The sequence below is a fragment of the Geotrypetes seraphini genome, chromosome 13 (genome assembly GCF_902459505.1).
Source record: "Geotrypetes seraphini chromosome 13, aGeoSer1.1, whole genome shotgun sequence".
NCBI lineage: Eukaryota > Metazoa > Chordata > Amphibia > Gymnophiona > Dermophiidae > Geotrypetes > Geotrypetes seraphini.
Window position 1 is genome coordinate 18,534,433 of NC_047096.1, and position 144,179 is coordinate 18,678,611.

General features: G+C 42.7%; 4 protein-coding genes across 13 annotated transcripts; 3 read left to right on the plus strand and 1 right to left on the minus strand.

Annotated features, from left to right (window-relative positions):
• Window positions 1-18,939: 18,939 nt before the first annotated feature.
• Window positions 18,940-35,726, plus strand: RPS10 (ribosomal protein S10). The gene is made up of 6 exons (XM_033919204.1): window positions 18,940-19,058; window positions 24,826-24,975; window positions 26,773-26,944; window positions 30,881-30,958; window positions 31,667-31,722; window positions 35,170-35,726. The coding sequence occupies exons 2-6, from the start codon at window positions 24,826-24,828 to the stop codon at window positions 35,209-35,211; spliced, it is 498 nt and encodes a 165-aa protein (XP_033775095.1). The 5' UTR covers window positions 18,940-19,058; the 3' UTR covers window positions 35,212-35,726.
• An 8,532-nt stretch (window positions 35,727-44,258) lies between these two features.
• NUDT3 (nudix hydrolase 3) lies at window positions 44,259-80,857 on the plus strand. Of its 5 annotated transcripts, none has more exons than XR_004536840.1 (7): window positions 44,259-44,282; window positions 44,443-44,723; window positions 47,200-47,310; window positions 57,867-57,911; window positions 64,583-64,667; window positions 69,149-70,530; window positions 80,002-80,745. XR_004536840.1 is itself a non-coding variant. In XM_033919203.1 (5 exons), exons 1-5 carry the CDS (start codon window positions 44,625-44,627, stop codon window positions 69,325-69,327), a joined length of 519 nt encoding a protein of 172 aa, XP_033775094.1. In that variant the 5' UTR covers window positions 44,325-44,624; the 3' UTR covers window positions 69,328-70,657. The 5 variants fall into 5 exon arrangements, 1 of the variants encoding a protein (XP_033775094.1); XR_004536841.1 differs by lacking the exon at window positions 44,259-44,282 and having other exon boundaries at window positions 44,325-44,723; window positions 69,149-69,521; window positions 70,187-70,530; window positions 80,002-80,857; XR_004536842.1 differs by lacking the exon at window positions 44,259-44,282 and having other exon boundaries at window positions 44,325-44,723; window positions 69,149-69,521; window positions 80,002-80,857.
• Window positions 80,858-85,092: 4,235 nt separating this feature from the next.
• SMIM29 (small integral membrane protein 29) lies at window positions 85,093-99,333 on the plus strand. 2 transcript variants are annotated; one of them, XM_033918573.1, is made up of 5 exons: window positions 85,093-85,343; window positions 89,908-90,099; window positions 94,332-94,357; window positions 96,640-96,745; window positions 97,481-99,333. In XM_033918573.1, exons 2-5 carry the CDS (start codon window positions 89,989-89,991, stop codon window positions 97,547-97,549), a joined length of 312 nt encoding a protein of 103 aa, XP_033774464.1. In that variant the 5' UTR covers window positions 85,093-85,343; window positions 89,908-89,988; the 3' UTR covers window positions 97,550-99,333. The 2 variants fall into 2 exon arrangements, with proteins under 2 accessions (XP_033774464.1, XP_033774465.1); XM_033918574.1 differs by lacking the exon at window positions 85,093-85,343 and adding an exon at window positions 85,357-85,451.
• Window positions 99,334-108,628: 9,295 nt separating this feature from the next.
• On the minus strand, window positions 108,629-132,790 carry HMGA1 (high mobility group AT-hook 1). Of its 5 annotated transcripts, none has more exons than XM_033918653.1 (7): window positions 132,610-132,790; window positions 122,983-123,024; window positions 121,414-121,528; window positions 119,845-119,895; window positions 118,179-118,259; window positions 116,899-116,949; window positions 108,629-109,001 (listed from the first exon to the last, which is right to left on the minus strand). In XM_033918653.1, the coding sequence occupies exons 3-7, from the start codon at window positions 121,513-121,515 to the stop codon at window positions 108,945-108,947; spliced, it is 342 nt and encodes a 113-aa protein (XP_033774544.1). In that variant the 5' UTR covers window positions 121,516-121,528; window positions 122,983-123,024; window positions 132,610-132,790; the 3' UTR covers window positions 108,629-108,944. The 5 variants fall into 5 exon arrangements, with proteins under 5 accessions (XP_033774544.1, XP_033774547.1, XP_033774545.1 ...); XM_033918656.1 differs by lacking the exon at window positions 119,845-119,895 and adding an exon at window positions 132,437-132,518; XM_033918654.1 differs by lacking the exon at window positions 122,983-123,024.
• Between the last annotated feature and the right edge of the window lie 11,389 nt (window positions 132,791-144,179).

The following is a 144,179-nucleotide window of genomic DNA, read 5'->3' on the forward strand; positions in this document are numbered from 1 at the left end:
CTTAGAACTGCAAGGTACAGGCGAAATAGAAGTCACTAATGTAATGTAATGATATTGCATTAGATCTCTGCTATTTGAATTTCAGTGCTGTTAAATAAGTATATTTTTGAAATTGTTTCATGGTAGTCTTATTACAGTATTGTTTCAATTTACTGATTTTGAGTTTACCTCATTCTTTATGTCTATATTTTGTCATTTTACTATTGTTATGCTGTTAACAAAATTGTAAGGTTTATATTGAATTATACAGTACGTGCTGTACACCACCTTTGGTGAATCTCTTCATACAGGTGGTTAACAAATCCCAATGAATGAATAAATAAAGCATTTTGAAAACAAAAAGTCTTCTAATCTAAATTATACTATTTCATAGTGTGGTGTCGCCACCTAGTGGAACATAAGCATAACTTGAATAAACAGAGTATGAAAGCTTAGGGCTGGTTTTATCAAACAAATTGTCACAGGCCTGCGCCACATGCACCAAAACCCATAGGGATTTAAAGGACATCGGTGTATTTGCTATGTGGCACTCGCTAGCGCATCTTCATAAAAAGAGGCCCATATTCTCATACAATAATTTGTTTAGTAGTAAGTCCCAGATTGCAAATACTGGCAACGATAAGGAGGTTTACTGAAATAGCAGACAAGGAGGTGAGGGTGTGGAATAAGAAATTAAGAGAGAAAATAATGTGCATCACCGACACAAATGCCAACAGCAGACACCATTCCAGTGCCGTTGGTGACAAGGTTTTAAGACCGTGGTATGCCACTACAACCATGTCAAACCAAATAGTGCACAACTAGGACTTCACTGGATCAGCCTATTGCTTGCAGGGACATAAAGCCATGTCTATCTTAGAGAAATCAGAACAGCAGCTCCCTGCGTGTAGTGGGGCAGCATCTTCATTTGATTCACACACCACATGGTCTTCTTGATCTGGACTGTGGCTTGGGGGTTTTTTAATATGGCGCGCTAGCCGATTTAGTGCAGACTGAAATGGCTAGCACGACTTAGTATAAGACCCCCTTGATTACTTTAAGCACCTATCACATATTATCTCTTTTGTATTTGATAAATCACTGGTTGCCTATTTCTTATAGCAGTGTTTTTCAACCTTTATACACCTATGGACCGGCAGAAATAAAATAATTATTCTGTGGACCGGCATCAGTCCGTGGACCGGCAGTTGAAGAACACTGGGCTAAGTCATGGGCCAGACCCTGCCCATCTCTACCCAATCTCCACCCCAGACCCCGCCCCCATAATAGTACTAATTGTAACACTATTTTTCCATTCATTTTTCACAGATACACAATATAATCTTTTTAACAACACATAATGGTTAACCACATAATTAAACTACACAAAGCACACTGACAGCAGATGTAAATTCTCAGAATTGACATAATTAATCACTAAATTCAAAAATAAAATCATTCCCCCCCTACCTTTGTTATCTCCCTCCCTATGCTATGCCTCCACCTTCTGGCCTGCTCCCGCCTGGCCATTTTATGCTGCCCCCCCCCCCCCCCCCCCCAGTGTTATCTTCAGGCCGGCTCCCTCTTCCTCACTGATGCAGTGCACAAAGCTGCGGGCAGCGGCTCCTTGCGCATCCTGTGCCTTATCTGGAAGCCTTCCCCCTCTGATGTTGCAACGTCAGCGAGAAGGCTTCCGGTTCAGGTGCAGGACGCGCATAGGAGCCACTGCCTGTGGCTTTGTGCACTGAATCAGTGAGGAAGAGGGAGCTGGCTCGAAGAGAACGCCTCATCGATCGCACCATGGACCGGCGGTTGAAGAACACTGTTTTGGGCCTGATGCACGTGCTGGCCCTGTGGACCGGCACCAGTCCATGGACTGGTGGTTGAAGAACAGTGTCTTATAGGATTCAATTAAAAAATTTAACTTTGGTTCATCAGGTTTTTTACCATCATCAACCTGAGTATTTACATTCTCTTATAATCCCTTATATGCCGATGAAAATATTGAGATCAATACAGGATAATAGGTTGGTTCTCCCCTCGGTCAATAGGGCAAAGTAGGAATGAACAAGAAATAAACCCCCTCCTTTACTAGCACATAGTGGGGGTTTTAGCGTCGGCAGCGGCGGTAACTGTTCCGACGCTCATAGGAATTCTATGAGCGTTGAAGCAGTTACCGCCACTACTGGGGCTAAAAGGAGAGGAAAAGCTTTTTATTTTGTTGATCCCCAATTGTGAAATCATCGACCACATGATATTAGATTGGAGGTAACCATGCAAGCATTTAAGACATTTATTTCTGTGAAGCATTTGGGAATGATGTATCCATATCTGAAAGTATTCATATTTATTGAGAGGATTTGACTCTGCAATATGATTCCAGAGATTATGATGGTTAGGGTACATTCCAATTTAATTTAATATTAGATTTTATTTTAGATTTAGCTGTTTTTTTATTTTAAGGAAGGTCATAACTGTATTATGCAATAATGGTTACAGACAGAACCTCCTAGTTTTTGGCATTGGAGGAATCAATTTCAACGTACACTTTTATTTGAGGTTCGGGAGGTTCGTCAATCTCCTAGACGAACTCGTTTCTTTTTGAAAACTTGGAACCCATATATTCAAAAACTTTCACCTAGAGCAAAAAGTTTAATTTTTTTTTTTTAATGTATAACAATTTTTATTGAAAGAATCAAATAATCAGTACAATAGGATAATACAAAAATACATTCAATACAATAAGAATTACAATAATATTTCATACAAATTTAAATCATTCTTTCAAATTTAATTTCCATATGAATTAATTCAATCTTATCTACACCTCCCTTAATTCCATCCCCTACCCACTATCTTCCCCTAAATGAAATCCCTCAGCTATGGTGGCCTTCATTGTATTCCAAAACCTGGCTGTTTTTGTCACCTTTAATCCTGGGAGGGAAGGGGAAAAGGAGGGAGGGGAAGAAGGGAAAGGGGGGTAATAATGGGGGGAAATGGTTTGTCATATAAAATATTTGGAGGAATGATAGTATTTTATGACAATATTTTATAGATTATATGGATTAGAATTTTAAAATATGTGAAATCATTTGTAGGAATAACTTTATGTATTATATGAATGTATTATCACTTTATTCCTTCAATAAAATGTTTTAACATAAGGAAGGTAGTGTCTTTTTTAAGACAAATTTGATGTGTTGGGGGGGTGTTGTCTTTGAGGTCTTTCCTATTATTATTGGAGTTCTTTTATATTGATTTTTTTTTACTTGTAAACCGCTTGGACCTGTTGTATGCTCAAGCGGTATAACAAGTTTTAATAAAACATAAACATCTATTGCTTCTGTTTCTTTTCTCCAGATTAAAATTCCAGTACAGACTCAGAACCAGAAGGAACCTTGTCAGATTCACATTTAAATTGTGTCAGTGGGTCAGCGTAAAAGAAAAATTGTGGTTTTATACTTCAAGTGCAATTTTAGGAAACTCTAATCTGGACAGTTCCCAGTTCTGATTAAGCTGATAACTGTTATGGCTCCAACTGGCTCCACAACTGTTGGTCAGACTTAGTTTTGCCCACTGCATGCATACTTTTTGAAATTAGGACCAAGACCAGCCCTACCAATGTGCAGCTGTGCTTTTCCCACATGTACTCCCCTCCTCCCCCTTTCCTGTCTGCTTTTTAGCTTCAGAAAAAACAAGGAAGGCAACCAAGTCACATCAAGGTCTGTGAGGGGGAAGCTCAAAAGTGTCTAACTTGGCTCACAACTTACAAACCAAATATAATGTAATATGTCAAAGAACATGTCACATTATATGATGTTATAGGGCGCTCTCAGTGTGAACCCTCAGTGATAGGAGCTCAGCTCCGACACTTCACTTCTGGGTCAAGGCCATAAGCCTCCACCCGCACACCATCATCGAGCGCCCTGTGTGTGCAGAAATCAAACCAATCAACAATCAAAGTGAGTAAATGAAACTCAACACAAACAACCTGAGCGACCCCCACACAAATCCTGCCAGCCAAACCCCCTCAAAAAACTCACACAAAATCACAAACAAAGTCAAAAACCATGCCAAAAAGTGAAAATCATATCCAAAATAAACAATACTTATCCAAAACTGTTACACAATGGAAAAACTGCGCCAGGAGGAAAGGTTCAACCGCGCTGGTTTCGGGAGGAGCCCTTCTTCAGGAACCTGGCCTCCAACAGAACACAAGCAGAGAGGAAGGCTGGAGGGCTGCTTTTTAGCTTCTACTGACTTAGGTAGGGTTACCATATGGCTCCAGAAAAAGGAGAACGAATTCAGACATCCGGGTTTTACTTCCAATAAAAGCAATGAAAGTAAGGAGGTCAGAGACATTTGGGTTTTACTTCCATCGAAAACAATGAAAGTAAAACCCGGATGTCTCAATCCGTCCTCCTTTTTCTGGAGCTATATGGTAACCCTAGAGCAAATGAGGTCCCGCATGAGTCTATGAGTATGCATCCTCCAAAGACAGACTTCATAGAATTTCAACATTTCTGGCCACATTTTGGCTTTAAAGAAGCTCTCTAGTATCTTTGCCACCTGGCTCCATCTCATATAGAAGAGCTTAATTTAATTCTGGTTTTACCCCTGAACTGGCATTCATTTCTAGCTTTGAGGGTTTTTTTTTAAGGGAAATCAATGGTACAAGAAATTCAAGTCTCTAAATGCGATGGACAAAACCATAAATGAGTCCGCCTGTTCCTTATAATAATGCAGTCAGGTGGCAACTACATCTTCTGGAGGTTTATCCTTTACTCCCAAGGTCCATGGGAAGAGAACACAATGGAGATTTTTTCACTTTTCCCATCTGTTTCAGATTTCTTCTCTGATTCACATCTCTTGCAATCAAAATAGGGTTAACTGTAATAGTTAAAAGTCCAGAACAGCCACTTGTTCTTTCTCTTCTCAAGTTCTTATACATTTTATTATTGTTTTAATTTTGTATTGAGATATTTATTTCTCCTGGCTTAATTGCATTTTGTATCTTGCTTTGGGCATATAATAAGAAGGCAAGTAATTAAATGTTTTGAATAATTAAATAAGGGATTTCAGAGTAGGGTGAGAGATAATGAGTTGAAGATGAAGGTTAGTAATGATGGGTTGGAATTAAAGGCTAACAAATTGGACTGGACAGGATGGAAGTGAGGGGTGATGGACTAGGGAATGAATTATTACTGGTTAAGGTGAAAGGGAACAGAATATAGGGGCCCTTGCCACTGTTCCCTCTAAGCCGAGCTGGAATCCTCTAACTGCAGTGGGAAGTGATGTTTCACTATCACATTTTCTTTATAGTGAGGGATAGGCAAGTTCTGCAGGACTCCAGGGAACCTGCCTGTCCATTGAAATTGAAAACACACTATCCCCTACAGGTAGCAATGTAGTTGGAGGACAACCTCTCAACGTAGAGAGAACTTACTAAGCTGCAATAGTAAATTGGCTTTAGCGCATTCTTACACAGGTTTTTCCTGCTCATTATCGGCCTAATTCTATATATGGTGCTACAAATTGAACAAAAAAATTTGGACACACTACCAATTTCTATGTGCAATTTAATTGAATAACAATCCAATTAGCACTGATAGGGGCACTAATCATCAATTATAAGCGCCAATTGGCATCAATTAAAATTTATGCACGCATTTTTAGGTGCCGGGTTCTGTGTGTAAAATTAACGCATGGATCAAAAAAAGGGGTGGAGCCTTAGGAGGGGCATGGGTGGATCAGGAATGTTCCTGGAATTTGCATGCAGTTTTATAGAATAAGGGAGATCTGTATGCAATTTGGGCATGAAAATTGTACCAGGTTTTATGAGTACTTGGTAAATCCTCACACCTACAAGTGGGTGCAGATCCCAGCACCAAATGCTTTTCTATAAACAGTACCTAACTCTTGAGTGCCATTTATAGAATTATGCTTAGCACAAAATTTGAGCACCAACTCTGGCCGGAGCACCCCCTTCCTCCAGGCAGTGGGAAGGTGCATGGATTGATCGCACAGTTGCGAGCTGCCTATGCATAGCCATTGGCTCTGCTGGTCCCTGTCCCAGAACAGGAAGTTGATGTCAGAGGGGGGTGGGGGGCGGGGCTGGCAGAGCTGACAAGCAGACCGCAGACCCACAACTGCTCCGGCACCCACGAGCGCCCTGCACCAGGGGCGGACTGCCCCACCCCATCGCCTGCCTTGTCCTTGGTATGCCACTGCCATCAAAATGTGCCTTTTTCTATTTGTTTTATATCTGGTCTGGCACTAATGTTAATGTGTGGCCAGTTAAGAAAATTACTATCATTACATTACATTAGTGATTTCTATTCCGCCATTACCTTGCGGTTCAAGGCGGATTACATCCAAACTAAAACAAAAATTACATTCAAAATTTGAAGGAATAAAATAAGCGATGACATAGAATTTTTAAGGTAATATATGTTGGGTAAAGAGTTACCAAAGCTAGCACACCGATATTACCACCATGCAAACTGGTCAGCAGATTTGATATCCCTATTGCATTCCCTACGAAAAGCAAAGACCACAATCCCTGCATGCAATAGGGTAAACCCTGGACTGGATCAACCCTATTGGGCAAATCCGGATCCAATTGAAAACCTTAATCCAGGGGTCCCCAAAGTCCCTCCTTGAAGGCCGAATCCAGTCGGGTTTTCAGGATTTCCCCCAATGAATATGCATGTGATCTATGTGCATGCACTGCTTTCAATGCATATTCATTGGGGAAATCCTGAAAACCCGACTGGATTCGGCCCTCAAGGAGGGACTTTGGGGACCCCCTGCCTTAATCTCATGACACATATAGTTGGCCTTTCCCCATCTCATTGAACAAACCCTTGTGTGTTAACCAGGAAGGGCATTAGGACCACGCAGATGCCGCATATGCCGACTTGTATTTCCTTACTCCCTCCATTTATCAAATATTCATAGCTTTCCTTAAAATGAAGTGCTATTTCATTTCTTACACTAGCTAGGGAGGAGGAAAGGATGATGTCCTGATCTCCAGCAGATGAGATCTGAAGGTACTTTAAAAATATCTTAGCAAGCTTTTATCTACACTTTAGCTCAGGGGTGTCCAATGTCAGTCCTCGAGGGCCGCAGTCCAGTCGGATTTTCAGAATTTCCCCAATGAATATACATGAGGTCTATTTGCATGCACTGCTTTCATTGTATGCTAATAGATCTCATGCATATTCATTTGGGAAATCCTGAAAACCCGACTGGATTGCGGCCCTCGAGAACCGACATTGGACACCCCTGCTTTAGCTGCATCTCTCCCAATCCAGTCATATCAAGGGACTCCTCCCTGGGCAGAATTAAAGGCATAGGAAAACTAATCATGCACCAAGGATCCAGGAATTTAGGAGGACCCTGTCAGGTCTCCTAATTCAGTCATTCCCAGTAGGTCTGCTAGGATGTGCTGCTAGGATGATCTGCTAGGATGATCTGCTAGGATGTGCCTTTAATTCCTTTGCACTAGTATGTCTATTCTATTCTAAATGTAACGTAGCCAGGCCCAGTGTTTTGGATGGGCCCTTACACATTCCCTGCCTCTAATGCAGTGGTTCCCAATCCTGTCCTGGAGGACCCCCAGGCCAGTTGGGTTTTCAGGATTGCCCTAATGAATATGCATGAGAGAGATCTGCATATAATGGAGGTGCTAGGCATGCAAATCTGCCCCATGCATATTCATTAGGGTTATCCTGAAAACCCAACTGGCCTGGGGGTCCTCAAGGACAGGGTTGGGAACCACTGCTCTAATACAGAGGTCTCAAAGTCCCTCCCAGTTGGGTTTTCAGGATTTCCCCAATGAATATGCATGAGATCTATTTGCATGCACTGCTTTCAATGCATATTCATTGGGGAAATCCTGAAAACCCGACTGGATTGCGGCCCTCGAGGAGGGACTTTGAGATCCCTGCTCTAATGGATAGGGCTACCAGACGTCCGGGGAAATCCAGGCATGTCCTCTTTTTAGTGGACTGTCCAGGTGCCTGGACGAACTTTCCAAAACCTGGCGGTTTGCCCATTTTGCCCCATTGCCTGGTAGTTTTAGAGAGCCCCAACGAGCTCAGGCCGCATCTGGAGGGCCTCTGAGCATGCACGGATGATGTCACACCACATCTATGCATGCTCCAGACCCTCCAAACGTGGCCAGAGCTTGTCGGCGAAGAAGAGGTTTCTGGGGGCAGGGCTGGAGGCCGAACTGGGAGGGACTGGGGCAGAGCCGAAGGCGGAACAGGGCAGGGCCAGGGCCATGTGTCCGGGGGTTTTGCGGCCCCAAAATATGGTAATCCTACTCCTGGAGATATTTTAAAAATACAAGTTTTTTCCACCTATCCAACATCTAACATCTCTCTTCTCTCGACTCCACAGCATTTTGGTATCTGCCTCCTGTCTCTGAACCCCCATCCCTCCCCAGTGTACCTTACAGATGTCCCGTAACTACGATATTCAAAGCAATTCAACCAACCAGAAATGGATCCTGTCTGGTTAAATTGCTTGTACGGAGCTAAGCAGTCATTTTCATCAGTACTTAACCGGTTATCTCAAAACCAGTTATTTTGGGGGCAGAGTCAGCATTTGGCCAGTTAAGTGCCTATATTTATATTATGATTGTAGGATTACCATATGACTCCAGAAAAAGGAGGATGAATTGAGACATCCAGGTTTTACTTCCATTGCTTTCAGTAAAAGTAGATGTCTTGCAGGAACAGGGACGGAGCTCACGGGGACAGGGCGGAGATAGAGAGATCCCGTGGGGATGGGGAAAATTTGTCCCTGTGTCATTCTTTATGGTTCTGAGTCAACCTGTAGTTTGTCATAGATTCACTAGAGCAGGGGTGTCCAACCTTTTGGCTTCCCTGGGCCGCATTGGCCAAAAAAATGTTTCTGGGGCCGCACAAACACGCAAACACTGCAGCAAGACAGAGGAGGGATACGGCAAGACGGTAAACACCCGGGGGCAGCAGAGGAAAACACTGCATCACCCTCGACCAAGGCCGCACAAAATACTTCACAGGGCCACAGGTTGGACACCCCTGCACTAGAGGTAGGTCTTGTCAGACAAATCTGATCAATTTCTTTGACTGGATGACCAGAGGGTAGTGGTCAATGGAGATCGCTCTGAGGAAAGGGATGTTACCAGTGGTGTGCCTCAAGGTTCTGTTCTTGGGCCTGTTCTTTTTAACATTTTTATAAGCGATATTGCTAAAGGGCTGTCAGGTAAGATTTGACTCTTTGCGGATGATAACAAAATCTGCAAAAGAGTAGACAGCCCGGATGGTGTAAATAACATGAAGAAAGACCTAGCGAAGCTTGAAGAATGGTCTGAAATTTGGCAGCTAAAATTTAATGCTAAGAACTGCAAGGCCATGCATTTGGGCTGCAAAAACCCGAAGGAACAGTACAGTTTAGGGGGTGAAGAACTTATGTGCATGACAGAAGAGTGGGACTTAGGTATGACTGTGATGATCTTAACGTGGCCAAACAGGTTGAAAAGATGACAGTGAAGGCTAGAAGGATGCTAGGGTGCATAGAAAGAGATATGGCCTGGAGGAAAAAGGGGGTATTGATGCCGCTTTATAACTTTGGTGAGACCTAGTTTAGAATATTGTGTGTAATTCTGGAGACTGCACTTTTCAAAAAGATATAAAAAGGATGGAGCTGGTCCAGAGGAAGGCTACTAAAATGGTGCATGGTCTTCATCATAAGGCGTATGAGGACAGACTTAAAGATCTCAATATGTATGCTTTAGAGGAAAGGCGGGAGAGGGGAGATATGATAGAGATATTTAAATACCTACGTGGCATAAATGCACGAGTTGAGTTTCTTTCATTTGAAAGGAAGCTCTGGAATGAGAGGGCATAGGAGGAATTTAAGAGGCTCAGGAGTAATCTAAGGAAATACTTTTTTACAGAAAGGGTGGTAGATGCGTGGAACAGCCTCCCAGAAGAGGTGGTGGAGACAGAGACTGCAGATGGGCAAACTGCGGATGGGCTATTTGGCCTTTATCTGCCATCATGTTTCTATGTTTCCTGACTAAATGTAAGAACGTATTGAAAAAACTGTTTTGATAACATAGGATCATTCATACCACATTAACACAAAACACTTATTAGCATCACACCATCAATATAAGAAATTATAAAACAACGGAGAAAAATAAACCTCAAGTGTGAGAGGCCGGGACTACACAAGTACCCGAGTCTACTCACATCACTGGTTTATAAAAAAAACTCCGTATACATTTAAATAAATACGTGTTATGAATGGCAACCTTTCTTCTGAATGTTATACTGTCTTAAGAATTTTAAGATCATTAATCTTGGATTTGTTTACAATACTGATAAGCTTGTTTGGTGTATGAGTAGCTGGGGTTTAGCCTATCACGCATCACGTTTGTGTGATGACGTCAAGACGCCCGGTTCGTAGGTCTTTTTATTCGAACCGGGCGCGTCTCGCAGTCCCAGTACTATCTTGAGAGGAGCCAGCTTTACAATTGTGGCGTTGGAAGAAGCAGGAGATTTTTGGACATTGGATTTCTCCCCTGAAGTAGCCTTTCAGGCGAAACAGAAAGACTTTTCTGTCGGGATAAAGGACTGAGAATCGATTGGGACACTCCGTTTTTTCAGATGAGTTGTTGTTTGTTCTCATTCTTGTGTTCCAAATTTCCATGCCTCAACAATTGCATAAACCTGTTTAGTTGAGCTGTAGCCCTCGTGCTGTTTGTTATTAGTTTGGGATCTGGTTCATGCCATGAATATGTCTTTATATATTACTCTGAAACACTTTTGAAAAAATCTTTGAAAACTCTTAAGAAATTATTGAGTATGAATGAAAAGTATTTATTTAAATGTATACGGAGTTTTTTTATAAACCAGTGATGATGTGAGTAGACTCGGGTACTTGTGTAGTCCCGGCCTCTCACACTTGAGGTTTATTTTTCTCCGTTGTTTTATAATTTCTTATATTGATGGTGTGATGCTAATAAGTGTTTTGTGTTAATGTGGTATGAATGATCCTATGTTATCAAAACAGTTTTTTCAATACGTTCTTACATTTAGTTTGATATACACGATTGAATTTCCGTATATATTTGGTTCTATGTTTCCTGAAACAAAAGTTCATATTCCACCATTAAGAAGGACTTGGGTAAATTTTCTGCACACGTATTCTTAGGCTAAGCAGCATAAAATCTTGCTAGGTACTTGTGACCTGGATTAGCCACTGTTGGAAACAGGATACTGGGCTTGATAGATTTTTGGTCTGTCTCAGTATGGCAACTCTGATGGACCAAAAAAAGCTTATCTTCTGTATTAGATGAAGAGGCTCTTAAAGTGATACAAGAATGTTAAGGGGGGGTGTTATGCTTATGCAAATATTTTAGTGAGGTTTAAGTTCAATGCAGGCAGCTAAGCATCAGTCCCATCTGGGCTTTAGATTTTAATTTGTTTTTTAATTACACATGGCGCCAGTGAAGAAAGAGAGAGTGTTTTTTGGGTGAGATTTTACCCCATAACACCTCTGAAATACAGGGAAGTGCAGGCACATGTTTTATCCCTGAGTCACCATGGTTACACTACAGCCCAAACCTGTCTGTTTTCCCAACCACGCATGGATTATTTAAAGAAACAGTTCTGGCAGATGGTGCTAAACAGCAATCAGCTTGATCCCTCCTATTGATAGGGTGGTAGAGCACAAGGGAACTAATCTTTGAAAAATATATATGGAAATAAAACAATATACAGAAATAATCTTTTAAGAAGAAATTAAAATCTTGGCGCTGTCTTGGTTGATGAACATAAGAATAGCCACAGTGAGTCAGACCAATGTCCATCTAGTCCAGTATTCCATCCTCACGGTGGCCAATCCAGGTCACAAGTATCTGGCAAAAAAAACAACAACAACCCAACAAAGAGTAGCAACATTCCATGCAACCAATCCAGGGCAAGCAGTGGCTTCCCCCCATGTCTACCTCAATAACAGATTATAGACTATTCCTCCAGGAACTTGTCCAAACCCTTTTAAAAACCAGCTACGTTAACCACTCTTACCACATCCTCTGGCAACGCATTCCAGATCTCAACTATTCATCGTGTCCCCCTTGTTTTCATAAGTTTTAATGGAGTAAAAAAATCGATCCACTTTGTTCTACACCACGCAGGATTTTGTAGACTTCAATTATATCTCCCCTCAGCTGTCTCTTTTCCAAGCTGAAGAGCCTTAACCTGAGTGGTCTAGGACAATTCATCACGGCTGATTCAGCATGGCCAGTTCATCACTAAATTGTCAATGATGAATCATCCAACCTTGATGAATTCCCCCCACACACATTCCCCTACTTACCTGATATCTTGTGGTGGGCTATGCCCACCCTCACACACAAAAAGGAGCGCTCCCCTCATGCATCCCCCCATGTAGCTGATGGCTTGTGGGGAGCTATGCCCCTACACTCTCCCACAAGGAGCACCACCCACCCCCCCTAAAATAGCATACCCTCCCCCCCGCATCCCCCTAAGGTAGAGCACCCCCATGGTCCCCCATACCTGTAGAAAATTTTGCTGATGCAAGCAGCATCTTTGACCCCCCTGCTCACATCAGCCTTGTCTCCCCTCTGACATCATATCCTGGTCCCGCAACTAGGATATGATGTCAGAAGGGAGCCTTGGCTAGCTAAGCAGGGGGTGAAAGATGTGCTGGCTAACCTTAGAAAAGATATGCGGATGGAGCAGAGAGGAGGAGAGGCACAGGCAGGGGGAGTTGGAGAGTAGACGAAGCATTGACGCGAGGGGAGAAGTAAGGGGGGCAGAGAGGAGGAGAGGCACTGTTGGTGGGGTGGGCGGAGAGGCACCGGGGCGATTCAGAGCAGTTCATCATGAAGAGAACGATTAATTGTGGCTGTTTCAATGCGGCTGTGTTGAAATGTCCCATTCCGAATCTGAGAGTCTTTTTTCCCGCAGCTAGAGATGTCCCATGACAGGGATACTCTGCAGCATCAAAAGCCTCACCAATGGCAAGTAAAAACTGAATTTAAAAGAAAAATAAACAGGAGCAGAAAAGACAGACTCATACCATCTTGCTTGCAGAGGGACAACTGTAGAGTTGGAGAACATCCCAGAGAGATGGGAGGTGGAGCAAAAAATGCTAATGAGGCTCTCTACAAGAATTCTTGTGGGAGTGGATTGACTACCCGAAGGATCATGATTAATGTGTCTGTAGCGTTAGAAATTATTTTCCAGATTTACCTTTCCATTTCTTCGCTCTCCTCCCATATTCTTCCTTTCCTTCTCTATATCTGTCTGGCACTGATCTTTTGTTTTAGTTTTCACTTTTCCCTGTGTTTATATCCCTTAATTGATTTTACTCTCATTCTCTAGTTCTTAGTCTCCTTTTCACCTCTTATCTACCAATAGCCTTGTCCCATTTCTCTCTCATCCCCTCTCCAGCACTCCCATTGCTCATTGTCTCCTTCCATCTCCTATCCCCCCTCTTTCACCCACTCCCTAGTCCATTTCCACCCCCTTTACTCTTCTCAGCCTTCAAGTTTCAAGTTTTTCAAGTTTTAATAAAATTTTGATTAATCGCTTTATCTGGATTCAAAGCGATGTACATCATGATAAAATTACATTATTAAAATTATTACTACAATAGATAAAACAAACTCAACTTTAGACAGATGCAACGAACTGGAAACATAAGGAATTAAGGGGAGAATTTACATTGTATTAAAAGTCTGGAGAGACATATAGGGAAAGGACATGAGGAAGGGTAGGGTGATAGAAGAAAGAGAAAAAAATGATTTCTGATTTTTTTTTTTTTTAATTAATTTATAAAAGCATCATTGAAAAGAAAAGTTTTCAATTTACTTTTGAATTTTTCTATATTAGTTTCTTCTCTTAGATAAATAGGGAAGGAATTCCAATTTTGGGGAGCAGTAACGGAGAACATAAACTGGCGGCGCGTATTTATTATTTTTAAAGATGGGATAGATAATAAATGTTGTTCTGCAGATCTTAAAGTTCTGTTGGTAGTGTAAGGTATTAATAATTTGTGAATGAAAGCTGGTGTTTTAAAAAAAAGGGCTTTGAAAGTAAGCAGACCAAGTTTGTATATTATTCTATGGGCAACTGGTAGCCAATGAGCTTCTTTAAGAAGGGGCGTTACATGGTCGAATTTTTTAGCTTTACAAATAAGTTTTATGGATGTGTTTTGTATCATTTGTAATCGTTTAATTTCTTTTTGTGCTGTTCCTATAAGCAACGCATTACAATAGTCTATTTTTGAAATGACAAGAGAATGAATAAGAATGTTAAGAGATTTAATACTAAGAAATTGTGACACAGAGCGTATTTGGCGGAGCCTGAAAAATGAAGACTTGATAACACTACTTATGTGTTCATGAAAAGTAAGTTTTTGATCAAATATAACGCCTAGTATTTTTATGTTGTAAACCTCTTGTAATGGTTGACCCTTAATGGAAATAGGGAACTGTAGATTGAAGTTCTCCTTTAAAGGGAAGAGTAATACGTTGGATTTCTTGATATTTAATGCAAGTCTATTTTCATTTAACCAGTTATGAATTTTCTCTAATTTAATATTAATTGATACTGAATCGGATGGATTATTGGTATCTATGGGATGTAAGAGTTGAATGTCATCGGCATATGCAAATACATTGAAGCCTATGGATTGGCATAAGGTCAGCAAAGGAGAAAGAAATATATTAAACAGAAGTGGAGACAATATAGAGCCTTGAGGGACACCGTAAGCTGTATTAAAAGTATCAGAGGTTGTGTTATTAAAAGAAACAGAAGAGGAACGATTAGAAATTTGATCCGCAATTTGAGCCCCCTTCTACCATTCCGTAAGCATCTGAAGACCTGGCTCTTCTCCAGAACGTAACCCCGTCCCGCTCCTGGCACTCTCACACCAACCTCTCTTCTCTCATACTTATATAATTCCACTGGAGTTCCGTTCCTTCCCTAACCATGTAAACCGTGTCGAGCTCCATCTGCGGAGATGATGCGGTATATAAACCCAAGATTTAGATTAGATTAGATTAGAAAAGTAGGATTGGAACCAAGATAGGACTTGGTCTGTAATACCAATTGATTGAAGTCTGTTTAATAGTAAATTATGATCGATTGTGTCGAAGGCTGCCGAAAGATCTAATGAGATTAGGAGAACTGATTGATGGTGATCTAAGTAATAATGGATAGTGGTAGTCATACCAATTAACGAGTGTTCTGTGGAGTGATGTTGCCTAAAACCTGTTTGGTTGGGGTGGAGAATGTTAGTTTTTTCAATGAAATCTGAAATCTGATTGAACACGACTTTCTCAGTTATTTTAGATAAAAAAGGGAGATTAGCGATGGGTCTATAATTTGATGGATCTTCAGCATTGATTTTGGAATTTTTAATGATTGGGTGAATGAGTGAATGTTTCCAGACGACGGGAACGATACTTTGTTTTAAACTTTCACTTATTAGAGTATGAATTGCTGGACCAAAAATAGTGAAGAAGCGTTTGAGTAAGAATGGAGGAATTGAATCTAATTGAGAACCTTTGATGTTCATGGATTTTATGACAGATTCTATTTCAAGTAGATTCTATTTCAAGTAGATTCTATTTCACCTACACTCCACTGCTTCTCATTCCCTCACTAACCCCAGCTCTATCCCTGTCTCTCCTTACTTCCCTTGCTTCCAGGCCATTCTTCTCTCTACACCATCTACTATTGCCTCTCTTTCACCTCTTTTTGACCCACTTCTGCCCTTATGCAACCCCTTCAGAGACCCATTCATTTTTTCTCATATCCCTAACCAATACCTCCATCCCTTTTCAATACTTCTTGTCCTCTCTCCGTTCTTCTATGTCATTCACACTGTGTCTCAACCTTTCCCCTCTTATCCCCATCCCTATTCCATACCCTCACGCATTATCCCAACCCATCAATAGACCCCCCACTAATACCTACCAATTGCCAAGTACTCAGTATTCCCTCAAAATTCCCACTCCATCTTCCAGCCATAATTCCCTGCTCTGATCCACAACATTCTCCATTCAGTTTCCAAGTCCCAATCATCTTCTGCTGTATTCCTCTACTCCCGAGTCCGAGCCACCTTCTGCTCAGTTCCCCTTCTTGCCCATCTGACCCATTTATCTTCTGCTCCGTTGCTTCTCTCTCCCCAGCCCCATCCATCTTCTGTACTTTACAGGGTCTCCTAGCCATTTGATGTTTCTTCTCTCTCCATATCCACCATCATTCCTTCTGAATCCCTACCTGTCCTATCCAGCATCTTCCCTCTGTAACCCTTTCCCTCCCCCTGTGTCTAGCTTCTTTCATCTTTTCCCTTTCTTTTTGCACCTCCTACCCTGGGGCCAACATCTTTCCCCTTCCCCCTCCCAATAGTACAGCATCTCCCTCTTTCCTTTATGGGTCCAGCATCCCTTCCACTCTCTCCTCCTGGTCTGGTCTCTCATTCTTTTCCCTCTGCTTACCCCCCCCCTGTATCTATCACTTTCTCCCCTTCCCTCCCTGTGTCCAGCACCTCTCCTCCTCTCTTTCCCATCCTCTCATCCATGCTTTCCTCCCTTTCTCCCTACCTCCTCCTGTGAGCTGGCATCTCCCTCCTCCCCCCTGGCATCTATTTATTCATTTGTTTAGCCTGTCCTCTCAAAAGAGCCCAGAATGGGTTGCAGAAGTACATACACAGTATAGTCAAGACAAATATGGACAAGACATATTTGGAAAGCGAGTGGTACAATGACTGAGTTGTGATAGAAAACATCTGAGATACAGTAGGTGACTATACATGCTATCTAATATAATAAAACGCTAGGCCGCGCATGCGCACTCCCATCGCGTGCGTCCGTTTTCCGTGAGCTGTAGCGACCCGAAGGTAGGACTGCGCATGCACGGCTTACGGTTCAGTTTTTCGGTCTGCCCTGCTCCCTGCTGCTCCTTGCTGTATTGTATTTTTTAGTTGAAAGACGCAGCGGTGGCTCCTCTTGGCCTAGTAGTACTCTCTGAGATTGTTCACTTAGAAAGGAGGAGAAGCACCCTAATGCAACATCACAGATTCCAGTGTGCTTCAGCCTGGATAAGAGAAGGGAATGGTCTATGGTGCCAAACGCGGCCCTTAGGTTTAAAAGAATCAGTAATACATCATCCCCTTTATCAAGAAATTTCCAGCAGTTGTCTATGATGTCTAATATGACTGTTTCTGTGCTGTGATGTTTCCTAAAACCTGATTGGTAGGTAGAGAGGGAGTCGGGTTTTTTCCTATGAAATCTTGTAGTTGTACAAAGGTAGTGGCTGTGGCTCAAAACACCTGGAAGTGCATGGATATCGCTGTGATGACATCATCATGTTGATGTCTGTGTGTGTGTGAAGGCCCTCCAGGTGGGTCCTGAGATGCTGGGGGGGGGGAGGGGTGCCAGAAAAAAAGGATAAGTGCTGGCGCCCACCGATTGCCTACAGATGTGCTAAACAGCAATCAGCTTGATCCCTCCTATTGATAGGGTGGTAGAGCACAAGGGAACTAATCTTTTAAAAATATATATGGAAATAAAACAATATACAGAAATAATCTTTTAAGAAGAAATTAAAATCTTGGCGCTGTCTTGGTTGATGAACATAAGAATAGAAACATAGAAACATAGAAAGATGACGGCAGATAAGGGCTACAGCCCATCAAGTCTGCCCACCCTATTGACCCTCCCTATTAAGTCTAATGACCCCCTTAACTATGATTGTAATTATACTTCCACTCTACTGATCCGCTCTTTCAAGTCTATACCTTAGTGACCCTATCCCTTGGCATGACCCTCGTAGGGATCCCACATAGGTATCCCATTTTTTCTTGAAGTCTGAGACGCTGCGTGCCTCGATCACCTGCACTGGAAGCTTGTGAGTCAGACCAATGAGTCACAAGTGAGTCAGACCAATGTCCATCTAGTCCAGTATTCCATCCTCACGGTGGCCAATCCAGGTCACAAGTATCTGGCAAAAAAAAAAACAACAACCCAACAAAGAGTAGCAACATTCCATGCAACCAATCCAGGGCAAGCAGTGGCTTCCCCCCATGTCTACCTCAATAACAGATTATAGACTATTCCTCCAGGAACTTGTCCAAACCCTTTTAAAAACTAGCTACGTTAACCACTCTTACCACATCCTCTGGCAACGCATTCCAGATCTCAACTATTCATCGTGTCCCCCTTGTTTTCATAAGTTTTAATGGAGTAAAAAAATCGATCCACTTTGTTCTACACCAGCAGGATTTTCTAGACTTCAATTATATCTCCCCTCAGCTGTCTCTTTTCCAAGCTGAAGAGCCTTAACCTGAGTGGTCTAGGACAATTCATCGCGGCTGATTCAGCATGGCCAGTTCATCACTAAATTGTCAATGATGAATCATCCAACCTTGATGAATTCCCCCCACACACATTCCCCTACTTACCTGATATCTTGTGGTGGGCTATGCCCACCCTCACACACAAAAAGGAGCGCTCCCCTCATGCATCCCCCCATGTAGCTGATGGCTTGTGGGGAGCTATGCCCCTACACTCTCCCACAAGGAGCACCACCCACCCCCCTAAAATAGAAGCATACCCTCCCCCCCCCGCATCCCCCCAAGGTAGAGCACCCCCATGGTCCCCCATACCTGTAGAAAATTTTGCTGATGCAAGCAGCATCTTTGACCCCACCTGCTCACATCAGCCTTGTCTCCCCTCTGACATCATATCCTGGTCCCGAAATATCAGGAGGCACAGTAGTGTGCCTTGGCATACAGTTTGAGATACACTGTTCTAGGGTTTCTACCTTATTTGATATAGTTTTAAAAAAAATCTATTTGTATTTTTAATACTGTTTACAGTGCTTCAAAGATAAAGTTGCAGGCAGATGAGCGGCATCACTTTGGAATCAGGCATACCGAGGGCAGCTGGGCTGGGGTCCTGGGCGAATGAGGAAGAGGGGGCGTACTGCGCATGCTCCTTCCTTTCCAGCTCCGGTTTAGCCGCCTCTCCGACTAGCATCAAGGTGAGCGCGGTTCAAGTTCCAACATCCGTCTCCTATCTTTACCATCCTGCGTTCGCTAATGCGGTCGAATGGTGACCCGACACGAACGCACCCTCCCTTATCGTCGCCCGGCGCTATATCCGAGCGGGATGCGGTGCAGAGAGGAACCGGACCGAGTAGGCCTCAGCCCTGCGCAAGAGTAGCTGCCGGGCTGGGAATGAGGGGGGGGGGGGGATCAGGCGGTTCTGCTCGGCGGGGTTCTTCTGAACTGAGCCGAGCGTCTTCAGTTTACGTTGCCCCCCCCCCCCCCATGCAGTAAAGTTGCTAGATCGTCGGGGATGGAGGTGGTAGTGTTTGTGGAACCTTTTTTAAAAGGGAGCTTCAGGCTTTTGTTTCCCCCGGATGCGGATGTCCACGGGCTGGTTTTGAACAGGGCTTTTGAGCGCCAGTCGTACAGGTTTCCTCCCGTAGTTTTGCACCTCTTATTTTGTGTTCCGGCTTGCCAGGGCTTTCCCTCTGTGGCATTCCCCATAGTCCTATCATTTCTCCCTTGAGGTTGGCCTCGGATGGTGGGATGAGTTGAGTGAGCTGCGCGTCTTACCTGCCGCTGCTCCCTTTTCTGCAATCGGAACTGTGCGAGGGGACCTGTAGTTTTCACTTCGCTGACTTCAGAGGGAAGCTGGCAGAGTAGGAAGCGGTGAGGAGGGATCAAGACTATCGCCAGCAACGATGGTTGTGTTTGGCCTTTCTCATTACTGGCTGCAAATTTGACAACATATTTGAGGGATCTTCTGGCGCCTTCCTTGTTTGTTTTTATTTTTTAACTCAGCTTCATTGTACATAGATCATACATTAAAAGGTTTAAACATTTTTATTGATGATGATAAAAAGAAAGCAGACAATATAAATGCAGTCATCCATACAATGGTAAAAGCTACATAGACAGAATGTTAAACCAATTAATAAAGTATTATCATCGGTTTTCAAACAGTGACTAGTAGTTCACAACTATCCCCAATCCCAACTACAAATCAAGAATGCAGTCGCATCCGTCTTGGGGCCCTGAGGATCAAGGTCACAACCCCCCACTCCCTGGCTTATTTTAATGAAAAACAAGTTGTAGTGATGACAATGGAGCAACAAAAACAATAGACACAAGCACTGCCAAGCAGGCAGATCACATATTATAAAACAGGGAGAAGGTGTTCTGAATCTCCAGCCCTCCAATTCCAAGAGCTGGATGACAAAGCTCAGGGTTGGTACCCAATGAATGTGGTATGACATTTTTGAAATGAAGGCTTTTGATGGATGTATGGGGGGCTGCTGAAAAGTTCTCAGCCCAACCAACAAAGTTAGGGCAATCTCCATCGTAGGTTATACACACTTTTTTTGTTCTGTTGGAAAAATATGGAATGAAAAAAGTGGAAAATCACTGGACTAAGTGTATAACCTACGATGGAGACTGTCCTAACTTTGTTGGGCTGAGAACTTTTCAGTGGTCCCTTGTAGTGTCTTATGTCTCTAAACGGTCCAGTTGTTTCTTAATCTTGTTGGCTAAAATCCAGGCATAAAGTCTGTCTAAACCAAGGATGGTTGCTACTTGTTTTGACTGAAATTTGAAAGCCTTACATTGTAGGTGGTTAGTGTTTTGCCACCTTAACTTTCACTGGAAATGCAAAACCGGTTGGCCTTTGATCTGTACAAAATTAAATTCCATGTTAAACACGCTTAATTTTGCTGATTGTAACTGGAAACAAAGATTCAGAGGGGACAGCTCTTTATCTAGAGTAGTATTTTATTTTATTTTTATTTTTCCTCTAACTCTACTTTTCACTTCTCTATTACCCTCCAGGTACTTTAGTTAGATTGTGAGCCTTCGGGACAGTAAGGGAATTTTCCAAGTACCTTTCTTATTTCTAATCTTAATGTATATTTTCTGTAAACCGCTTAGAACCTAACGGATGTAGCGGTATATAAGAAATGAATTACATTACATTACATTACTTCTAACATTCAAGGGTCACAAATTTACCCTCTCTTCTACAAAGCCGCATGGTAATGGCCCCGAAGCCCATAGAGATTTAAAGGGCTTCGGGGCTGTTGCCATGCGGCTTTGTAGAAGAGGAGGTTAATTTTCCGAATATACCTTAATGAATATACATAAGACATTTATATTCAAATTTTATCAAGTATTTTAGTGATCCTGAAAACTTGACCTTTTTGTGGTCCTTAAGGATGGAGTAAATTCCACTGGTGTAAAAAGGTCAACAGTGAGAGAGGTTGGTAGTACCTTTCATAGACTTTCCGATTGGTGCATTTGAGAAAGTGGACTCTTGTCTTCAAAAATTCAGACCTCAATTAATTGGTTGCTATATAAAGTACTGCTTACCGGTATGTTTAGGGATGTAGTGTCTCCAGTGGGTTTGCTTTAGTATTAATTTTGAACAAGTTAGGACAAGGAAATGAACAATTTAAAAACAAACTTATACTATCAAAAAAAGTTGTTTAGCAGTGATTTCAATAGTGTTCGTTAAGCAATCTACAATGTACTGGAAAATAGGACTTGAAATCTTTTCTGAGCCTCTAATATGGTAATTCCCTCTTTAGAACACTAGAGTAGGAGATGCCACTGAAAAGACCTAGTTCTAATTCTGCCATGTTATCAAGAACTTTGAGGGGGGGAGGGGGAGAGAAAGATGCAGAAAGTTTGGTTCAAAGAAATTGGATTGGATCTGAATATGTTGTTTCCAGACCAATTTATTCTGCAGATAAGTGGAGTCCAGATTTACTGAAGAATTAACTGAAAAACTAAAATATATACCGTATTTTTTGCTCCATAAGATGCACCTCACCATAAGACGCACCCCAGATTTAGAGGAGGAAAACAAGAAAAAAAACATTCTGAACCAAATTGTGCACCCAGCCTCACTCCCTGCCAGGCTCTGCACCCTGTCCCCCTTTCCCTGCTAGGCTCTGTATCCTGTCCCCTTTCCCTTACCTGTAACCTACCACCCCTTCACCTCTAGTGGTAGGCTGGGACAGGAAGGATCCGTCCCAGCTGACTAACAATTTTTTCCTCCTCCCCCCCCCCCCCAAGGTACTACTTTTTAAAACATGGCCCGCACGCCCGCCTTTTTAAAACATCCCTGCCCCGCAGTACCTTTTTAAGCGCCCCTTAAGCCTGGTGCTCCAGCGGTGTATTGGCTGGCAGGAGCGTGCTGTCTATGCTGCTGCCTGGGCCCGCCCCGCTTTCAGAATGTCTGCAGTCCTCACGAGTCCCGTGAGAATTGACGCAGTCATTCCAAAAATTCAGTCATTTGCTGAAAACGAAAGCTAATCCTAAATATGTGGAAATGAATGCCATGAATTTCACATGTGTAGGAGTTAAGTTGTGGAATAGCCTTGTTGGTCAAATTTGAAAATGTAGAGACAGAAACTCATTTAGGAAAATGTTAAAAACAACTATTTGTAGATGCATTTCTTTGAGCAACTGATTTTATGTAAAGATTGAATCTGTCTGTTTTTGTTCCTATCTTCTGATTTATTTATTTATAATTTATGTATGTAACTTTGTAAACCGTTTTGGAAAAAACGGTATAGAAATTTTAAAAATAAATAATTTTTATAAATTCTCAACAAAAAAAAAATCTGAACTTAAAACAATTTCTGGTGCTTTCAATTTTGTTCTTGAAGCATATGAACTTTTGGTTTATTTTTTTTTCCCTTCTACACTTTTCAAGATGGCATTGTCTTTGTTGATAGGACTCCTAGCAATTGGTTTTGCTACATAGTGTTGCATGATTTCTTTGATACAGTTTATGGTCCCTTAAATTTGTCTTGATATACCACTTAGTATTTGTGGTTTTCATTGGTTAATGCAGGTTATGGCCTTGTTGGTTTGTCTTGTCATGGTTTTTACTTGATTCTCAGGTTTAAATTCAGTAGTCTACCCCCCCCCCCCCACACACACACTTGCATATCAGTATATGTAGCACTCCTGATGGAATTCTACATAATGCAAAATTTGTGCAGAATTCCCCAGGCACACAGAAAGTGTTTCTTTAGTACTCTCCATACTGGTAGAGGTTAATCTTTACGAGCAGGTATATATCCCAATCATGACCAGCAGGTGGAGACTGAAAACAAAACTGTGAAATAGTACATAAGAGATACCTTCCCCTATTCCTATCAGTCTTCTTTCAGTCTCCAGCAGGTGTTAAGTGAGCTATAGCCATCTCCCTTGGTAGGGCTGTTGGAATTTGTTTAGGGGTTTCTAGTCCCTGTTTTTGGCCAGATTGAGCTTGGGTGGGCCTTGTTTGGGGGGTCCGTCCAATCTCAGGGGTGTCAAACCCGGCAGGTCTCGAGTGAGGTCCCTCCCCCCATTTCCTCCACCTCACCCATTTTTTTTAGAGGAGAGCCTCGGCAGTAAGCCTTGCCCCCTAAATCAAGCAAGGCATATTGCTTTGAGAGCCTGTGGAGTCTGCTCTGGGGAAAAAAAAAAATCCTGAGGTAGTGCCGATCTAAAGGGTTGCTTCCCTGTGCATAATTACTCCCTCTCTGGGCCAGAATTGCAAATTGCTGCTGGTGACATCTTTGGGAGCCTGCACGAGCTCTGCAGGTTTCCCTTTACTGCGTTCCCACCCTTTGCTGAATTGGGGACAATGGGGAGAGAGTCATGTGCTGGCCTGGGAGGATAGGTTGAGAGGCTCTGGATGGGAGGGGCGGGGGGACAGAGGTGAAAGTGGCTCTGGCTGGGGGAGAGGGGGGGCAAGAGTGAGAGAGGCACTGGCTGCTTTCAATGGAAGTGAAACCCAGATGTCTCAATCTCCTCCTTTTTCTGAAGCCATATGGTAACCTTTCCCTCTCATCTCCTCCCCCATTTAGACAGAGCCAAAAACAAATTCATGCACATAGATACATAGACTGAAGGAGTGACCTAAAGATTAGAGCTGGTGCCTCAGCACCCTGAAGTTGTGGGTTCAAACCCCCTGCTGCTCTGTGTGACCCTGGGCAAGTCACTTAATCCTCCACTGCCCTGGGTACATTAGATAGATTGTGAGCCCTCCTGAACAGATGGGGGAAAATGCTTGAAGTATCTGTATGTGAACCAATTTGAATGTGGTTGTAAAACTACAAAAAGGCAGTATACAATTCCCTTTCCCTCTTAACCCTCCATTGCCCCAGGTATCATAGTTAGATTATGAGCCCACCAGAACAAACAGGAACAATACCTAGAGTACCTGATACAGAAAAATATATATACACTGCCCTGATAGGGTGGTATATCAAATGCCAATAAACATGCAAGCATGCACTCATGCAAGCACAACCACATCATATAAATTTGCAAAACACAGATGATGCAGATATAGATAGATGCACATGCTGAGGGGTTGAAGACATTTCCATGAGCCTTGCTTTGTGTGTATGTTTTCCTTCCCTTATACACCATAAACATTGCAAGGTTGATTGGAAACTGAATGTAACAGTGTTTTCAAACTCATGTTAAGTTCCCATAATGACTTTGTTGGTAAGTTTGGATATGTTGCTTTATCACATTGTGCCTTGGCTTAGAGTGCTGTTGTAATGAGGTTAAAATATTTTTGGCCTTTTTCTCATCATATATGTTGTGGATTAACCCCTAAAGTGGTTGCATGTGTTTTGAAGCACTGTGTGTGAGAAATATGCTGGGATCTTGCTGGATAAGTTGCCATTTAAATCTAGTTTTTACTTTGTGAAGCCTTTTCTCTGCTGCTTTAACTTATTTTCTTTTCTACCCTCTTTGTAGATGTTGATGCCCAAGAAGAACAGAATTGCCATCTATGAACTCCTTTTCAAGGAAGGAGTGATGGTAGCCAAGAAAGATGTGCACATGCCCAAGCATCCTGAGCTGGCAGACAAGAATGTCCCCAATCTCCATGTCATGAAGGCAATGCAGGTATAGAAGGAAAGATAGATAGATGGGGGAGGGGAGTTAGTACCATATAGGAAGAGACCGAAAAAGACAGTAGAATATTATCTACCATCATAAGAACCAAAGCCTGCTGGGGGATGTTAGTGTGGAGTGGGTTTCTTGGGGGAGAAGGGTTGGGGGGATTGTAATATTAATTGATATATTTGGGTTTCTGTTTGACTGCTTATGAATGTTAATATTTCATAATGAAAAGCACAGCTTTACATGATTGGATTTGAAAGTACCCCTAAAGGGGTTAGGATTTTTCTGTATCTTTGTCCAGAATTGGACTGTTTCCAAGTTTATTTCATTATAAAAGTGGATTGGTGAAATTTTTAATTATTACATATAAAGTGCCTAAGAGTAATGGTATCTTAGTTCTGGCTAATCACCTATGTTCCCACCAAACGCCCATCTGAAGCAACAACCACAGAGGGCTTAGAGGCCCCTACCACCACGCAGATTTGCTGCTTCTCCCCTGAATCTGCTGCGCCCACTGAAGCCGACGTCCGAGAATCGCCGCAGAGGCCAATGGGCTAATCACCTATGTACACTGTATGTGTGATTATATTCATATGTAAATGTTTGGATTTGTCAATAAAAATATTTGGGAAAAAAAATTAAAATTTCACCAATCCACTTTTATTACATTTATACAATCTGAGGAATCTTCATTGGATTATCTGCTGACCAGACATGTGACCTTTTTAGATTGGGGTTTTGCCAGTCCTGGCCTCATGATAAGAATTTGTACTGTTTTAGTGCCTCTATCTGATGGGATTTCAACATGATTCATGTCCCAGTGCTTCATAAGTGTACCTGCAACCTGGGCTGTTGAGTCGGAAACAATTTTTGGGTTACTGGAGTCGGTGAAAATGTGCCAACTCCAACTCCTAATGTTAAATTGTATGTTGTGCAAATGTAGGGGGTCTTTTACTAAGGCATGCTAGCCGATTTAGTTCATGCTAACGCGTCCATAGAATATAATGGATGCTTAATTGGCTAACGCACCTTAGTAAAAGACCCCCTTAATGCTTAAATTTCTTATTTCACAAATAATAATTTAACCCATTTTTCAGACTGTTTTTCTTTTAGAATACATTTTGATATCAAGTTCTTTGATTACAAAATGTAATATATTTTATTATATTTATATTAGATAAAGTGGCACCTGGAGAATGACACGGGGACCAAGTTTGTCCCCATCTCTGTGAAATCTGTCAGATCCCATCCGCACAAGCCTTGAATAGTTATTATTTTATATTGAAATCATTTTATTAAAGTATAAAAGAAACAATATTATGTACAACTGTAATTTTATAAATCACAAATACAGGATAAGAATCGACAAAAAACCCTTGTCTTTTCTCCCCCTCACAAATATCTCCTCCACTATCAAAACAACTGAACAAACCAAATTGCTACAAAATGCTACATAGAAAAATCATGCTAATAGAATGCCACACACACAGAGCACAAATGCCAAATCCATAATAACCGACCAAAAATGGTAAACATAAATTAAACCAAAATCCCAAGAAGCCACACCTTGCATGTCGTACAACACCTATATAAGATATATAGGAGTCAAAGGTTTTATGTACCGATTTCACAGCTCTGCCTGCAACCAAAGGGAAGGATAATGATGGAATTGAACAGTTAACACTACAGAGGATTTAGAGATAGAGGTCTGGGCTAGTAGAGAAGCATCAGCCGCTTTAATGCCCTCTGGTGCTTCCTCAATATTGAGTTGCTGAATTTTTGTGTCTCTCCCCCATACAGTCTCTGAAATCTCGTGGCTACGTAAAGGAGCAGTTTGCCTGGAGGCATTTTTACTGGTACCTGACCAATGAGGGTATCCAGTACTTGCGGGACTTCCTGCACCTGCCCCCCGAGATTGTGCCAGCTACTCTACGCAGAAGCCGCCCAGAGACTGGCAGACCCAGGCCCAAAGGTAGGCTCTAAGAGCATGGGAAGGTTGTAAGATGTCTCCTCAGTTCAGCACAAACAAGGTTTTTTGCCTAATTAAGCAGAGATGGGTGGTGCTGTGAACGCCTCACTTTGGTGCTATTCTAGACGTATTTTACTGGTGCTTTTTTTTTTTTTTTTTTAATCTTTGGATTTTGACTGCTGCTAGAGCACATTAGATGGGCTGGCTTTGACTGAGACTCCAGTTGGTGGATCCTAAGCACAGTACCAGGCAGAGCTCTGGGTTTCTGGCCCAGAAATATCTAAGAAAGGAGACAATTTATATTAAATCATTAATTTATAGATTGTGTAGGTTTGGCAGACTGGATGAACCATTCGAGTCTTTATCTGCCGTCATTTCCTATGTTATGTTACATTCTCTAAGGGGCTTGGACAATGGTTCTTAACAGCGCACACCCCCTTGGCCCATTACTTAAGCCAATGTTGCTGCTCAGCACTTGCCAGTAGTTTAGAAACTTAGTTTAAAAAAAAAAAATTTGGCAGACATTGAGTGGAAGAGCACCATAACATTTTATTCTGGACTCGATGATGTCCCTTGAAAGCCTACCAAATACATCATACACAGTGATATCAACAGGATGCAGTCACTTCTTGTAACTATTCTGAGAAGTTAGATGCATTGTTTTTCTCCCTGCCATGCTTTGAGGAAAATTAGCCCTAGCAAAACCCCACGCTATGTAGTTGGGGGATCTTCTAATGAGATCAGAGTTGTTCAGCCTGTACATGATGGAGTTTTGTGCACCATTAGTCATAGGCAGAAGATTCTAGCAATGAATATGCAAATCTAAATGTCAAAACAATGTCAATTGGGGTCACTTTTCAGAAATTAATTTTCATTTTCTAATGAACTGGAGAGTAGAAAAGCTTGTGTAGTTTAGGTGAAGCCTGTTAAAATATTAATAGAAAATGTATCTGTGCATGGTTGTAGGTTATGTGTAGAATGCACAATACATTCTATAATTATATGTAGAATTGTCATCTTGTTACTTGTGTATGTCTGCTGAGATGTTTGTGTGTGTGTGGATGCAGTGACAATTGTTTAGGTGCACAGTTCAGTGAAAGAACCACTAATTTGCAGCTATGGCTATTATAGATTAGTCGGGGCTTTTCACTCGCATCCTTAATCAGATTTCTAGGCTTTTGTTGACTGAGCATATATCCCACCACTGTCATGAATTATTTCAGTGGAAAAAAAAGTTGGAAAGTATATGCTGAAAGTTTGACCGTGTCTTTTTATGTGAGATTTGAGTATGCAATTTAGACATTTTGGCAGCAGGTGCAAGTGTGATACTTTGAATATAGAGTGGCTTGGAGCTGGGAACTAGGGGTAAGTAAGGGAGCTTCCTTGGCCTATCCAGACCAGTCCAGTCACTGATTGTAGGGTTATGTATGCCTACCAGCAGGTGGAGACTGAGAACACAAAGTTTTAAACAGCCTTAAGAACCATATGCAGATCCTAAGCATCTAGTGTATTCTCAGTCTCCAATTGGTGGTGGATGTCTAGCTGTGCAATCTGTGACATTTGATTCTGGTAGGCCCTTGTTTTAGTACCTTCTCAGTGGTTCCTTTATGTTTGACGACCTCTCTCTGGATACCACTGAATTGGTGGTGCATGGGGGCCGCTTGTTACCTTTTGGGGTGCATTAACCAGGTAGCTGGGCCCCTCCCCCTTTGTCTCCCTACAAGGAGGACTGTGTGCCTTGGCTCTAACGCTGAACACAGGACCCTTCAGTGCCTTTGTCAGCTATTGATTAGGGTTTTGTTTTTAAATTTACAAACAGGTTGTAAATGAATCCAGAGTTCGGAGTTTGTTCTGCAGTACTTTGCCACCAAGAGTTTTGGAAGCATTTTAGTGGAAAAGCTGCACTGCTGCAAGGCTTGCAGTCGTAAAGGTGTGGAGAGGCTTGGGCTTGGGCTTCAGTGGGCACGGCAGTTCCGGAGGGGAAGCAGTAAGGGCCTCTACGTCCTCTGTGGTTGTTGCTTCAGATGGGCGTTTGTGGGAACAGCTGCCGTTACTGCTGTAGTCTGCAGGACTGATGCACCCTTGTGGTTGTACAAGAATTTGTTGCCTAGGTCGTCTTCAATGAGGTGGGGAGGGAGGAATGACTGTAGCTTCCCTTCAGAGTTTGTGTGAGCTGTGTTAAAGGCATGAAAAGCTGGGGTTCCCTCAGGCTCCTTCAGTGTCTAAGAAGCCTCAAATTGGATCGAGGAGTTGGATTTGGCTTCGCTTCTGTCTGAAGAAGACCTCTACTTCTGAGGAGGAGGATCGGTTTAGGGATGTGAGGGAGGAGCTCCCAGTGGGTGAGAATTCCTTTTGCCATCTGGATCTTCCATAAGGATAAATTACAGGAGCTTATTTCTCAAGTCTCCGAGGTGTTAACATTTTCAGGAGGTGTGGCATGTGTTTGTGGCCTATTTGTAGAAGACAGAGGAGTTCCATCATTCAGACCACTTGTTTGTCTCGATTGGTGGTTCTAGTCAGGGGGGGGAGGGGGGAGGTGGGAGGTGATTGTCTCCAGTGCTGAAGACTCATTTAATCAGAGCCATGGCGGCCTCTTGGGCTGAGAGAAGTGTAAGGCATTGGTTTGGTCTACTCTGCACTCTTTACCCGTCACTACCATGTCTATGTTCAAACAGCACTAGATGCGGCCTTTGAAGTCTGTGCAGAGGGGCAGGGGGGGAATGGGTATTTGTGAAATGCAAGGAAGTGATTAACTGGAAGTGTGGTGGTATGGTCCATGTTCATGAGTAAATTGGTGGGAGTGTGTAATTGAGTGAGTTATTTCAGTGAGTATGTGACCTGCATGAGGAACGAGAGTCTTCCCCTTTCTTAATTCTCTTCAACCTTGACAACCCAAGACTTCTCCCATGCACTTACCTCTAAATGTCAGCATGCAGCAGAGAATCAGCAGCAAGAGCAGGTCCCAGCTGCTGCTAGTGGTGTTAGTGGTGGAAGCACCATCATCTTCCAAGCAGCAGGAGCTCATGCTATAGGAACTGGCTTTGCATGTGTAGAATCTTTTTATGCTGGGCCAGGGCAGATGATAGGGGAAGGAGTGAAGTAGATTGTACTGGAGGAGGAGGTGCTGGAAGGGTGCTTGGCTCCAGGCTTCATAGATAGGAGGAATTGGAGCAAAAGAAGAGCTTAGAAGGCTCATATCTGAGTGAGGGCTGGTGGTGATAGCAATGCAGGAGGGAAGAGGGCAGATGACTGTTATCAGTCAGACCTGGACCAAACATCTCAAAGGAACATAAAGCAAGGGGTGGTATCAAGCCACTTCTGTTATGTTGTGCCTGCAGTCTTTTCCACTGGAGCCCAGGCCTTGGGACTACATTAGTAGCAACTGCAGCAGTTCTGTTCTTGCCACAACATGAATTCTTGTTTAGCAACAGCAACTGAAATTTCAAAATTGCATGTGGTTTTGACAGTGTGTGCTAGAGTGGATGGACCCTTGATACCACATTACTACCTGTTGTGAAATGCAACTAAAAACATACAGAGCACATTTTGTTATAGGTTTCTTTCTGGTATGTTCCCAGTTTTTCTCTTGAGAAAAGGGTAGCCCATTCTGTCTCCAAGGTTCATTGGCATGTCCGCATCTTTGTAACGGATTCTATGTGAAGTGCTTTGAGTGTGAGGGTAGTGAACTTGGCTACTACCTTGTTTATGTAAAGAGCAGTTTGGTGTATTAATATCTACTGCTTGACCGAGTATACAAATTAGAAGGGGTTAATTTTAAAACCCTACTTCAACTAACATTTTGTCTTTTCAATATCTCACATAGTTACTTAAACAATATCAAGAAAAATATAATTGATCAACGTTCTATAATTCTGTTCAGAGTTCAATATGGTCCTTGGTAGCTCTGTCTTGCAAACTTCATTTATTTATTTTTCTTAGGCTTGGAAGGCGAGCGTCCTGCTCGTCTCACTCGTGGCGAGGCTGACAGAGACACTTACAGACGCAGTGCTGCTCCTTGTAAGTATTAGGCAGGATGGTTAATATTTGAAATTATTTTTTATTTAGGGGGTCCTATATTCTCCTTACTGATATCCTGGCCCCTTATTCTATTGTGGTTTAATTTTGGAGCTTGCGTTTCTTTTAAGATTATAGGGTATTTCTCTTTTTTTCCATTTATTACTATATATGTAGCTCCAGATGCAAAATCTGAAGTATTTTTGACTGAGTTCACTAATTTTTCTTTTAAAAAAAAAAAAAAAAAGTATAAAAAAATTTGTGGTGACCCTTAACAATGGGCTCCATCTGCCTTGTGTTACAATTGGGAAGTATGTGGTTTATTTTTAAAATTTCTATACTGTCTAACCCAGGGATCTCAAAGTCCCTCCTTGAGGGCTGCAATCCAGTCGGGTTTTCAGGATTTTCCTAATGAATATGCATTGAAAGTAGTGCATGCACATAGATCTCATGCATATTCATTGGGGAAATCCTGAAAAATCTTGGATTGCGGCCCTCAAGGAGGGACTTTGAGACCCCTAGTTTAACCTTAGGTGGTTTTACATAAGATCAAACATACATAATGCTTAAAACAATACAAAGATGAGAAGCAGCCTTCTGCCTTTGAACCAGAAATCAAGCCTGGGGATCCACAGCATAGACTGTCCCTCTGCAGTGCTAGTTGACATGAGTGTCAAATTGTAATACATGGATTTGTCTTCTGTTTTGCAGTTGGTGCTGACAAGAAAGCTGAGGCTGGTGCTGGAGCTGCAACAGAATTTCAGTTTGTGAGTATTAACCACAGAGGGGCTATTAATTTGTCTTCCAGTTTAATCTTTTAACAGTGGGACTGAATTTGAGGGCATAGTGGGAGGAGGGGGATTTTTGATAAATGTTGACTGGTAGGGGTAAATTATCTTAGGACAAGCAGGCAATTCCCGCCCAAAGTTACCCTGTGGGACCATCAGTTCAGAAAAAAAAAAAAAAGCTAAGAAGTCAACTAAATGAGGTGGGAGGGTTGTGAGAATATGTGCCCTCTGTCCTCAGACAACACTCGTTACAGGTAAGTAACTATGCTTTATCCTAGGACAAGCAAGCAGTATATTCTCACATGTGGGACTTCCTAGTTGAAAACAAAAGGGTTGGAAAGTAGTTGGCTTTTAAGCTGAGAATAAATTTTGTAGAACTGCTTGGCCAAATCAACTATCTCATCTTATTCCGTATTCTCCAACAGGTCTCTTCGCTCCACCTGTCATTTGTTTTTCCCTTTTTGTTGTCCTAAAAAGGACAGTTAAGTTCCATATGCATCATTAAATAAGAAAGTTTTTAATTTTGACTTGAAGTGATTTAACATTGATTCTTCTCTTAAATAACCCGTGGTGGAATTCTATAGAGAAGGGGCAGTAACTGAGAATATACCAAGACGCGTAGTGTTTATATGTCTCAGTGACGGAATAACAAGGAGATTTTGTGAGGTGGAGCGAAGAGACCTGTCGGAGAATACGGAATAAGATGAGAGAGTTGATTTGGCCAAGCAGTTCTACAAAATTTATTTTCAGCTTAAAATCCAACTACTCTCCAACCCTTTTGTTTTCACCTAGGAAATCCTACATGTGAGAATTTTTTCTGCTTGTCCTAGGATAAAGCACAGTTACTTACCTCTAACGAGTGTTGTCTGAGGACAGAGGGCACATATTCTCACAACCCTCCCACCTCATCTAGTTGGCTTCTTAGCTTTTTTGTACTGAACTGATGGTCCCACAGGCTAACTTTAGGCGGGAAGGCATTGTTGCATGTGTGGTTTGGGCAGTCTCAATACTTGTAAAAAGTTTTAAAGTGACAGTACACTTTTGCACTGTCCGTACTGGGCTATGTGGATAACGTCACACATGTGAGCCTATCTGTCTGCTATCCTCGGATAACACTCATTACAGGTAAATAACTGCCGTTTTTCAGAGGAGGTGGAGTAGATCCTGCTGGGAGCAAAAGCCTTGCTGGGGTCATGTCCCCTAGTTCAGTCCTCAAAAGTGACCATAGAGGAGGCTGGAATGTAGGGGCACCTAGGATTATGGCCTCTTACCAGGCCATCAGGGTAATGAGCTGACCATACTTTAATACAGCGAGCTAATACCTGCACACAATTCCTCTCTGTATCACTTGGTACGGTAAGCCTGTGGTTGCTTTCTGCATCAGCCCCTGGATGGCTCCCTTAAACAGTAAGAGATCAGAGTCTGGGTCAGATCAACAGGAACAGGGATGGGACTTACCTAAAGTGGCTGAACAAATTTTTTATGAAATCTTAGGAGCCAGCCCCAAAACTTAGGAGACATCTCATTTGTCCTTTCCCACCCCTGCCAACATTGTCTACAGTGAATTTTATTTTTTTCTTGGGAGAGGGAGGGAGAGGAGAAGGATTGGGACTTCCTACCCCCATCAAACTTTAACCTAGCTTCTTTGACTGGGTTACAAGAAAACTGGATATGGGGAAGTCTCTAGACGTCGTGTACTTGGACTTCAGCAAAGCTTTTGATAGCGTCCCGCACCGCAGATTGTTGAGCAAGATGACTTCGATGGGATTGGGAGTGATATTGACGACATGGGTCAATGACTGGTTAAGCGGTAGAATCCAGAGGGTGGTGGTTAACGGTACCCCCTCCAATACATCGGAGGTGACCAGTGGAGTGCCACAGGGATCGGTCTTGGGACCGATCCTTTTCAACATATACATAAGAGACCTGACTCAAGGGCTTCAAGGTAAAATAACACTATTCGCCGACGACGCCAAACTATGCAAAATAGTAGATAACAGCACCTTACCCGACAGTATGGAGCAGGACCTGCTCTTATTGGAACATTGGTCCTTGACTTGGCAGCTGGGCTTTAATGCCAAAAAATGTAAGGTCATGCACCTTGGCAGCAAAACGAGATTTGGGAGTAATCATTAGTGAAGACATGAAAACTGCCAAGCAGGTGGAGAAAGCTGCATCCAAGGCTAGACAAATGGTGGGATGCATCCGTAGAGGTTTCGTCAGCCGGAGGCCCGAAGTCATAATGTCCCTGTACAGATCCATGGTGAGACCTCATCTTGAATATTGTGTTCAATTCTGGAGACCACATTATCAAAAAGATGTGCGGAGAATCGAGTCGGTTCAGCGAATTACCACCAGGATGGTCTCGGGACTCAAGAGCCTCCCATATGAGGAAAGACTGAATAAACTGCAACTATACTCGCTCGAGGAACGTAGAGAGAGGGGGGACATGATTGAAACTTTTAAATATATCACGGGCCGCATCGAGGTGAAAGATGATATCTTCTTTCTTAAAGGACCTTCAACCACAAGAGGTCATCCACTGAAAATCAAAGGTGGGCAATTTCATGGCGACACCAGGAAGTATTTCTTCACCGAAAGGGTAGTCGATCATTGGAATGAACTTCCATTGCAGGTGATTGACGCCAGCAGCGTGCTCGATTTCAAAAAGAAATGGGATATGTATGTGGGATCTCTAGCCGGGTGAAATCTGGGGGTGGGTCATTAGCGTGGGCAGACTTGATGGGTTATAGCCCTTTTCTGCTGTCATATTCTATGTTTCTATGTTTAGCCTCCCTCTCCCAGCCTCGGTCATCATCTTTTGCTTCCCCGTTTGCAGTACTGCTTCTGAAAGAGCTTTCCTGGCTCAGCAAAGCATGGGGGGGGGGGGGGGGTTTTCACTTGAGCCATGCTATGAAGGAAGTTCAGAAGGTCTTGCGGGACTTCAAATCTTGAGACTTCCTGAACATCCTGTACTGCATGACTTAAATAACTGGAGAGTCTGATCATTATGAAGAGAAGGAAAAAGAAAAAAAAAAACACTTTCAGGCGTATGAAATCCTGGGCACCAGGGTGCAATTTCTAGGCACCATGGTGACCTGGTACCTGGGATTTGTTGAGTCCTGACCTAAAGAATAAAGGAATGCAGGAGAAATGGAGTGTTGCATGCTAACTACCTCTGCTGCTGCTGTGAACCATTTGAGGCCCTGGCCTGCTAGCACATCTGTAACTGCTGCAAGCCAAGAGGAAGCAGAAAGCATATTTGATACAATTGTCATGCCAAAGTCGAGACTGCTGGGGCAGCTGCTATAATTTAGCTCCTACCCACAAACATAGCCCTCTGAACACACACTGCAGTTTACAAAAAATAAAATTATACAGTCCCTCATAGCTATCTCTTTTTTTTTTTTTTTTTTTCCCTTGCAGAGAGGGGGTTTTGGACGTGGACGAGGACAGCCACCTCAGTAAAGCTGATTGGACTTGCTTGTATAATAACATAGAATAAAGGTTGACACATGGTGTAGGTAATACCTTTATCTTGGACTAATAATTTGCCACAAACTTTGAGAGTGCTCTGTCAAATAGACAAGTACAACATAAGCTAGGATTGAAGTTGTTATACTGTGCATTGCTTACTGTGTGGATGGGTGAAGTTTGTTTCCGTCAACTGAAAAGAATTAAAAAAAATTAAGTTTTTAGAGATGAGAAGCTTTATTCTTGTTCTTCACAAATAATGGAACCCCCAACCAAAAATCCCCACTTTGCTTTCATTGTGGTGGAAACTGATGTTCACCTATTCAGTTGATTTCATTCCTTGCTCACTCTGCACCGACCTACTTTAGGGAACTGAACTTAAACAGCTTGTCACAAATGTTTTGTTTATTATAAAGGTATCGCCTACAACATATTTGACCATATTTCTGTGTGGACTGATCAGGCACTTGCCATATTTTGTGTATAATAAAACTTAAGTGAAAAATCCACTCCTGTTTGTGTGTGTGTGTTTTTATAGGGGTGATAATCAGGATGAGTTATTGGTCAGTGTTGCTTTTGGTTGTCAGCAGAAATCTATCCTGTTAACCTAAAGAATCAAAACTGACCACATTAATAATGAAAAGGCAAATCCTGTTCAAGCAGTATAATAAATCATGCGCAGTACAGATAAATGAATAAAACCTTCAGAGTGAGCTATATGGCAGCATTACCATTTATAGCTTTGATCTATATAAAGACAATCACTGGTACTTCTAATATGTACTCTGATATGAACCATAAAGTTTTTTCCCCTTTTTTATATGTATCTTTCTTATTTTATCATTATGCTGATGTAATCCAACGATCTGTCTTGACTTTATATAGAAATTTTGTTGTGATGTACTGCCCCCAGGGGACATTTTCAGCAAAGCTGTTGAGAAAGCACTAAATTTACTTTCAAAGTACTTGAAAGCAACATTGTCTTCAGTTTACATATCCAATACTTTTGCCATATTTTAAGTAATCTAACTAAGGAAACATACCATTAACTCTATTTTCTGTCATTGTGCAAATCTGTTTTATTGGCTAAAATTAAGTACTGAAAGTATCAGACTTCAAAAATGTTAGAGCAGCTCTGAGTACACTGGACCCAAGATAATGGCTGTCTATAAATAGCAATATGACCAGCCATTTTATTAAATAGTGGTTTTCCAACTTGATCACAGCGTAAACAACTGCCTTTAGGGGAAGGTGACAATGCCCTAATCACTGCTTCTGCATCTGGTCCTGGAGGCACCCTAGCCAGTCATGTTTTCAGGATATCCACAACAAATATTCATGAAAGAGATTCTATGAAGTGAATATTCATTGTGGAAATCCTGAAAACCTGACTGGCTGAGGTGCGACCAAGTCCTAAGTTCTGAAGTCTAAGTACAGCACGGACAGCTGAAGATTGGGAAACACATGTTTCTTTCATCTCAAAGTGAATGTAGCACAAACATCTGATACAAAACCTAAAGAGGAAAGATAGCAGTAGTATGCTATAGCGCATTGTCTCACAAACTAAAAGTTCCCCAGTATTGAAGGGGAAGTTGGGTATCTGGGTGGTCCTCGGGGCGTATTTGCCCCAGGAGGTGCCTGTAAGAGAAGATGTCGGTCTCGTGAGTTCCTATGATCTCGTGAGACTAATGTGGGAACTTAAGGCAGCCATTTTTGATAGTGGATCTGCATGGGGCAGGAGCATAGGAAGATCAATCCTGGCCCATTTCACTGCTATACTACCAGGGCTTTAAAGGTAAACTGTGGATGGGGGAAGGAGTCAGGGTGGGGGCCCTAAAGTTATTTGTGATTTTTTTTTTTTTTTTTTTAAATGTTCATGAGAGAGCTGTGCCCCTTAACTCGAATATGAAAGGAGTGCTGTAGTAAAGCAAATAGGGCAGATGCAAAAGATTGGATACTCTTTCAGCTCAAATGTTGAGGTCCAAAATGTTTTGTAGCGTTGTTATCTTTGTCCCTGCAGTGCATTGCCAAGGTGAGGGATTGCATTCTCCTGCCGGCAGATGAAGTAATAGACCCTGATTGATTTTCAGAGGGTTGTGTTCGTAAGGAGCTAACTAAAATAAAGGTAGACAAAGCGATGGGGCTGGATGGTGTACATCTGACGGTGCTGAAGGAACTGGTAGCTCTGCTGACTGACCTTTTTCAATGAGTCTCTAGAGTCGGGAGTGGTACTGGAGAAGGGTGGATGTGGTCCCTCTCCACAAAAGTGGAAGTAAGGAAAAAGTAGGGAATTACAGGCCGGTACTTCTGACTTCTGTGGTAAGCAAATTAATGAAAACACTTTTAAAACAGAATGGTCAAGTTTCTGGAATCCTGGGGAAGGGGCACAGGTGAGCGGCAGGGGGAGGAGTAGAAAGGGGCAGAGAGGAGGAGGAGGGGTGTGTGTCCACCCCCCCCCCCCCAAGGAAGACCATGCCCTAGCATCCCAACCACACCACTGGGCTAGGGGCAAATCGGGGTAATTTCTAAACATTATGTGCATTGTTATAGAATATGCCAATGTGCGCACACTTAAGACACAGGCGTGACTCTTAACAGGTATGTGCATCTTGTACAATCATGCTGCCTTTCTAGTCAGTGCCTAGATTTTAGGTGCCATATATGGAATATGGCCCTAAGTACCAGCCTAGTTGATTTGACCCTGTTTAAATGTGTACTAATGTATGCAGCTTTGAACACTGCTGCCTGACTTTTATGCACTCATTCCCAAAGGAGATGGTGCCTGCCTATTGTGCTCCAAATAATGCAGATCCCTTGTGCAGGTTGTTAGTGAGGCCTCTCTTGGAGCACTGTGCTCAGTTTTCAAGGCCATATCTTGCTAAGGATATAAAAAGACTTGAAGCAGTTCAGAGGCAAGTGGCTAAAATGGTATTGGGTCTGTGCCAGAAGACATATGAGAAGAAACTTGAAGACTTAAGTATGTATCCCCTAGAGGAGAGAACAGTAGGAGAGATATGATACAGACATTAAAATACTTGGAAGGTATCAATGAACAAACAACCTTTTTCCAAATGAGGAGAAGCTCTAGAACTAAAGGAACAAGAGAGGAAGCTGCAAGAAGATAACATTAAAAGCAACATGCAGAACTACTTTTTGAAAGGGTGGTGGATGCTTGGAATATCCTGGTGGAGACAAAATAGTGATGGAATTTAAAAATGTGTGGGATAAACAGGATCTGTATGTGACAAAGGTTAAATGATCTTCACATAAAAGAAAAGGTACAACCCTAATCACCTTCTTGAGTAGACTAGATCAGCTCTGCTGATTTTTATCTGTCACTGATGCAGACTGGCCACACAGGAATTGTGCAAAGTATGTGCCTGTGGGCTACAGACCTTAGCCCTGAGAGTTTGTAGCCAGAGATGCCCTGGAGTGACCGGATCCTCTGTAGTACTGAAAGCCTCCAACCGAATAATAATTTTTTTTTTAAAAAAGATTAAACTCCAGCAGAACAGACAGGCTCCCTATTCCTCCCTTGTAGAGAGTAAGACTGAGGGGAGATGGAGCAGAGAACAAACAGTGGTCTCTCTACAACTCTTGCAACTACTGGGGGTTAAATCCTGATGGTCAAGACTGCCAATCCTGTTGCACAAGAAATATAGTTGTGTTGTGGGAATGTATAGACTCTTGACATATGTGTTTACACTTCCCCCTCCTGATTCACGGTTTTAGGACTTGCGATTTTGAGTATTCGCAATTTCCTAAAATTGGAATCACTCCCACCTCCATCCTACCTCCTGGACCTTACCTGGTGGTTTAGCGGTCTTTTGGGGCAGGAGCAATCTTCCTACACTCCTGCCCCATGCAGATCACTCATACAAAATGGCTGCCGTGAGCTCTCTAGCAGTATTCAAATCCAAGCTAAAAGCCTACTTTTTTGAAACTGCTTTCATCTCTTAATTCCTACTCGCTGCTGGCAGATACCTAGACCCACTGTATTATTTCCTCTACCATAATCTCCCCAACCCTGATATGTCCTGTCTAAATTAGATTGTAAGCTCTTCTGAGCAGAGACTGTCTATTGTATGTTATAATGTACAGCGCTGCGTACACCTTTTAGTGCTATAGAAATAATAAATAATAGTACCTAAGGCCTCTGACACTCCTGAGACAATTATGAAATATATATTTTTTTGATACACTGATGACATTCTCATATATACCTTGTCTATCTCTCCTGATTTATCTCCACTACAAACTTGTTTAAAAAAGGAATTCTATGAGTGTCAGAGCATTTAGCATTCCGAGCATGGTGGAAACCTCTACTGTGGCTTAGTAAAAGAGGGGGGTATATTTTGAACTGCCTTGATTTGTACAGCAAAAATGTATATCAAGTTTAGTAAAGCACTCCTTTACAAAACCACTAGTGTTTTTAGTGCCGGCTGCCGCGGCAATAGCTCTGATGCTCATGAAATTCCTATGAGCATCCAAGCTGTTACCACTATGGCTGGCACTAAAAATGCCAGCGCAGCTTTGTAAAGGAGGAGGTAAATGATAAACGAAGATGAACAAGACCAAAAAATGAGTATGACAGTGTAACACTGATGGGGAGAGCTACAATGACATGAAGATGAGAACTGAAGAAAGATGAAAAAGAGTAAAGCAGTACTATAAAAAATGTGGAAATATATATATATATATATATAATAAAACCGTAGGCGGCACATGCGCATTCTTATCGGCGTGCTTCCATGATCCGTAGGTCTGTGGCCGCCAAGAGTGCAGCATGCCCTGCGCTTACTACGGCCCCACGCGCAGCTGAGTTCGGCACGGCGGTTTCCCCAGATAGAGGAAGTCTAACAACTCGCTCACGACGCGCAGCTGAGTTTGGCACGGCGATTTCATCGGTTTCCCCAGATAGGGGAAGCCGAACAGCTCACTCCCGCCTCATGGTCCTGCCGCCGCTCCTGTTCACAGCAGCCTGCACATCGACGACTCCCCCCCCCCCCATCCTCCTGCAACAGCCGCTACCGCTCATGTTCAAAGCGGCCTGCTGAGATTCGCGGCCGGCTGTAGCGAACCTCTCAGGCCGCTGTCCACATGGTAGCACGTTCCCTCTGACGCGATTGCGTTAGAGGGAACATGCTACTGAGGTGGACAGCGGCCTGCGAGGTTCGCTACAGCCAGCCGCGAACCTCAGCAGGCTGCTTTAAATAGGAGTGGCAGCGGTGGCAGAAACCATGGATGCAGGGAGGGGAAGAGGAAAAAGAAGGGCATGGAGCAGACAGGAAAGGGGGCTGTTTTGGTGGGAGGGTTGTGATGAGTGCAGACAGCAATCATGGGGGGGGGGGACAGAAAGGGACCATGGAGCAGGTAAGCATTGCAGAATATGGGGAGAGGGAAAGGGGGCTGTTTTGACAAGCAGGGGGGCCAGGGAGACAGACAGAAAGAAAGACAGACAGAGGACCAGGGAGACACACAGACACAAAGAATGACAGACAGCGTCCAAGGAGAGAGAGACAAATTAAAAAAAAACAAAAAAACATACATCTACTCTGGGCGGCGGGAGGAAGGCAGTACGGAGTGCTGCTGGAAGTGGCTGCTGGGAGGAGGGCTTCGAGCCGCAGAAGACTGTCCACAAAGCCCCTGAGTTGGGCCAACCTCTCCTTCCTCACCGACGCTGAAGAAGTTGCAGGCCCCGCTCCCTCTCACGCTCTGAGCACTCACGATTGGCTGAAGGGTGTCGTGCCGATGCTGCAGGTACAGGGGGATGCTTTTGTTGGAGAGGTTTGCTGGGGGCCAGATAGCTTTGCTCGGAGGGGGGGGGGGAAGGGGAAGACAGAAGGGGGCCATGGAGAGACAGGGAGAGGGGAAGGGGTATGCTGGGGGCAGACAACTTTGCTCTGGGGGGGTGGGGCAATGATACAAGGACACAGACACAAAGAATGACACACAGGTGCCAGTGAGACAGACAGAAAGGAAGACATTCAGGCAGCGTCCAAGGAGAGACAGCCAGTGTCCAAGGAGAGAAAAACAAATAAACATAGACAGACAGACAGCGGTCAAGGGGAGAGAGAGAGAGAAAGAAAGAAAAACAGACACACACATCTATTCTAGCACCCGTTAATCTAACGGGCTTAAACACTAGTATATATATATATTTAGAGAGAGAGAGAGAAAAATTGCAAACAGAAATGGAACGCAGGTCAAATAGGCAGGGAGAGTATAAGGAATTAGGCAACATTTACTTCCCCCCCTCCCTTTTACATAAATAGTATGGTTTTTAATGCCAGTTGTGAGGGTAACAGCTCCGACGCTCATAGAATTCTGAGCATTGGAGCTGTTACTGCCATGGCCAATGCTAAAAGACGCACCATGGTTTTGTAAAAAGGGGGAGGAAGGGTTGGGTTATCTATTTATAATATTTATATCCCTCTTACAACAAAGGAATAAGAATAAAGAATAGCTCTGTCATAGTACCAGTAAATCATAAAAAATAAGATTCATCTTAAAATATTACTCCCTCCTTTACAAAGCCGCACTAGCGTTTTTAGTGCTGGATGCCATGGCAACAGCTCCAATGCTCATAGAATTCCATTACCGGAGACATGCGTCCGGTGCTTAAAATGGCTTTGTAGAGGAGGGGGTTAAACACATGAACAGAAAATAATAATATGACATCTACATTTATTTTCACTTGCCCCTTCCCTGCATTTTATGAAGCTGCGCTGCTGAGCAGTGCTGAACTAACCACCCCTTTTACAAAGTTGTGCTAGCGGCTGCTGCCGCGGTAACTACCCCAAAGCCCATAGGAATTTAATGGGCTTTGGGACTTTTGCAGCTTTGTAAAAGTGTGTGTGTGGGGGGAGTAAATGCCAAGCCACCTATAGGATCAGAATGGGCAGCTCGGCATTTATCTTGCACTGCTTAGCAGCACAGTTTTTCTGTGTAATAATTTCCCTCCCCTTTGACAGTGTGTGTGTGTGGTATCTCTATCTATATATATGGAGAGCAAACAGGGCAACTGCCCTGGGCCCCACAGCTTCAGGGGGCCCCCTTGGCTGAGATGTCCTCCTCTTTTCCCCATCCAGTTCCGAAGCATCCATCACTTGTAAAAATGCAAGGAAGTCACTGGCCTTGCAGCAGTTCAACACTGCCCACAGCCTCCTCAACACTGTTTCTCTGCTGCATCATCAAAGGGGGCAAACTGCGCTGAGGAGGCCGTGGGCAGCGTAGGAGAATCACTGCTGCACCAGTGACATCCTTGCGTTTTTACAAGCGAGGGGAGCTTCGGAAATTGGTGGGGAGAAGGGAGGACATCCCAGCCCAAGGGGAACCCTTGGAGCAGTTGATTTTAAAAATAAAGGGAGGGATGATGGGAGGGCAATGGGTGGGAGGAGGGGGGAGAAATTAGAGAATGACAAGGGGACAAATTTTTTCCTGTCCAGTCAAGTTATTTTATCCCAGGACAAGCAGGCAGCATATTCTTAACTGATGGGTGACGGCACCGACGGAGCCCCGGTACGGACAATTTTAGAGTGATTGCACTCTAAGAACTTAGAAAGTTCTAGTTAGGCCGCACCGCGCATGCGCGAGTGCCTTCTCGCCCGACGGAGGCGCGCGGTCCCCAGTTTCTTAGTTTCTGCAGAGCTAAGACATGTTTTTTCAACGGCTGTTGAAAAGTTTTTTTCTTTGCCTTCCCTCTTGCGTGTTTTTTCGTGAAATAGTTCACATTTTTCTCCCTTTTCTTGTTTTCCATAACCAACTAAAAAAAAAAAAAAAAAATTATCTTTTTTTTCTTTATTTTTCGGTCGGCCCCAGCGGGGCCTGTTGGCAACATCGAAGCCTCGACCTTCGATTTTGCAACTGCTGTTTTTCCCTTCACCGGGCTTTAAGAAGTGTCAGCAGTGTGCACGCCCTATATCTTTATCCGACCCGCACAATTGGTGTCTTCAGTGCTTGGGTCCGGATCATAGGGCTTCGACGTGCACCCGTTGCGCAAGGCTGCTACTTGGTCCTCAGTTCATACTTTCACATCTCATTATTGTCTGGATGCATTCTCCAGACGGGATGGACACTGGCCAATCTGTTTTACAAAATTTATTTTCCTAATGGCCAACCTTCCCTCCATCCCCTTTTTGTTAGCTTGGAGGTCACCCATCAGTTAAGAATATGCTGCCTGCTTGTCCTAGGATAAAGCACAATTACTTACCGTAACAGGTGTTATCCAGGGACAGCAGGCAGATATTCTTATTTCCCACCCTGCTCCCCGGGTTGGCTTCTTAGCTGACTTATCTTAACTGGGGACTGTGTGCCTCCGTCGGGCGGGAAGGCACTCGCGCATGCGCGGTGCGGCCTAACTAGAACTTTCTAAGTTCTTAGAGTGCAATCACTCTAAAATTGTCCGTACCGGGCCTCCGTCGGTGCCGTCACCCATCAGTTAAGAATATGTGCCTGCTGTCCCTGGATCACACCTGTTACGGTAAGTAACTGTGCTTTCCTGTCCCTGCCCCTGCCCCATTCATGCAAGCTCTGTCCTAATCTGTACAAACCTCAAACACTTTTTAAAATCATAAGTGTTCGAGGCTTCTGCAATTAAGGTAGATCTTACAGGAATGGGGCAGGGACACCGACAAAACTCAAGGGGACGGGGAAATTTAGTTCCTGCGGGGATGGGGACAAATTTGTCCGTCTCATTCTCTAGGAGAGATGCTGGACGGGGGAGTCATTTGGGGGATAGGGAGACTTCCTTAATTTCTACCCTGGGCCCCAGCCTAACACCGGACCTGTATAGTAGAGAATGACACGGTGACCGTTTCCCGCGGCGGGGACAAGGACACATTTTTCAACCATGCCATTCTCTACACATCAACACTGTTTCCACGCTATACACATGAGCGCGCGCGCCACCCCGCCCGCTGACAGCCCTGGAGGGAGGGATCTCGAGAGGGAGTCGATGCGCCTGCGTCAAGTGTCATCCCAGTCACTCACCCCCTGGCGCGAGGCTTCGTGCCATCTGACCGCACCCCCTTTGATTTTGCACAGGGTACGCCTTCGGCGTTAAGGTACGTATTCCATTCCAGCCTATCGGATGTACACCCTTCTCCCGCCCCTTCGCCGAGTTCGTACGCCGACGACGTAGCGTGTCTCAAAATGGCGCGTCGGTGGTGCTGCTGAGGTGGATATTTTCTTTCTCTTTCTTTCTTGTTTTCTTTTTTTTTGAAGGCTTAGCGCCAGACATGAAGCGGCGACGGTGGTGGTGGCGGCGGAGGCGGTGACGACGGAGCCCTAGAAAATCTCCCCTGAACTTTAGCACGAGTCAGGAGAAGCGGGCACGGAAGCGAAGGCCCGAGCGAGGCCTCTATATCCACCTCCCCTCCCCCCCCCGGTAGCCCCCGATTCAGAGGATGATGAAGCTGAAGTCCAACCAGATTAGGACCTATGATGGAGACGGGTACAAGAAGCGAGCGGCTTGCCTGTGCTTCCGGAATGAGAGTGAGGAGGAGGTATGGAAAAGGCGAGGCAGCGGGCGGAGGGGTTTGTGTTGGGGGTGGGGATTTTAAGGGTCGCGGCTGGAAGTTGGGAGCTAGGCTGACTTATGGGCTGCTCTCTCGGGGTGGGGTGCATCCTGTGGGGTTGAGGCTCGCCTTGTTTAGATGAATGTAGATGTCGAAAAGAGAACCTCATTATATAGCAAAAGGCCAATTTTAGGGTTGTGACTACACGGGAAGGTTATAGTTTGTGGTTCCGGGTAAAGTTTACCGGGGGGGGGGGAGGTGCTAGATGGCATTTTGGGGTCCCTAGTAAGTCTTCTGAAATGGGTTTGCAGTGCGAAAATGATCTCGAGCAGGCAACAAGACCCATTCTTACTGCGCAGCTACACTCCTACAACGTTGTGAAACTGCTGTAACGAATCGGGTTTGTTGCAACTGTGCTCAGGATTATGACAAGATTGTATTGGCCACTTTGGATCCAGTGAGCTAGTCTTGTTTAGAACAAGTGATAGCAGTAGAACAGTTTTCCTTTGGTCCAGAAGGTTGAAAATTGAAGTTTTCATTTCTATTAAGCGGTATTTAGTAGAGTTTCTTCTAAATCCAGTTTGGTTAAGGTGAAGGATATTTGGGTTTTTTTTTTTAATACAAAATCATTGTTTAAAGATTCAGAAAAGGGTTTCAGGATTCTCAGCATAACTTCAACATTTCTCTTAAGCCCAATTTTGAGGATTTTGGCCATAGGGAAAGATTAAGTTCTTACCTTGATAATCTTCTTTCTAGTAATACTGTCATTGTTCCAGTCTTTGCTCACAACCTTGGCAGCGGCTTCGATTCCGACCTCTTATTTTCTATGCACATCCAACAAGCTGCTAAGACCTATCGTTTCTATCTCCAATATCGCCAAAATTTGCCCCTTCCTCTCTGAGCACAGTACCTGGACCCTTGCCAATGCTCTCGTAACCTCATGCTTAGATTACTGCAATCTACTTCTAACTGGTCTCCCACAGTGTCGCCTTTCTCCATTGCAATCTGTGCAAAACTGCTGCATGACTCGTCTACCAATCTTGCTATGCTTGTGTCGCTCCTCTCCTTAAATCACTTCACTGGCTCCCTATCCGCCATCTCATACAGCTCCAGCTCCTATTGCTGACCTACAAGTATGTTTGTTCTGCTATCCCTCTCTCTTCTCTCTCCTTATACACCTTCCAGAGAACTCCATTCATCGGATAAGCCACTCTTAGCTTTAACCTTTTCCTCCACTGCCAATTCCAGACTTCGTTCCTTTCATCTAGCTGCCTCCTATGCCTGGAATAAATTACTTGAGTTTGTCTGTCAAGCCCCTTCCCTTGTTTAAAAGCAGACTGAAAACACACCTTTTTGTCATATAGCCTTCAATCGTTAGCCCTACTTCTCTGCCCTCCAACCCAAATTAACCGTTTCCCTTAATTGTATCCATGACATCCTGTTTGTCTGTCTTGGCTGTTTAGATTTTATGCTCTTTCGAGCAGGGACTGTTTTCTTCTTCTTTGTGACTCGGTACAGCGCTGCGTAGGTCTGGTAGTGCTTTAGAAATAATTAATAGTAGTAATATACAGACACTCCATTCCTGAGTGTGGATAGTCGGTCCCTTCTTGCCAGAATTCTTTTAGATAGCTTCATTATCATTCTTTTTCTCCACCTCCCATCCTTATGGGCTGTCCTCCAATTCCTCAGTTTGTATCAAAGCAGGTAGGTCTAGTGTTTTGTTTTTAACAGTTTATTTTGTGTTAGATACATTTTAATCAGAAGCCTAATTAACAAGCCTTTTTACAAAGGTGCACTGCTGAGCAGCCCATTCTGTTATCTGCTGCTCGGTGTTTAGCATGTGCTGTTTTGCAGCTCACCTTTGTAAAAGTCCACCTAAGTGAGCCAAGGAGTCGGAGCAAGGTAGATGTTTCAGGTTTTGCCAGAGTTTTTGCTTTTAATAGGTGACTTAAATAAAATAACAAGGTAAGAAAATAAACTTTTTAAAAGGAGTGCATCTTTTCTTCTAACTTAGTGATCATGTATGTTACCTGTACAATTGACAATCCATTCTATCTTTTTGTGTGCTGACTGGTCATTGCCCCATCCCATGCAAAGCAGTTAGTGCCAGATTTGTGTGTACTGGCTGTTTTAATAATGTGTGCTAGTACTAATGGTGCTGTGTAACTGCTTACTGCTCTTTGGTAAACATGCAGCTAAGATTTAAAATTTTATTCTAAAGGAGATTTAAGGGTGAATACTCAGCAGTTAAGTAACATTACATAGTGCAAAAAAATAAGATCAGGCAATTACTGTGCTAGTTTAAATGACATGTTGATATTCAATAAAAAGTATAAGCTCGAAGAGCACTACTATTTTGAGCCTTGAATTCTATAATCTCATATTTTTACCATGATTCCTGTTGGGTGGGTACGAGCTCTGTTGTAAGAATTTATACACTTATTTAATATTTTCTCCATGAAAGGTGCTTTTAGTAAGCAGTAGTCGATACCCAGACAGATGGATAGTACCAGGTGGTGGCATGGAACCAGAGGAAGAACCCAGCATGGCTGCTGTTCGGGAAGTCTGTGAGGAGGTATGTATGTTCTGGGAAGCTGAGGACAGGAGATTTCTGGGACTTTATGCTTCCCTGATTGATAGCAGTTCAGTTATCTTTCCCTAACAAATACCGTATTTTCCCATATATAGGCTGCGGCCTATATTTGGGTTTTGCAAGCCTGCCCAGCGGCTTGCATAACTGGGGCGGCCTATACTGTTTTTAAAAAATCATCCCCCTCTCCCTTACCTCCCTCGCTAGACAGCAGACGGCTGCCTCCTCGAATCTCGTGGCCAGCGGTGCAGGGCAAGAGCAATCTTTTTGATCTCCAGCCAGGCCCCACGCTGCTTCCTGAATGGCTTTGCCATCAGTTCTCGCGAGTCCCATGAGAACTGACGGCAAAGTCATGCAGGAAGCAGCGCGAGGCCAGGCTGGAGATCAAAATGATCGCTCCTGTCCTGCACCGCTGGCCGTGAGAGTCAAGGAGGCAGCCGTCCAGGGGGGGGGGGGGGATAATTTTAAAAAACAGTATAGGCCGCTCCAGTTACTAGTAGATAAGCCACGGCTAATACAATGGGGCAGCTTATCTACCAGTTTTAAAACTTGCATAGGCATTTTCTGCAGCCTATACAAGGGGGCGACCTATATGTGGGGAAATATGGTACCTGGCTTTTAGGTAGTATTGGGGTCAGTTACTGAATGCCAATTGTAAAATGCTGCAGTAAACAAAATCACAATTTTTAACTTCATTTTATTTGATATATTGCCTATAAACACAGTTTACTTTCTTGAAGCTTGCACATCCTTTCTTTCAAGAAAGCATGGGATAGCACATGGGATCTCTTAGAAGAAGAGATAATGGTTAATGCGGATGGGCAGACTAGATGGGCCATTTAGCCTTATCTGCCACTTTTTCCTTCATCTTGCCTGCTTATCTCCCTCCTCCCAGCCCATGCGATTTCTTTTCTTCACCGGCAGCCAGCTGGCCTGGCATCCAGTCTTTTTGAGGCTGGGTGGGTGGAAGTAATAGCAACCACATTGGGTTGGGGGAGAAGCAGACAAGTAGAACAGGGGACAAGCACTAGGTTTTGGTTTTGAAGTTACAGGAGACGTTTCTTAAAGAAGAAAACTCTGCACAGATAAAAAAAAATGGCCCTCTTTAATTAAAAAAACAACAACAAAAAAATAGGGCCCACTTTCTCTCCTCCAGCTTGTCTGCTTCTCCCTGTCCTATCAACTCAGAGTGGTTGCTATGCACTGGCAGCACAATATTTCCACCTCCTATCAAGCCCGCTCCAAAAAATAATGTCTTCTTCCCTGCCGGCATCAGCTGAGACTGCACTGGAGCTGTGGTCAGCTGAGCAGGCAGGGGAGAAAAGAGCAGCAATTGTTTTGTTTTTAATTAAAGAAGCCTTACTGTGAGAACTCTTGATGAGGATCACGATCTTCTGTCTCTAATCACTCTCGCCTCCAGCTCCTAATAGTTACCTCCACCGCATCCAAAACCCACAAAATGGTGCTAGTGGCCAGGGTTTTTGAAGGTATGTGGGACAAATCCTTCTTCAGGTATATTAGTGACAGAAAAAGGAACACAGGCGGGATAGTATGCCTTAGAAGACCGGACGGAAGTTACGTGGAAGCAGATTCCGATAAAGCTGAACTACTGAATTAATACTTCTGCTCAGTCTTCACCTGTGAGGCACCGGGACACGGTCCGCAGTTGAAGGCAACACAAAGCACAGAAGACCCGTTTCAGAATTTTGAGTTCACACCAGGTGAAGTTTACAGTGAACTGGCAAGATTCAAGGTGAACAAAGCCATGGGACCGGCAATTTGCACCCAAGAGTGCTCAGAAAATTGAGCGATGTCCTGGTGAAACCGTTGGCTGAGCTATTCAATCTCTCCCTAAGTAAGGAGAAAGTTCCCCTGGACTGGAAATTAGCTAATGTCGTTCCTCTGCATAAAAAGGGTTGCAGGGCAGAGGCTGCGAATTATAGACCGGTGAGTCTCACATCAATAGTGTGCAAACTCATGGAAACACTAATTAAAAGCAAATTGGACACGATCTTGAATGAAGGGAATCTTCGGGATCCCAGTCAGCATGGATTCACCAAGGGTAGGTCCTGCAAATCCAATCTCATCAGCTTCTTTGACTGGGTAACAAGAAAGTTGGACTTGGGAGAGTCTTTGGACGTCGTGTACCTGGACTTCAGTAAAGCTTTTGACAGTGTCCCACACCGCAGGCTGCTAAGCAAGATGGAATCGATGGGGTTAGGAGAGACACTAACTGCATGGGTCAATGATTGGCTGAGTGGCAGACTTCAGAGGGTGGTGGTTAATGGTACCCTCTCTAAAACATCGGAGGCGACCAGTGGAGTGCCGCAGGGTTCGGTCCTGGGTTCACTCCTTTTCAACATATTCATAGGGGATCTGACTCAAGGGCTTCAAGGTAAAATAACACTATTTGCCGATGACGCCAAACTATGTAATATAGTAAGTGAATGCAGTTTACAGAATTATATGGCGCAGGACCTGCTTACATTGGAAAGTTGGTCCTCAACCTGGCAGCTAGGCTTCAATGCTAAGAAATGTAAGGTCATGCACCTCGGAAGCGGAAATCCATGCAGGACGTACTTCTTGAATAGAGAAACTTTAACTAGGACTTCAGCAGAACGAGATTTAGGAGTAATCTTCAGTGCAGACATGAAAACTGCCAATCAAGTGGAGAAGGCTTCATCTAAGGCAAGGCAGATATTGGGTTGTATCAATAGAAGTTTCATCAGCCGAAAGCCTGAAGTCATAATGCCGTTGTACATGGCCATGGTGAGACCTCATCTGGAGTACTGTGTGCAATTCTGGAGGCCACATTACAGTAAAGATGTGCGCAGAATTGAATTGGTTCAGCGGACGGCCACCAGGATGATCTCGGGGCTCAAGGGTCTCTCGTACGAAGAGAGACTGAACAAATTGCAGCTCTACACTCTCGAGGAACGTAGGGAGAGGGGAGACATGATCGAAACATTTAAGTACCTCATGGACGTGTCGAAGTGGAAGATGATATTTTCTTTCTCACGGGACCCTCGGCCACAAGAGGGCACCCGCTCAAACTCAGGGGCGGAAAATTTCATGGCGACACCAGAAAATATTTCTTCACAGAGAGAGTGGTTGATCATTGGAACAAGCTTCCAGTGCAGGTGATCGAGGCAGACAGCGTGCCAGACTTTAAGAATAAATGGGATACCCATGTGGGATCCCTACGAGGGTCAAGATAAGGAAATTGGGTCATTAGGGCATAGACAGGGGGTGGGTAAGCAGAGTGGGCAGACTTGATGGGCTGTAGCCCTTTTCTGCCGTCATCTTCTATGTTTCTATTCCATGACTTGTGGATTATTCTTCTCAAAAGGTTTCACTTTCATGTTTACTACTTGCCCCTCCCTCTTCACACTTAGCTCCTTGTGCAGATTAGTGCTGCCCGATTCACGATTCAAATCGATTCACCGATTCACTTCGGATGAATTGAATCGATATAAAAACAAAAAAAATTGTCCTCCCGATTCGGTGACTGACCCTCGCCCCCTAAAGCAGGAGCGGCAGCTCTGCCTCTTGCTGGCTGACCGTTCCTACTTTAGAGGGCGAGAGGGGAGGCTCAAGTCAGGAAGTGCTGCGGTGTCCTACTTCCCCCCTGGCCTCCTGTGCATCCATTTACCCAATTAACAGCAGCGGAGCAGCCTGCAGAGAGGATCACCGATGCTAGCGATCTTTGCAGGCCGCCATTGGCCTCTAGAGCTGTTGTTTCCTTTGCCGCGATCCTGACTCTGATGTCAGAGGAGGGGCGGGTCCGCGGCAGAAGGAAGACAGCTCTGGAGGCCAATGGCAGCCTGCAACAATCACTAGCACTGGTGATCTTCTCTGCAAGCTGCTCCGCTGCTGGAATTAGGTAAATGGATGCACAGGAGGAAAGGGAGAGAGATGGTGGACAATGGGATTTAGGGAGGGAAGGAACAAAAAGGGAGAGAAGTTGGACACAAGGGATGGTGTGGAGGGGGGATAGAGATATTGGATAGGAGGATAGTTGGGAAGAAAAAGGGAGAGGTGGTGGGGAAAGAGGGAGAGATGCTGGATGAAAGGGTAGTTGAGAAAAGGTGGATCTGGGGATGGAGACAAAAAAAAGGAAAGACGCCAGACCGGGGGAGGGAAGGGAAACGGAAGGGGAGGACAGAGATGGAAGATGAATGGTTAGCACTGAGAAAGAAGAAAATGGTAAATGGGCAGGAGACCCTAGCATGCGAGTTATCAGAAGACAACCAGAGCCTGGAACCAAAATGATTTGAATAATGACCAGACAACAAAAGGTAGAAAAAATAATATTTATTTTGACATTTTGCAATTACAATTTGTCAGATTTGAAATGTGTATCCTGCCAGAGATTATGCTAGACCGCGAACGTGAGCTAGGATTTAACAGAGAGGAAAAGTCTTTTTTGTTTGTTTGTTTTGTTTACATCACAGTGCCCGGTGTGGGTAGGAGAGGGCAAAGAGGGTGAAGAGGCTATAAATAAACCCACCAGGATGTCTGAAAAAACACCCAATAGGGCAGGAAAATCGAATCGAATCAAAGACTTTTTTTCCAGAATCGGGCAGCACTAGTGCAGATATATAAACTTGGCACTTAAGAGATTGATTTCTGTGTACATCCATTTGCAAAGAAACAATGAGGCTAAGGGTTTTTTTTTCTCAACTCTGTATATTTTATAACATTTTTGATGTGAAGAAGCATGTTCTCCGCAGATACAAATTGAGAAATGCAAAACCAAGCATCTGTGATAATCTAGATAAAAAAAATTGCCTGTGACATTATAAGTGGATTAATGGAATTCTTTTAACAAAAAATTTAAACATTGCATGAATATACAGCCTTATGCTACATAATTAATTAAAAACTAATTCTTATTTTGTGATGAGTAACTTTTGGTCTATAATGCTTCTTAAATAGAAAACTAGATTATTTTCCTTAAAAAAAGCATTTTATTTAAAAACCTGATTTTAAATTTAAAAATCTGATTGATTTTATTTTATTTTTATCCACCCTGGTTGTCAGGTAGACTTGTTCTGTAAATCTGTGAGTTGTTTTTTTTTTTTTTTAAGTCCTTCATAGCTCATGTTGCTGAATCTACCTTGTTCCTCATAAGATAAAGCTATTTCTGTGAAAAAAAACTCAAGCCCTTACATAGAACAAAGTGTATCCTGTTGAAGCAAAAGTCAGAGCGGAATGCCCTGCAGCTGCCTGTGATCATGCAGAGAATACATGTGATAACTTAAAATAGGATTTCCAGGATCAGCAGAGTTAGTGGTAGATCAAATCCCCACCTATGCAGAGAGCCCAGATCAGTGACACATATTATTTACATTGGTCCTGAGTGCAGTGTTTGTGCTTGAGCCAAGTGAGAGAACTCTCTTCCTGTTGCTACTCACTACTCAAATTTGGCATGATACTCCTTGGGCCTCTTCTATTAAACTGCACTAGCAGTTTTTAGTGCGGTGAGCCACGCTGCTCCCGACGCCCATAGGAACTTTATGAGCATTGGGAGCAGCGCAGGCCATTCAGCACGACCCTCTGTGCTACAAACTGCTAGCACAGTTTAATAGAAGAGGGGGCTTGTGTCCATTATTTTTACAATGTATTTTACATCCTAATCCTACAAATTTCTTACCTGTTTAATGAGATCTATATCCTCAATATGACCAGCAATTATCTTGGATATTTTTTTCATCATCGGTTTGATTCCATCTATTGATATCTATTTCTTTGTAGATTCTCCTGATCTTCACCTTACTGACTTGTTTTCTGATCTGAGGCTCACCTAAATGAATAGACCTTTTCTCAGCATGCTGCTTGAAGTTCTCCTGATTTAATAAAGCAAAAGCCTAAGTGGCTTTAATGAAACTAAAGCTTAAGTGGCAGGTAAAAATAGGCAAACTAGTTGGACCAAAAATGGTCCTTTCCAGTGCAATAGATGAGACATTCTAGACCATAGGGTTATTTCTCCATACTCACATGCTGCAGAAGGAATCTACTCCGGATTTTTCACTCTGCCTCCAGTGTATTGTATTTCCCCATGTATAGGCCGTAGGAAATGCCAATGTAGGTTTTAAAACTCTTAGATAAGCTGCTCTATGTTACTAGCCACGGCTTATCTAAGTTTTAAAATGTAAATCAGCCTATACAATGGGGTGGCCTATATATCATCCCCTCCCCCCTTAAATACCTCCCTCGCTAGTGAACACCTCCTGGACGACTGCCACCTCCAATCATGCAGGGAGTAGCAATGTTTGTGATCTCAAGCCTCGCCCCGTACCGCTTTCTATTTGGCTGCTGTCAGTTCTTGCGATGGCAGCCATTCAGGAAGCAGCGCGGGGCGAGGCTTGAGATCGCAAACATCGCTCCTGCCATGCACAACGTGATCAGAGGAGGCAGCCATCAGCCATCCAGGAGGTATTTAAGCTTGACAGTGGTTTCAGAGTGGCAAGAGGCTCTTGTCAATTTGCTCTTTGCATCCTGTGTTTGGCTGTTACCTTGTTCTGCTTCTCTGTGGGGCTGGCTAGATTGTTTGCTGGAGAGCGTGACTTCTCAGTTCTCTAACTGCTGCTCCGTCTGCTGACTCTTTTTGTCCTTACTGTGAACTGCCCGATCTTTCTCTGGTTTCATTGGTGCATCTCAATCTACTTCAGTGGCAACAGCTTTAGCAGTACGTTACAACAGGGAGGGAGTTGTGCCAGCAATGCCGATTTCAGCGGGAATGACCACCATCTTGGCTCTTGCGTCAAGGTCTGAGCAACTTCTATGGCTCCCTCCCCCGGGGCCCTAACTCGGTGCTGCAGTGGGAAGCAGCCGCCAATGCTGCGAGAGTCAAGGAGGCCGACACAATTGGCAGGCAGAAAGTTCTAGGCTCCCGACGCTTGAACGCCTCCCCACACAGTCACCACCAGCAGCAGCATTGACCACACGAGTCTTGCACGCCAAAAGGGACACGGCCATTCTGCTCAGGATCCAGCCCGTTCAACTGGAGGACCCTGTGGTGATCGAGGAGACCTCTTGGTGCTGTTTAGCTGTTTGGACTCCTCCTGCCTCGGTGGAATCGCACAGTTCTCTCGAACGGCAATATTTGATGGCTTCTGATCTTGGGCATTGTTTCTCCATCAGGCAGCGGCGCGGGACCAGGCAGGCGCACGAGGGAGGCGCTGGGATTTAAAACGGGGAGGGGGGGGATAGTTATGGTATTCGCTCCATAAGACGCACCCTTAGTTCCACTCACTTTTTTGGGGGGGGAAAAGTGCGTCTTATGGTAAGCTTTTTTCCAGTAGATATGTGAGACATTCTAGACTCCCTGCCCTGTCCTTGCTTTGCCTGTTTTCGGCTTTTAGTCTACTTATGCTTCTCCAAACTGCTTCTTAGAGATCGGACAGCCCTTTGGGGTTGAGAAGAATTTGTACATATGTTCAAATTGTTGGGGGAGTAGTTTCTGAGCTCCTATGAATCCTATGTAGGCAGTTAATGGTACTGTTTAGTTATTTTGAGCAGAACAATTACATAGTCTGCCCAACCTGATTCAATTTAAATTTTTTCTTCTTAGCTATTTCTGGGCAAGAATCCAAAGCTCTACCCGGTACTGTGCTTGGGTTCCAACTGCAGAAATCTCCGTTAAAACCTACTCCATCCCATCTAAACCCTCCTAGCCATTGAAGCCCTCTCCAGCCCATCCTCCCCCAAACGGCCATATACAGACATAGACTGTGCAAGTCTGCCCAATACTGGCCTTAGTTCAATATTTAATATTATTTTCTGATTCTAGATCCTCTGTGTTCATCCCACGCTTCTTTGAACTCAGTCACCGTTTTCCTTTCCACCACCTCTCTCGGGAGCGCATTCCAGGCATCCACCACCCTCTCCGTAAAGTACAATTTCCTAACATTGCTCTTGAATCTACCACCCCTCAACCTCAAATTATGTCCTCTAGTTTTACAATTTTCCTTTCTCTGGAAAGATTTTGTTCTACGTTAATACCCTTCAAGTATTTGAACGTCTGAATCGTATCTCCCCTGTCCCTCCTTTCCTCTAGAGTATACATTTTCAGGGCTTCCAGTCTCTCCTCATACGTCTTCTGGCGCAAGCCTCCTAAAATTTTCGTCGCCCTCCTCTGGAGCGCTTCAAGTCTTCTTACGTCCTTCGCCAGATACGGTCTGCAAAACTGAACACAATACTCCAAGTGGGGCCTTACTAATGACCTGTACAGGGGCATCAACACCTTCTTCCTTCTACTGGCTACGCCTCTCTTTATACAGCCCAGCATCCTTCTGGCAGCAGCCACTGCCTTGTCACACTGTTTTCGCCTTTAGATCTTCGGGCACTATCACCCCAAGGTCCCTCTCCCTGTCTGTGAATATCAGCTTCTCACCTCTCAGCATAAACGATTATTAATCCCCAAATGCATTTCTTTGCATTGAATTTTAGTTGCCAAGCATTAGACTATTCTTCTAACTTTTGCAGATCCTTTTTCATATTTTCCACTCCCTCTTTGGTGTCTACTCTGTTACAAATCTTGGTATCATCTGCAAAAAGGCACACTTTTCCTTCTAACCCTTCAGCAATGTCACTCACAAACATATTGAACAGGATCGGCCCCAGCACTGAACCCTGAGGGACTCCACTACTCACCTTTCCTTCCTCCGAGTGACTTCCATTAACCTCCACCCTCTGGCGTCTGTCCGACAGCCAGTTTCTAACCCAGTTCACCACTTTGGGTCCTAACTTCAGCCCTTCAAGTTTGTTCAACAGCTTCCTATGAGGAACTGTATCAAAGGCTTTGCAGTTGTTTAGCTTGTTGTTACAGATGTCTCTACTTTACATATATGGGTGTTTCCCTATGCTTGGGTATTGACTGTAGAGGGCACTAAACTGGTCTGTGAAGTACACTGGAGGCAGAGTGAAAAATCCAAGTGGATTCCTTCTGCAGCATGGTCTAGAACAGGGATCTCAAAGTCCCTCTTTGAGGGCTGCAATCCAGTCGGGTTTTCATGATTTCCCCAATGAATATGCATTGAAAGCAGTGCATGCACATAGATCTCATGCATATTCATTGGGGAAATCCTGAAAACCCGACTGGATTGCGGCCCTCAAGGAGGGACTTTGAGACCCCTGGTCTAGAATGTCTCACCTATGTACTAGAAAAGAGCTTATCAGGTTAAGCACATAATCTCTTTTTACTACTGATGATTTCTGTCAGGTTGGATTTGAGCTAGCATGGTGCCAAGAAATTGTTAAATGCCAGTAGTGGTAGAGAATATGAATCACATTAAGTTAATACAAAATACAACAGTGGATTTGATCTGTAATGCATAGAAAACAGAATTACTGTCTTTTGAGAGGGCAACATTGGCTTCCCATGTTATGTAGAATTAGATTTAAATTGATGTTTATCATACTCATCATTCTGTTCCGCCATTATATTTGAATTCTATGCTAATCCCCATTTCTAGTGCAATGTGTCTAGCGGTCTTGAATGCTAGGGTTTTGCATCTGAACCTGCAAGTTGCTTGTAGAATGCTATCAATCATCTTTTGAGCTCCACTTCCTTCCCAAGGAGCTATTCCTGCCCCTCTCAGTGTTTTTTTGCTGCAAGCAAGTTGCTCAGAAGTATTTCTGCTCTGCTTTATTATTTTCAGGTATCTTTTTGTAAGTGTCCAGTCAGCAGCTCGGTGCCCAGGGCTCCCACTTGTTGGGACCTCTGCCTGGAAGAAGATGCAGATTTGCATTGCGGAAGTCTGCTGCTAGCAAGTTCAGCCCTCGAGGACACTTAGCTAACCAGCCTGCTTGTGTTATGTTTTTTTTAGCTCAGCAGCCAACCCCTGTGTAGCTGCTTGAATCCCTGATCTATAAGGAGCTTGAACATAGGCTGTTTGGCTCCTTCGCAGCTTGGCTGGGACTAATAGTGGACTGGCTGCATGTCCTCTTCCCTTTCGCGGCACAAGGTTTTCCGGGGATTGAGGCTCAGTCTGACCTTGGTCTAACTGGCAGCCTGATGACCAAGTTTGTATGATGAACGCGTGAGTCGGAGTTCTCCATTTATCCAAGCTGCATTCCTGAGCTGAAGCAGGCAGGCACACAGTTAGTAAGGCTATTAGATACGTACATCTTCTATATTAGTGATTGCAAATTTGGGACCTGCTCAACTTTATTTTTTTGCTCATCAGCTAGAGTTAGTGTTTGTGCAGCCCCAGACAATTTTTTTTTCCCAATGCAGCCTAGGGAAATCAAAAGGTTGGACACCCCTGTTTTATACAAACTGAGGGGGCAGGAGCAGCTCCTTGGGAAGGAGGCGAAGTTGAAAAGATTGACAGCATTCTGCAAGCAACTTGCAGGTTCAGATGTATATCCTTAGCGTTCAAGACCACTAGAAATATCTACAAGTAGTAAGAACCTAATCTTTCTCTATTATGCTCTTTGACATTTTCAGTTTGCTGTGAAAGTCCCTATTTTAACATTCTATTTTGTCTGGGGAGCACTCGCAATAGTAAATTTTTACTTTTCCTTCTCCACAGGCTGGTGTGAAAGGGACTTTGGGAAGATTAGTAGGAATTTTTGAGGTAAGATTTGGTTAAAAATGCTACTTCCTTATACTGCTAGACCAATCCAGGGGAATCTGTTACCCAAACAGCTGATGGAGACCAAGGACACTGTTCTGTAATATCACTAGTAAAAAGTGGTGCAGCCCTGAAACTTTGGCCATATTTATTTGCCTTCTGCAAATGGTGCAGGTTGGACTGATGCAGTAGCAGGATTGTTTGAGACAGATCTGACTCTCAAGGGTAAAGTCTATGGCCTGTGGTAGTCAGTTGACCAATGTTGGTTCCTAGGGATTGATCCACAAACTTCCCTGGTAGAGCCTAGAGGATCTTGTGCCCTCAGTATCCTTGAGCTTCAGTCTGTGGGCTCTGGTATACTGTAGCTATATGACAGAGACAGGTGCACGTGCATATTCATTCCTTCTCCCCCTTTCAGAAACAGAAACATGATTGCAGATAAAGGCCAAATGGCTCATCCAGTCTGCCCATCTGCAGCATCCACTATCTCCTCTCTCTCTATAAGGTTCCACGTCCATGTCCCATGCTTTTTTGAATTTGCACTAGAGAATGACAAGGTGACTGTTATCGCGGGTAGTTGCGGGTAACCCGCAGGAACAGGGCAAAAAAAAAGATTGGTAGCTGCGGGTATGGGGACAAGGCCATTCACCACCCCATGGAGCGGTGAATGGCCATGTCCCAGCAGTAAAGTATCTGCCATGCGTTTTATCCCTTCTCTCCCGTGTCAGTAGCCTTCTTTGCGATCACGTGGTTGAGCAGCTCCCTCACTCCTGATCTCCGCAGTCTGGGCATCTCTTCCCCTCATTGGGTCATCTCCCTCCTTACTCATCTTCGCCTGAACTTTTCAGGAGTTTTCTCCGAGCGGCCTGGATGCCACAGCCTTCTCACAAGTTGCATGTGATTGCCCCGAAACTTCTCTGATGCGAACTGCCCAGGTGGAAATAGGAAGTTACGTCAGAGAAGAAGCTTTGGGGCAGTCGTGCATAACCTGTGAGAGGACTGTGACATCTGGGCCGCCAGAGAACCTCAGTTCTGAAAAGCTCCTGTGAAGGTGATGGGAAGGGAGGGAGATGGCCCGAAGAGGGGGAAGAGGTCGAGTTGCGCTAGGGGAGAGGAGAAAGTAACAGAAGCTGAAGGGAAATGGTGAGGAGAGAGGAAGGAGCAGATGCTGCATGGAAGTGGGTAGAGAGGGGAGCAGACGTCACATGGAAGTGGGGAGGAGAGAGGGGGGAACAGATGCTGGAAGGAAGTGGAGAGGGGAGAAGACACTACAGGGAAGTGAAGAGATTGGGAGGAGCAGACGCTGGATGGAAGCGGGGAGGGGAGAGAGGGGAACAGATGCTGAAGAAAAGTTGAGAGAGGGGGAGGGGAGAGAGCAGCAGGCGCTGCATGGAAGTGGGGAGAAAGAGAGGGGGAGCAGGCACTGCATGGAAGTGGGGAGAGAGAGGGGAACAGATGCTGGAAGAAAGTGCAGTCACTGGAAGGAAGTGGGGAGGAGAGAGATGGGAGTAGACTGAAAAGAAATGAGAGAGGGAGGAGCAGACGCTGGATGGAAGTAGGAAGGAGAGAGAGGAGAACATACTGGATGGAAGGAGAGGATAAAGAAAAAAGGGCACATGTTGGATTGGGGGAAGAGGATAGAGGTAGTGAGATACTGGAAGGGGTGATGTAAAGAGGTGGCAAGCTGAAGGTATACACAATGAAAGGGAAATTGAGGACTGAAAGATAAAAAAGTAGACGATGTAGAAAACAAATTGAGAAGGAAGAGCAGGAAGGGAGAGGAAAGAGAGAGAGAGAGATACCAGAGCATTGGGGGAGGGGGAGGGGGAGGAGACAGATACCAGATCTGAAAGGAGGATAGATATGCTAAAAACCACCTGGGGGAGGGAGTGAGAGATGGAAGGGAAGAAGACAGTTGTCAGACCATGGGGGGAGTGGCAGGAAGAAGATGGGTGCCAGACTGGGGGGGGGGGTGAGATGGGAGGATGAGGCAGACAGTTTCTGGTAGAGGCATAGAAATAAGAGGAGATGCCATATGAGAGAAGTAGAGAGAAGGCAGACAGTGGATGGAAGGAAGAGAATGATGAGGAAAGCAGAAACCAGACAACAAAAGTAGAGAAAAATATTCTATTTCTTTTCTTTTCCTTTTTTTTTTTTTTGCTTTAGGATAAAGTAGTATTGTAGCTGTGTTGATAAAGCTGAAGATCTCTTCCTCTAGTTCGGCAGCCAAAACTCTGATTTATAAAATGACAATTGTAGAATTGTACTTTAATAAAATTAATTCAGCATAAAACTATTTGAGGCTTGTGCGGATAGGATCAGATGGTTTGCGGGGATGGGGCGGGGGACAGGGACCGAGTTCACTTTTTCCTACTGGCAATACATCTTCCTATGCACCCTAGCTTCCTTATAGCTTTCGCCGTCACCTTTTCAACCTGTTTGGCCACCTTAAGATCATCACATACAATTACACCCAAGTCCCGCTGTTCTGTCGTGCACAAAGATTTTTCACACTCTAAACTGTACCGTTCCTTCAGGTTTTTGCAGCCCAAATGCATGACCTTGCATTTCTTAGCATTAAATACTAGCTTCCAAATTTCAGGCCATTCTTCAAGCTTCGCTAGGTCTTTCTTCATGTCATTCACACCATCCAGGGTGTCCACTCTATTGCCAATTTTGGTACCATCCGCAAAGAGATAAATCTTACCTGACAGCCCTTCAGCAATATCGTTTATAAAAATGTTAAAAAAACAGGCCCAAGAACAAAACCTTGAGGCACACCACTGGTAACATCCCTTTCCTAAGAGCAATCTCTGTTGACCACTACACTCTGTCGTTTTTCACTTAACCAGTTCCTGACTTAGTCCGTCACTTTGGGGATCATCCCAAGAGCTCTCGGTTTATTTATTAGCTGTCTGTGTGGTACACTGTCAAGGGCTTTGCTAAAATCTAAATACACCATATCTAGCGCATTCCCTCTATTCAATTATCGGGTCACTCAATTAAAGAAATTGATCAGATTTGTCTGACAAGACCTATCTCTAGTGAATCCATGTTGCCTCTGGTCCTGTAATCATCAGGATTCTAGAAACTTCATCCTTCTGTATTTTAAAAGCATTTCCATTAATTTGCTTACCACAGAAGTCAGACTTACCAGCCTGTAATTCCCTACTTCTTCTTTCCACTTTTGTGGAGAAGGATCACATCTGCCCTTGTCCCCATTTGTGGTGCCGGATTGACCTTGGGGGACCCTTTTAGGGGCCCTTCTGATCTCGGGGGTGCCACACTCTGGTCAGTCCCTCCACCCATTTCCCCCTCTTTTCCAAATTTTTATTGTAGAGATGTCTCTGCTATATGCCTTGCCACCGATACCAGCAAGGCACATAGCTTTGAAAGCTAGTGGGGTCTGTTCAATTGTAAATTAGTTATATTGAGGGGGAAAAAAAGTCCTGAGGCACTGCCGGTTTGAAGAGAAACCTTCAATTAAGGTAAATTGATTTTAATTGCTAACTAGCACATGTATTTTTTAGTGTAGCGATTTTTGCAATGAGCACTTTTAAAGGGAAAAAGTGCTCATTGTGCTCCAGGTGCGCAGTCAAAGCAGCTGGCTAGTGCACAAAATGCACCTGCCATTGCTTAGGGAAATCTTCGCCAGCTTCGGGTGCTAGCAAGCAGGGTTTCCCTTCGTGCTTGCACCGCAAGCTGGTAGAAGGCAGTGGAGAAGCCTGGGCTTCCCTTACCACCACATGGGAATTTCCCCAGCCGCTGACAGTCAGGGAAAGGAGGTTTCCCTTACCACCAATAGTGCTGAGGACTCCCTTACCACTGCTGCCGGCTTACCTGCTTTAGCGGCTGGGGCAGTTCAGGCCTCTTTTCTGCTGCAGGCCTTGGGGGAGTTCTCTTTTGGCGAGTTTTGCGCTGGTTTTGGCGAGAAGCTCCTCCATCTTGTCTGCAGCCTCAGGTGACCTTCCCCCCTGTTTTGGAGAGACAGGGGCAGGTTTCTGCTAGGTCTCCTGTTTTGGCAGTGAGTCTTAACTGTGCCGCCGGGGGTTTTTCCCCAGATTTTGTTTTGGCCTTGTGCAAGGCTTATCTTGGGCTGGGGGTCCTGATTCCTTCCCGGAGGTCTTGGGGTTTTCAGGACTTGAACCCCTTGATGGACCCCCAAGATCCTTTCGGGGGGGAAGAATGCCACTGATGGGTGTTTTGCGAAGCTGCTAGCTGGCGAAGATGCATCAGTGGTGTGCATTTTTGTGCGAAGAGTGTGTTTTTTCTGCTTTTTTTCTGCGGTGCCTTTTTGTTTGGAGAATTGGGGAGATTGATAATACATGAATACAAAAAAGCCCAAAAGAAAGAAAGCCCAAAACAAAGAAGAGAGAGAACAGCGGCATTTGGTTCGTCTGGCATAGCTGGCAAGCTTGATACATGAATACAAAAAAACCCCAAAACAAAGAAGAGAGAAAACAGCGGCATTTGGTTCGTCTGGCATAGCTGGCGAGCTTGATACATGAATACAAAAAATCCCCAAAACAAAGAAGAGAGAAAACAGTGGCATTTGGTTCGTCTGGCATAGCTGGCGAGCTTGAAACATGAATACAAAAAAAACCCAAAACAAAACAAAGAAGAGAGAAAACAGCGGCATTTGGTTCGTCTGGCATAGTTGGCGAGCTTGATGCATGAATACAAAAAAACCCCAAAACAAAACAAAGAGAGAAAACAGCGGCATTTGGTTCGTCTGGCATAGCTGGCGAGCTTGATGCATGAATACAAAAAACCCCCAAAACAAAACAAAGAAGAGAGAAAACAGCGGCATTTGGTTTGTCTGGCATAGCTGGCGAGCTTGATGCATGAATACAAAAAACCCCCAAAACAAAACAAAGAAGAGAGAAAACAGCGGCATTTGGTTCGTCTGGCATAGCTGGCAAGCTTGATGCATGAATACAAAAAAACCCCAAAACAAAACAAAGAAGAGAGAAAACAGCGGCATTTGGTTTGTCTGGCATAGCTGGCGAGCCCCAAAACAAAACAAAGAAGAGAGAAAACTGCGGCATTTGGTTCATCTGGCATAGCTGGCAAGCCCCAAAACAAAACAAAGAAGAGAGAAAACAGCGGCATTTGGTTTGTCTGGCATAGCTGGCGAGCTTGATGCATGAATACAAAAACCCCCAAAACAAAATAAAGAAGAGAGAAAACAGCGGCATTTGGTTCGTCTGGCATAGCTGGCGAGCTTGATGCATGAATACAAAAAAAACCCCAAAACAAAGAAGAGAGAAAACAGCGGCATTTGGTTCGTCTGGCATAGCTGGTGAGCTGTGGGGACGTTTTTTGAAGGTTGTTATTTTATTCAGTATCCAACAGTATTTCTCTGTTAGTTCCTGTTCTCCTTCTGGGAGTGTTGTTTTATTAGTTCTGCTTGGCTATTGGTGAGACTGATTATACTTGGGACTGCACAGCCTACTTGTACTGCAGCCAAAAGTTTGTGTGTCAGTCTCCACTTGCTGGTCATGGTGAGCTATTACCCATCAGTTTCTCTGCCGGTCTGGAGAGACTAAAAGAAAGAAAATTAGCAGATAAGAACCTAATTTCTCCTTTCCTTGGTACAAATGAGAGGTGAGCTTCTGAATTGAAAAGGAGCTCTGGACCTATGGGATCATAAGATGTTTCTGTGTAAATGGGGATAGACTCAGATATATTCTAAGGGCCTTTTTACAGAAAGGGTAATCTAATCTAATTCTGGCTCATGGGACCCTCAACCACCAGAGGGCATCCGCTGAAAATCAGGGGAGGGAAGTTTCATGGCGATCCCAGGACGTACTTCTTCACCGAAAGAGTGGTGGATCATTGGAACAGACTCCCACCCCAGGTGATAAAGGCCAGTAGCGTAACGGATTTTAAGAAAAAATGGGATACTCACGTGGGATCTTTAAGGGAGTAAATTCAGGGGGGGGATACTTGGAATGGGCAGACTTGGTGGGCTATAGCCCTTTTCTGCCGCTTTTTCTATGTTTCTATGTAAACCTTAAGTTTATATACCGCATCATCTCCATGAGAATGGAGCTCGACACGGTTTACAAGAACTTAAAATAGTGGGTAGAGAAGAAGAAAAAGGATTACATGAACTTATGTGTAGAAGGGGGGAGAGAAAGGGGGGGAAGGATAGAGCTACAATTTGCTGAAAAGCCAGGTTTTCAGTTGTTTGCAGAATAACTGAAGGGAGCTCAGGTTCCGCAGCGGGGTGGTGAGGTCATTCCAAAGACCTGTGATTTTGAAGAGAAGGGATTTTCCCAGTTTGCCTGAATAGGTAATGGCCTGCATGGAACATCTTCATAGTGTAGGTGGTGATGAGAACTGTACTTAAATTCAGGAAACCATGAGATAAGTACAGAGGATCTGTTAACAGATTGAAAAGAATTGTAAAGCTTGATTATATGAATAGGCAGGCTATATAGGCTGTTTAAATATCTGTTTTATCATTTTGTGTTTATGTGAAGTAGTTAAAGCCAACACAACTAAGATTAATATTTATTGTCCATCTTTATTTTATAAGGTTAAGTCGTGGAACACAAGGTTATTTAAAAACATATTTCCTCTAAATACTAAGAAAATCTTTGGAAGCCAGTGGAGCTTGGCCTGCTCTGCTTGAGGTCACTAGCATGACTTTGCTCTCTTTGTTCCAGAATCGAGGCAGGAAACACAGAACATACGTCTATGTTCTCATTGTTACCGAAGTGCTGGAAGATTGGGAGGATTCAGTAAACATTGGTAAGTTGGTTTTTTTTTTTTTGTTTGTTTTTAGGGTTTCAATTTGGAAAGCCTCAGTAACCTGCCTCAACCCAGAATGCACACTACTTCTATAGTGTTTCAGATTTTTTCCTTTTTATCCCTGCTCCCCCCCCCAGTCCCTCTGTCCTGAGTATCACAGTGACAAACCCAGTCAAAGCAGTAGAGATAACCGCTTGTTTCAGAGTCCAGTATCAATACATTCTCTACCAGGCAGTAAGTATTGCTGTAGGATGAAAGTATTTATTTTAGAAATTATATATATATATAATATAATGGGAACAGTTTGTTTATACTGCCTCCATAGCTGTAAAATCATAAATTATTTACTTGCAGGTGCATTAGTTTCAAAGTGAAAGAACATAGGATACATGCTTTGAAAATCTGCCTAAAGGGAAAAATACCTGCATATGCTTGGAGTTGCAGTATCCTGGCCAGAAAAAGTGTGTGAGGTTGTTTTTTGTGAGTTTTTTTTTTTTTGGGTGGGGGGCGAGAGTTGGCAGGGCTTGTCCCTGTCTCCAGAATTGCCTCCATTAGAGGCGGATAAGAGGACATATATTATATAAAAATATATATCCTTGCATGTACACACATGACCTCTGTGTGTGTGTTTGCCAAAGGCGGTATATCAAATGCTAACGAGCAAAGCAGTTTACAAAACTAACAATTCAGAGGAATTAAATGAATTGAAACGCAACTTGACAGGGATTTTTCCTTTTATTTCTGGGGAAAATTGTAATTACATATACTCTCAAAGAGGGTCCCTTTAGGTCGCCAATAATTGCAGAACTATTGTGTCTAAACCTCTCCTTAAGATCATGGAGGGATTGGTGTCCTCGCAGCTGATAGCATATTTGGGTATGTTGTTTTTACACAGGTGTCAATTACTGAGACAGTAGTAGGATCTTTAATAAATGATCTTCAATCTTGTATATGTATACATCTAGGAACTCTTTCAAATGGTCTGAAGAAAAGAAAAGTATATTTGATTCCCAAGTACCTAACCAGGCATTTACAGGGATATGTTAGAAGGAAAGTAGCACCCAATTTAATGTCTCGTGACGCAAAGAAAGAAAATCTTTTCTTCGCTCTTGATTGGTCTTGGAGACATCCGGGTATATCCATATTTTCTGATCCCCAAACAATTTTTGAGAATTCTTAAAAGTATAATTTTAAGATCATATTAATGTCCTACTCAAAAACAAGACACCAAAAGAGTCGCTCTTTCAGTATCAGCTGTTAAAAGCTTGTTCAAGAAGGGCAGATACATTTTCAAAATCAATCTGATTCTCTCTTCCATTGTTTTCCAGTTCCTTTTGAGGAATCTTTCTATTTGGCAAATAGATCTTGTTGATTGGAGGAATATTGTTTAGGGAAATTTTTTAAAATCTCTTTTTAAAAAAAAAATAAAAAATTATTTTTCTAAAAAATCTAAATATACCACATCTAGCGCACATCCTCTATCTAATTCTCTGGTCACCAGTCAAAGAAATTGATCAGATTTGTCTGACAAGATCTACCTCTAGTGAATCCATGTTGCCTCTGGCCCTGTAATCCACAGGATTCCGGAAATGTCACCATTCTTTGTTTTAAAAGTGTTTCCATTAATTTGCTTATCACAGAAGTCAGACTTACTGGCCTGTAATTTCCTACTTCTTCCTTACTTCAACTTTTGTGGAGAGGGATCACATCTGCCATTCTCCAGTCCTCCGGTACCACTCCCGACTCTAGAGACTCACTGAAAAGGTCAGTCAGCGGAGCCACCAGAACTTCCCCAAGTTCCTTCAACACTCTCAGATGTACACCATCAGGCCTCATCGCTTTATCTACTTTTATTTTAGCTAGCTCCTCACGAACAGAACCTTTTGAAAATTGATCGTGGTCTACCACTCCTCTATCCCTATTCATGTTTGTCTTCTGTGGTCCTGCTCCCAGCGCTTCAGCTGTGAACATAGAACAGAAATATTTGTTAAGCAATTCAGCCTTTTCTTTATCAGCTTCTACATATTTCTCTCCTTCACCTTTGAGTCTCATGATACTACTTTTGTACTCTTCCTATCACTAATATATCTAAAAAATGCTTTTGTTTCCCCATTTTATCGTGTCGGCTGTTTTTTTCCCTTACATTTGCATTTTTGCTTTTCTGACTCTTAACCAGGCTCCCTTAACTTTTCCAGATATTTTTGCCTGTCTTTCTCTTTCTGTGATCTTTTGTAGTTTATGAAAGCTAACCTCTTATTCCTTAACTTCACAGCTACTATTTTTGAGAACCATAGCAGCCTTCTTTTCCTCTTACTTTTACTTACTTGCCTCACAGAAAGGTTTGTTGCTCTTACAATAACTCCTTTCAGTTTTGCCCATTGCATTTTCACTCCTTCCAGATGTTCCCATCCAGCCAACCCCCCATCCGACAAAGTTAGTTTTTTTTTTTTTTTTTTAAGTCTACAACCTTTGCTTTTGTATGAGCTCTCTCTATACCCATCTTAATATTAATCCGTACCATGCAGTGATTACGGAATGCCAGATGATCACCCATTATAACATCAAAAACACTTTCCCTGTTTGTAAGCACTAAGTCCAGTATGACTCCTTCCCGTGTGGGTTCCATTACCAGCTACTGGAACAGTTGTTCTTGTAGCGGATCCAGGATCTCCCTACTTCTAGAAGAAACCACAATAGGTATATCCCAATCAACATTCGACATGTTAAAATCACCTATTAGCAAAACTTCCTGTTTTTTAGATATATTCTGAATGTTTACTATTAAATCTCGGTCCACTTATACAGGCCAGAGGCCTGTATATTACACCAATGTAAATATATTCATCATTCCCTCTTTCCAAATTGATCCACAGTGCCTCTTCCTTGCCCTGCAGATCCTGCAATTGTGTGGCTTTAATATGATCTTTAACATATGATGCTACTCCCCCTCTTCTTCTTACCCTGTCTTTCCTGAACAGATTATAGCCTGGTATAACTGCATCCCAGTCATGGTTCTCTGTGAACTAAGTCTCTGTGATCACCACTATATCCAATTCATCTTCTTCCATCACAGCTTCTAGATCCAGAATCTTGTTTCCCATACTTTGAGCATTAGAATATACTGCTTTCCAGATATTGCCCCCTTTTCCCTTCTATGTAGAAGTATTCAGTGAGTTACTTACCTGAGGGATTATACTTACCTGGGGGCTTTGATCACCCTGCCCCATCACTTCTAGTTTAAAGCCCTCTTCAATAGATTAGCCACCCTGCTGCCAAAGACATTTCTTCCCTTCTTTGATAGATGCACACCATCCCTACTCAGCAGCCCTTGGAAAATCATCCCATGGTCCAGGTAGCCAAAACGCTCTCAACGACACCATTCACGTAGCCATGCATTCATCTCCAGGATGCCAGCTTCTCTGCCCTGGCCTTTACCCTCAACAGGAAGGATGGACGAGAATTCCACTCAACTACTGTCATCTGATCCTAACAGGCTGAGAACTCCTGTAACCAAAAGAACAATCTCTACATAGTGGACTGTAGCTCCTCCTGCTATGCTCGGGCTAGGCTACTGCTGGAAGGTTGCATTGCAACTTCAGTAGCTTATCTACGTTCCATTCCCATTGAGGACTTTTGTAAAGCAGCAACCTGGTCCTCAATTCATACTTTCACATCTCACTACTGTCTGGAGAATTGTTTGAGATGGAATAGTTGGTTTAGTCAAGCAGTTCTACAATAGTTATGCCAAGTTTCTTCAACCCTTCACTGTTAGCTGGAGTATTCTGTGTGTTCTGGGATAAAGCATAATTACCTGTAACAAGTGCTATCCAGGGACAGCAGGCAGATAATCTCGCAACCCTCCCGCCCACCTGCCCTATTTGACTGCTTAGCATTTTTACTGAACTGATGGTCCTGCGAGCCGATGTCGGGCAGGAAGACACTGGTGCATGAGTGGTATAGGCAGTCTAGGGACAGTACACTTTTGCACTGTCTATACTGGGGTTCCATGGATGATGTCGCCCATATGTGAGAGTATCTGCCTGCTTTCCCTAGATAACACCTATAACAGGTAAGTAACTGTGCTATTTTTGTAAAAGGGCACTTATAGGAATGAATTATTAAATATGTGCCTTTTGTAAGAAAAGTTCATACAATGAACCCCCAATAACATAATTTCTCCCACAGTTTTGAAAGTTTAAATGTGTGTGTGTATTCTGTGCATGTACTTGGTAGTCCATAAAGAGTTCCACCCAAATCTGGCCCACTAGAATGCCTACACATGGTAAACAGAAACATGTGCCGCTATGTTGGTGCACCTATTTATATGTACATAGTTAACAACATGGTTTTATAGTAGCCATTTCCCTGTGAAACATTCTTTATGCAGAAAATGCTTTATAAAGTTACCCCTAAATAGCTCTGGTTTCAGTATGTTTCTTGTGTCTTTGTATAACTTCTAACCTCCCACTTTCTCTCCACAGGAAGGAAAAGGGAGTGGTTCCAGATTGATGATGCTATAAAAGTGCTGCAGTATCATAAACCAGTACAAGCCTCCTACTTTGAAACTCTAAGGCAAGGCTGCTTGGCAAATAATGGCACGCCAGTCATGGCTGCCACGTACTCTTTATCCAGTGAAAGCTCACTGTCTGATATCAGATGATTGACAAGTACATCAGGCATGGACAGCGTCTCTAGAGAATAGACTGAGACCCACGCATTTTCCCTATGTGCCGTTTTTTTTTTTCCCCATGTGTTTTCCTCTCGCTCCACCATTTCTTTTTGTGACCAGGACCTGGTGGCAAAGGAAGTGTTTGAAAATGTTGCAGTTAGTGTAATGTGGCACATTTTTCCCTGGTATGTATTTTGTAAACAAATAAAGTGCATGAAGTATTTATAGCAGGCCCCTACCCTATTGCCACTACACAGAGGTGGGCAAGTATATTGCCTCTTCCTCCACCCTTATTTTACTAACATCCCCCTGAGAACTTGCATCCTACCCCTTTTCCCTGTACATCACTAACAGTAGAGAGGAAGAAATGCCACTGTAAGCTCTTCTTCACCTTTAACAACTGAGATGCTTTATCCACCCTCCTTTAAAAACCTTGCTTTCTGATGAGTGTGTTGTGGTCACATGCCCTCTCCTTTTCCTCATCTCACTCACTACCACCCTGTAGCGTATGAATGTGCTTTGCCATATTGGCTTGAGTGGAACCTATGCTGAAATTAAATAATACTTGTCTAAATGTGGGGTTTTTGTGTAAGAGGAAAAGTATTTTATTTTTTAGTATTTTTAAGCCCTTGCAGTTTCTGAAAAGAGATTATTCAGGATTTTTTTTTTGTCTTGTTTTAAAAACTATGCATATCTATAGTTCTAGAGATCAGATCGATTGCTATATTTCATTACGTCCTCTTTCTGATTTGTCTTAAGTAACAGGTTGGCTAGAGATTTTATGTTTGTTGTATACTAAACTAGTTGTTGAATCCAGCTCTCCTTGATTTTAATCTTATTACTACACCAGTGATCCTTACAGATCTGTCAGATTGTTCTGCTACTTCTCATCAAAACCAAAATTCTATCCATCATAAAAATCACTGCATCTTACAACTTACCACCAAGATAAGTCCATCTCTGATTTAGAAAAAACTGTTCTACAGATAAGCTTTTTACTCTGCATAGCAAACCCAAGGACCTCCTTTCAAAGTTAAAGAAACTGAACTCTAGCACGCCTCGGGGGAAAAGGAATTGAAAGAAAGATGGATAACCTTATGGACTGCATGGATATGGCGAATCCAATGAACTTTTGGGGAAGGGATTCCTTGGATGGATGTATCCTGCTTACTTCCTTTCTCCTCTTGAAATGGGGTATGTGTATTTTTCTGAAACACTGGCTTACAGAATTTAAAGTTATAGATGAATTGTCACAGAATGAAAACTTTGTGATAACTAACTCAGTGGTGGAGCAGTAGCACATAAATTTCTAATCATACAGGAATTTTCTCTGTCTTCCCCCCCCCATTCCCATTGCTTTATGATCTATGTATTACACTCATATAATGGAGTCCTATTAAGTGGAAACTTTGAAGGCAAACTTTATGCCTTGAAGCAACATTTTTAATCGGATAAATTTGTAAGGGGTGTATATTTTTTTTTTAACCAGTTCCTTAGGTCACCTTTTGTTAGTGTAGCCTTTTATGAAAATGAAACCTATTAATTTATGCAACTCTTGTTGCACTAATAGAATTCTTGGAGTTTGGCTATTTCCAGACACTACCTGTGGAGAATCTGAAACTGGGAGACTTAAATATGATGATGAGCATAGCATGCTTTGCATAGCACATCACTGTAGGTTGAGGATTTTACAGTGTTTAGCCATAGCAAATTGTCCCTTTTTAAAGTGTTTATTTATATATCTATCTATCTATATATATATCTATATAGATATATATATATAAAATATTTATATAGATATATATATATAGATATATACATACATACATGCTTTGTTTCAGGTCATCTATGTAGCCTTTTTAATACTCTGACAAGGAAATAGAAAATCAGGGTGTATAAACTATTCCTTGTAAAAAAAAAAAAAAAAAATATATATATATATATATATATCTAGATATTAAAAAAATAGGTTTGAGACATGTTAGAGGCATAGGGATCATAGACACTCCATTAATTTTTTTTTACTCTGCAACACATTGATTTTTCTGAACAAATCATAATGCCTTTTGTGTGTGTTGGAATTGAGAAAATATGATACTATCCTAAGATTCACCCCCAATTTTTCATAGGAGGGGGAAATATCATTAGATTCTAAGACACACCAATTTTCGAGTGAAAAGTATGCTTTCTCTATTCCTCCCCTTGCCAATACTGGTAACCTTACTGTTGGTGAAGAGGATGCCCCAGGGCAGGGGCTGGCAACCTTTTTAAAGCAAAGAGCCAATTTATCCAAAATGTTTAGCCCAAGATTTACAAAGAGCCCGCAAGGTGTAACTTCTCTCTCCTCCAACCTCTCACAGGTCTCTGCAGCTCTCATTCCTCTGCCCCTCCCCCCAACACATAGCCAAGGTTCTTTCCCCTCACCAGGCCCTGACCCTTTAATCGCTCTCCCAACCCCATTAATTCCCCCCCCCCCCCCCCCCGGGCCTACTGAGGTACCTGGTGGTTCAGCAGGAGTCTTTGTGGCAGGAGCATGGGCTTCGGGGGAGGGGGATTAAATGGTCAGGCCCTGGAGAGCTGCAGCCACATGCAAGGAAAGCTGCATGTGGTATGTGAGCCACAGGTTGCCGACCCCTGCCCTAAGGTGTATGATCTTTAAATGGTTAAGGCCTAATGCTGTCTCAGCAAAGAAGTCAATGATCTCTTTCCCAGCTGCCCAAACTGGCACTCCTCATGCATACTGTTTATGTGCAAATTGAGCATACACAAGGAATATGTGTCGGTGGGCTGGTAAAAAGGACACTGACTTTGCTGAGACAGCATTGGGACTTAACTACTCAAAGACTACATGCTCTAGGGAAGGCATTGTGGACAATAAAGGAAAAAGTAGACAAGACAAGAGCTCCAAGTTGTGCTGGTGAACACTTGTCAGCCAGAAACACATGCGACAGATGGCAGTGCAGTATAAATCTGGATGTGTAAAGTGCACCACACAGTTCTGTTCTCCACCAGCCCTTCAACAAATATGGTACCATTACTGGTTGAGGAGGGTTCCTGAGCCCACAGGTCCCCAATGTACCCTGTTAGCTTTGTGGATGTTGTGGAGAGAAGAAGAAATCAGACCACGTGATTTGAAATTTTGGACCTAGGTTTTAAGATGCCATAGAATGTAAGCTGCAGCTGTCTTCACGGATGTTAAAACCAGCAAAAAAAAAATGCATATTAGAATTAAGGAAATATGTTAAATTGACTGGAGTACTGGTGCAACTAGATGGCTCTCTTTAATATCTTTAAAAGCAGGATTAACTCATTTTTAACTTCATGTTTTGAAATATTGCTGGAATGAATCCTCTCTTCACTGTATCAAATCACACCCACTTTAGATAGGATTTAAAGAAGGGAAGAATGTTAGTTTAATATGCAGAAATTGTCTAAAGAGATAGTGCTGTGATCCCCACTAGAGACAGCAGTGTTTTCCTTTTTTTAAAAAAAAATATATTCGATTTTTATGCCTGTTTGTCTATAACATTTTCATCCACCTCTTAATGGAAAGTTCTTTTGTCCTTCTCATTTTTATACCTTTTTTTTTGTATTCTTACATTATTTCACTTGAACATCACACACATATTATATGTGTATAGGTAAGAAATAGTTGTGTTATGTTACTTACTATAAAGCATGATAGAGGCAATTTTATAACAGGTCACCAAAATTTATATGCCAAATTTCTACAAGCCTATTTTGTAGTAGTTCTCGCACACATGTTTTATAGAATACTGGTGTAAATTAGTATTGGCATGCCTAAATATAGGTGCACACATTTACACCCTATCTGGCATAAATGAGCATGCCTAAATGCAGAACTTCCACATATTACCATATTCTTTTTTTAAAGTTCAAACCATTTTTTATTTTTGTGACAGGTTATACAAACATATAAAGGGCATAACACAATACAATATTTTGAAATGCATACATAATTTGGTGGGCTGAGCATGGCATATATCATTGAATATGTCTTGCTGGGTAACTTGGCTCCTTTTAATGAGTTACAAATAAAGTACACTTTACCTAATTCAATTTTAAAATATTTACAGTTATGATCTGCTTTACAATTAGAAACGTGAGCAGAGTGAATTTTTTCTCTTAAGTTTTATCAGAAGCACTAATCTCAAGGAAAACAACTTCTAGTTTCTGTAAATTGTCTATAAACTTTACCTATATAATATCTCTATACAACATATTTGGAATATGGATACTGAAACTTCTCTTACAAAGGCTCAATGTTCAATTTTCTGGTCTAAAATTAATATACATTTGGCCTCGACACCTACTATGCAATCACTTTTTATAATGCATAGTGTCATTTGGACTCCAGTTACACAACATAGGGTAAACAGTGATCTTGGTCCTATAAAAAAAAAAATTTGGCACATTGGAGCACAAATCAGGATATCTGTCATGAATCCTAATGTAATAATGGAAATCCTCTTCTAAATTGTAAATCACATTGAACTCGTGGGGCATCCATAAATACTAATGTAATGTTATATTCTTGCATTAATTTGCATGATATTTGGACTACAGTCTTGACCAGGATATGTGTTCTGAATTTACAGTCTTCATTATCCTACAAGACTAACATTGATCAATTTGTTTTCCTGAACACTATCTTTTGAACAGAGTAAACTTTGATAAATTACAGTATTCTGTAAGTTAAGCATCTAAATATCACCCATACCTATGACATGCTTGTACTCTCCCCTGTGAACATTCCCCTAACAATGACACGCTAAGCCATTTTAGCACAGAATTATAGACTTGTACTTAGGTGTACTACTACCATATATGTGTGTAAATCAAAACATCCACATGGCTCTTAGCATCAGCTCACTGTTCTACGCAAATGGGTTATCTCTTCTACCAGCAGGCGGATTTAGAGGAAAGACTGAATTCTACCAGTGATGACAGAGGATAAGCTGTGGTGCTCCCTGGAAGATTCCAGTATTTTTCTCTACCTTCAGCAGGTGGCAGGCTGCTGTTTGATGCCCCTTTGTTCCTTCCTGGCCACGAACACATAGCATATAAATGATAGTATTCTATAAATCTAAACACACAAATGCCTCTTAAATTTAAGTAACCTGTTATAGAATGAGGGGAAATAGATCTTAAGGAATATAGAGCAGTGGTTCCCAACCCTGTCCTGGAGGACCACCAGGCCAATCGGGTTTTCAGGATAGACCTAATGAATATGCATGAGAGTGATTTGCATATAATGGACATGACAGGCATGCAAATTTGCTCCATGCATATTCATTAAGGCTAGCCTGAAAACCCGATTGGCCTGGTGGTCCTCCAGGACAGGGTTGGGAACCACTGATATAGAGAATTAAAACTAGTTTTCCTGAAGTAAAATGAAGCACTCAGCATACCGGCTGTCTACAGAACCGTTTAACACAATTGTGTACACTATCAGTGTTGTGCATACAGATCCATTCTACATTTCACACATCTTATATTAGTTTTTCACTTTCTGCCATACTCAGGGGAATGCTTTTGGTTGGAGGAGCCAAATCAATTTGTGGCCCCTGCCCTAAGATCTGTTGTTGCTGAGGCTGTGTTGGGCAAAATATTGATTGGGCCATGGCCTAACCTATTCTGCTAGTGCCTCACTGCATGGTAGAAAATGCAACAGTGCAAAGATGCAAAGTATTAAATGTATTTACTGATAAAAAAAATAATAATTGGGGGAGGGATGAATCGTATATGTATTTGTAATGTATTTCCCTTTATGCCTTAATCTTGCATGACTGTCTTTATGTAAAACAGAAACGTAACCTGTTCCCCTACCTTTCTTTGTACCACATTATGTATGTTCAGTTATCAGCTAGCTAAGCATCCTGTGCCAGGAGATGTAGACTAGGGATATAAATTTCAGTGTAGTAACAAGTAGAGATGAGTAGGCAGAATTACTGTAATGGTTTGGCGTTTTCATTATGAAACAACTGTCATTAATAGTATGCACTTACTACACACCAAAAAATATGTGCCCTATAGGCTGCATTATTGGCATCCCTGGTAATATGCAGACATGTGCTTGCATATAAAACCAAACTAAACTTAGCAATGCTTTTGGTAAGGCTGATAGTACCAGCTAGAGTAGGATGGAACATTTGATTTTCAGGTTCTGGATAGTACACAAAGATATGCACCAAAATTCTTCATCAGGTCAAAATGCATGATATATAACAGATGGTTTAACTTTTTAAAATGCATTTTGACCTAATGAACTTTGGTACATATCTTTATGGGATTGTTAGTGAGAAATATATCCTGAGGGCTACACCTGTGAAGGTCATCTGGAATACTATTATTGCTTTGAGTAACCTTAAGTTTGTAGGTATATTTTAATAGAGTAGGTTGTACTTTTGACATGCTTGACAAAAATAATATAGAGTGATCAGGAGTTCTATGTCATGAGTGAAAGTTTGAGAGTGATTTTTTTTTTCCCTCTAAGGTGTTCTGAAATGTTTTAGTTGGCTATATTTTGGGTGGAAATCTGTAGACCTAGCTCTTGAGCGACTTTAATTGCTTCTCATTTTAGATCAAGACAATGTGTTGTTCAAAAAGCAGCTTTGAAAGTGGCTAGTGCTGTTTTTAGTGAGCTTAAAGTGGGGTAAGATTTGAGACATTGAATCTAATGCAGGGGAATTTGTAGCTGTTAGGGGATGGAGGAGAATAGTTTTATCTATTAGTAGTTGTATTTCAGTTATCCCCTAAAATTCTATTAGTATCTTGCCTGGATTGATTTAATGTTGACAGTTTGAGGATTTTTTTAAATCCATAGTTCTGTGCAATCAAATTGTGCTTAAACGATTTCTAAACAGTGTAATGAAATTACAGTAGATTGTGACTGAAGCCTTTTCTTAGATGCTTTGGTATTAATAATTACTAATTTTGAGAAAAAACTTTTTCTTTTATTAGTGTTTGAAAGGCAGTGATGTCACCTCCCTCCTTGTGACTCCAAATAGTTACAGTTTTATGTACCGCCAAGCCCACAAGGATAGAGGTGGTTTTCAAAGTAAAAACAAAATATTAAAACAGAAAAGAACCCCATTACAAAAAAAAAATAAAAAAAAAATCAGTAAAGACCTACAACACTCAAACCAAGAAAAAAAAATATTATTTTCCTCCCAGTTGATTGCAAGAGTAGACATTTTTAAACGTTGATTGAGCTGTATTGTCTCATTACAGGAAAGATTCTGGATAGGGGAGAAAACATTGGAGATTTCAGACTTAAGTCTTATAATACTGGCTGGACCATTTCTGGACAAAATGGTATTCCATACTGTGACTTTATACTTGTTGTAATTGAATTCTTGAGCTAAGAGGTTGGTTGTTTTTCATCTCTTTGTAAAAATGAGTCTTGCATCATTATGAGAGCATGCTTTTCAGGTGAGAGCCAGAAGGTTGGTATTTACATAAAAATGGTTCTCAGCCCAGCCAACAAAGTTGGGGCAGCCTCCATCGAAAGCTATACACTTAATCCAGTGATTTTCCACTTTTTTCATTCTGTCTGAAAAATACAGAATGAGAAAAGCAGAACATTGCTGGACTAAAGCCTCCTTTTATGAAACTGTGATAGCCATTTTTAGTGCGGGGAGCTGTGCTGAATGGACTGCGCTTCTTCCGATGCTCCCTTGATTTCATTGGAAATTGTTAAGGATGGACTCTTCCACCTCTGTAGATGTGGATTGCTCCAGATTATCAGCAGAGGAGCACCCATATTCTGCGTGCCATGGCATGTGAGGGGAGAGGGCAGGAGCTTTGAGCTTTGCTGCCTCAGGGTCCTCTAGGATTGGAGAGCCAGGTTGGATCTGAGAAATGAGCAGAAATCTTGCCTGTTTCTGGTGGGGATGAAAAACACAGGCATACAGTGTGGGGATCTCTTGCAGACCGTTTCTAGGTCTCACAAGGAGCCAATGTCAGCCCCGATAAGTGGCTTTTCCCCATAATTTGTTCAGCTCATGTGGAGAGTGTATCTCATGGACCCAACCCATGCGGCAAAACCGATGGGCACTGTGCCAGCTTCTCTCTCAGGGCTTTCCCTTGGGGAGAGGGGTTTCCTGTTTGGACCCCCAGTTCCTCTGTTGGCACAGATCTGGACAGCCTGAACTGGTATAAGGATACAATGGATACTACGTCCACACTGGATACAATTTGCAGTACAGGTAGCCAGCTGGTCTCTGAGAACCCTGATATGGGTTATGACCCTTCAGTTCATCAGCTGTTTAAACATCGTTTTATAGCGGATTCTATAAAGGAACTGAACTTGGAGGCTCAGCCGTCTAGTTCTCAATGTACTGTCATGAGTCGTTCTAAATACTCAGATTTTATTTTCTCCGTCACATCCAGATCTCACAGCTCTGGTTACATAGCATTGGGAGACTACAGAGTTCCTTTAAGCTGACTTAAGACCATGGCTAAGCTTTATATTATGGCACCGGATTTTCAACAGCTCTGATCAACTGAAGGTGGATTTGGTGGTGGCTCAGGTGACCAAGTACACTGCCTTCCCCTGTGAGAGAGGAGTTATGCTAAGGGTTCTCAGGATCGCAGGGTAGATCTGGCTCTGAGGAAGCTTTCTGAGGTGGCTTCTTTGGGTATTAAGGCAGCTGCAGCTGCTTCTTTTGTGAAAGAAAATGGGATAATTGGATAGTCAAGTAGAGGCTAGTGAAGGTTTTTCTTTACAGCATCCAAAAATACAAACATTTGATAGCATTACTAATAGCTGCTGTGAAATGTGATATGTTGAAGATATGACTGATGGAATGGATGATAAGGGATAGATGCTATTAGATGGAGATAGGATCAGAGCAATGGGCAGTGAGTTTTGAGGAGGAGCGATGATGTGCAGTTTTTTAATGTGGGTTTTTTTTTTAAGAAAAAGAAGAAAAGGGGCAGGGTTTGAAGGAAGGATGTGAGAATGAAAGGAGGGAGAGAGATAAAAGTGACCTGGTAGAGAATTCAAGATTAATTTGTGAACTACTTCATGGAAGTACTTGGTATAGTCTGGGCAGAAAGTGGGGAAGGGAGGAGGCTGGATGTGGAGTCAGTATTTTTTTTTCCTCTGAAATCTTAATCTTTAAAAGAAAAAAGATTCAAAGGTTTTGGAAAGCAAATCTTTAGAGTAGAACCTCTGTAAGTTGACCACCCAAGGGACTGTAACAAACTGGTCAAAATAAGGAACTAAGCCTACTGTACTGATATGCACATGTACTTTACTTTCTAGTACAGTTTTTATTAGAGAATATCATATGAAATCATATGGTATCATACAAAATCAATATATTAACTGTTTTCTCATGGTTTAATCACTCTTTCTGAAAAAAAAGTCAATCTTGGTCTGTTTCTTTCCTTTGGGTCATCATGTCTTGATTAAGTGTAAAAATTTTCAGTAATTGTAGAATGTACCTACAATTCAGAATAGTCATTCATCAAATCTTCAGCAACACATGATAATAGGATATTGGGTCTAATCTGACACATGGTAATAATAAAACATGAAAAAACATATACTAAAGAAAAAAATCCAACTAAGGGGCAAAGCCCACACCTACCCCTGGTGTAATGGACTCAACTGGTCAAGTTATAGAAGGTAAATTAATATTACATATTGCAGTCCAAGTGGTCAAGATGCAACTTAGAGGTGGTCAATAAATAGAGGTCAGTCTTCCATTGAGTACACGTAGTGTATGTTTGGTCTATGAAAATTAGATCAACTTAAGGAGGTGGTCAACTATGGAGGTTCTAGTTCAATGGATTCTTCTTATGAAAACTCCTCATGAAACTGTCAAAATAATTTAATGTGCTTATTTATGCTAATTGGAGTTCTCTAGAAGTTTTCACTTTTCAGCTCCTAATGAGCAGAGTTGGCATGGGGTTTTGGTGGAGATCTGGTACTATAAAAGCATAACAGTTGGTATGCAACAGCTATTGTGTGATTAATAATTAAATTTTAACTGTCCTTTGTGACTTGTAACTATGATGGTGTGTGTTGTTGTTGTTTTTTTTTAATTGTCTTTTTAAATTGGTGCTTCAGGTGGTTAGCCTTGGTCACAAAATACTTGATTGGTGCCACTTACCACTTCTGAGATAAAACTAGAAAAAAACATTATCCAGGAGGGTAACGAGTAGCTTAGTACTGAGGTGTTTTTATCCTTAAGCATCAACAAAATTAATGCAATTTGTTTTTAACTTGAATAAGGCTAACAGTACATGTGTAATATGCATCACATCTAGTTTAATATATGTGCATAGAGGGACAGTAGGGGAAGGAGGAATTTTAAATGGAGAGCATATAATGTAACGTTATTTTGTGTTTGCATTAAATGGCCATGTGCTAAGGGTCTCAAGTGCATTTTCACATTATTGTGTTATAAATATTTATGTAGTACCATATATATACATAGATCTGTGCAAGATGATTCACTCACTGTTGGTTTGAGCAAAAGGATTGACTTGGTTAAAGTTAATACAGGTGCTGCATAAAACTAGAGTAGAGGGCTTCAATGACACGCTTTAATTATTTGCATTTCCACATTGTAGAATTAGATATCGCAAATGTGCCCAACCTTTGTTGCTGTTCCTTCTCCTTCCAAACAGAAAAATGGTGTTCTGCATCTCTCACTTGGGGAGGGGTTGAAGTGTTGTCGCTAAGCTGGCTGAGATTCCCCAAGTCTTCAAATGGTGTTCGGAAGAAGAATTCAGTTCAGTGGAAGTTGATAGCTGCAGTCTTCACCTGATGACCATGTGCTGTTACTTATAAATGGATTTAAAGCACATCAAAATAACTTGGCAAAAAGTCTTGACACCTAACTTTGTTCCTGTGTGATTGCATAGTTCTGTATAGAAAAATGTTTAAAATATTCTGATCTGATTATAATCCACATGATGAAATTCTGTATACTTGGTAATGACTTCTATTACCATCGTGGTTGCATGTGTCGCATGAATAGCTCCCTAAGATATCCCAGCCCCGTGTTGGAATATAGGCAAAAGTACAAGTCCTGCTAGTCTGTAAAGAATAGAGGAAAAATTAGCATTTTAAAATAAAGGGTTTATCCTGCTAATCCAACTACCAGGAAGCAATTCAGTAGAGGTTTAGTTGGCTATATCCTCATGTGCCTCTGTTCTGCCCTTATGACTTACTCACATGGAGTAAGTGTCACTTTAGTAAATTAAGCCAGTCCCTACTGGCCAAGGTTTTTTTAAAAAAAAATTGTGCCCTTATTGTAACTCAGTAAAGATGTACCTAATTGGGAGGAGGGTTAAATGCTTTTCAATGAAAATGTATTCTGAAAATCCCTTCTCCAGGTTGTAATTTGGCAGTCGCTGCTGCAGATTTAATAGTGTTATAGAAGTTTAGTACTTAACAGTTCATTATATGAAAATGAAAGCAGAGGGAGGAGATTTGTATCCACCTTTCTTTGTTGCCATAAACAAAAAATCACTTTTTGCTGTGTGTGGTCTCAAACTAGTATCTGTGACAAATTTCCTGGGGGACAAATCTCATAAGCACTTGCTCTGCTTGCTGTCACACTCCTATCATTTTAACAGTGGTGCTAGGGCGTCTCAAAAAAATTATGAGCCAGGGGGCCCCTCTGTATTTACTAAATTTGCATCATCTAGTGTTAAAAAATGAATAAATGTTCTTGAAAAAATAGCATGTCTTTGCTTTTTCTTTTTGCTATATTTCCTGATCAGAGCTAAACTAGCAACTAAGTCAAAATCACTTCCCCAGGTTGAGTGTTTGACTTCTACTTATGAACCAGGGTCCTGCCTCTCCCTGTGTCAATATTCCTCCTCTTCCTTCCTGTCACAACTTGAACCTTGTCCCAATGCACCCTTCATCAACCTGCCCACCCTCTGTTCTGCATCCCAGATTTGTGCCCCCCCCCCCTTCGTGGGTGTTTACCTCCTGTGGTTGGCTCCCTCCCAGTGGCTCCTTTCAATATCAGAGCGACCAAGAGAAAGTAAGTTTTAAAAAGGAGATTTTCAGTTCATGGTAGTCTGGGTTAGCTGCCAGCCATATGTAGGAAGGAACGCTGCTAGCGGCCTGAAGAAAGTGAGTGCAGCTGGAACCAGAGGAAGGTAGTATACCCACGGGCGCACCAAACTAACCACTCCCATCCCTGCAGGATCCTCACAAATCTGTAGGGGATCTCTGTGGACTCCATGGGATTCCTGTTCCCATGCAGCTCTACTTGTCATCAACAGCAGATGAAACCAGAGATGTGGGATGTAGCAAAGCAATTAGTCCTCAAAAGTATGGGATAACCAAGAAAATACAGGAAAGGAATGACCCAATGCCAATACTGACTACTGATCCCAGAGATGGAAGACAGAATGCCCAACTGCAGGACAGCCAAAAAACTGTCCACTATGAGTTGCATCGTAACCAAAAAAAGAACTGCAGAGAATGTACAAGGTTCAGGAATTTTTATTCAAATCAAAAAGTTGTATTTCCAAACTTGGTCCTCGATTTTGAAGGGTACGGACCTGACAGGATCTTTGTTTTGAAAAACACTTCTTCCTCAGGGATCCGTGATTCTTAGTACATTAGTATACAAGAACCATATGGAATACAGCAATTGAACAACACTGAAGCGGCAGGTGGTTAAAAATTCGTCAAAATACTGTTGGTGGCATTTTCACTGAGCAGTACCTTTGACAGGAGTTTTTAACCGCCTGCTGCTTCAGAGTGTTTTCAATTGCTGTATTCCAGTATTTTTCAACCTTTTTTGGGCAAAGGCACACTTGTTTCATAAAAAAAATCACGAGGCACACCACCATTAGAAAATGTTAAAAAATTTAACTCTGCCTATATTGACTATATATAAAGTAATTCTCTTGAATAGGAATCAAATAAACACAAAGAAAGTATTTTATAATTACTTTATTACGAAATAAAAATTATAAAATACTTTATTCAGTGCGAAACCTGGGCCTGTTTGGCTGAACACAAAGCTGATATTCTGGCTGGAATCGAAGAAAGACACACACGTAGCTCTTCGTCAACAGCTCTCAGTCTCTCTCTGTATTTGGTTTTTATAGCATACAAAAATAGACAAATATACCCTCCATCCTTTTTATTAAACCACAATAGCAGTTTTTAGCGCAGGGAGCTGCGCTGAATGTCCAGCGCTGCTCTTGACGCTCATAGGCTCCCTGCGCTAAAAACCACTATTGCGGTTTAGTAAAAGGTGACCATATTGTAAAATATAGACAGCAGATATAAATTCATAACTGTGCATAGTAAGTGAAGGGAAGTTTTCATCTCTGGGAATTTACCCAGTTAACTATTAAGTTATTTGGGCAAATTCCTTTGAAAACTGTGGTAATACTGCCTCCACTTTGCTAAATTTAAAATAAAATCATTTTTCCTACCTTGTCTGGTGATTTCTGGTTGCACTTTCTTCTTCTGACTGTGCATCCAATCTTTCTTCCCTTCTATCAGCCTGTATGCTTTCTCTCCTCCACACCTCATTCCCTCCCCAAACTTTTTCTTCCTCTCTCCCTGATCTTTCTTTCTGTTTCTCTTCTTTCCTTCTGTTTCCCTGCCTGCCCCCTTTCTTTCTTTCTCCCTGCCGTTCCCCAAGCCACTGCCACTGCCGCTGCCATCGGGGAACAGGACCCACCAATGGATAACAGGCCCCAAAGCCGACGCCGACGCATGCTCTCCGTGACGTCAATTCTGCAATCGGAGAGGAAGTTCCGCCCAGCCAGGCGATTGGCTGGCCCGAACTTCTCTCCGACTGCAGAATTGACGTCGGGGAGAAGAAGACTTATCGGCTCGATAGATTAGATCGCCAAGACAAAGTGAGTCCTGGGTGATCGACTCACTTTGCCTTGGCGAGCTACTGGCGCCCCTGCCTCGGGCCCCCTGTCAGCTCCGGGCCCGGCGGCCCTGCGGATCACCAGGCAACATCTCGCGGCACACTAGTGTGCTGCGGAACAGCGGTTGAAAAACATTGCTGTATTCCATATGGTTATTGTATACTAATGTACTGAGAATCCCTGAGGAAGAAGTGTTTTTTGAAACATGGACCTTGTCGGGTCTGTACCCTTTAAAATTGAGGACCAATTTTGGAAATACAACTTTTTATTGATTTGAAAAAAATTCCTGACCCTTTCTACATTCTCTGCAGTTCTTTTTTTGGTTAGATTGTTGCACTTTCACTGCAGATTTGCTGGTTTCTTTTTTGTTTTGTTCCCTCACCTTAGAATAGAGCAGCAAAACTCACTCCAGACAGCTGCTTTTTTGTTTGGCTGTGAAGCGGGTGAAAGAAACGGCAGGAGCTGAAGGGGATTCGAGAGAGGGACATAAGGAGTACATAAAAATTGCCGCTGTTGGGTCAGACCAGTGGTCCATCGTGCCCAGCAGTTCGCTCACGCGGCAGCCCTTGGTCAAAGACCAGTGCCCTAACTCAGACTAGCCCTACCTGCGTACGTTCTGGTTCAGCAGGAACTTGTCTTGAATCCCTGGAGGGTGTTTTCCCCCACGACAGACTTTGGAAGAGTATTCCAGTTTTCTACCACTCTGAGTGAAGAAGAACTTCCTTACATTCATAACGGAATCTATCATCTTTCAATTTTAGTGAGTGCTCTCTCGTTCTCCCTACCTTGGAGAGGGTGAACAACCTGGCCTTAGAAAAGGCAGTCACACAGCCTAAACACACCCAGGCTCCATGGAACTGGAAAACCTAGAACCAGAAGCCATCCAGAAGATGAAACCAGGAGCCTGTGAGAGACCATGCATCTGCCTGCTAGAGCTATAGACTGGAAAGCTCCTTGGATAGTCAGTATTCTCTGACACAGTAGTCTCAAACTCAAACCCTTTGCAGGGCCACATTTTAGATTTGTAGATACTTGGAGGGCCTCAGAAAAAAATAGTTAATGTCTTATTAAAGAAATGACAATTTTGCATGAGGTAAAACTCTTTATAGTTTATAAATCTTTCCTTTTGGCCAAGTCTTAATAATAATATTGTAATTTATAGGTAAAGAGGCATATGATCAAGAAACTGTTTTATTTTACTTTTGTGATTATGATAAACATACCGAGGGCCTCAAAATAGTACCTGGCGGGCTGCGAGTTTGAGACCACTGCTCTGACAGAACTCAGTTTTTTTTCTCTGTTTCTAACTGCTGGTTGATGGGATTAACCCACACACATCTCTGGATTCCTCTGCTGTTGATAACAAGGAATGAATGTTAAATTCAGATTGCAAAAAATAAAATAGAAATATGAACTGGTTATAAACAATGCAGGATTTGGGGTTAACTAAATAAATAACACTTGAAATTCAACTTCCTTCCTCTAAATGTTTGGTTTATGAATTTAAGCTGCACAGTATAGCTCATCTAGATTAAGAATGACAATTTTGAGTCTCTGTCAGGCAATATGACTTCACCTAAATTAAGTACATGCCTTAGCCTTTTCCAGTTTTTATTAGTTTTACATTCTGTTCTAAGTTTACTTCAGGAACAGATAAAGGTTATGAGTCTTGGAACTTTTCTGCACAAATGGGGAAAGTCTACCTTGAAGTCTCCCATCACTTCTTTCCTTAAGATGCTGTCAAATTTAGCACAAGGCACGCTTGCAAACTCAAGACACAATCCATGTCTTGCATCCCCCCCCCCCTTTTCCAATAAATTGGGTCCCTTCGCGTAGCAGAATTTCCCGGCACTCTGATGGAGGATGGTGTGAAGCATTTCCTCAATCCGCTGACCTTCCTCCAGTTCAACTTCATAGCGCATGCAGTGCGCGCGAGTGACGTGCGCGTAGGCGTCAGCTTCTCCCACGAGGCAAGCGCTCACCATCCGGGAAGGCCGAACCTCCTCGCCGTTCGCTGCCGGAAACAGGAAGTCGCGTGAGAGGAGGCGGGGCGCCGGAGAGGGGAAGCTCCGAGGCCGGTTGGAGGCTATGCGAAGAGACGCTCGAAGGTAGGGCGCGCGCGGGGAGTTTGAGACTGAGGGGGCGAAGCCGGACCACGGGCGGGGAGAGCAGGGTTCCCGATTGCGAGGGACAGCCCCCTGAGGTGCAGGGACTAGGTAGTGCTTGGTATATCACGGGATGAAGAAAGTTAGGACTCTTTTAAAATCTGTAGCTGTTTGCAGGCTGTGATACTGCTATTATTGGGGCCATCCAAAAAGATGATTTATGAAGAGCCTCTAATACGGCCCCAGGTACATTAGGTAGATTGTGAGCCCGCCGGGGCAGACAGGGGAAAATGCTTGAGTACTTGAATAAATTAATGTGAACCGTTCTGAGCTCCCCTGGGAGAACGGAATAGAAAATTGAGTAAATAAATGGCAAATAAATACTGCATGTCTGAATCGTTTTTGAAACGCTTAAAAAATGTATTGGATGTGAAGGGCACCATTTGAAAAAGAAAAATGTTCAGATCCTGTGGAGTCATCTGATTCTGAATTAGGAAAAACTAGTCTCAGTACTTTTCAATCAGCCCTCATAGAACAGCTGAAAGAGAGGAATCCTGGGGTACTCCAGAGGTCATCAAAATCCATGTTGATGTCATATTTAAATGTACTTAAATTGTCATTCAGATCAATATTATTGAATCCAAGCCTTTAAGATCTTACATAATATCAGATAATGTTAATCTATTTACCAAAATTGTATAATATATCAAGTCAAAAACTAAAATATATTGATTACCCTTAATCAAAACCCAATCTGAATCTATCAAAAAATACAGTAAAGTTTTAACTTTGTTTGGTCCTAAATTAAGAAAGGCAGTGAAGAATACAGATGATAATTTTCTGGAGAACTTGGATCCAATCCAATCAAAACCAATGCAGAGCAGAGTGATGAAGTTTAAATAAAATTTTTCTAAGACCAGATGTACAACATTAAAAGCCCGACATGGCCATGTTCCCCCTCCCCCCTTGGGGCTGCGTAAGGAGCTGAGTATAAAAGCAGAAGATGCTAATCCAAGCTCTCACCTTTCTTGCATTAATAAGTTGCTGACAGTCTGATTGAGATCACAGCATGCTGTTTAGTATAAGATGGAATTTAGTCTGGTTTGGAGAACATCTTGTATGTATTTCTTATTAGGACATTTCTAGTACTGGATGAGAAACACAATATAGCTTTAATTGTCTATGATTGATCTGTTAACTTTTATGGGTTTTTAGTATGCTGTAGGGATTGTAATTTGGATGCAGACACTTGAAGGTTTTGCATTTCTTCCATCATATGGTAGCATTTTGCTTAGTCATCTTTCCTGGTTAAATAATGGTTTTGAGTGATGGATGGTTTGGAGAGCTTGTGGGTTTTGATAGGTAGCTCAGTGAATATGTTTCATCTGAGCTGAGGTAAGCACAGGTTGAAGATTCTTAATGTCTTTTGAGTGGTGATGATAAAGAGGGTGCAGTCTGTTAGCCTTGCAGTCACAATTGAAGCAGCAGTCATGAAAATTCAAGTACCACAGAATTCCGCAAATCTTGGGCACCAGGTTGACACGGGGCCTACGAATTTTAACCTGGTATTTGTAGTTTTATGATTTTTTTTTATTTTTAAAATTTAATTATGATATACCGCTATATCACCAAAGTGCCCTAAGCAGTTTACAATAAAAATATAGTAACATAAAGTAAAAATAGAACTCTATTACAAAATAGGATAGTGCTCACATATAAGCCCAAACATTCATCTCTATATTATCACTATACTATCACCATATTGCTTTCAGAATAGCTATTACAAAGAAATGTGTATTGATACAAGATCCTCAGTATGTGTTATGTTAGGATAAAAACTTCTATTGAAAAATCTTGCAGTGTCACTGACAAACTTAACCTGTGTGAACTACGTATATTATGTATTTTGGTTTTAGATCCCTAGTTTGTCGAGTTAGGATAAAAACATATACTGTAACTATGGCAAATTGTAACCTGTTAACTGTATATTATGTATATTAATCTGTAACCCATCCTGAGCTCTTTGGGAAGAGCAGGATAGAAAACGAATAAAATAAAATATTTCTTTCCAGTCAGCCTCACACAGCTCTCAATGAATTTGAGCTGGGTAGCTAGATCACCACAACTTACTCCACCCTACGCAATCCGGATTCAGAACCAACTATAGCACGGAGACCCTCTCATGGACATCACGAGACAACACCTCTGCACGGGAAAAAAAATGATGATCATACAACTAGACCTCTCTGCAGCCTCTGATCTAGTAGACCACGACATACTCATACAGACTCTAGATGCAATAGGAATTGCTGGAAAAGTTCTAACATGGTTTAAAGGATTCCTACAATCCAGAACTTATAGAGTCAAAACAAACAATGAAAAATCGGAACCTTGGTCCAACCATGTGGAGTACCCTATTTCCCACTCTTTTCAACCTATACATTGCCTCCCTAAGCTCCTGCCTATATAAACTAGGCATTACCTCTTACAGTTACGCAGATGATATCACCATACTCCTCCCCTTCAACCAACTTGAACCATCCATGATAAGCACAATACACGAAACACTTGAAACAGTAGCATCATGGATGAAAGAACACAAACTAAAACTTAACCCGGACAAAACAAATTTCATCCTGCTTGAAAACAGCAAAACCCCATCCTTGACAAACATAGAAATTAACTTGATCACATACCCCATTAAACCCACGCTAAAACTCACGCTGCACCATGCAACCACAAATCAACAAAATAATAAAAACATCATTCACCACTATGAGAAACCTTAGACAAGTCCGAAAATTCTTTGACAGAAAACAATTCCAACTTGTGGTTCAATCACTAATCCTAGGCCTAATAGACTACTGCAACATACTATATTTCCCCTGCCCAACAACAAAGATGAAACAACTCCAAACAATACAAAACACAGCCCTAAGACTTATCTACTCTTTGAAAAAATATGACCACATCACGGAGGCCTACCACGACTCACACTGGCTCCCAATACAAGCCAGAATACACTTCAAATTCCTTTGCATGCTATTCAAAGCTATAAATGGAAACAGCCCTTCCTACTGGAACAATAGACTAACTCATTCCACCTCAATCAGACACAGGAGAACCCACACAATATTCGCACACCCGCCAACCAAAAATGGCAAACGAAAAAAAATATATGACAACCTTCTGGCCACCAGAGCAACAAAACTGGACCGACAACTCTGCTAACTTCAACCACAGACTACAAAACTTTCAGAAAAGAAACAAAAACCTTACTCTTCAAAAACCACATAAAACCAATATAACTTTATCAATAAAGTCCCAAACTCCACCGGCATTACCAATTCACTCCTTAGCAAATTAGAAAATGCTCTTTTAGAATCTTATGTATTAAGATCCATAACAATTCTTATGTAATCCGCCTTGAACTGCAAGGTAAAGGCGGAATAGAAGTCACTAATGTAATGCAATGTAATGTAATAAGACTGTTTGTAAAGTGTGGTACTAGCTATAGCCAACTAGTGTGTGTAGGGTGCAGCTGGTTTAAGTCAGCTGAAATTGTGAAAGATTGATTGGGACAGGGAAGAGGGATGGCTGGTTAGAAAGACACAATAAAAAGTCACTGGTTAGGTAGGAATATGAATGGGGAATGGTTGGCTGCTGCATGCATGGTGTTGAGAGAGAGAGAATGCTGGTGATGAAAATGGGAGATTGAGAGTGGAAGAGGCTGCTGGGGATGGCTTGGGAAACGTGAAAGAAAAACTAGACATAGGGTAGGGAGATCAGAGAGAGAGAGAGTCTGGGTAAAGATGGGGAGGGGGTGGGGGCTGAAAGAGGGCCTCAAAGAGAGGTGGAGCAATCTTGGATTTTAGGGTGATTTATTTACTGAGCTTTTTCTTTATAGAAGATAGGGATAACAGCCTTAGTACATTTGGTCTTAAAGGAGCTGTGATAGACCTCTAAGGGGGAACTCAATGTCACTTTCCCCATACCTCAGCTTTGGTAGGGCTGATGAGGTGATTGAAAGAGTCCTCAGCTGCTGGCTTCTAGATGGAAAGAGAATTTGTCAAGACCCGATGCACTATATCTGTTTGTTTCACATGTGACAAAGATTTCATTTTTCTTTAAGTACTAGAATTTTTGAAATCTGTGTAATAGTAATGTTGAGACTGGTGTAGCATGAAGCAGCAGGGCTCCTACACCCAATCTACTTCATTAAAGTAGATTGGAGTCCTTGATTTCATTCCTTTTGAAAGATCTTATAGACTGCCTAGGTTGATACATTTTACTATTTAATAGTATGTGTGTTTTAAAACTGTCAGTAGATGAGAATCCATTAGCACCGGAAATGAACAGACCAGTCTGAATGCCTGTATGTTGTACTTTGAAGAAGTGTTTGTGGCGACAGTACTGTGCTATGCCATTTGGATAGCACATCCTGAGGCTCATGACTGACTGGCTCATGATTCTGATTTTCTCTGCTGAAGAGTTCCTAGGGATGCAGACAGCCACTGCTCTCATGGCAATCTGGCAGCCAAACAAAAATCCCTTTCTTATTTTTCAGAAGCTGGAGAGGCGTCTTTTCCATCTTCGAGCTACTCCTAATGAGGAAGTCTCTTTGCGGCATTCCTGCTGAGTGACCAGTATGACCAACGCCACCACCCCTTCTCCAGCTGGGTCTCCTGGCCGTTCCATGGGCAGTCTCGTGTTGGTGCCCTTCTTCCTATTGACGTTTGTTGGCATCATAGTTGCTATGGTAAGAAGCTTTTCTTGTTTCTTACATATCCCAAGGGATGCTTCAGCCAAACAACTCCCTCCCTTAGGTCTCTTTTGAGGCCTCTTTATAATAATGGATTTTGTGTGCATAAGAGGTCCTGAGATGTAAGATATCAGCCTTGAACATAGAAAATGGTTACACACTTTGGAGTCTAGTTTCCTGGAGCCTCCTCAGTAGCTCAGTTTTAGTTTTTCATTTTGTTGCACTTAATTTTTCATTTACCATTTTCCATCATCTCCTTTGTTGGGTCTCTGCTTTTGAATTCCCTTATTTACATATCTCTTGTGGGTTGTTGTTGTTTTTTTTTAAACTAGATCAGTTTCTCATTGCTTAATATACTTACTTGCTTAGCTTAAAAGTTCAGAGGACTCTTTTTTTTTTTTTTTAACAATAAAAGAACCCGATTCCAGATATGATGATTGATTCATCAATCAGGCATAACATAATAGCAGATTTCTAGACCGCATAGCCATAAGTTCAATGCAGTTAACAAAAGATTTACGTATAGTGAAATTAACGTAGGTGCTACTTCTGCCTTTTCTTTGGTAGGTACTCTGATTGTTTGTGATTAAAGGGATGTGGCCAGCCGTCCTGCCATTTCATATAGTGCCTCCCTGAGCAATCTATTTGTTTTAATCACTAGTGTGAAGCTCAGTCTTCCCCCCAACAGGTTAGCTTTGCGCATATGAAGATGGTAATAAAATTCACTCTTAAGTTAGGCTACATGGAGTATGATCTGTCTTTCATATTTACTGTTAACATTTGCTGTAGTCCTTGCATTGTATCTGAGAGTTGTCTTCTGGAGTTCATAGGATATATATGTGTGGGCATCCTATCAATGCATGTCTGGAAACTGCTTTTAGTTTACTTTATTTTTTTTTTTTAATTTTTATTACGCAACAATTTAGACAATAATACAAAACTTTCATGTGTATTTGACAATGCCCCTACAAAAATGCAACACAATCTTTCAAAAGATCACAAGTTACCAAAATATTTCCCATTACCCCATAGCCCTGCACCTTCAGTTTAACAAATTGCTCCCAAAGAGAGTCTGTTGGCATAAGCCTGCCTTCCTCGCCCCCCCCCCCCAATAATTTCAGCAATCGGCATTTCTAATATCGGTTACAGCTGGATAGTGCTGCTGAAAATGCTGTTAGCACCCAATCCGAAACCAGCTGCTTTTAAGGTTTTCCAGGGGTAGAGTTGGCACTTAACCTGTTAAAGTTAACCACATGAATAGGACTGCATGTGGTTCTTTATAGCTGGTTAAGTGCCATATGTCACACTTAACTGCCTATAATTTGGCTGGCTCCATATACCTGGAAATTCAGTGCCAAAGCCCAAACATGGCTGACATTGAATTTCTTGGTATAATGCCAGCAGTGATCAGCAAAATGCTGATTGGCACTGGCTGAGTATCAGGCCCATGATCTTTTGAAGCTGTATGAGAGAACAAGGGTTGCAAGGTGATTAATGGCTTGTATCTTATTGCTTGCTGTTAAAAGCTCTTCTCTCTATCGATTTTAATCTCCTGAAATAATTCTGTGCTGATCTGTTCTCTTGTTAAGTTGTGCTTGACTGTGGCTCCTTCCTCTGTTACTAGATAATTCTAGGCATTTTCCTGTTCAATTTCCTCTATGTCCCCATTCTTGGTAATAGTAATTTTAGGAGGCTTTACATTATCACTATTATGTTTTATTCATGTTCAATTTGTTCTACAGTATGTGATGCTGTTTGTGTTTGTACTCTATTGTGACCCGCCTTGGGAAAGGTGGGCTATGAATAAAGAAATAAATATTACCTTTAGGATTATGACTAAACGTGTAGCCCAAGGTGTTAATAAGCATACAGAGTGGATTAAGCGCTATAGAAACCCAGCGTGTCAGTAGGAAATCTTCTTCAAAATATTCAACTGTCCATCTTCATATTTCAAACAGGAGAGTGGTTTGCCACATTTTCATGGTGAACTTGATGTACTCGATCAATCCAGGGTTTGTGATATATTTTAAGGCAATTTATTATCTAAGACTATGAGATGATATCAAAGGCTTCCTTATAGTCAATTCATGCAATACGGATTCCTTTTTAAAAAAAAAAAAAATCATGTCCATACTGTTTACAAAGTGAATGATAAGAAATTGCAAGAATTTTCCATAAAAGGAACCCAAAGCAATATAACAATACAGCAGGGAATAACCTAGTTTCTCACATCTAATCATCAATGGGGTGGGGGGGAAGAATACAAAAAATGTATCTGCATGATTTTTTTCATTACACAAGAAAAATGTACTGACCCTGATGTATCTTAAAGAAAGATACTATATTAAACATTGTTTATTGAAAGTTTCTATACCGCTACTTATGACTGGGGAGTCAATTCAGAGTGGTTTACATGAGCTGTAATGATGTTACAATCCTTGAGCTTCTGTAATGGTGTTACAATATAGAGTTAGTGTTTCTTTGGTTTTCCATACATGAGTTTTTGTAATATTGTTATAATACATCTTTTTATCTTTTACATTTAGACTATATATATATATATATATATATATATATATATATATATATATATATATATATATATATATATATATATATATACACACACACACACACACACACAGTGGTACCTTGGATTACGAGCATAATCCATTCCAGGAGCATGCTCGTAATCCAAAATGCTCGTATATCAAAGCAAGTTTCCCCATAGGAAGTATGGGAAACTTGCTTTGATATGTTTCCACCCCCCACCTTCCCCCCCCCCCCCCCCCGAGGCCAGCAGCGCTGCTCCCACCCACGAGAACCGGCATTGCTCCCCCGAAGGCCGGCACCCCCCTGCCACGATCTGAGGTCCCCCCCAACCCACCCGAACCCTCTTCTTACTTTTCTGTAGCCTCCGCAGCGGCACCGGCACCAGCATGTCCTGTGCGTGGTGCCGTTGCCTGAAGATCTGCTTCCTCTGCTGGGCCTTGCAGCGCCGTCTCCCTCCTCTGTCTGTCATCCGAAGAAGAACCCCACAGTGCCACTTTGGGGGGGATGCCTCTAATGTCTGCCAGCCGCCAGAGAACCTCGCAGTGCCGCTTCAGAGGGATGCCTCCTCCATCCGCCGGCCAGCCCTCCACGTCGGATGCCCCCCGCATGCTGGAGAGCCCACACAGCCGAACTCCACCCCACCTGCACGCCGCGCATGACACGTACAGCGCCGATGATTGACGCTGTGCGCAATCCCCTGAAACGGCGCTTCCTGGGCTGCAAGTGCTCGTTTATTGGGGCAGTGCTCGGTTTGCGAGTCAAAAGTTTGCTGAGAGTTTTGCTCGTCTTGCAAACCGGGTTACTCGCAAACCGAGGTTCCACTGTATTTAAGCTGGAAACAGGCACCAATTTGTGCTTTCAGTTTGGGGTTTGATCTGCCTCACACATTCGTCTCGCTGCCACTGCCGGTGTTTAGGGGCTTGCACAAGCTTCCTTCTGCTTCTACAGTAAATAAAAGCTGGGACAATTGTATGAAATTCTCTCTTCAAACACCCTAATGTCTGCTCCGAACTGACTGTTAGGTTTCAGTGGTAAGGGTGGCTTTGTTTTATGTGTTGTTCTCTGAGAGTTGAGAGGGAATAAGAAATATCTCATTAACATTGTTCGGACTACATTTGCATTAATCTTTGGCACACATTATCTCCCATGCCTAGAACTCGTTGGGTATGGCGGTATATAAGAATAAAATTATTATTATTATTATTATTATTATGCCAGAGCCTTCTAAGCTAATTGCCTCTAGCGCCGGCATTAGGATTTGAGCATCAGCCTGCAGGTACCTCTCAAAGTGACCTGTCTATAAAATCCACCTGAGGTTTAGCTGTTCAGGATGCTGGCTGCCCCCGTTCTCTATGGGACCATTAACATATTCTCAGGTATCCCAGGACTGAGATTCCTTTGTATATTTCCTGGAAGGGTATCCTTCTTTGAGGCTTGGGTTTTTCAGGAATCTGAAATCTCTCCTCCCCCCCCCCCAGGGTGAAATTCCAGCCCAGATTTTCTTCTCTTAATTCTAATCCTATCTTACAGTTCCATGTTATCTTTGTACTGAAAGGGTAACACAGACAGGATAACCAGTCTTGCTCACTACAATGTCTTTTCTGGAAAAAAAAGTACAGCTTTAGAAGCAGCTCCTTTTCTGACCTTTTTTAAGTTCCTTTTGTTTTTTTTTGCAGATCATGTATATTCAGAAGAGAAAGAGGTGAGTTATGTTTTCTGGAGGAAGGGAGAGGCTAAGAAAAAGGAAGACTGACTGGCTCGGGGATTCAGTGTTTGTTGATACTCTAATCTTGAGAGAGCAAGAAGAAATCCTTTCCAGAGGATGCCATGAGCACCCTTCTGTGTCAGAACTCTCTTTAATAATTTGTGTGGTCATTTGTGCTTTTATGAGCACTTAATATTCGATGGACAAACAGAAGAGCCCCTTGCCTTGCAGTACAGACAAGTCAACAAGAAAAGGCAAGGGGGATGTCTTTTCAACCAATAAAATCTTTATTTGAAATAAACGAGTCCCAATAAGGATTCTTGTTTCGGCTTATCAAAAGATGCCTTCTTCAGAGGACACTATTGGAGAATAATAACATATAAAGCATATTAAAACCATACAATATAATGCTGACCTATTGTTAAAATGTAAAACAAATAAAAACATATGAAAAAGGCCGGAATGAAAGTTGGAAGCACAAAGCAATGTATAGGATAAAAAATAATGCATAACAAATAAAAACTCTGTTGGTTCAACATTATACACATCATAGTTGAATAAAGATTTTATTGGTTGAAAAGACATCCCCCTTTTCTTGTTCACTTAATATTGGAGAAATATATTATGTTCAGTCAGTGGTTGCCAATATCTGCTCTAACAGTTCTGCCCTTTTGTTGATTCCCTTCATTTACCCCACCTTCTGCAAATGCACCTTAATCATGCTCTGTAGCACCCCTTGTACAAATATAGATACCCTGTAGCTGTGGTAGTGTACTCGGACTTGTTCTTTAACACTTTTTTTTTTTAATTCTAGTATTGCATTCCTTCCACATGGGAGCTCTCCCAATTTTACAGTTCTACCAAACAGCCTCTAGTTCTGTTTTAATCCTTTGCCCCTAAAAAAGTTGTGGTATTTTGTCTTTTTTTTAAAAAACCATCTGAAAGCCCTGTGGGTTGCAAGATGCTGGGCTGTGGGGTTCTGGCTCTGCTAAGCCTGCTTCTTCAGTCAGGCACTTAAACATGCCCAGGAACAACTGTAAATGCCGACATCCAGATTCTTTTTTTTTTTTTTTACATCAACACTCTTGTAAGATGAGGGATTCACATGGTGCTAGGCCTATCTCAATTGCTCCGCACCCCCTGGCCTTACCACATCATTCTGCAAAGTAAATGAAGTAAGCATTGCCACACCTAGATAGCCTTCTTTCTAATATAGCATTTGCAAATGCATGACATTTTACGCATGGGAATGCTCCTAAGGGAAGGGCCTTAATGTAAATAGATGCTGGTTGAAGGGTTTTGGAAAGAGAATAAATCAAGAACTCTAGGGATGAGAATTACTGACTGATGACATTTAGTGATACAGAAGTTGACCTTTGCTTTATAGTGAGTGTTTGGCATCATAATTGGGTCTAAAATCAACCTGCACGTCTTTGCCTGTTTTCCATCACTAGAACTAACTCAATAATATAATAATGTGAGTTTTTCTCTAGAACAGCGTCTCTCAAAACTTTTTAGCTCTGGCACACTAAATGGAGCAAATGTTTTTCGCAGCACATTAAAATTGAAATTATAAAATTGCAAAACCAACAAAAAATTTAATTTGAGAGTTATTTATTTAAAGCTCCTTAAACTACAATGTTGACTGTAACAATGATGAAACTAAAGTAGATAGAATAAAATTGCTAATCAATGCGATAAATGTGCTTGTTTTTGAGTGCAAATGAATTCAGAATGCGGCTCGATAGTTAAGCAAACATGCATTTTCATCTTCCACCATCTGTGGTCATTCTCTTTTTTTCCATTTAATTTCTATCAGAGCTGAAAATCTAAGTTTGCAAAGATAAGAAGATCCAAGAGCTGATAAAGCCTCGATTGCTTTGTTGTTCAAGTTAGGATAACTACTGCATACAAAATAAAAATGAAACTAAAATTACTTGCCATTAGTTTCAAGGACAAATCACGTCAAAGAATGACGCTTGTCTGGGCAGTTGTATCCTTACACACACAGACATTCATATCATTAACGGAATCTTGTGTATGTGACGTACATGTCATCTATTCTAGTGTATACGTATGAAGGGAATTTTTAAAAATAAAGTTAAAACTCTGGAATCTCTCATGGCACACCATTGTGCTGTGGCACACAGTTTCAATTTTTAAGATCCTTCTCATAGTGCAAGTTGATTTTGTTTGTAATTCTGTGGCTTTTTATTTTTACATAATTGCGCATTGGGAGCTATATCCATGATATTGGTTGTGTAATTGATTTTTCTCAGAGTGGACAGGCTACGTCATCACTTGCTTCCAATGTATAGTTATGACCCTGCAGAAGAGCTGCATGAGGCTGAAGAAGAACTGCTGGTGGACACAGAGGAAATTAAGGTTAGTGGCAAGCTGTTATCCAGGGTTAGGATTACCAGACATCCGGATTTCCCGAGACAGCTTTTCAAAACCCAGCACTTTGTCTGGGTTTTGAAAAGTGGGCCTGAGGATGTAACAGGGCGGGGTCACGCATCCTCTTTTACCAGATGGAAAATCTGGTAACCCTATCCAGGATCATGAAAACCATTAGTAGGACCAGGTAGATGTCTAGGGCTGCAGCTTCTGAGCAAATGGAGATGCTGCACCTGCAGTCAAAGCAAAACAAACTCAGAGAAACAGCAGAAGATATTTTTTCCAGCAGGGAGGGTGGACATTTTTCAGATTTTTTTTTTTAATAACTTAGATTTTTCTGGGAGAGATGGTATTGGATTGAACATAATTGCTAGGGGGGGAGGGGTAGCAGCAAAGGAGCCTAAGAGATGACAGTGGTGGTAGGGTTCAAGGCTGAAGGTTTGCCTTAGGTGTCTGAAATCTCTTTTTGTCCATCCTGGCATCGTTGTGTTAAAATTGTCACTTGTGGGGAAATTCTATAAAAGGTGCCGAAAATTAGGTGTCTAACTTAATCATTAAATCAGTAAATGAGCTTTAACAAGATCGCAATTGAAAAAAAAAATTAATTGGGAGATCGGCGCATATCTTAGGCATTACTACAAAAGTTAGGTGCCACTTTTGTAGAGAGCAGTCATTCCAAGGTGATGGAATATGTCTTTCTCTCCTCTTTTCTCCCCTGTACAGGTGTTGCCTAGTTGGCAGAGTGGGTACAAGCAATACAAGCGTATGCCACTTTTTGACACAACAGCTTAGCTAAACCCTCTTTCTGTAGCAAAGGTTTATACAGAGCACTGATCCTCCTGCTCGAAGTGGATAATATTCAAAGCACTGGCCCCCATGGGCAGAACTGAATGGTCCGGAGCATGGACATTTCTTCCAGGACTGTATGATGATACTCCAGAGGGTGGACTTTTCCACCTCTTTTGGGAAGCTGTCTCTCAGTTCAGAGCACCGAGTTCTCATCCTTTGTCTCCCGATTCATTTGTTCTCACTTCCTGTTTTTAGTGTCAGATCTTGTGTTGCTGTCAGTATAAGTTCTGTGCAACAGGAAGTGATCTTGGTGATATTGTTTTCTGTATTATTGTATAAATGGAATAGAAATTGAATACCTGCTGTGGACAGGACTCTAATAGAGAAAGGTAGATCATTCACCTCATGTTTTATGTATTTCCTGTTCTATGAGCCAATCGTTGTAGCGTTCAGGGAGCCTATGATTCAGGGAGCTGGGCGCAGCTGCTGTTGTTAACCCTTGGACCATTGGGCTGTACTGTGCAGTTGCTATTAACCCTTGGACCATTGGGCTCTATCCTGCTCTATACTGGGATGATCCTTAGCTTTGTAGAGAAAATGTTGGCTTTAATTTTTACACTGAAAATGTGTTAATTTTAGAACTTAGCATTCATGCTTTGCACATGAGCACTAATGGCTGCAGTATAACTTCTGCAATTGGAGTTTGCTCTTTTTCCTATACTGAAGCTCGTGTTTAAGAGTACTTGAAAGTAGCATTATTAGACTGTGTTTTACAGAACTTGAACCAAAGAGATGCTGCAGGACTGTCTGCCCTTTTTTTTTTTTAATTCTGGGGCACTGAAAATGAAAATGAAGCATCGTCCCAGAGCTGTGCACTTAGAGCCTGAGTGAGACCTTCTTATGACTTAACATTTCCACAGTGCCAGTCAAAGATGCTTGGTCAGAATAGTTGCACAATGCTGTGTCACCTGTCTGTCACAGTGGAAATTGGACAATTATTAACTCCATGTTTAACAATGAGCAGGCATAAGAGAAACTCAGGTATAGTATCATCCTCATAACTTCCAGTTCTGTTTCTGCCTCTCTGTGCATGAATGTGGTTAAATGTAAGAGAATGATAAGCCCTCGATTGCCAGGAGTGAGTTTGTACTATTTCAGTGCCAAGTCACACTGCTCAGGGAAGAGAAGATGCTTGGGTTCCTGGATCTGTTTAGTTGGAAGACTGACTTCAGCTCTCCTATTTTTACCACCTGTTATTCTTTTGGTTTCACATTCTCAAAATGAATGAACCCAAGTCGGAATCTTTTCCGGTTCTTGGAAGCATCTTCCAGCTGAATTCTGTAGCCAAAGTCTACCAAGCAGTTAAGCTTGTTATGCATGACTTAAAAACTGACCAAATTACATTTAAGGTAAATAGAACATCTGCAATGGTGGAATAAAAATCACTAATGTAATGTAATTATTTAAATTTAATGTATAAAAAATATACAATGGAAGCACCCCAGAATGGGGGTTTCATCCTACTAGTAGAATTACAAGGCAAGGAATAATGGATCTATCCGGCAGTTCCTTCTGTTAAGGAAAAATCATGAGTACATGCCACTCCTCCTTGCATGCACCAACTGCAGTTCTGCTTTTCCATAGAAAAATCAGAACTTCATCTTCATGTATACGGTACTACAAAACCCAGCTGGGTCCAAGTGCTGTATAGCTATTGGCAAGGTGCTAAATGTGTGATTATTTATAAAATTGTAAAAAAAAAAAAAAAAAAAAGTTTATGCAAATATTGAACTTAGTGGCCCCTGGCTTTGGGTTTACTGTTAACACCAGACAAGTAATTAGGTTTATCAGAATTACTTATTAGTAATTTAAGCTATTTTGGCAAATATATTTTTAATAAAACTGTAGAAGGAAATACCCATGGACAACTTTCAATTTCAACTCTTCATGTTCTAGTGAATAATGTGTGCTATGTAGTATGTCCAAATCCCTTTCATTTATACATTTTTTTCAGTTCTTTTAGCAAAACTCCACTCTTGTTCACTGAAAGGGCAATTGCTTGATGCTTTGGTGGGGGTACCTGTGTTGGAGAATGTATTACTATGACACCATACATGGTGGTGTCGGAAAGGTCTGCAGGTGTGTTGCCATTACGTATATGAGCATTCAGTGTGTTAATGCAGTCTCCTGTGTCCCTATCTCTGAGGTTAAGTAGCCTGGAATCTTGCTACTTTTTGGGACTCTGCCAGGTACTTGTGACTTGGACTAGCCAGGATACTGTCTTAGATGGAACTTTGGCTTGACCCAGTAGGGCATAAGAACATAAGAATTGCCGCTGCTGGGTCAGACCACTGGTCCATCGTGCCCAGCAGTCCGCTCCCGCGGTGGCCCGTAGGTCAAAGACCAGTGCCCTGAGTCTAGCCTTACCTGCATATGTTCTGGTTCAGCAGGAACTTATCTAACTTTGTCTTGAATCCCTTGCTGTCTATTGCTCCTGATGTTTTAATGTGCAAGAAGAAGAGAAACAAATCTGGGAAAAAAAAAGAGGAGAAATGTAGAACTAGAGAATATCATAGCAGATAAGAGCTGGGGCCTATCCAACTGTGGCGCTCAGGGGCTCTGTAACCTTGCCCATGCTCCTTTAACATAGTGGTCTCTGCACAAGGATTTGCATTTAAATAGGATAATCAATATGGTAAATTGCATTCTGTTATGTCCTTTCTGGTTCCATACGCTAGGTGTTTAATCTGAACCCGCAATCCTAGAGTTGCATAAATCTAACATTTTTCTGAGCACAGCTCCTCCCCTTAGACTGAGAGCCTAGAACTATATCCAGTTGAGTCCCAAAGCCAAGCAACATACCTGAACAAATCCAGGGTATGGGGGAAGATCCCCAGCAACACAAGTTCTGAACTGGTCTGCTCTGTAAAACATGAAACAAGTAATAAACAGGCACAAAGGCATTCCAGCAAAACATTGAGGAACAATACAGAACTAACCTGTTTGTTTCTGGCCAGTAGGGCCAAGGATTAGGAAAAGACTGCCACATTTCATGAAAACGGGGGAAATACAGCCAGAGACAAGAGGTGAAACATCCAAAAATGTTTTATTTAAGTAATTGCAAATTAAAAAAAAAAAGCTTTTAAACAATGTAACAAAAGTCACATGATTACTAACTAACCTCAGAAACACTGATGGTTTCTGCTAGTCTTTCAAAACCTGTGAAGGAAGAGTACCATCCCCGGTCCAGCCACACACACCAACACCTGCAAAATCATAGGCTGCCCCACCACACGTTCACTTCCTAATATTCCTGACCCTGCACTTGTAAGGGTGGGGCTTTACCAACAAAATATTTTGACATCAGAAAATGAAAAACTCTTCACACATATCCCTTCCCCTGCCAACCAAACTAATTTGTTACCCCTAACAACTATTCACCTACTGTCTCCCAATAACCATGTACAAACTTTCACCCGCAGTCCAGGTCCCCATGAGATTGACCTGGAACAGTAGAATTGGTTATCCTTAGAGCTAAATCCTGCCCTACCTTCACAGGAGTGGGCAACCACATTCCTCAAGGGCCGCAACCCAACTGAGTTTTCAGTATTTCCATAATGACTATGCACGAGATTGATTTGCATGTACTGCTTTCACTATGTAAATGGATCTCATGCATATTCATTGTGGAAATCTGGAAAATCTAACTGGGTTGGGAACTTGAAGTTCCACCCCTATCTAGAAACACCTGGATCAGCATGCAAAAGCATTTACGTAGACAGCAAGTAGTACTAGCTGGATCAGTGCGGCTGACCAGGATATTAAGAAGCATTATCTGCATTGTGCTGCTCAATATCCTTACATATCATCTTGGTACTATGTGGATAGTGGCAATATATACAGTTCATGATCTATATAGGTAAAAGGCTGTCCTAAATTATCTGCAAAGCAACCCGACTATTGCTGCTATCTGGAGATGTTCCAGTACTGACCACTGCTCACACTGACTAAGTATTTTTTTTTTGTCCACTTCAGCTGGCCGCTAATCCCCTCCCCACTCTACTGCTAGCAGATTAATTTTGACCCAGCTGTTAAGGTATCATTGGCGTAAGCAGCATGGAATCTAGCCACTTTTCGGAATCATGCTGAGTACTTGTGTTCTGGATTGACCACTGTTAGAAAGAGGACATAGGACTTAAAGGATCTTTGCCCTGACTGATTATGGCTGCTCTTATATACCTCATTGTTCCTGCTCTCCACCCCTTCCATCTTTTTCTTCAACTGCTTACCCTACAAACCAGTGCTGGACAACCTCGATAATCAAGGACTGCAACCCAGTCAAGTTTTCAGGATTTCCCCCCCTGAAGATGCACAAGATCTCTTTGCATACAATGGAAGCAAGCTCATGCATATTCAGGGTGGAAATCTTGAAAATCTGACCAGATTCCTGCTGCAAACTATAAAGAAAAAGCCTGCTGGAGGCATAAGTCTTCCTTCCCAAGGAAGGTGTCAAGGCTTGGTATATGAACCACTCTAAGGTAAAGAAATACAACTGCTTTGTTATCCCAATGCCTTCTGTCTACACTAAGAGTTCTCACCCTATCCTTGGAACACACCCCTGCCGGGCAGGTTTTCAGGATACCCACAATGAACATGTATGAGATAAATTTGCATGCACTATATCCATTGTATGTAAATGTATCTCAAGTGTATTCATTGTGAGTATTTTGAAAACCCAAGTGCCTGTGTGTGTAGGATTACCATATGCTTCCAGAAAAAGGAGGACAGATTGGGATAGCCAGGTTTTACTTCTATTAAAAACAATGGCAGTAAGGAGACAAGTAGGTTTTACTTCCATTGAAAGCAAGAGAAGTAAAACCCAGATCTCAATCCATCCTCTTTCTGGAGCCATAAAGTAACCCTAATCATAGGCGTTAGAATGGGGCCATGGCCTCCCCAAAAATTGGCAGCCAGATGTATGGCTTTCCCGACTCTCCCTCCTACCATCTCCCTGCCGCTGAGATTTTAAATCTCCAGGCAGCTGGCAGTGCAACGAAGTCAGCCTCCAGCCAATGTAATTTAAAATCTTCAGGCACCCAGCAGCGCCATGAAGCTAGCCTCCCACAGTCGGCCTGCTCCAGAAGTGTTCTTTCTGCAGTGTCCTGCCTATACGGGACGAGGAAGTGCTGTATAAAGAACACTTTCAGGGCAGGATGATGGCAGGAGGCTGGCTTCATGGCGCTGCTGGGTGCCTGAAGATTTTTAATTACAGTGGTAGGTGGGGGTGTCGGGAAGAGGTCATACCACAGGATCCAGCAGAGAAGGGAGGGGTGGTGTGGGGGGGAGGGAGGGGTGGTGGGGGGGGCTGGTGTTGGAAATAAGGGAAGGAGATGCTGCACAGACGGGAGAATGGGGAGGGGGGGGGTTGGTGAAGCAAGAAGGACAGATAGTGCATGGACTGAGAGGAGTTTGGGAAGGACAGATTCTGCATGGGCAGGGGGTTAGGAAGGGAGGGAAAGATGCTACTGGTGGGTGAGGGAAGGGAAAAAGAGAAGTGTTGGACATGGGTGTGTGGAGTGGGCAGGAAAGAGAGGTGGTATACATCTGGAAAGAAAAAGGGAGACTTGTTGGCATGATAGTGGAAAGGAGGGAGGAGAGATGTCAGATTCTGGAGAAGGGTGATGGAAGGAGGGAAGAGAGAGATGTGTGCGTCCTGTGAACTGGGCTGAGAACCTGTACCCCACCCAATATTATAGGAGACCACCCCCACTTTATCATCTCTTGCCAGAGGATCTGTGAGTTGTACCCTTTCAGAACCTCCAGGGGGAGACATGGCAAAGCAGCAGCCCTAGATGAGATTCTAAAAAAGTGAAAAAAAAGATTTTACTTGAATTGGACAGTCCAGAGATGAAGACTTTGTAAAGAGGTCAGGTCAGAGGAATGAAGACACAGCTGTACCAAGTGACTGTCAATCACCTCAGGTCTAGCCCTCACTCAACAGCAGATGCAACACAGAGAACACAGGTGAGGACATTCCTTGTCCACTTAATACCAGGCCCCTGCTAAAAATTTCTCTTAGAGCTCAGCATTCTCTGCTATGCTTTCCCCAGCTCTGACAAGCATGAATGGGGTTTGATCTCAGCAGAACAGTAAAAGGCTCTCTCATTCACCTCAATCAGTTTCAAGTCAGCTATGTACTGTAAGCAATACAACAGCACAAAGTAAGCGGGATGGACTTATGCAGGATCTCCGATTTCCCATAACACCCAAGGCACCTGTTCTGAGAGATGACTTAGCTCTTTTACTTAAAAAGGACACTTGTTTGGGGGGGGTATAAACAAAACCTTGGCCAAGCTGGCATGGCAGCTTTTGAATATCAACGGAACTGAGCTGTTCACCTGCTCAGTGTGCTTTATTTCTACTGTCATGCACTGTCCCTATAGCAGCCTGTGTTAGTGCTCTGCCTGACTCCCAGTTCTCAGAGCTGAGAAATGCCACCGGAGAAAGTGCGCAGAGTCCTACGAGAAAGCCAAGTCCAGAACTTGTGGTCTAATACACAACAGCCCGACAGAGAAGCATAGAAAGCAGCTCAAAATGGGCCCAGATTTAGGCAAATAAATAACACAGGCAACTGCCTAGGGCAGGTGTGTCCAATGTCGGTCCTCGAGGGCGGCAGTCCATTCGGATTTTCAGGATTTTACCAATGAATATACATGAGGTCTATTTGCATGCACTGCTTTCATTGTATGCTAATAGATCTCATGCATATTCATTGGGGAAATCCTGAAAACCCGACTGGATTGCAGCCCTCGAGGACTGACATTGGACACCCCTGGCCTAGGGTATCACATTTTGATGATGTCAAAAACACCAGACTAAAGAAGGGCCTGCTGACCTTTGCTTTAAGGACATGCACTTTTTAAGGGGAGCTGCCGTGATCTTTTAACCGCCTCTGCTCTATCCAATCCTGTTTACAGACACTAGAGAATCTTAAATCCAGCCCTGGATCAGAAGAGGGAACTGAAGATGAGCACTTCAGAGATGATGGAACAGTAAACAATGCTAAAAGGCTGTACCTGATCAATCTCTCGCAAGTAATGAATGGGAAAAGATAGCATGATGGCTTTCTTATGAGAGCCAGATTGAAGGCATAAGGAAACAGGTTGGATAGTCCAATAGTGTAACAGAGTAAAGAGAGAGCTTTAGGAGGGTAGGACACCCAGCAGTGAGGGAGCCACATTAGAGTTGGATTGGGGATACAGAAACCTAACTGCCCACCACTCTCTGTGCTCCCTCCCTCCCCAGCACAAAGTGATTTTTGACTGTATGCAAAAGCTCTTTCTCAGAAATGTTAACCTACACACCCAGGGACCTCTGTCTCCTGCTGTGCTAAAAAAAAAAAAAAAATCAGCCAGAAATAACTCACACAAAATTACAAGTACATAGAATTAAAACAGAAGAGGTCTGAAATCCACAGGGGGAAAGCAGTAGAAGCAGCATCAGAACCTAATTTATCCAGAGGTAGTTGTGAACAAAAATTGAAACATACATGTAAAAATAAAACTCCCAAAAATTAAGACCTGAAATTCAGTTCTAGGTAAAAATTAATTTTTGAACAGTAGAAAAAGAACCCCAAAACCTTAAGCTTTAAAGTGTGCAAATGAATGCAGATAATTTCTCAAGAACCACATGGATTTGGTATGCTTTTAACCACAATTAGTAATAATTTTATGAAGGTAAAGAAACAACCATGTTTTTAATGAAAGTCAGTGGTTACCAACTTGACTCCACTCCACATCACTCAGTTGAAATTTTATCACTCCCAATCTATACGTTTCAAAAATTCCAGGACTGGAAAGCCAGCAGGATCAGCATATCCTGCTGACATGGCCCCCCTTTTACTATGCCGCGGTTTTAAGAAAGGTTTGGACAAGTTCCTAGAGGAAAAGTCCATAGTCTTATTGAGAAAGACATGGGGGAAGCCACTGCATACCCTGGATTGGTGGCATGGAATATGCTACTCCTTGGATTTTGGCCAGGTACTAGGGACCTGTATTGGCCACCGTGAGAATGGGCTACTGGGCTTGATGGACCTTTGGTTTGACCCAGTAAGGCTCTTATTATGTTCTTACATGAGCCAAGTATAGGGCAATTAAGCCATTGTAACATAACTAATGAGGTTGGCTCTGAGGCACTGTGGAATGAGGCATTATGACATCGCAATCTCAGCTCTGGAATGTTGCTCTCATTGGGGTTCCAAAATCTTGTTATTCTTCGAGATGCTGGAATGTTGCTACTCCTAGGGACCTGGATTGGCCACCATGAGAACGGGCTATTGGGCTTGATGGACCATTGGTCTGACTCAATAAGGCTATTCTTATGTTTCTACCATGGCCCGGAGCATTTAGTGCTCTGGGCCATAGTAGAAACCTCTACCACAGCGTAGCAAAGTGGGGGTGGGGGGTGGGTGGAGTTAGGCTGAAGCAATTGTTCTGGTTTGTCAAGTCTCACCTTAGAGCATTCTGGAACTTGTGGTTCTTTGTTTCATATTAAAAGCAAATCAGAACTGTAGTTGGGAATGCACTAAGAAACCAAAACAGCCAAATACTGGCCTAATCCTAAAATAAGTTTAAAACAGGCTATAAGACTGGTCCATTATAAGACTCTGTCCATGGACACTGTGTCCCTGCTGTAGTCCTAAAATTCCTTTCTTTGGAAGCCTTCCCTAATATAGCAACATTCCGTGTGTGGAAAGACGATCTGGCTGGGCCAGAGGGATCACCATCTGTATCAGTTACCAATAGACACCCTGAGAATTCCTGAAGGCAGCCCAGAGCTGGAACTGTGCAGTTCTCATGATCAACCTTTCCCACCAGCCTCTAAAATACAAGCTCCAGCAGGCAGCAGCCAATGGAAAAGTGCAAAATGGTTAAGAGTGAGCATTAACCCATGATGGAATTTTCTGTCTGTGGTTGATTGTGAGGCAGGAACAGCATATGCAGGTCAAAGTTAGTTTCCCTTTTCTATGCTAATTGGCACAGAAAAAGGAAACTAGCCCGATTGAACACGGTCCTTTTTCTCAACACAGATAATCTTGTTTTCCAGTAAAAAGTTTGCATTGAAGCAAAGAGATTAGATTAAGAGCTTGCATCATAGTTCACTTTAAAGCATATGAATAGGTAAGAATGAACAGGACCCCTGGACCTGCTTCAAAGTCAGCCACAAGCCAGGAAGTAATTTATATTAGAAAACAAAACTTAATAAAATAATAATGCCCTTGGAAGGGGGGATTTAGCAGAGACAGTGCGAGGTGTCTCTCGTCTGCAGTTGGCTTTCTATCAGTGATCCCACTGTCCCAGCCAATGGCGCAGTAAGGGGCAGTGTGGGGGTGTGGACCACCCCGGGCGCCAATTTGGTGGGAGGCGCTGGCTCCTCTCTGCCGCGCCCTCCCGTCCCCCACCCCGTACCTCTGAATCACTTCTGGGTCATGGGGCCAGGAGGTGATGTCAGAGGGAAATCCAATGCTGGCGCGAGGAGCATGCTGCCAAAGCCACTCATGCTGGCGAAGATTTAGAGGTACGTGGGGGGCGGGGGCACGGGAGCGCCACCACCCTGGACGCCTCCTACCCTTACTATGCCACTGGTCGCAGCAAAGTCCAAAATCTGTACTGATATTTTAATAATGTCCTAGAAACAGAGGCCCTGATGCACAAAAGCTTCCCGTGGCAGTAAGACTTGTTAAAGCAGTCCTGCCATGGGAAATTCTCCTCCTGATGCACAAAAAGGTTCTCTGTGGCTGCTACTGATCCTCGTTGCAGCTACCGAGAACTCTATGCAAATGTATCACAAAGAGCTTATGCGTATTTAAATGAGCTCTCCTTGTGATGTACAAAAGGGAAACCCCCCTCCCTTTTTTTTTAAGGGGCAAAATTCTATCCTGCTTGTATTGGCAAACAGCGGCATCCATTTTAAAAAAACAAACCCAAACATTTCTTGGGGCCAGTTGGGAGAGCAGGGGCTGCTGGCTCAGCTGTGGCCAGCTTTTTAAAAAATGGATGCAACTTTGTGCATGTGTTGTGCACATGCACAATAGCTGTGCCCTTCTTTAAAAAAAAAAAAAAGGTGATTGTGGCTAGAGAATGACACGGTGACAAAATTCATCACCGTTCCCGTCCCCGCGGATAACCGCGGGAAATAATCCCATGTCATTTTCTAGTGTCTATTTCAACCTCGGTCCTTCTACACCAGCATTCTTCAAAGCAAAGCTTGCGGGTCAGTGGTTGTGGCCATTCATACTCTGATTCTTCCCTCTCTCTTTAAAGAATGACATGAAGATGGTTTCCCGCGGTTTTCCATGGGGACGGGAACGGTGATGAATTTTGTCACCGTGTCATTCTGTAATTGTGGCTCCAGAGCCGGCAGAGGAAGCTGCGAATCAGCTGAGCCAGCAGCCTCCGCTCTGCCGGCTCGCTGATGGAGGCTCTGGAGCTGCCATCAGCTGGGCATAGGGAAGAATGACAGCTGCAGGAAGGAGGAGGAGCTATGCCTAGCAATTGCTCTTCTGAGCATGCGCCAGGCACAGTTCCTCCACCTTTACCGGACCTGCTCCACATGAATAGCATGCATATAATTTGCATGCCATTCATGCTGAGCATCACTTGGTCAAGAAAAATCGCTCCTACCTTGGTATACTTTACTGTGCTGTTGGAGCATTGTGCATCAGGGCCAGAGAGATTATGCATCTCTCAGGGGGAGGGGGAAATCTGACTTGAATTTATGCCCAGGAGTGATGAGGAGAGTGGAACAGCAGCACTTGAGGGGGAGAGGAGGCTGAGGGTTCAGCCACAGAAGCATTTGTCTATCCAGGAGATGAGAACATGGAATCTGAAACCAGTCTCTTTTTATAAGGGGTGAGGAAGGGGCAGAATGGAAACTAAAGGGGATACTGTAAAAACAGTGAGGCACTCAGCCCTACCGAAGAGAGATTACTAAAAAAAAAAAAAAAAGAAGGGAAAAAATTAATTAGAAGAGATGTCCCCACTGCCCTCTGTTTACAATCCCTGAAAAGGAGACTCAAAAATGTGTAGGTTAAATTTTAACCCTGTCCAGAAAACAAAACAAAACAAACAAAATCATTCTCACCGCCTCCCCCATAAACCCAACACTGCACATATCCAAGTCCAGAACCCCGGAAGATCGAGACTGAGATCCCTCTCCCAACCTTTTCCCGCCAACTTCACTATTAGTCCTTGGCTGGGGTGGGGTACTCTCCAGCAATAATGCAGTGGGTGGGTTACCCCACCCCAAGTGCAAGACGGAGGTCTGACATCTTGAAGCCTGGAGCCAATGGGAAACTGGGGCGCTGAGTGATGGTGAGGTTGCGTCAGTCTGAGGTGCTTCACTGTTCTTCCTCTGAAGACTCCTGGGACCCAGCCTCCTCCTCGTCCTCCTTCTCCTGTAAGAGGGGAGTAAAAACAAACAACCACTGATGGAACTCAAAGAACCTTTAGAAAATGTAGAAGAGGCCTGAAAATCATAGTTGTCCAGAGCAGGTTTTAATTTATAGGATCTGTATTTGGCCAATGGATAATGATGCCTTCAGAACTGCTCAATGTGGTATCCCAGGAAGGCAGATCAGGGTGGAAAGGCTGCCCAGGCATTCATCTTTATAAAACTAAAGCTATTTTTGCTAGTTTGCTACTAGCTTCTAGATGAAAGATATCTTCACCCTCCATCTGGCTTGCTCTCCAAACTGTCACACAGCTAATCAGCACTGAATATCCAGAAGGATCCTATGTGCTATTCTGTAAGGGTAAGTGATATAGCCTCAAATGCAAGAGGTGGGGGGGAGGGGAAGGGTGAACACATGGACAAGCACAAGCATAGGTGCCAGCTTTGTGGGTGCTAGAGCACCCCCAATTAAGGTCGTTCCACTCCCGCTCTGTTCCGTCCCCCAACCCCAGCCCCACGTAAACCTTGTCTCTTCGGGCCAAGTCTGGAGTGCATTTGGCACATGCGCAGATGCAACGTGATGTCACCGCGATGTCTCAACAGCTTTTCAAAACCCAGACAAAGTGCCAGGTTTTGAAAAGCCGTCCGAACAGTCCTCTATAAAGAGGACATGTCTGGGTAAATCCAGAGGTCTGATAACCCTAGACCTCGGTCCCCCCAGAGTCTCCGGCCATATCCATGCCCTTATTCCGGTTCTTCCTCCCTACAACTCAAACCTTCACAAAAAACAACGAACAATGTTGCACTTTCAATTTGGACAGGGAGAAGAAAGCCAGAAACAGCCTGGCATGTTCCGCCTGTAAAATAATTTTCTTCAACGGGTTAACCCTTTCAGGACCAAGGGACATATTTGTCCCATAACTTTAAAATCCTATAAATTTTGATTGGGATAGTCTACAGTTCTAAATTTGATATGTACGGATTCCATATGATACTGCCTTTATGTAAACAAACTGGTTCCGACAATCATTCATTAGCGTCGTTGCCAGATTGACGAGAAGATTCACTTGCCACACTGTCCATAAGCCAGAAGTGTGATTTTTTTAAAAAAAAATAATGATATTTCACAAAAAAAATCAATTTTTTGGCATCTGCAAGCCCTTTTTACCATAAAAATGTCGTCAAAACCACAAAAATTGGCCTACGATCCTTATGGTCCTGAAAGGGTTAAGAGAACCAAGATCTTCCAGCAGACAAACAACAGACACGCATGGACTCAAATATATGGTATTCACTTATGCTTACAGAGATATACAGATAGGTAGTGACATACTATACACACTCAGACACATATACAGGGGCTGATGCACAAAGCTGTGTGTTAGAACCATAACGGCACGGCTCTAATACACAGCATTGTGAATTTTCTCCATATTTGTTTATTATTGATTGATTGATTCAGTTTTCTATACCATTCTCCCCAGGGAGCTCAGAATAGTTTACATGAATTTATTCAGGTACTCAAGCATTTTTCCCTGTCTGTCCTGTTGGGCTCACAATCTATCTAATGTACCTGGGGCAATGGGGAGATTAAGTGATGCCCAGAGTCTCAAGGGGCAGCATTGGTAGTCTAAGGGAAAATTCTCTAACTGCGTAGGGTCGAGCCCTACCATTTTGGAATATGGCACTATAGAGGCAAGAGTGAATGGGCATCATTCATGTCTCTTTTTTTTTTTTTTTTTTAAGATTATGCAGGGAAGGGGGCCTTGGAGGCTCACCAGGCTACAGGGAAATGTTTTGAGAGTGGCAGGGGAGGATCCATTAATCCAAGTTTCCAAGTTTATTTGTCACTTGATATGCCATCTATCAAAGTAGATGGAACCTATGCACAATACCAGGCAGAGCTCTGGGTTTCTGGCCCAGAAATATCTAAGAAAAATAATCATTTAAATTCAATCATTAAATTATAGAGAGTGCCCAGGGGCCTATTTTCAAAGCACTTACCCCCCTCTTTTACGAAACAAGCTGAACGGCCTGCGCTGCTCCCGACGCTCACTGAGTTCCTATAAGCGTCGGGAGCAACGTGGGCCATTCAGCGTGGCGCCCCACGCTAGAAACTGCCATCACAGTTTCGTAAAAGAGGGAGTTAGACTTACAAAGTTCCATAATAACCTATGGAACTTTGTAAGTTTAAGTGCTTTGAAAATGAGCCCCATGTTTAGGCAGACTGGGTAGACCATTTGGGTCTTTATCTGCCATCATCTACTATGCTAATAACTAAACATTTTACAATATTTTAGTAAAATACAGCTAAAAAAAAAACCCCAGTATCAGGTAAAAAATAGAAATAAAATTGCTGGGGTTTATTAACCAAAATAAACTGACTGAATCCAATAGAAAAGGGGGAACAGGGAAATAAAAAATATATCGAGATAGAAAAGAAAAGGAAGGGGGGAGGAAAATACAATAGGTAGGTCTACCAATGTGTACTGTAGGGGAGGGAGGAAGAAGTCATCTGGCAGGTGAGCGACTGGAGTTATCAAGTCAGGGATCAAAATACAGTGATAAGAGCAGAGAGCAGAGCTGGTTTTAAGAAGGGTTGACAATTTTCCTGGAGGAAAAGTCCATAGTCTGTTATTGAGACAGACATAGGATAAGCCACTGCTTGCCTCGGATCGGTAGTATGGAATCTTGCTACTCTTTGGGGATTCTGTTTGGAATATTTCTACTCTTTAGGGTTCCAGAATCTTACTGCATCTGTTATCTTCATCTTATCGTAACTTTACGTTGCTATTTATCCCCAACAGGTCCTGTCGGACATTACCTTACTAAAATGTACATATTACATTTTCGCTCAGAAAAATTGTATTTCTATACTATTGCCTCCTGAGGTCTCTGATCTCTGTATTTCCTCTGAATATCTACTTATTGTATTTCGCTGAATGTCCAGCACTCTTGATTGTAAACCGCCTAGAAGTCGCAAGATTGTGGCGGTATAGAAGAATAAAGTTATTATTATTATTACTTGTTGGAATGTTGCTACTCTTTGGGTTTTGGCCAGGTACTAGAGACCTGGATTGACCATCGTGAGTATGGGCGACTGGGCTAGATTGACCTCTGGCCTGACCCAATAAGGTTATTCTTATGATCTTATACATAGAAACATAGAAACATAGTGGCAGAAAAGGGCTATAGCCCACCAAGTCTGCCCATTCCAGAGTATTCGCTCCCGAATTTACTCTCTTAAAGATCCCACGTGAGCATCCCATTTACTCTTAAAATCCTTCACGCTGCTGGCCTCAACAACCTGCAGTGGGAGTCTGTTCTACTGATCCACCACTCTTAGGTGAAGAAGTACTTTCTGGAGTCTCCATGAAACTTCCCTCCTCTGATTTTTAGCGGATGCCCTCTGGTGGTCGAGGGACCCATGAGACAGAAGATATCATCTTCTGACTCGATGCGACCCGTGATGTACTTAAACGTTTCAATCATGACTCCCCTCTCTCTTCGTTCCTCAAGTGAGTACAGCCGCAACTTCTTTAGTCTTTCTTCATACGTTAGATCCTTTAGCCCCGAGACCATCCTGGTGGCCATTCGCAGAACCGACTCGATCCTCTGAGGCGGCATGAAAGCATTCGTCTTGTGCTCTGCCTTAACAGTCTTTTGCACACTTTTTTACATTGGGGCTGGATAGCTTAACAGCTTCATTTCAATGCTGTGTACTGGTGTCCTATGCGTGGCTTCCCACAGCATTATCCTGTGCAGGAAAATGCCTCTCTGCAATGTGCGGCCATAGAATTGCAAGCAGAAGCCACGCTAACCCTGCACCAATGTCTGAGGAATCTTTCTGCTTCAGCCCCACTGTGACCCCTCGTGATCTTCCTCCACAGACCCCTCATGAGCTTAGGACAGTTACTTCACTCTTCACTTAAGTTGTGAAGTCTCTGGTGGAGGGACTTCCCCACTGGACAGGCATTTGCCAATCGCTTGCAGCTTGGATTTGGAAAGGCAAATAATTACACCTAAAATCCATATCCATGTCCCCTCTCTCTCAGCCGCAGAACTATACACATGCAAACAATATGCACACTGTGACAGAGTGAGCTGTACTGAGTCACAGCAGTCCAGGATTCTGACTCAGCTGTCTCCACTTCCTCCCGGCTTCATTCATAAAATCTGGATTGTGTAGCCTGTCTTCAGTGAGGGAGCATGCCACATTGAAAGGGTGTGGGGGTGGAAGAGGTAAAGAGGGGCTCCAACAGGAAGTGACTGATTGTATGTTGTTTCCTCCCTTAGGGGCTGGCTGCATGCCTGGATATCAACACATGTGTCAGAGACTCCTGGCTTCCTCACACATACACTTAAATCCTGAGGCTGGGAGAAGGGGAGGGATTGCAAAAACAAAGATACAAAAATCAGTAGCATCTCAGAAGAATCCCTTCTTTGGACTCATTAGGAGGGAGAATTTAGGAGACACATGAAAAGCAAGAAACTACAGAAAAGGGTTACCAGGGTCATCAGCTCTGGTAACCCTATAAATGAAAGGCTGGAATAATTTTGATTCTCATCAAAATCCACTTTTACAATCAAAAGCAGATCTCAAATTAAGGGACCCTTTTACTAAGCTGAGGTAAACACTGATGCGTACTTTTATCGCAGGTCAATATGCTGAGGTGAACCGCGGTCGTTTTGCATGTGTGTATGTTACTCATGCCTAACCTGACCATTTTTTCCCCCCTCAAAACAGGACAGGACCCCCGGTACTTTTTTTAAAATCCCGGCGGCCGCCTCATGTCCTGATGTCTTCTGGCAGCGGCAGAGCGGCGCACAAGGCAGGGGCGAGCTTTCCCGTGCCTTTCTGGTCCCGCACCACACACTGAATGGCTGCCGTCAGTTCTTGCGGGACTCACGAGAACTGACGGCAGCCATTCGGTGAGCTTCACAGGACCAGGCAGGCACGCCGCAAGACATCAGGACAGGAGGCAGCCGCCAGAATTTTAAAAAAGGTAGCGGGGGTGGGAGGGCTGTATTCGCTATGGTACTTGTTTCTACAGCGGGCCCCTGAAAATGGGATAATTCGGCGTCCCGAAGCTATGCTTGGGGACAATGGGACAGGCTCCCTAAAAACGGGATGGTCCCGTTCAAAACGGGATGTATTGTCACGTTACTCATGCCCTAAAATTAAAATGTATTTTTTAGCACTGGGGGCATGTTTAGGGGCGGAATGTCAGCGCAGCTATGCCAATTAATTAGCACATGGGCATTGCTGCATGCCAACTGATTAGCACAAGATTAGTGATTGAACCCTTAGGCCCATATTCTATAGATGGCGCCTTAACTAAGGTGCTGGTAAGGCATGTTAAGCGTAAAACACCATTTAAAAGGGATTATAAAATTCAAGGTGTCTCCTGGTGCCTAAAACAACAGTGCCTGCATCACACCTATGGAGGCGCCACTGTAGGCGTGGCTAATGTCAGAAGTCACGCTAGATAATATATCAATGTTTTATAAATTCTTTCTTAGTCCAGTTTCTTTACAACAGTACATCTTAGGGATTCAGATATCCACCATTATCGATAGATACAGGTGGTGGGATTCTTCATGATTCCAAGTACTATTTCCCAACTATTTATTTATTTCAGTTTATTTTATATAAATATAATAAATAATAGACTTAAACTAAACTAAACCTTAAGTTTGTATACCGCATCATCTCCACAGAAGTGGAGCTCGACACGGTTTACAGGAATTAATATAGAAAGGAACTCCAATGGAAAGAAGAAGGGCTTAGTAAAAAAAGAAAGAAAGAGGGGACTTAGTATAATGGAGAGGGAGGGAGTAGTTACATTTTAGAGAAAAGCCAAGTTTTCAAATGTTTTCGGAAGCGTTGGAGGGAGGTCGAACTCCGAAGAGGGGCAGTAAAGCTGTTCCACAGCTCGGTGATCCTGAAGAGGAGGGATGTCCCAAGTTTTCCTGTACGGGATATGCCTTTTAAAGAGGGGAAGGATAGTTTGAATTTTTGAGTGGATCTGGTGGAGTTAGGATTCGGGGAGAGCCAAGATAGTGGAAAAAAGGGAGGAAGGATGCCGTGTAGAGATTTGAAGGCTAGACAGGCGCATTTATAATGAACCCTGAGGATAACTGGGAGCCAGTGAAGCTTAGACAGAAGCGGGGAGACGTGGTCGAATTTGCTTTTTGCAAAGATTAGTTTAGCCGCGGTGTTCTGAATCCGCTGAAGTCTGAGAAGACTTTTCTTTGTTAGGCTTAAGTAGATGGAGTTGCAGTAATCCAGTCTGGATAGAATAATGGATTGAACGAGAACAGCGAAGTGTTGTTGGTGGAAGCAGGATCTGACTTTCCTTAACATGTGAAGATTGAAAAAAGCATTATTAGCTTATTCAAAGTCCATTCCCCTTCCCGACGCGTTTCGCCGAACTTTCTCAAGGTCGGGGGAACTGGACATTACAACATAGCTTCTCCTAGTATAATCAGCCATTGAATACTAGGAGAAGCTATGCTGTAATGTCCAGTTCCCCCGACCTTGAGAAAGTTCGGTGAAACGCGTGGGGGAGGGGAATGGCCTTTGAATAAGCTAAGTCTATTATTTATTATATTTATATAAAATAATTGAAATAAGTAAATAGTTGGGAAATAGTACTTGGAATCATGAAGAATCTCACCACCTGTATCTATCGATAATGGTGGATATCTGAATTCCTAAGATGTACTGTTGTAAAGAAACTGGACTAAGAAAGAATTTATAAAACATTGATATATTATCTAGCGCTACTATATTATCTAAGTTGGAGTGAACTGTTTTGGTGTAAAGAGTGAGATTCTCTTTATATTATATATACTATAAATATCGAACAATGCCAGAAGTGGCACTAAGTGTCGTAAAGCGCCTCCGTAAGTACGATTCACCGTGAAAGGTAGGTCTTGAGAACCCTGGCTTACATTTCTGGCGCCTACCATTCCCGAAGGTGCGATTCTTTAAATAGCGCTGCCGCGTGATGGACAAGCAATCAGTGGCCGATTTTATGGCAGCCGCCGCCAGCACAGTTTATAAAATCTGGGTCTTACTGCCTACAAAATAGGTGTCGGTTAAGCGCTTACCCACTAATGACTGTGCAATAATGGGACTATTGGCACCAGGCCATTATTACAGAAACAGGAATGCTATAGAGTGGCCTTGAGGCATGGGAATGACTCGCACTGGGGATAGCACAGGCCACTTTTTAGAGCGGCTTAGTAAAAAGGCTTCTATATTTCTAGTTTGTTCCCATTCTGGTGGTGCACGCATGAGGTCTTTGTTCTCTGAAGTGCCCTGGACTGAGTAGCACCAGTCCTCTAACATAAAGAATGACACAGGGACAAATTTTTCTCCGTCCCCGCGGAAACACATTTTCCTGTCCTGGCAAGCTCTTTTCCTGTCCCTGAAAGCTCTGTCCTCATCTGCACAAGCCTCAAAACACTTTAAAATCATAAGTAGCAACATTCTAGAGCTCAGATTGTGATGTCATAATGCCTCATTCCACCAATGCCTAAGCTCCGTCCTCAACTGGTCAAGCCTCAAACACTTTAAAATCATAAGTAGCAACATTCTAGAGCTCAGATTGTGATGTCATAATGCCTCATTCCGCCAATGCCTAAGCTGCGTCCTCATCTGCACAAGCCTCAAACACTTTAAAATCATAAGTGTTCAAGGCTTGTGCGGTTAAGGCAGCGCTTACAGGAATAGGGCAGGGTCAGTGACAAAACTCATGGGGATGGGACGGGGAAATTGAGTTCCTGCGGGGGATGGGGATAAATTTGTCCCCGTATCATTCTCTACTCTAACACTCCCTAATCCCAGAAGCTGCTTTCACCTTTGCACAACACTGAACGTGGACTGCACTTACTGATTTTCTGGGTCTGCCTCTGAGTTGTCTTCCAGACGTCCCTCCGGATTTCTAAAGAGCATAACAGAACATAATCAGTTAAAAAAGCAGCCTCACCCCGGAGGGAAAAAATAAATAAATATTTTTTTTATGAAAGTGAGCATAGCTAAGGTTAGACACCCAGGTGCAGAAGGCACAGAAGGAAGGTGGTGCTCATATCCAGCTATATAAAAGGGAATAAAAGGAGGACCTAACATTTAGAGCAATGGGTCAAGGGTCAGATAAATTGGGGTTCAAATCTCTGGTGTCCCACTGACACTTCTCTTGACCTTAGGCAAGACATTTTTGGCCCACTGTTCATTCCTTCCAAGCAAATAGTAATCAAAAACAGATAATACCATCGCCTGCAACACTATCCTGAACATAGGAACCACCAGATAAGGCTCAAGTCCATTCGCTAACCGAAGATTGAAATACACCTTCCAAACTACTACCAGCACAGGGATGGGCAACTCTGGTCCTTGAGGGACCGGAATCCAGTCAGGTTTCCCCCAATGAAAGCAGTGCATGCAAATAGATCTCGTGCATATTCATTGGGGAAATCCTGAAAACCCAACTGGATTCCGGCCCTCGAGGACCGGAGTTGCCTACCCCTGTACTAGCACCTGCCCTCTCATGGTAAGTCCTGAGTCCACAAGCACGCCAGCACTCATTTTTCTCACACTCTTTCTTTTCTCTAACACAGTAAAGGGGCAATTTTATGAGAAGCTGCTTAGTTTTAGGTGTTACAAGGAGTATAAATGCTGGTATTTTAGCTACTTGTGTAAATGACCTCCTATATAATACATGCGTAAATTTCATGGTGCATACCTTCACTGTGGGTGTGCACAGGGGTAGAATATACCGATATGATTTCTTACTTTGCACATGTACTTGTGGAAAGTACATGCTAACCCTGGAATTCATTACTGACAGATATAAGACAAGAACTTGGTGTCAATGTGTTGCGTCTGTGTGCACTATAACCATGACTTGCTTATTTTAGAAAATACACACTTGAAACTTCATCTCTGCTCAAACTCCACCCCTGGGAACACCTACAGATAGATCACATAAAAGTATAAGCACATTTTTCAAGTGTATATGTGGTCACACCATGTTATAAAAGTTCTTCTCTGCACGCGAGAACAGGCTGTACATGGAGAAATGTACTCCCAGCATGCACTAGTACAGTTTTCTAGGAACAGCGTATGAACATGGAATTCACACCCTCCTCACCATGGAAGGAATGCTTCACTTACCCTCCCTTTGGATGAATTCTTGTTTTTACTTCCCTTGGGCCTCCCTCGCGGTCTCTTAGCAGTTGGGGCTTCGCTGGGCTCCTGTGGGCAACAAGCGATTGTTAAAAGGGAACTCAGCACACAAATGGGCCATCAGGAGATTATGGCGGCAAAAGCTCTTTGCTGCACCAAATTTAAGCACAAATTTACAGCTACCTTTCAATTTATCGGCTAAATCCGTAGAACAAACCTTCTTAGGAAACCTTAAAAAAAAATTCAGTTGTGCCTCAAATGTGTTATGCTCGGATTAAGAACACAGGGACGGACCAAAAGTCCATCAACCCCAGTATCCTGTCTATCTGAATAATGGCTTATATACTTTTGTTTTAACCCTGCTAAACCAACTGCTTTTACCACATTCTCCGACAATGAATTCCAGAGTTTAATTACATGTTGAGTGAAGAAATATTTTCTCTGCTTTTTTTTTTTAAAACTGCTGCTTAGTAGCTCCATCGCATGCCCCCCCTAGTCTTGGTATTTTTGAAAAGAGTATACATCACGGGACGGGTCGAGGTGGAAGATGATATCTTTCTTCTCAAAGGACCCTCGAACACAAGAGGACATCCGCTCAAACTCAGGGGAGGGAAGTTTCGTGGAGACGTCAGGAAGTACTTCTTCACGGAACGAGTGATAGAACATTGGAACAAGCTTCCAGTACAGATGATCGAGGCCCGCAGTATCCCAGACTTCAAGAATAAATGGGATACCTATGTGGGATCACTGCGAGAGTCATACCAATGAATAGGGTCGCTAGGATGTAGACTTAATAGAGCAGGTCAGTAGAGTTAAGGGGGCCAGTAGACTTAAAAGGGGGTCAATGGTATGGGCAGACTTGATGGGCTATAGCCCTTATCTGCCGTCATCTTTCTATGTTTCTATACCAGCGATTCACATCTACCCTCATTCCACTCCACTCAGTATTTTATAGACTTCTATCATATCTCCCCTGAGCCTCTGACAATAACAGTCGAGCATTACTAGAAGGGAGGCTACTGTCCCCCTCCCCATCAATCAGAGGGAGGAAGTTTTCCATAGGGAAAGACACAAAGTATTGTCATCATGGTTGACTCTATAGCAGCAATCCTTTAATTATGGCTTTTGGGCAGATGCAGCCCACAAGAGGTCATTTTTAGTAAGAATTCTTAAAAAAAATAATAATAATAATTTAATGTAGCTGAATCTGATCCATGGAAGATAAAATCTATTTATTTTTTTTTTTTAGAGCTTTCATATATTTGACTGAATTGAATGTTTTGTTTGTACTTTTGTTAAACTGCTGGATTTGTTCCATTGTATTGAAAGAATAAAGGATTGCACATCCATTGCAGGACCCGTTACCGATGACCACTAACATAGGCATTCTGCTGAAACACAGTCCTTGTCGGGTCTTATTGGTTCTTCATATCTATTCTTGAGGCCCATCATGCATGTTTTGTTGTGTTTATTTGGTTGTTTGGTTTGTTTTTTTGTTTTTACTATGCTCCAACATTGTCGAAGAACATGCTCATATCGTTAAAATTGCCTTATCTTCAATTAAAGCCCTTACACCAGCTATCTTATCGCTAACTCAAAATATGCATGCCTTATCCTTATTTGAAGCCCTTACTCCAACTATCTTATCACTAACCTTTATGTACGTAGACTTGTAACCTGTTCTGGGCTGTTTTGGGAGGTCGGGCTAGAAAATCGAATAAATAAAAAGAAGTTAGATATGGCTTTTAGCTTCTAGGCTCCATAACCATTTACCAGTGCTGGTCTTATCACTAAGGGAGAAATTTATCACAGGGTACTACCACGTTAGCATATGCTAAACGCTAAAGACGCAGAGGGGCTTTTTCAATAGGACGTCTAAGTCTAATTTGGACATTTGCAGTTTCTAAAATGTATATTGAATTTATGTTATGTTGTTTTTGTGTTTCATTGCAATATTGTATTTCAGTGTTTCATTATGCTTTTATAGTATATGCTTTTTTGACATATTTTTTTAGCGAGGCAATCTAGAAATGTATTAAATCAATGGTGACACAGGTAATACTACGAACATTAGCATCAATCAAGGCAGACAGCAAAATGACTGCCTTCTTCCCCCTAATAAGCTGAGAGACTGCACCTACTTTCCCCCCCTAAAAAATAGTGAGGTTGATATTCAGCATGGTTTAAGCGGGCAGGAGCTTCTCCTGCCCACTTAAATCACATTGAGAGGTCTGTCCGCCAATGTTCAGCAGCACTTAACCAAGTAGTGTCACTGAATATCAGCTCTGACTGTCAGTAGCATCGCAAGTGTCAAAAGTGTCCTGTGCAACCCCCCCCCCCCAACTGACATGATGCATACCTGCCCCGCCCACTTTAGTGACATCAGCAAAAGAGAAGCCCTGGCCGCACACCGCTTGCTACAGACCTGATAACTGCCCCAGCGCAATCCAGACAGTGCTGGGGTGATCTGGAGATGGAGTTGGGGCAGAGCTAGAAGGTATGCATACATTGACAATATTCAGCGCTGATGCCCACATGGCTAACTGGGCAGAGAAGACTGCATGTGGGTATTAGCACTGAATGTCAGCAAGTACTTGCATAAGTTCAGGGTCCACCGATAACCCAGATATTCAATGCCTAGACGTGGCTCGGTACTTAATATTCAAACCTCATTTAGCAAGCAGAGGTCAGTGAACACTAATCATTAAAATTAATAATATTGCTCCTCTACTTTTCATTCATCCTACCTTTTGTTTCTTACTATGATCTTCCACTGCAGGTAATTGAGGCCAGCAGCGTGCCAGATTTAAAAAAAAAATGGGATAAGCATGTGGGATCTCTTCATGGAAGAAATTAGGGAGGTGGGTCATTAGAGTGGGCAGACTTGGTGGGCCATGGCCCTTTTATGCCGTCATTTTCTATGTTTCTATAATATTACTGTTTTATAGTTATAATACTGATCAGTTCTAAAATTCTGAAATAACTTTTGATATTAATATTGTAACCTTGTGTTCACCCTCCTATTTCTTCTTTTCTCTACTACTGCTACCACTTATTTCTATAGCGCTGCCACACGTATACAGCGCTGTACATTAAACATGTAAGAGACAATCCCTGTTCGATCTCTCTATTATTGTAAACCACTTATATACCTTGCTGGATGGATGGTATATCAAAGCTGAATGCTGAATACTAATATTGCATGAAATGAGAGAATTTAGACCTGGGGATGCTTCCTGGGCCGGCCACGCCCTCTCTTCTCAGTCGTCTCTTTCTCTTGCTTGGACGCCAGCATCTGACCTGTCTTCGCACCCGATTCACTCATCTTCCTTCTGCTCCTAAGAAAAAGGATGAGATTACAAAGAAACAGATGTTTGCATGGATGTGGTAGGGGTAGAGAATTCCAGAGGAAAGAAACCCTGAAGAGAAATGCACGATGTCTTATGGATTCTAGCTGGGCATGTCTAGGACTGGGAAGGAGTAGATGGTGATCATGAATGGACCAAAGTAATTTAACTGCTGAGTAGGGGGACAATAAGGCCAGATAAAAAGGAAGGCCCATTCTGAAGACAAGTCCCATCTCCCCTGAAACCTAACACACTGTAGGGCAGGGCTGCCCAAGCCCGGTCCTCGAGATCTACCGGCAGACCAGGTTTTCTGGATATCCACAATGAACATGCATGAGAGAGATTTGCATACCAAGAAGGGCAGTGCAGGCAAATCTCTCTCATGAGCGTCGGGAGCAGCGCGGGCCATTCATGGCGGCTCTTTGCACTAAAAACTGCTAACGCAGTTTAATAAAGAGGCTCTTAGTAAAAGGACCCCTTAATTCTCTTCCTACTGGTGATAAAACTCTAGCTCACCCGACGAGGGCCACCAGGGTGAGCACAACTTTCATCTTGGTGTTGTTGATCTGTTTGCCACTGTCTTTGGTTACTCCTTGGATGTATTCTCTAAAGCCAGTGCTTTCCTGTACTAGAGGTCTGCACGGGAACGGGGATCGCGGGAATCCTGCGGGTCCCGCGGGAATCCCCCCTAACTCAAGGGACTCCCACGGGGACCCCCCTCTGGCCCACGGGACTCCCACGGGGATGGAAGGCTTTGGAAGCAGGGTACATCCATATAATATAATGGACACATCAGCCTTAGTAAAAGAGGGGGGTTTATAAGTTAATTACCTGAACAGAAAACAAAAAAAGGGTTCCACCAAAGAGATTCCACAAGGAAAACAGCAGCGCAAACACAAAAGAAACTGGAATTGATGATCTTGTCAGAAGTAATTGCTGCTTTTTATGGGGACGGGCGGGGATGGAGGTAATTCCTTGCATGGATGGGTGGGGACGGAGAGGATCCCAACGAGAACGGGTGGGGACGGAGAGAATCCTGGTAGGGACGGGTGGGGACGGAGGGGATCCTGACGGGGATGGGTGGGATTTTTTTATCCCGCGCAACTCTCTATCCTGTACCTCCCTCCGTCCCTCTCACTTCATTTGGCATAGACGGAGAATCCCTGTACCTCCTTTTTAAGCAGTCACATGTATGATTAGCAGCCACAGAGATACCCACGTTCAGCAGGCACAGCCTGGTGCCACATGGCAGTCAGGGAATTACATACATGTGGTTTTCTCACTTGTTATTAGAGATTAAATTACTGGCTTCTGCTTCTAACTCATGAGTCACTCTTAGCTCACAAATAAACACATGTCTGCAATTCCTTGAAATAATGTGTACCAGTGAGAAAGAAAACCATGGAGACCTACAGCAGACTGCCCTGTAGGAAGGCTGTACTAACCCTCTAGAAGTCAGTTTCTCCCTCAAGAGGCAATATCTTTTCCTAGAAGACAAAAATAAAAATGTGTATTTATTAAGTGAACTATTCACAATGACATGATATGAGATTATAGGGAACATAACATAAGAATATAAGAACTGCCATAATGAGTTGGATCAAAGAACTATCAAGCCCAGTGATTTTCAACTCAAGAGGAAGAGCCAATGCTGGCACGATTCTACGATTTTACAAAGATCCAATCTGGATTTTTCTTTATTAAAAAAAGGGAGCTGATTAAATCAGTTTTAGAGGGGTTTTTTTTGTCTACATTTGGCTCTTATCAAGCACACCTGTTTTAAAGCAGCTCACAAATCTCTAATGTCAGCTATTGCTGGCTACAGGAACCACACCCTCCAGGTGCTACATTCGAGAACTTAGTATCACCCTATGGGAAAGTGTAATCTGTTTGTTTTTTTTGGTTTAACAAGCTAATTTTGTCTCCCTCCAGAACCAATCTAGACTAGAGTCAAACTTCCCTACTAATGGACCTTCTCGCTGCCCTCTGGAAACAGATGCATAGGGCAGGCACTGAAGTGGCTGTTGATTATTTTTCTGTTGGGTTATTTGGCAGGAATATTGGGATCCAGTCCGAAAAAAGAGTGAGAACTGTGTTGTGACTCTCAGCAGCTACTGACACTAACCCCAAGCGGGTCAACAACAGACACAGGATGTTGGGGTTCACATGTTCCAGTATGGGGATAAAAGGAGAGCGCGATGAAACATACATACAGCCAGGCAACAGAAAGGAACAAAGCCCAAAGCAAACCTTAGACCAGGGGTAGGGAACTCCGGTCCTCGAGAGCCGTAGTCCAGTCGGGTTTTCAGGATTTCCCCAATGAATATGCATTGAAAGCAGTGCATTAGCTATCGTTAGACGTTAGGCGGTGAAGAGATACCTGACGATTCATGGAATTGGGGTCGGAAGGGAGAGTAAAATCTTAAATAAAATAGTGGCAAATTCAGGGCTCCTTTAACTAAGCTGCGTTAGCTGTTTTAGCGCACACTAAACCCGCTCTACATGGCTAGAACTAATGCCAGCTCAATACTGGCGTTAAGGTCTAGCGTGGGTGGCGATTTAGTGCGCGCTGTTCCATACGTTAACTCCCTAACTCAGCTTAGTAAAAGGAGCCCTTGGTTGTCTTTCCTTAAATTTCTTCAGTATAAAAGAGTAATTTTTTAATTTTTGAAATTAAACGTGAATGTTGTAATTGTTTATTACAAAATAATTAAAAAATGTGTTCAAATTATAAGAAAAGAAACTGAAATTTTTATTCAAAAATAAACAATGGTTCAGAAGTTACAGCTATTTTATGCGAAACGTAATTTCCTGTGCAATATTTTAAAAATTTGCCCGCATTTTGGCATAGATTGGCGAAAAATGCCCGGAAACAATGTGTTGATTATGACTATTGTTTGTGAAATGGGACATTTGAACTTGCTGTATTTTTTTAAATTATAATTTAAATTTATCAGGAGTCAGTACATTTTTATCGACTCCAATTCCAAGTACCCAAAATTGTCTCCGACTCCGACTCTGACTCCACATCTTTGTGGGGTCAGCCCTGGAGGGAAGAGGTATGTGGGTCTCATCACACTGTAATACAGCTGAAGAAAATCACATTGAAGATACAAGCAAGAGAACTTAAGAGACAGGCCGCTAAACTGGGGATACCCAGAAAGGGTGGTTCACACTGCATATAATTACAGCTAACAACGTGGATAGAGACCTTCTGCTTTCAGACATGCAGGCAGAGGTTAATGAATGGAATCCAACCTGTGTATTAAGATTTGGGAAGGGCATTGAAGAAGTGGCAGCGGTATTACGGAAACATTGGTCAATAGTCCAACCGCACCCTACTTTTGAGGACAAGAGTCTAATGGATTGCACAAAGCAGAAATCATAATTTAAAAGAAATACTTTGTCCAGCAGATGTTCTTCCTATGAATTCAGTTACTGTCTTTGATGGAATGTGGGAAATGTCAAATGTGCGATTCCACACTGGAACTGATCGGATATTTTTAATTCTTCCACAAATGAGGCACAAGTTTCCATTAAGACATAAAACCACATAAGAACATAAGAAGTTGCCTCCGCTGAGGCAGATCAGAGGTCCATCTCGCCCAGCGGTCCGCTCCCGTGGCGGCCCATCAGGCCTATTGCCTGAGTAGTGGTCCCTGCCTATTTCTATAACTTATCTCTACTCCTATCTGTACCCCTCAATCCCTTTTTCCTCTAGGAACCTATCCAAACCTTCTTTGAAGTCCTGTAACGTGCTCCTGCCTATCACAGCCTCCGGAAGCACGTGCCATGTATCCACCACCCTCTGGGTGAAAAAGAACTTCCTAGCGTTTGTTCTAAACCTGTTCCCTTTCAATTTCTCCGAGTGCCCCCTTGTACTTGTGGTTCCCCATAATTTGAAAAATCTGTCCCTGTCTACTTTTTCTATGCCTTTCAGGATCTTGAAGGTTTCTATCATGTCTCCCCTAAGTCTCCGCTTCTCCACGGAGAACAGCCCCAGTTTTTTCAATCTGTCAGTATATGAGAGGCTTTCCATACCCTTTATTAGCTTAGTTGCTCTTCTCTGGACTCCCTCAAGTAATGCCATGTCCTTCTTGAGGTACGGTGACCAGAACTGGACACAGTATTCCAGATATGGGTGCACCATTGCTTTTGTGGTGCATGCAATAGCATGCCCGTGTAACAAATTATGTGGGTCTTTTACTAAGGCGCGCTAGCCAATTTAGCGCACGCTAAAAATTAACACTAAACGCACGCTAAATCGGCTACTGCACCTTAGTAAAAGGACCCCTATATAGAAGAGAAACTACAAGACCGTTTCAAGTAAGATTTGGAGAACACAGAAGGAGTTTATCACGTAATAAAATTGATGAACCACTGGTGCAACATTATAAGACCTATGAACATTCATTATCGATGCTGATATGCGGTCTTATAGATCATGTGCCACCGTTTAGAAGAGGAGGTGATAGAAGGTTAGCCCTCCTACACAGAGAACATGAGTGGATCTTCCGTTTGAAATTTGAGGAGGCGGCCTTAACCTTAAACTAAGTGGCACTTGTTTTTTCAAGGCTGTCAATCGACCCAATTTTTTTTGGGTGTGTAGACATCCCATTTTAGAAGAGATATCAAGCATTCCATAAGCGAGAGATTATGAAATCGTCATTTTATCAACCTGCGAGTTTAGTCAACATTTAAAATCTAATATTTAAACTAGGTAAACGTCCTAGCTGATGTCACCCGCTGGTCTGTTCCTTGGCCATCTTTGCCGCCAGTGTGGAAATAGGATAGTGAGCTTGATGGACCCTTCGGTCTGTCCCAGTATGGCAGTTCTTATGTGAGCCAAGTATAGGACAATCAAGTCATTGTGACATCACTGATGAGTTTGTCTCTTAGGCACTTGTGGAATGAGGCTTTATGACATCACCATCTCAGCTCTGGAATGTTGCTACTCTTTGGGTTTCTGCCTGGTACTTGGGACCTGGGTTGGCCACTATTGGAAACAGGATACTGGGCTTGATGGACCTTCAGGCTGTCCCAGTATGGCAGCTCTTATGTGAGTCAAGTATAGAATAACCAGCTATTGTGAAATCACTGATGAGGCTGGGTCTTAGGCATTGGTGAAATGAGACATTATGACATCACAATCTCAGCTCTGGAATGTTGCTACTCTTGAGTTTCTGCCTGGTACTCGGGACCTGGGATTGCCACTGTTGGAAACAGGATACTGGACCTTTGGTCTGTTCCACTATGGCAATTCTTATGTTCTTTTATAGAGCTGTGTTAAGTACTAGCACATGCTTACCACAGCTGAAAAAGGCTTGCTTATAACATGTGCTGAGGTGTCCTGCAATAATTTTGCAATATACGTGCACAAACTGCATGCAAAACAAATTAATTAACTTTTTTGCTTAGGGTATGTGTCTGGGGGTTGAAGAGGAGAATTCAGAAATTATTACATGGAAATGCAGACACACCAATTAGCGTATGAGCACTTCCTGCTTAGGACCCCTAAATATGCTATTAAATAATAAATCATTAAATATAAAAACTAACAGAATACATGCATGGTACAGCAAATACACAATCACTTAAATACAAAAATGTAACATACTGTAAATATTACTTTCAAATTCCCAGACTCTTTGATTTCAATGGGGTTTGATGTAACGAAGTAATCAAAATAATCCCCTTTCACTGGAGAGGGTAGAATATTGTTATATTACATAGACAAACCTGCTGCATGTAAAGAAAAACTCCTAATTGGGTAATTTAACCTATGTACATATAGGGGAGTATATGGCTAGGGTGACAGCTTTCTAAGACCCTTATGCTATGAGGAGCCCCCACTATGAGAGAATATGCTAATACGACTAGTCAAAACCCAAAGTTTATCCACCTCTTTCAACAATGAAATACATAGCAGTGGATAAAGTCTGATGTCCTATATAGCATAACAGCTGCGTTTTCTGCAGGTTGTGATATATTTTACTGGTCCAATATAGTAACCTAATAACACTGTTGTAGACAGTGGCAGACAAAGACCTGTACAGTTCATCCAATCCGCCCAACAAGATACACTCATAGCATACAGTATAATGCAATACGATATACGATACGAGTATGTTCTTGCTATTTTCAGACTGTAGAATTCTGCCCGGTAATAGATTAGATTAGATTTGCCCACGCCAGCCCGTCCAGATCTGTCTAGCCACAACTGGGGCACAAACCATAGAAGCCTGCCTGGCACTGGCCATTTTCCCCCCAATTACTGGAGCTGCTATCGACGACGCTAAACGTTAAGTGGTCCAGACCACACGGGGCACCTCCTCAGATGCTTACAAGACCTCTGTGGTCTGGAAAGCTCACATCACTTTCGATCATTCTTATGTTGGTCCCATAAGAGGTATAACGACGAATATAGATTCCTAGTTAATTGTCAGCTCAATTATTTAAACTGTCCGAATGGCAGCATTGCTTTAAGAAACAAACAAGAGTACGGTGAACATTCTGAGTTGGAAAAGCGTGCGCCCGCACGCACACACACACACATATATCATATGCCATACAAAGACGAAGGGCTCCTTTTAAAAAAGGTGCGCTAGCGGTTTTAGCGCGCGCTTAGCTGGCGTCAGTATTTTCCGTGTAGCGCGCACCAAAAACGCTAGCGCACCTTTGTACAAGGAGCCCTAAGGGATCATTTAACTCTGGTGCACTAAGTGCTAACAAGCCCATTTTATCCTTACGAGCTTCACTAAAATCTTATTAAAAGGACCCCTAAGCTTAATATTTAGAAGTATCATGTCCAATTATGCACGTTTATTGGATTGATCTCGCATAGGCAGCATTAGAGCGATCACGATTGCTGAGTTGGGCTATCAAAATCTCCCAAGAGTGTGTGTGTGGGGGGGGGGAGGGTGCCACGCCTGAAGATTTGCCTCAGGCGCCTAGTACTCGGATCCCAGCCCCGTCACGGCCTGCGGCAGTCACATTCCTGCACCGAAAAATTAACCTTAGTCAGGCAACGGAGATAGCTGCATATGTGACGTCTGATGGGGGCCTAACACACCAAGATCTAAGGCAGCGATGCTAAAGTGAAACCCACATACACATAACTAAAGGTACATTCACACACAGGCCTACTGTTGTGCAGGAGATAAGAATCAACTGGCTTAATCCAGTCTTCCCTGTGTGTATGTCTCTCTCTCTGGCACTCTAATTAAAACAGCACCCAGCCCTTCACCACGTGTTTTTTTAACCAGTCTCTGAGCTCTGCACATTTTATAGACAGACACAAACATAAGCAGCAAATCTGTAGAAATACTATACTGATCCAAACATAAGATGAGGTGGGGGTTTTTTTTTTGCCATCTAATATGTTAAACCCCCTCTCCCCCTCCAGTTTTATACGACTAGTGGAAGCAGAGCACAAATAACTTCCCAGATGCAGCCTGATGATGTCCTTCTGCTGGGCCTTAAGCAATAGCTGCATTTCTGCTTTCAGTCAGGAAAGCCAGCCTGGTAGCAACTGCTGCATCTCCGCTCGGTCCTGCCCAGCGCACAACCTGGTTATGGCTGCTTTTCCTCCCATAGAGCGCAGCAGCAGGCTGGAGCAAGGTCAGGAAGGTAGGACTAGGGTCTGGATGAGGATGAGAAGCAGTAAGGATGGTGGGGAGACTGGGGAAGATAGACTGCTGACCTGAAAGGATGCCAGAGGGGAAGGAGTGTGGAAGAGAGCAGATCTGAAAGTAGAGAGGCCGCTTTCTCTTGCCTGAGATCCATAGAGAGCCTGTTCCAACAAACAGGGCCCTGAACAGAAAGCATCACTTTCCGGTGACTCAGAAGTTTACCACCCACAGGGAGGGCACATCCAAAACAAAGCTTATCTCCAGAACGTAAACTCCATGATGGAACATCGCAACAGCTCCGGACCACCAACATTCAATAGTTTAAAAATTAAACACAGGGTCTTAAACTCGATACCAGCCCTGATTGGCAGCCAATGCAGATCTTTCAAAACAGGCGTAATGTGCTCAAACCGAGAGACGTGCGCCACCAAGCGCAAGTTAAAACAGGGGTCAGCTTCAAAAACCTCTCAGCAGTTTCAGAGTCCAAATAGTGGAGTGGAACCAATGAAACGGATCACCGGGCTCATGCAGTCTGCCAAACTTCAATCCTGGGTCAATGCTGCAGGCTCCAGCCACTTTCTGGCTTTCTCCTCACTCCTTCATTACTAGGGATCCTCTAAGCCAGGGATGTCAAAGTCCCTCCTCGAGGGCCACAATCCAGTCGGGTTTTCAGGATTTACCCAATGAATATGCATGAGATCTATTAGCATACAATGAAAGCAATGCATGCAAATAGATGTCATGCATATTCATTGTGGGAATCCTGAAAACCCGACTGGATTGCGGCCCTCGAGCAGGGACTTTGACACTCCTGCTCTAAGCCAGGGGTAGGCAATTCTGGTCCTCGAGAGCCACAGGCAGGCCAGGTTTTCAGGATATCCACCATAAATATGCATGAGATAGATTTGCATCTCAAGGAGGCAGTGCATGCAAATCCATCTCATACATATTCATTGTGGATATCCTGAAAACCTGACCTGCCTGTGGTTCTCTAGGACTGGAATTGTCTGTCCCTGCTCTAGGCTCATGCTAGGCTTTCACAAAGTCTGTTATGCTTTTTTGTTTCCACTACTTGTAAAGGAGTCCATTCCATGCCTCCATTACCCTTTCTGAGAAGCATTATTTCCTGATGTTGTTCCTGAGTTTGTCCTCTGGAGCCTCACATCATGACTGCTTGTTCTAGTACAGGGGTGTCAAAAGTCCCTCCTCCAGGGCCGCAATCCAGTCGGGTTTTCAGGATTTCCCCAATGAATATGCATGAGATCTATTAGCATACAATGAAAGCAGTGCATGCAAAGAGATCTCGTGCATATTCATTGGGGGAAATCCTGAAAACCCGACTGGATTGCGGCCCTTGAGGAGGGACTTTGACATCCCTGTTCTAGTGCTATGTGGCTCAAGCCTTGGAGTACCCCCTACCCAGTCTGGTTTTTAGGATATCCATCATGAAATATGAAGAAGAGAAATTTTCATACACTGGCTCCACTGCATGCAGGTCTTTCTCCTACAGCAGTGCTTCCCAAACCTGTCCTGGGGGAACCCAAGCCAGTCAGATTTTCAGGATATCTGCAAGGAATATTCATGAGTTAGATCTGTATGCATTGCCTCAGTTGCTTGCGAAACTAACTCATGAATATTCAGTGTGGATATCCTGAAAACCTGGTCAGTAGGGGTTCCACTAGGACAGGTTTGGGTTGTGGATATCCTGGACAGATCTGGGAATCACTGTTTCTAGAGCAGGGGTTCTCAACACAATGTTTGGGACATACCAGCTGGTCAGGTTTTCAGGATACCCGCAATGAATATGCATGAGATAGATTTGCATGCACTTCCTCCATTGTATGCAAATTTATCTCATGCATATCCATTCTGGGTATCCTGAAAACCTGATTGGCTAGGTGTATCTCAAGGACTGGGTTGTTCTTCTGAAAAAGGCTTACTTCCTTTACCCAGTTTATACCTTTCAGATATGTGAAAATCTCCAGGGATTCAAGACAAAGTTAGACAAGTTCCTGCTGAACCAGAACATATGCAGGTAAGGCTAGACTCTAGCAGGGCACTGGTCTTTGACCTAAGGGCCGCCGTGGGAGCGGACTGCTGGGCATGATGGGCAATGGGCCACTGGTCTAACCCAGCAGCGGCAAATCTTATGTTCATCATATTTCTCTCCTCTAGCTGTGCCTTTATAGGCCCTCAAGTCTCTTCTCACGTGATTTTTGGAGCAGCCTCCATACCACTTTGGAAGAATTGAACACAGTATTCAAGGCAGTGTCTTCCCCATTACCTGTGCAGGAGACATAAGCCAGGGCCACAGCAATCTGTGCAGGTAGTGCGACTGCACAGGGCATAAGGGAGGCAGAAGTGCCCAAATTCTGCCCTTTCCATTGCCTCCCCTGCTTGGCCATGATGCAATGAATGGGGTGGGACATTTCTGCCTCAGGTTGCTCTTATGCTCCCCAGCATCCCATTGGCTCTTGCCACTTATCATATTATTTTGTCATCTTGAACATGATCAAAGCAACCCCCCTCCCCCAACTGGTTGCTACCTATCAGTTTCTAGTCCATATCCTATACCCCCTTGGACTTCCACATACTACGACTACTATTATATTATTTATAGTGCTACCAAACACAAGCAGGGCTGTACATTGAGCATGCAAGAAACTGTCCCTGCTTGACAGAGCTTACAATCTAATGAACCAACCTTGCACTCTTGAAGTGAATCTTAACTGCTAAATACTTAACACTGCTCTCAGTTTTCTTAGGTGAACCCTTTTCAGTGCACACCCTTGAGCTAATTCCACAGTCATCCAATCAAAAAATGTCTGAAATTTATTTCAGCTGATCTCCTTCCTGTATAAACTTGCTGGCTTGTTCTTGCCACAATTTGGGTTCTAGGTATTTCACACTTCTTCCCCTTAGCAGGGTCCCCATTAATTTCCTCCTCCTTCGTTTAAACTATATATATTATTTCTCCAGCCTCCCTGGACCACACAGTAACTCACATGCACCCACAAATCAGAGAGAAACCACAAGCAGAGATTACTCAGCACCCACACACAGAGAGGTTAAAAAAAAATCTATTTCTCGTGTATATATATATATATATATATATATACACACATTACTGGCATGCAGATATCATGTAATACCGTAATTATACAATGCACAACGCAGATTACATGTTATCATTCATCCCCGTGCAAAACACTACCATGATCGAAAAGGAGCTTAACCCCCCCCCCCCCCCCCCCCAGCAGCCACTCACAGAATGCGCTCTCTTCCTGTCCTTTGCTCCTGGGTCGCCTTTGATCCAATTAAAACATAAAGCCTTTCTTTCCGGGTTGCTGCTGTTTGAAGCAGGGAGAGAGATGCACAGACATATAAAACACAGCAGCAGGAGGCCTCCCTTTTATACCAATAATAAATAATAAAAAATACCTCTTCTTTCAAGAGGAAGGAGACTGGGTCGAAACCATTCAGGGGAAAGCCGAAGAGGAGGGCCGCAGGGCTCACTGGAGGGGGATCCAGCTGCTAAAAATAGCCAAATCCCACCAGAAATGAAAGCAAAGCTGCCAGGGTGCAAAGAACCTGAGGGGTAGCCGGGACTGAGGCCGGCGACGTCACGGCAAGGGGCGGAGACATGCAGATGAGGGGGAGATTTAAAAGGACAGCTGGGAATGGCAAAAAAAACAAAACAAAAACCCTCTTCCCAATGCCTTTGCAGGTTGATAGGCAGGCCTGAGCCGTGCTCAGAGGTCAGACCTCGCATATTGCCCATCGCCTCCCCCTGTTTGAAAGCTACAGTGCTTGTTCTGAGCTTTTAGGTCACAGAATTGCTACAGCTGATGCCAGATGCAGGACCAAGTGGGCCACTGGCCAATTGTTTCTGCCTGTACTGCAAAAGTTAAAGGATGCCTTTTAACTGCCCACCTTACAGGCTTGACTACCTGCAGGTTTATGCTGCTTATCCTAAGAATAAGCAGTGAGCCTAGGAAACTGGAGTTCCCACATGTTCATCACCCCAGCCTCTGATCTTTCTATTGTCTTGGTCAGTTTATCATTACCTTAATCTATACCTATTTCAGGTACAGTATACTTAAATTCTATCACCATGGGGGGGGGATGTGGGACCCTGTGTGGAGAAGCATTATAGAGCCTCATTTGCATAATCCAATAAAGACTGAATAAAGAGCATATGGAAAAAAAATTATACATATAAAGCTACAGTAGCTCAATATATATGTGTAAATGCCATTGAGCTATATATATAATGTGTAATTACCATATATACTGTATACAATAACAAATACAGTAGCTCAACGGTAATTCTGGCTCTGCTGTCTGGATGTTGACTTCCATTGACAGTTAGCTTTATCTGCCTGTTATGAATATAAGTAGACTAAGTATTCTGCCCTGTAATCATCAGAACCCCATGCAAGGATCACTCTGATACATGTAAAACATGGCTGCAGCAGGAATGGATAGCATATGCTATCATAAATGGTGCAGATCTTTTATTTCAAACATCAAAGTTTTTTTTTTTTTTAAATATATATCTCCTCTCTGTTTGAGTATATGTATATGAGGTCATATAGCTATTCATATGGTCAGTGGTGTATCATGGGTGGGAGGTACCCAGGGCAGTGGTGCCCCCAAGCCCTCCTCTCCTCCTCACTCCATGCCACACTCCCCCATACCTCTTTAAATCTTCCCCAGCGTGAGCAGCTTCTCCGGCCCGCCACTTGCGCCGACGTTGGCTTTCCCTCTGATATCACGTCCTGGTCCCGCAACTCCCCCTCACTACTGTCAGATACCTAGACCCACTGTAACCTCCCCAACCCTGAAATGTCCTGTCTAAATTAGATTGTAAGCTCTTCTGAGCAGGGACTGGCTATTGTACGATGTTAAATGTACAGCGCTGCGTACGCCTTTCAGCGCTATAGAAATAATAAATAGTAGTAGTAGTAAATAGTTTCAAGTTTCAAGTTTTATTTCACATTTGATGAATCGCCTATTTCGAAATTCTAGGCGATGTACATAATAATATAATATAGAAACTTTAACCTAATTAAATAGTAAGGGAGGCTCATGCGCAGCAGTGGTGGCGGGGAAAGGGTAGGGGTGGCTATGAGGGTGGGGGAGGGATGCCTCCATCCCAGATGCCTTTCACCCTTGCTATGCCACTGGGGACATACCCTTTGTTTCCCCCTTATTTTTTTTAAATCAACTTCCACTCTCATGTAATCAGCAGCCCACCTTTCAATGAACGCGCATGAAAATGCGCCTTTAACCCGTGTGCTTCAGACGTGCTTTTAACAAACGCATAAACAGTATGTCTGGTGCCCTCTCCAAGTATGTTCCTCACTAGGATGATAAATATATATATATATATATATCTCCATATTTCTTTTTGAACTGCCACCTCATGCAATTGGCAGTCCCAGACCACATGCTTTCAACGAACGCGCATGAGATGCGCCTTTAACACGTGCCCGAGATGCATGTTTAGCACCAGCGGCACCTCCTGACCTGCTATTAAAATTGGAGCATTAAAAGGCCGGCACTTCGTTTTGTGCATAATCAGGCAACGTCAGGGCATCATTGTAATATTGACCACAATTAGCCATTTTGGGGCATCAGTAGCTGAAATGCTTCAATGCTAAACCGGTTGGATCTGGTTTAGTATCGATCGTCAAAGACACGGTAAGCTTAGAGCATCGGGGCCTTAAACATAATTTCCCCTGAGGATGAGTTAATTTCCAAACTACAGATACTGTGTTTAGAAGGTTTCAGATCATTGTGATTCCTGCTAGACAAGTGGTCTCAAACTCAAATCCTTTGCAGAGCCATATTTTGGATTTGTAGGTACTTGGAGGGCCTCAGAAAAAAATAGTTAATGTCTTATTAGAGAAATGACAATCTTGCATGAGGTAAGAACATAAGAACATAAGAACATAAGCAGTGCCTCCGCCGGGTCAGACCACAGGTCCATCCTGCCCAGCAGTCCGCTCCCGCGGCGGCCCAAACAGATCACGACCTGTCAGAATCATCAGAAGGGGCTCCCTTGCCACCTTGGCTTCCCATTTAAGTCCTGCCTTCCTATCGAAGCCCTAGCCCTCCGGTCTTTCACATGCACGACCTGGTTGGTTTTTACTCATTACCTGGTTAACTTTCTATACTTGTGTTACATCCCAGCTACTCCTTCAGTATCCCATGATCCCTTTATCCCTCAGGAATCCGTCCAATCCCTGTTTGAATCCCTGGACCGTACTCTGCCTGATCACTTCCTCCGGTAATGCATTCCAAGTGTCCACGATCCTCTGGGTGAAAAAAAACTTCCTTGCGTTTGTTTTGAACCTATCTCCCTTCAGTTTCTCAGAATGTTCCCTCGTATTTGCTGTCCCCTTCAGTCTAAAGAATCTGTCCCTATCCACCCTCTCTATGCCCCTCATGATCTTGAAGGTTTCTATCATATCTCCCCTGAGCCTCCTTTTCTCCAGAGAGAAGAGCCCCAGCCTATCCAGCCTCTCGGCGTATGGGCAGTGTTCCAGCCCTCTTACCATTCTCGTTGCTCTCCTTTGGACTCTTTCAAGTACCGCCATGTCCTTCTTGAGGTGCGGCGACCAATACTGAACGCAGTATTCCAGATGTGGGCGCACCATCGCTCGATACAGTGGCATGATGACTTCCTGTGTTCTGGTTGTTATGCCCTTCTTTATGATGCCCAGCATCCTGTTGGCTTTTTTCGAGGCTGCCGCGCACTGTGCAGATGGCTTCAGTGATGGTAAAATTCTTTATAGTTTATAAATCTTTCCTTTTGGCTAAGTCTTATTAATAATATTGTCGTTTATAGCTAAAGAGACATATGATCAAGAAACTGTTTTATTTTACTTTTGTGATTATGATAAACATACCGAGGGCCTCACAATAGTACCTGGTGGGCCGCATGTGGCCCCTTGGGCCACGAGTTTGAGACCACGGTGCTAGACATATGTAGCATTGTACATTAAGATATACAAGAGACAGTCCTTGTTCACTAGAGATAGTCCTTGTTCAGTAGAATTTACAATCTAATTAACAGACGAACAGGACGAGTAGGGGGCTAGAGGGTTTCTTAGGCATGGGTGCATAACAAGCGAGTGGGGGCTTGGAATGAAAAGCAACCTTGAGGAAGTGGGCCCTTAGCCTGGATTTAAAAACTGCCAGGGATGGAACTTGTTGTACTGACTCGGGCAGTCTGTTTCAGGTATATGGTGTAGCAAGAGAGAAGGGATGTAGCCTGGAGTTGGCAGTAGAGGAGACGGGTACAGTTAAGAGAGACTTGCCTGATGAACAGAGTTCCCGGGGAGGTGTGTAGGGAGACATATTGAGGAGCTGCTGAGTGAATGCGCTTGTAGATTAGTAAGAAAAGTTTGAACTGTATGCGGAAATGGATGAGGATCCAAGAAAGTGACTTGAGAGGGGTGATGTGGGTGTAGCAACTGGCAGAAAATGAGTAGTGCAGCAGAATTTTGAACAGATTGAACAGGAGAGAGATTTTTTTTTTTTTTTAAATTCTTTATTCATTTTAATAACTTACATCAAGTGCATCAAAAGTATCCACATTTTAACTTAATACACCACTTGAATTCTACAATTTTTCATATTAAATAAAATTTATCCCTTTCCCTCCCATCACTTCAATATATCATACCATATAATACAGTCCCCCTCCCCCACCCCACCCCATTCTTTCATTTGTACAAATAAGGGAAAATGATACCTATTCATTACAATAATTTGTTAATAAATTTCAAGATGTGTGGAGGCCATTAAAATTCCCTTTCTGAATAGCTAATGATCTTTCCATTTTATAAATATGACATACTGAATTCCACCAAAAACTGTTGTTCAATCTATTCCAATTACATGTTATTTGTTGTATAGCGACTCCTGTTAAAATAAGTAAAAGTTTATTATTTTTGGAAAATAGTTGGCTCTTAGCCCTCATAGACATGACAAATAGTACTGTATCACACGATAATGCCACATGATTTTCTAACAAACAATTTATTTGGCCTCAAATTGATTTCCCAAAAGCCAAAACAAAGGGACAATAGAATAATAGGTGATCTAAAGTCCCTGCTTCAAGAAGACAATGCCAACATCTATTAGACTTAGAGCCATCTAATTTTTGTAAACGAACAGAGGTCCAGAATGCTCTATGCAACAGGAAAAACCATGTTTGTCTCATAGATGTAGACATTGTACATCTCATCCTCCAAGACCAAATTCATGGCCATTGAGACGCAGTAATTTGATGCTTAATCTCAATACTCCAGATGTCCCTAAGACCAGTTTTTGGTTTCTTATTCATAAATCCAGATATTAATTTGTACCACTGAGCGGCCTGATGTCCCAGGAAGTCCACCTGAAAGCATAAGAATTACAAACTGTATTGATTATTAAAATTTTTCCATAATGGCCTGCTTCAGTTTCATCCATCTAAAACTTTGTGATTTATTGAGGCCATATTTATGCTGCAACTATGAAATATCAAGCAGTTTACCATTAGAAATAACATCATCTAATACACGTATGCCTGCTATCATCCAATACTTCCAGATGACTTTAAATCCGCCAATTTGAATCTTGGAGTTTAGCCATATAGTTTGATTTGTTGATTTGTGAATTGGAATAGGTGTTAAATTACTCACAAATCTTATTGTTTTCCATGTGTCTACTAAAAATCTATTTTCTTTATATAATCTTGGCATTTTGATAGCGCTATACATGGTATAATCGCAGATGAAACATGAGGCGCCATTCCAACCATAACCAATCCGGGATATTATCAACAGGCTCTGGGAGATCCAATACATACCCTGGCGCATAATATAGGCTTGATAATACCTATAAAAATTGGGAAAATTTACCCCTCCCTCTGTAATTGGTTTTTGTAAAGACACTAAGGCAATTCTAGCAATTTTACCCAGCCAAATAAATTTTGTAAGAATACTATTTAATCTTCTATATGGTATATAAAATCGGAGGTATGTATGTGTGTGTGTGTGTGTGTATGTGCCGCGATCACGCAAAAACGGCTTGACCGATTTGAACGAAACTTGGTATGCAGATCCCTCACTACCTGGGGTGATATGTTCTGGGGGTCTCGCGGCCCACCTGCACACGTGGGCGGAGCTACAAACAGAAAATCAGATTTCACCCATTCATGTCAATGGAAAAAATGTAAAAAGCTGCCATTCTCACAGTAATTCAAAAACGGCTTGACCGATTTGAACGAACCTTGGTATGAAGATCCCTCACTACCTGGGGTGATATGTTCTGGGTGTCTCGCGGCCCACTTGCACACGTGGGCGGAGCTACAAACAGAAAATCAGATTTCACCCATTCATGTCAATTGAAAAAATGTAAAAAGCTGCCATTCTCACAGTAATTCCAACTACCTGGGGTGATATGTTCTGGAGGTCTCGCGGCCCACCTGCACACGTGGGCGGAGCTACAAACAGAACATCAGATTTCACCCATTCATGTCAATGGAAAAAAAGTAAAAAGCTGCCATTCTCACAGTAATTCAAAAACGGCTTGACCGATTTGAACAAAACTTGGTATGCAGATCCCTCACTACCTGGGGTGATATGTTCTGGGGGTCTCGCGGCCCACCTGCACACATGGGCGGAGCTACATACAGAAAATCTGATTTCACCCATTCATGTCAATGGAAAGGATGTAAAAAGCTGCCATTCTCACAGTAATTCCAACTATAAAACACTTTATATGACACTATAACCACTAGGGACATCTTTTCTATTCTACCACGGACACCATACATATAGAGTTTGTATGTTCTAACTGTGTTTGTAACTGTTTCCTTCATGCACCCCAGTTCATAATGTTATTACATTACATGAGTACTCACATATGCTGAACTAGGAACACAGGATCCATTCTGAACCGGGAAAAAACTGCATGGAGTTTCTTTTCAACCTGAGTTTCCACATATTGAGTTGTTTAAATCAATACTGAAACTTTTGGATGCCACTTATTCCAACAGATCTTCCTTTTCAGTTTAAGAGATTGCAAATTCCAGTGAGACTTGCATTCTCTATCACAATCAACAAATCACAGGGACAGACTATTACATACTGTGGAGTGGATTTAAGATCCCCCTGTTTTTCCCATGGACAACTCTATGTTGCTTGCTCAAGGGTGGGTTCACCCAAGAATTTATATGTTCTTGCTCCTGGAGGTGAAACTAAAAATGTTGTTTATAATCAAGTTTTGTGTTAGTTGTATTGTATTCATTTTGTCAAATATTTCACATTCTAATTTGAATATAGTACTTTTTATAAAGCTGTTAAAAATATTTTCATTCACCACTATAAAGTATCTTTATTTGAATCCGTTTACAGTGTTATTGCTATTATTAAATACCCGTGCAATGCCGGGGCATCAGCTAGTTTTTTATAAAAATACCCCTGAAAAAAAATTGGTATCATACCCATTTGGTAACAAACCACAGGGGAAATCATCATTTTAATAGTTTGGACTCTTCCCTATCCCTGAGCACTACTTTTTGAGGTTACTATGGTCTTCCCTATAAAGACAGATGCAAAGGATTCCATTGCTCACATAATTCTGTAACCTTATGTAATAAACATTTTTCATTCATTTTCATTGTTTCTTCCAGCGTGTTTTTTATCCAGATACCTAAATATTTTATTCCATCCTCTTTCCATAGAAAGGGGAATAAATCAAATAAACCTTTTGTACAATGCACATTGAGTGGAAGAACTTCTGATTTGCTCCAAATTATTTTATATCCTGAAAATTTTCCAAATTTCTCTATAAATTCAAACAAGCATGGAATGGTTGTTTCAGGATTTCTCAAATAAAGCAAAATATCATCTGCATAAGCAGAGACTTTATATTCCCAATCTGAATAAGGAATACCCTGTATCTCCTCCACTTGCTGAATAGCTAATAACAAGGGTTCTAATACAATATCAAAAAGCAGAGGAGATAAGGGACAGCCTAAAACACTCTGAGAAATTATTATTAATATATAATCTAGCAATAGGGGAGCTATACAATGTTTGAATCATTTGTATAAATCCTGACCCTATATCAAACCACTCCAATGCTTGATACATGAAGATCCATTCCACTTGATCAAAGGCCTTCTCTGCATCCAAGGATACAGAAAAGGCCGGATCATTTATGGCTTTTGACAAATTTAACATATGTAATGCCAACCTGGTGTTGTTAGAAGAATGTCTCTGAGCAACAAATCCTGTCTGGTACATACTAATAATAAAGGGGAGAGCCTTAGCCAAACGTATAGCCAATGTTTTAGCTAAAAGTTTTCCATCTACATTGATTAAGGAAATAGGCCTAAAGTTTGAAACCAATTTGGGATCTTTATTTGGCTTTGGCAAAACTATAGTTAATGATTCTGCCATAGTACCTGTGTTGCAACCTTTAGTTAGCTGAACCTGATATAAATTTTAACAAATATGGTAATAGGGTAATTTGAAATCTATATATATAAAATCGGAGGTATGTATGTGTGTATGTATGTGTGTGTGTATGTGCCGCGATCACGCAAAAGCGGCTTGACCGATTTGAACGAAATTTGGTATGCAGATCCCTCACTACCTGGGGTGATATGTTCTGGGGGTCTCGCGGCCCACCTGCACACGTGGGCGGAGCTACAAACAGAAAATCAGATTTCACCCATTCATGTCAATGGAAAAAATGTAAAAAGCTGCCATTCTCACAGTAATTCAAAAACGGCTTGACCGATTTGAACGAAACTTGGTATGCAGATCCCTCACTACCTGGGGTGATATGTTCTGGGGGTCTCGCAGCCCACCTGCACACGTGGGCGGAGCTACAAACAGAAAATCAGATTTCACCCATTCATGTCAATGGAAAAAATGTAAAAAGCTGCCATTCTCACTGTAATTCAAAAACGGCTTGACCGATTTGAATGAAACTTGGTATGCAGATCCCTCACTACCTGGGGTGATATGTTCTGGGGGTCTCGCAGCCCACAACTCTATTTTGCTTGCTCAAGGGTGGGTTCACCCAAGAATTTATATGTTCTTGCTCCAGGAGGTGAAACTAAAATTGTTGTTTATAATCACGTTTTGCGTTCGTTGTATTGTATTCATTTTGTCAAATATTTCACATTATAATTTGAATATTGTACTTTTTATTAAGCTGTAAAAAAATAATTTCATTCACCACTATAAAGTATCTTTATTTGAATCCATTTACAGTGTTGTTGCTATAATTAAATACCCGTGCAACGCCGGGGCATCAGCTAGTATATATATAAAATGTCAGAAGGGAGCGGATAGAACAAAAGGAGATATTTCGCTTCAAAAGAAGCATTTGGTGTTGAACAGCCTGAATTGGATGTTATTCAAGGGGGAAGAAGAGGGCTCTGAGATTAGGTATTGATTTTTGACCTAAATAATGTTAGGGAAGATTCTTGTTTTATGTGCAGGGGAAGAGCATTCCAGAGCGAGGGCGCCATAGTGGTGTTGTAAAAAATTTCTCGAGTGGTCTGTAAGGTTTTGGCTGAAACCTGAACTGCAGCCGAAGCTCTTCACATGGTTTTGGCCAAACCAAAACCAAAAACTCAAGTTTGGTTGTGTGAATGTGACTATACTTCCCCTTCCGTATTCGCGGGGGTTAGGGGCAGAGCCGGCCCGTGAATATTAAAAAACCGTGAATAATATTTGGGCCATTTCTTCCCCTAACCCCTGCTTCCCCCTGCTATTGAAAGCCCTGTAAGCTCCCCCCCCCCTTAAGCCTTACCTAGTGGTCTAGCGGGTTTTCAGGCAGGAGCAATCTTCCCATGCTCCTGCTCCGTGCAGATCGCTCACAGGAAATGGCTCGAGAGACTACGGGAGCTCAAGGCAACCATTTCCTGTGAGCGATCTGCACAGGGCAGGAGCGTGGGAAGATTGCTCCTGCCTGAAAACCCGCTAGACCACCAGGTAAGACTTAAGGGGGGGGATGCTTACAGGGATTAAAATAGCCTGAAAAATGAAATTTTGTAGTTTAAAACCGCGAATATACAAATTCATAGATACGGAATTCGCAAATACGGAGGGGGAAGTGTATAGCGAGAGTCACTGAGGATTGTCAAAATTTGCAGTCTGGAACCTTCTGCTAAACCCACAGTAACCAAACCAGAATATAATAATTTAAATAATGAAAGACCATATTTTACATCGAAGCAAAACAGCCTTCCCACACATGGACCACAGCTAATGAAAACGGCAATTGAAAACCTCAGCACTTTAACAGTGGCTAACTTTGTGCCACACTCAGAGTGACAGCTGATGTCATAACACCATAGAGAAGCTAATTGCTAGACTTTATCATCCCAAATCTACACACTTAAATTCCAGCTACAATTTTGCATTAAAAGCATTTCTTTGGAGCACTCTGTTTCCCATATAAGCTGTTTTTCAAAATCACAATTGTATTACTTGCAATTGCAGTACATAAAAGGAAAACAAAAAAAAAGAAAAGAAATCGAGTAGCATCCCTTCCCCCCAGGACTACATTACAACTCCTGGAGGTCTAATGTTGTAGCAGTAGTGTAGCTAGACTTCAGTTTTTGGGTGGGCCTTGAGGTGACTGGCTGGGCATGAAATCCACTCATTTCTTCTCTGCCCCCAACCTCCCAAAACAGTAAAGATGAATACCATGGCTGGTGAGGATCCAGGAATGCGCGGATGCCCCTTCCTGACACGATTTTGACAGGAAGCTTTTCAAAACCCGGAGAAAGTGCCGGGTTTTGAAAAGTCGTCCAGACCCCCGGACATGTCCTCAAAAAGGATGACATGTCCGGGGAAATCCGGACCTCTGGTAACCTTACCCTTTCTGTCCTGTGTGTCAGTCATAATTAGATTGTAAGCTCTTTCAAGCAGGGACTGTCTCTTGAATGTTTAATACACTGTGCTGCATGCATCTGGTAACACTATTGAAAGAATAAATAGTAGTAGCTGTAAAAGTACTATGTGGCCCAAAATGGGCCACATGATACAGTTTGAAAATTGACAACTGTCCAGTTCTGCCCTTCCTCATATCTCCAACCTCCACCTCCTGGTCTCTGCTCATGATTCCCCCTTTCTTCAAATAATCAACCATAGGAGCCAATTCAACCCAAGTGAATGCGCTTTGGTCAAAATAAAGGAGTTTGGTCAATATTGGGGGTGCTCAAGCACCCACAGAGCTGGAACATATGATAAGAATTAGAGAATGACACGAGGACAAATTTGTCCCTGTCCCTGCAGGAACTCAATTTCCCCATCCTATCCCTCCCCCTCCCCCTCCCCTGAGTTTTGTCGCTGCCTCTGCCCCATTCCTGTGAGCTTTGCCTTAACCGCACAAGCCAGTTATGATTTTACTGTTTGAGGCTTGTGCAGATGAGGACGGAGCTTAGGCATTGGCGGAATGAGGCATTATGACATCACAATCTGAGCTCTAGAATGTTGCTACTTATGATGTTAAAGTGTTTGAGGCTTGTGCAGATGAGGACGGAGCTTAGGCATTGGCGGAATGAGGCATTATGACATCACAATCTGAGCTCTAGAATGTTGCTACTTATGATGTTAAAGTGTTTGAGGCTTGTGCAGATGAGAACGGAGCTTAGGCATTGGCGGAATGAGGCATTATGACATCACAATCTGAGCTCTAGAATGTTGCTACTTATGATGTTAAAGTGTTTGAGGCTTGTGCAGATGAGGACGGAGCTTAGGCATTGGCGGAATGAGGCATTATGACATCACAATCTGAGCTCTAGAATGTTGCTACTTATGATTTTAAAGTGTTTGAGGCTTGTGCAGATGAGGACGGAGCTTAGGCATTGGCGGAATGAGGCATTATGACATCACAATCTGAGCTCTAGAATGTTGCTACTTATGATTTTAAAGTGTTTGAGGCTTGTGCAGATGAGGACGGAGCTTAGGCATTGGCGGAATGAG

What these genes read in the sequence shown, in the direction of transcription:
- SMIM29 (XM_033918573.1), top strand. Translation starts at nt 89,989, where the DNA reads ATGACCAACGCCACCACCCCTTCTCCAGCTGGGTCTCCTGGCCGTTCC. An exon ending in TTGGCATCATAGTTGCTATG is followed by an intron (nt 90,100 to 94,331) that starts GTAAGAAGCTTT and finishes TTTTTTTTGCAG; the next exon opens with ATCATGTATATTCAGAAGAG. An exon ending in TGGACACAGAGGAAATTAAG is followed by an intron (nt 96,746 to 97,480) that starts GTTAGTGGCAAG and finishes TCCCCTGTACAG; the next exon opens with GTGTTGCCTAGTTGGCAGAG.
- RPS10 (XM_033919204.1), top strand. Translation starts at nt 24,826, where the DNA reads ATGTTGATGCCCAAGAAGAACAGAATTGCCATCTATGAACTCCTTTTC. An exon ending in CAGACGCAGTGCTGCTCCTT is followed by an intron (nt 30,959 to 31,666) that starts GTAAGTATTAGG and finishes TCTGTTTTGCAG; the next exon opens with TTGGTGCTGACAAGAAAGCT. An exon ending in CTGCAACAGAATTTCAGTTT is followed by an intron (nt 31,723 to 35,169) that starts GTGAGTATTAAC and finishes TTTCCCTTGCAG; the next exon opens with AGAGGGGGTTTTGGACGTGG.
- NUDT3 (XM_033919203.1), top strand. Translation starts at nt 44,625, where the DNA reads ATGATGAAGCTGAAGTCCAACCAGATTAGGACCTATGATGGAGACGGG. An exon ending in GGAATGAGAGTGAGGAGGAG is followed by an intron (nt 44,724 to 47,199) that starts GTATGGAAAAGG and finishes TCTCCATGAAAG; the next exon opens with GTGCTTTTAGTAAGCAGTAG. An exon ending in GATTAGTAGGAATTTTTGAG is followed by an intron (nt 57,912 to 64,582) that starts GTAAGATTTGGT and finishes TCTTTGTTCCAG; the next exon opens with AATCGAGGCAGGAAACACAG.
- HMGA1 (XM_033918654.1), bottom strand. Translation starts at nt 121,515, where the DNA reads ATGAGTGAATCGGGTGCGAAGACAGGTCAGATGCTGGCGTCCAAGCAA. An exon ending in AGAATTCATCCAAAGGGAGG is followed by an intron (nt 116,950 to 118,178) that starts GTAAGTGAAGCA and finishes TATGCTCTTTAG; the next exon opens with AAATCCGGAGGGACGTCTGG. An exon ending in GAGGCAGACCCAGAAAATCA is followed by an intron (nt 109,002 to 116,898) that starts GTAAGTGCAGTC and finishes CCCCTCTTACAG; the next exon opens with GAGAAGGAGGACGAGGAGGA.